This window comes from Saccostrea cucullata, unplaced genomic scaffold (assembly GCF_032062105.1).
Source record: "Saccostrea cucullata isolate Sc308-1 unplaced genomic scaffold, CSIRO_AGI_Scuc_v1 ctg105, whole genome shotgun sequence".
Taxonomy (NCBI): Eukaryota; Metazoa; Mollusca; class Bivalvia; order Ostreida; family Ostreidae; genus Saccostrea; species Saccostrea cuccullata.
In genome coordinates this window covers 1,236,211-1,346,129 of record NW_026919155.1, presented here as the reverse complement: position 1 = coordinate 1,346,129, position 109,919 = coordinate 1,236,211, and the positions used below count along the sequence as shown (strand labels likewise).

General features: G+C 34.7%; 3 protein-coding genes across 11 annotated transcripts; all 3 read right to left on the bottom strand.

Moving 5' to 3' along the window:
• Positions 1–14,695: 14,695 nt before the first annotated feature.
• On the bottom strand, positions 14,696–19,829 carry LOC134281165 (tumor protein p63-regulated gene 1-like protein). Its single transcript, XM_062763642.1, has 4 exons — positions 19,522–19,829; positions 17,769–17,860; positions 17,325–17,501; positions 14,696–17,119 (listed from the first exon to the last, which is right to left on the bottom strand). Exons 1-4 carry the CDS (start codon positions 19,810–19,812, stop codon positions 16,774–16,776), a joined length of 906 nt encoding a protein of 301 aa, XP_062619626.1. The 5' UTR covers positions 19,813–19,829; the 3' UTR covers positions 14,696–16,773.
• A 7,932-nt stretch (positions 19,830–27,761) lies between these two features.
• On the bottom strand, positions 27,762–64,319 carry LOC134281100 (activated Cdc42 kinase-like). Of its 9 annotated transcripts, none has more exons than XM_062763569.1 (21): positions 64,272–64,319; positions 57,472–57,569; positions 52,257–52,304; positions 46,408–46,651; positions 45,173–45,247; positions 43,604–43,804; positions 43,286–43,438; positions 42,854–43,045; positions 42,633–42,730; positions 42,368–42,494; positions 41,901–42,050; positions 41,023–41,129; positions 40,595–40,743; positions 39,991–40,158; positions 38,516–38,594; positions 38,383–38,400; positions 34,121–34,247; positions 33,697–33,882; positions 30,748–33,089; positions 29,575–29,626; positions 27,762–29,135 (listed from the first exon to the last, which is right to left on the bottom strand). In XM_062763569.1, exons 4-21 carry the CDS (start codon positions 46,627–46,629, stop codon positions 28,920–28,922), a joined length of 4,662 nt encoding a protein of 1,553 aa, XP_062619553.1. In that variant the 5' UTR covers positions 46,630–46,651; positions 52,257–52,304; positions 57,472–57,569; positions 64,272–64,319; the 3' UTR covers positions 27,762–28,919. The 9 variants fall into 9 exon arrangements, with proteins under 9 accessions (XP_062619553.1, XP_062619566.1, XP_062619561.1 ...); XM_062763582.1 differs by lacking the exon at positions 64,272–64,319 and adding an exon at positions 61,911–61,929; XM_062763577.1 differs by lacking the exon at positions 64,272–64,319 and adding an exon at positions 60,899–61,114.
• A 2,073-nt stretch (positions 64,320–66,392) lies between these two features.
• On the bottom strand, positions 66,393–88,963 carry LOC134281089 (NACHT and WD repeat domain-containing protein 2-like). The gene is made up of 10 exons (XM_062763558.1): positions 88,813–88,963; positions 87,691–87,799; positions 84,972–85,060; positions 79,469–79,585; positions 79,026–79,229; positions 76,824–76,953; positions 74,780–75,011; positions 71,742–71,901; positions 71,242–71,412; positions 66,393–71,011 (listed from the first exon to the last, which is right to left on the bottom strand). Exons 2-10 carry the CDS (start codon positions 87,791–87,793, stop codon positions 67,196–67,198), a joined length of 5,022 nt encoding a protein of 1,673 aa, XP_062619542.1. The 5' UTR covers positions 87,794–87,799; positions 88,813–88,963; the 3' UTR covers positions 66,393–67,195.
• Between the last annotated feature and the right edge of the window lie 20,956 nt (positions 88,964–109,919).

Sequence of the window (109,919 nt, the reverse complement as noted above, 5' to 3'; positions counted from 1 at the left end):
CTCCCTCGGGAGATGACACATTAAGATTGTATGCCGGAAGTGAAGTCCTAGTGTAAGCCTCCATTAATTCTTCGGGAATCCTCGATGTTTTTAGTCTCGTTCAACCAGACGCTCGGCTGTCTCCGTGAACTCCAACCAGCAGAGAGTCTGGTAAAGATTCACGTAAGCGTTTGTAACCGTCAGAGGGCGCTAGCTTGTTTTCATTTTAAAAATCCTTTTTGTAAGCAATCGTTATATACGATTCTTCTGCTTGATTGTGACTTTATATTAATAAACTGGTCTTTAATTAAGGATACCAAACGAGAAATTACAATATCAATCGAAAGAATGTGTATTACACAGGTAAGGCTACACTACTTTCACTTTTGCTTTCATACAGACTATTTGCAAGACATAATAAAACACACTTACCTATAGCTGGTGGGCATTACCGTAAACAATTCCTATCTAACGGTTTTAACTTTTAGAAACATAACTTTTACATCTTTAACTTATTTTTCTGCCGATTTATCACGTATTTGTTTAAATCTTGTAGGTGTGTTCTTTTCAGCCAATCAAAAACTTTACCAGAATTTCGGTAAGCCTCGCTTTGGCGTTACAATCGATATCACGTATCTTTACCAGACCCTCTGGGTGGTCGGAGATTTACGGAGACAGCCGAGGGTCTGGTTGAACGAGACTACGATGTTTTACAATATCTCAAGTGAGAATCTACACAAGGAGTTCCAAGTAGCCTGTAAACTGGTTTTCTTTTAGAAGAACTAGCATAGAAGTGTGATATCTACTTTCGGTTTAGGCCTATTTGAAAGCCAAGGAAAATTTAGAAAAGCAGTACGATGCTTATTGTCATCTCTTACGAGAGATGACACATTAAGTTCGATTTCCTGATGTGAAGTCCCAGTGTAAGCAGCTATTTTTCAGTCTGCAATCCTCGGCTGACTCCGCTACGCTATATACATTCAAAAAGTGCGATGCCACCCGAAAATCACCGACTGCTCAGTTTATGATGCGATTTTCTAAATATAGAGATGTAAACAACGAGCGATCTGCCTTATTATTGATAAAGAAAACAAGCTGCAAAGAAATATATATAATAATTGGGTTTTTCAAAATATACACTGTATGTTCTTAAATGTAAAGTCTTCTTGGCTGTTACCTAAATGATGGCCAGAACTCGATAGAATCTTCTAACTAGGTCAGCGCGTGTGTAAAGATCCTCTGCAGCGGAGTCGTGGATCCAAGAATTCACAGAAAAACAACATCAAATAAGTAATCGCATTACTGACTAATAGGAATTGATGGTGAAAACTTCAATTTTTTGGTACATTAGTCATTCTATAACGCGGTGTCATTTTTAAAAAAATAATAATACAAGTCTGATTATAAAATCAAATGCATTGAGAAATTAAAAGCACAACTTATAAGCGGATACATTTATGGCTATAAAAAAACTACAGACATTGAATGAAAGATCACAAAGAATGATTATGAGTATTTTCTTGCATGTATTATCTATTCTTTTTAAGGATTTATCATGATTAAAGAACTTGCAATCATTTTCTTTATGCAGTTTTAATTGCATAAATGTCAAAAACATCTTTAATTCACTCCTCCTATATTATTGAAATGAAGACCAAATTATAATACATTTATAATAGTTTATATGTTTAGTATGCAGATAAAGTTAAAACACACAAAAAAATATACGCACTGCACGTGAATTTGGACGGTGACTAATGGCACAATACCGACTATTCCGAAAACAGCCGTAAGTTCAGGGTTGGCAAATGAGAACTTTTCTCTGATAATTTGTAAATGCTTGATTTTAGCTGATAGCATTTCAATGTTATTTCTTCCTTATGCTTAAAAGCATGTGAACGTTGGGTAGGGGCCCAAAGCCACACAAAAAATGATTTAATTAAATATTATGTATATTTTGGACAAAAAAAATGATGTAAGTTTAGTTTATCTCCCCCTTTAAAACCAAAGGGGTTTGACGACCATATCACTTTAAGGAATGGGAATTTAGTTAACTTGAAATCTTTGGAAAGTTTTGGAGTTGATTAAGTTAGCGCTTCTGTCCGCTGTCAGAGTACATAGAGTAAGAAGCTGCGAAATACATGCAATATGTAACGTCAAAAGGAAGGCTAAGATTTTACCCGAGTAATTCTTGTGATTTTTTTTATGCAAATTTTACAAATACTGCGTAGCGGGACATAAACATTTTTTTTTACATTAAAAAATGTAAAATTCAATTATAGCATGGCTTACTGGGCAAAATTGCACAAAAAACTCTTCCATTTTGGGCACTTTTGTCATAAAGAGTTATCTCTATTATGGATTAAGCTTACTTTGTGAAAGTGCTAGGCTATATATCAATTAAACTTGTCTCAAAGTTTGTAGTTTTGATAATTTACAGATAAAAGAGACTTTGAAACATTATTTTAGTATATTTCATGCAGTGTAAAATGCTATAGCAACATATAAATCGTGATATTATTTAAACAATTTTAGAAAATCAGATCTACAAATCTGTGTACCAGTTCTTTTAACTTTTTACTGCTGTAATTGTTCAATGCCAGCCCCTCCCTTATCCACACTTATTGTTCGAGTATAGTCATGTACTTAACAAAATGAATTTGTTTTTCGAAAAAAAAAAAATCAAAATATTCCCTTCTCATCCACAGCATAAGATTTTGATCACTGTCCTTTTTCCTAATCTAAAATTGTTCAGGTAAGCTGCCACCCCCCTTCCCCAGAAGAATAGAAAAATTTGAAATAGTTGAGAAAAAATTACACTTTACTGTTTATTCTGTGACATTGATGAAGCCAAAGAGATGACATTTCAAGCTTTCTGGAAAGCCAAACTTGTTTTAATAACGTGTTAAGAATCAATATTGTTGAGTATTTTGCCGCCGCAGTTTAGATAAGAAGGAATTGCCAGGTGATCGCAATGAGGCTGCATCGAAAACGATGCGCCTCAAAAATTAGCGAAAACTCATTTATATCGAGAAATTTTGTTTACTAGTATGTATGAGAAAAATATTTCTTTTTGTCCTCTCTATGTATGATAGTTCATAGGCAAATGATTTCAGTATTTGTGAGATTTTTGAAAAATGTAGAGGTATTAAATAAATTATACTTTAATGTTAGATAAAATATCAAAGAAAATTTTAATTAATTTTTATATAATTGATTTAGATTTCATTTTTCACTTAATGTTCGTCGCAATAAAGGCATTTCGCCCGTCTTGTTCACCCATCTTTATTCTGGATATTTTAATTCTGAGAAGTTAGAAATATTAAACTCTATTGGTAGATTCTTTATAAAGACATCACATGCCATAAATTAAATTTCATGCATTTAAACTGTATCATGATGAATAATATAGAAGTATAGTACATGTGTGAATGTACTTTGTACATGTATACGTGTATGTCTGATATATATATGTACATACGTATATGCATTTAGATAAAGTGTAGATTTACATCCTCATAATTTTGCTCAGAACTATCTGCTTTATTTAATTTTTTCTTTGAATCATGCAACCCTTTCTCTCTTGTGTGCATGCATATTGCATTGTATATATATATATATATATATATATAAATATGTATTTAAAATTTAATTTCTTTTTGCCCCTTGAGGGCGCTTGATATTAATGAATAATTATATATGAAAATAAATGTATATACTTTTTGTCTTCCTATCTTTCTTTAATGCCCAGGAGCACAGAAAAAGATTTTCAAAGAAATTATGCATTTTCACTATATAATCTATTTAGCCCCACCCTAGCACTAGAACCCCTGACCCCGGGGCCATGAATTTCACAATTTTGGTACAGGCAGCCTTATTCAACATAACTACGTACTTGGTTAGTTTATTTAATGCCCAGGAGCATAGAAGATTTTCAAAGAATAATGCATTTTCACTATATAAATCTATTTAGCCCTGCCCTAGCACTAGGAACCCTGATCCCGGGGCCATGAATTTCACAATTTTGGTAGAAGATTCAATGCTAATTACAATCATGCCAACAGTTTGGCTGCTTGATGTCCAGGAGTAAAGACGATTTTTAAAATTTGCATTAATTTTAGTGGTTATGGCCCCACCCCTCAGGCCCCACGGGGGACAGGGACCATGTAATTCACAATTTTTGTTTCACATCACCCATAAATACTTTATGCTAAAATTGGTTGAGCGGTTGCAGAGAAGAAGCTGAAAATGTTCAAATGTAAACGCACGACAGACGACGCACGACGATGGACGAAAACGGATAGCAATAGTTTACTCCGGTGACCTAAAAAAAGAAAGTAATTTGCATTATAATGTCGTTACTTTGAACTGCAATTTTTTAAATTTGTTTATAATGAAATTGAACAGAATAGACCAATGAAAGTCATCGCTACTAAGTAATAAACTTCGAATGGAACTGCAATCTTACATGTATTATTAAGATTCTGAACTAAGAGCAGTAAAATTTGGAACTTTAAAGTAGATAAGTAAAAGAGCTTAGGGCTAGAACTCCTGTGGTGCAGATACGGGAACTGATCTCATAAATAAAGTAAATGATACCCCCGCTTTCCATCTGACTATAAACGCCAAGACCATGTTTTGCACTGGGAAACCCAAAATAACTGTCAGATCAAAAAGTAAAATACCTGGTAGGAGGTGCACAATGACATTATGTACCAAAGACTCGATCATTAAATTTTTAATGCAGTGGTAAAGAAGGAGTTGCAAATAAGTGACGGGTACCCTTCAATATTATAGAAAAAATGGTCGTACTCATGTTTTGCTCTGAGAAACCCAAAATACTAGTATGTGTCCGATCAAATAGTAAAATAGGAGGTGCACATTGGCACTATATAACAAAGAGTCTGTGAAAGTCTCATTAAATTTCATTCAGTGGTAAAAGAGGGGTTGCGGATAAGAGATGGGTACCCAAAAGCGTATCAGACGGACGGACAGACGGACTCCCAATCACTATATACCCTCCCGCTTTTCAAGCGGGGGTATAACTAACGCAGACGTACCTTGTTTGAAGGGTGGAATCATGTTGGTGTTCTATTATCAACGGACAGAACAAGTTCTCGTCCTAACCTCTACCTTCGCATGACAATATACTAATAGTAGGACAACCAATAGAAAGTAAATGTATATCCGGGACCTGCATGTACCTGTATACCCGCTAAGCATAGATTGTTTTGTTTGCCGAAAAATATAAATCTCGTCATCTTTTGGCTCTCTTACTTATTTGGCTGGTTGGTTCTTAGTATTTGAATATTTTGGCGATTTTGCACTATACTTAGAAAAAAAAAACTATTGTGTTGGTCTATTTTAGATCTGATGATGAACGTCCAGGACTAGAGGTACTGTGAGCAATGAGTTCACCAAATGGTACCCATCGACTCCCATATATGAATATAATGGCAGTGTCCAGGTTTTGCCGTAGGAAACTCAAAATATGTGTCGGATCAAAAAGTAAAATAGGAGGTACACAATGGCAATATGTAATAAAGATTCTGTGAAACTTTCATCAAATTTAAATCAGTGGTATGAGAGGAGTTGCGGTTAAGTGATGGGTACCCCAAAGTGTAACAGACGGACGGATGGACATACCGATTACTATGTACTCTCCCGCTTTTCAAGCGGGAGTATAAAAAAGTTATATGCGATCATGATGTCCGGACAAACTTTTGAACTAGAAAACCGACTTTGTCAGAGAGGGTTTATCTTAGAACTTGATACAGTAATACAACTTATACCTAGTAATTTCAAAAGTTTTCCCTCCTAAATCTAAACCCTTCTGGCACGTAAAATATCAAAATCGTAAAAAAAAGCCTGGAAAACGTAAGATATTTCGGACTAAATTTAGGAAAGGGTATCCTTGCTTATCATAAAAATGCATCTAATTTTCTGCAAAATATACAAAAGCAGAGAAGAAGTCTTTTCAAAGAAATAGAGTCCGTGTCCTAACATTAGTTAGGACCCCTGACCCAGAGCCATGAATTTAACAACTTTGGAAGAAATACTAGTATCCTTGCTCATCACAATGCACATACATGTGGTTAAGCTTTTGATATAATTATATACATGAAAAAATATGCTTAAAGAATTTATCTCTTATGCATGAAAAAATATGGTTCAAGAATATATCTCTTATTCCAAAAATGTTCAAATGTTTGTCTAATATTTTGATCCCAATACGCCACAACTGTGGCATGATAAGATCAGTACATTGGCCCGTATAAACCAATGTACTGTTGCAAGATTTGACCAGTACATGTATGTTGGCCCTTAGCTGTAGAACTGTAGGTCTCCGAAAAATTTATTTTGACAGACCGGTCTGTCAAATTTTGTTTTCGGAGAGTACAGTTCTGCAGCTAGTTGGCCCCAATAAACCACTAAGTACTGAGGTTTATAAGACCAGTATGTTGGCCCCAATAGACTAATAAGTACTGGAATATAATAAGACCAGGGTGTATGTCCAAATAAACCACTACTAGATCCTGATTAGACCAGTAAATTTGCCCCGAATAAACCACTACTGTGACCTGACTAGACCAGTATGTTGGTCCCAAAACAACCAATACTGAGGCCAGATTAGACCAGTATGTTGTCCCCAAGAAACCACAACTGGGGCCTGGTTAGACCAGGATGTTGCCCCCAATAAACCATTCCTTGGGCCTGATTAGACCAGTATGTTGTCCCCAACAAACCATTCCTTGGGCCTGATTAGACCTGTATGTTGTGCCCAATAAACCACTACTGGGGCCTGATTAGACCAGGATGTTGTCCCCAATAAACCACTACTGAGGCCTAATTAGACCAGGATGTTGTGCCCGATAAACCACTTCTGGGGCCTGATTAGACCAGTATGTTGTCCCCAATAAACCACTACTGGGGCCTGATTAAACCAGGATTTTGTCCCAATTAACTACTATTGGGGCCTGATAAGACCAGATATTGTCCCCAATAAACCACCACTGGGGTCTGCTTAGACAAGGATGTTGTTGCTAATAAACCACTACTGGGGCCTAATTAGACCAGTTTGTTGTTCCCAATAAACCATTTAGTACTGGGGAATCATTGGACAAGGATGTTGTCCCAATAAACTACTGTTGGGGCCTGATTAGACCAAGATGTTATGTCCAATAAATCGCTACTGTGGCCTGATTAGACAAGGATGTTGTCCCCAATAAATCACTACTGGGGCCTGATAAGACCAGGATTCTGTTCCTAAAAAATCATTACTGGGGCCTGATTAGACCAATATGTTGTTCCTAATAGACCATTGCTGGGGCCTGATTAGACCAATATAATATCCCCAAGAAACCACTACTGGGGTCTGATTAGACCAGGATGTTGTTCCTAATAAACTACTACTGGGGCCTGATAAGACAAGGATGTTGTGCCCATTAAACCACTACTGGGGCCTGATTAGACCAGTATGTTGTCCCAAAGAAACCATTACTGGGGCTTGATAAGACCAGGATGTTGTTCCTAATAAACCATTACTGAGGCCTGATTAAACCAACATGTTGTCCCTAAGAAACCACTACTGGTGTCTAATTAGACCGATATGTTGTGCCCAATAAACCACTACTGGGGCCTGATTAGACCAGGATGTTGTCCCCAATAAACCACCACTGGGGCCTGATTAGACCAGGATGTTGTCCCCAATAAACCACTACTGGGGCCTGATTAGACCAGAATGTTGTCCCCAATAAACCACTACTGGGGCCTGATCAGACCAGGATGTTGTGCCTGATAAAGCACTTCTGGGGCCTGATTAGACCAGGATGTTGTCCCCAACAAACCATTCCTGGGGCCTGATTAGACCTGTATGTTGTTCCTAATAAAGCACTACTGGGGCCTGATAGGACCAGGATGTTGTCCCCAAAAAACCACTACTGGGGCTTGATTAGACCAGTATGTTGTCCCCAATAAACCACTACTGGGATCTGATTAGACCAGGATGTTGTTCCCCGATCAATCACTACTAAGGCCTGATAGGACCGATATGTTGTGCCCAATAAACCACTACTGGGGCCTGATAGGACCAGGATGTTGTCCCCAAAAAACCACTACTGGGGCCTGATTAGACCAGTATGTTGTCCCCAATAAACCACTACTGGGATCTGATTAGACCAGGATGTTGTTCCCCGATCAATCACTACTAAGGCCTGATAGGACCGATATGTTGTGCCCAATAAACCACTACTGGGGCCTGATAGGACCAGGATGTTGTCCCCAAAAAACCACTACTGGGGCCTGATTAGACCAGTATGTTGTCCCCAATAAACCACTACTGGGATCTGATTAGACCAGGATGTTGTCCCCAATAAACCACTACTAAGGCCTGATAGGACCGATATGTTGTGCCCAATAAACCACTACTGGGGCCTGATTAGACCAGGATGTTGTTCCTAATAAACTACTACTGGGGCCTGATAAGACAAGGATGTTGTGCCCATTAAACCACTACTGGGGCCTGATTAGACCAGTATGTTGTCCCAAAGAAACCATTACTGGGGCTTGATAAGACCAGGATGTTGTTCCTAATAAACCATTACTGAGGCCTGATTAAACCAACATGTTGTCCCTAAGAAACCACTACTGGTGTCTAATTAGACCGATATGTTGTGCCCAATAAACCACTACTGGGGCCTGATTAGACCAGGATGTTGTCCCCAATAAACCACCACTGGGGCCTGATTAGACCAGGATGTTGTCCCCAATAAACCACTACTGGGGCCTGATTAGACCAGAATGTTGTCCCCAATAAACCACTACTGGGGCCTGATCAGACCAGGATGTTGTGCCTGATAAAGCACTTCTGGGGCCTGATTAGACCAGGATGTTGTCCCCAACAAACCATTCCTGGGGCCTGATTAGACCTGTATGTTGTTCCTAATAAAGCACTACTGGGGCCTGATAGGACCAGGATGTTGTCCCCAAAAAACCACTACTGGGGCTTGATTAGACCAGTATGTTGTCCCCAATAAACCACTACTGGGATCTGATTAGACCAGGATGTTGTTCCCCGATCAATCACTACTAAGGCCTGATAGGACCGATATGTTGTGCCCAATAAACCACTACTGGGGCCTGATAGGACCAGGATGTTGTCCCCAAAAAACCACTACTGGGGGCCTGATTAGACCAGTATGTTGTCCCCAATAAACCACTACTGGGATCTGATTAGACCAGGATGTTGTTCCCCGATCAATCACTACTAAGGCCTGATAGGACCGATATGTTGTGCCCAATAAACCACTACTGGGGCCTGATAGGACCAGGATGTTGTCCCCAAAAAACCACTACTGGGGCCTGATTAGACCAGTATGTTGTCCCCAATAAACCACTACTGGGATCTGATTAGACCAGGATGTTGTCCCCAATAAACCACTACTGAGGCCTGATAGGACCGATATGTTGTGCCCAATAACCCACTACTGGGGACTGATTAGTCCAGGATTTTGTCCCCAATAAACCACTACTGGGGCCTGATAAGACCAGGATGTTGTCCCCAATAAACCACTACTGGGGCCTGATTAGACCAGGATGCTGTTCCCAATAAACCATTACAGTAAAACACGTTTAGTACGAACACGGATATAGCGAATTCACGGATATAACGAAGTTCTTCTGGGTCCCCGGCAAAATTCTTAACAAATCTTTGTAAAATTCTACGGTTATAACGAACTCTGATATAGCGAATTTACGGATACAGCGAACTGATTTTGAGTCCCGTTGAGGTTAAATATAATGAATTTTACATCTTTTATAACGAACTTTCAAAGATCTCAAAATTTGATCAATTAAACTGACTTTGTTTTCTTTCAGCATTTGTATATAAAACTCAATTCATAATAAAACCTTAGTTATCGAAGGTATGTTTTGTAATATTTGCTTCCCTAACATATTTGATAGTAACACTTGAAGGAAAACATGCATATTGCGAATTCGCTATATATGGTTATACGAATTCGTTATATGGATATAACGAATTACGGATATAGCGAATTAAATTCACAGGTCCCCAGGAGTTCGCTATAACCGAGTTTTACTGCACTGGGGCCTGATTAGACCAGTATGTTGTCCCCAATAATAAACCACTACTGAGGCCTGATAAGACCAGGATTTTGTCCCAATTAACTACTATTGGGGCCTGATAAGACCAGATATTGTCCCCAATAAACCACCACTGAGGTCTGCTTAGACAAGGATGTTGTTGCTAATAAACCACTACTGGGGCCTAATTAGACCAGTATGTTGTTCCCAATAAACCATTTAGTACTGGGGAATCATTGGACAAAGATGTTGTCCCAATAAACTACTGTTGGGGCCTGATTAGACCAGGATGTTGTGTCCAATAAACCGCTACTGTGGCCTGATTAGACTAGGATGTTGTCCCCAATAAACCACTACTGGGGCCTGATAAGACCAGGATTCCGTTCTTAAAAATCATTACTGGGACCTGATTAGACCAATATGTTGTTCCTAATAGACCATTGCTGGGGTCTGATTAGACCAATATAATATCCCCAAGAAACCACTACTGGGGCCTGATAAGACCAGGATGTTGTTCCTAATAAACCACTACTGAGGTCTGATTAGATCAGGATGTTCTTGCTAATAAACCACTACTGAGGCCTGATTAAATCAGTATGCTGGTCCCCTATGAACCACTACTGAGGCCTGATAGGACCAGGATGTTGTCCCGATAAACTACTATTGGGGCCTGATTAGACCAGGATGTTGTGCCCATTAAACCACTGCTGGGGCCTGATTAGACCAGTATGTTTCCCCAAGAAACCGCTACTGGGGCCTGATTAGACCAGTATGTTGTCCCCAATAAACCACTACTGGGGCCTGATAGGACCAGGATGTTGTCCCCAATAAACCACTACTGGGGTCTGATTAGACCAGGATGTTGTGCCCGATAAACCACTACTGGAGCCTGATTAGACCAGGATGTTGTCCTTAATTAACCACTACTGGGGCCTGATAGGACCAGGATGTTGTCACCAATAATAAACCACTACTGAGGCCTAATTAGACCAGGATTTTGTGCCAATAAACTACTATTGGGGCCTGATAAGACCAGAATGCTGTCTCCAATAATCCACTACCGGGGTCTGGTTAGACAAGGATGTTGTCTCAAATAAACCACTACTGGGGCCTGATTAGACCAGGATGTTGTCCCAAATAAACTAAAATTGGGGCCTGATAGGACCAGGCTGTTATCCCTAATACACTACTATTTGTGCCTGATTAGATCAGGATGTTGTCCCCAATACACAACTTCTGGAGCCTAATAGACCAGGATGTTGTCCCCAATACACCACTACTGGAACCTGATATGACAAGGATGTTGTCCCAATACACTGCTTTTGGCACCTGATTAGACCAGGATGTTGTTCCAAATAAACCACTACTAGGGTTAATTAGACCAGGATGTTGTATCCAATAAATCATAATTGGGGCCTAATAAGACCAGGATGTTATTCTCAATAAACCACTACTGCGGCCTGATTAGACAAGGATGTTGTCCCAAATAAACTAAAATTGGGGCCTGATAGGACCAGGATGTTGTCCCCAATACACTACTGTTGGGGCCTGATTAGACCCGTATGTTGTTCTCAATAAACCACTACCGGGGCCTGATTAGATCAGGATGTTGTCTCTAATAAACCACTACTGGGGCCTGATTAGACCAGGATGTCCCAAATAAACTAAAATTGGGGCCTGATAGGACCAGGATGTTATCCCTAATACACTACTAGTTGGGCCTGATTAGATCAGGATGTTGTCCCCAATACACAACTTCTGGAGCCTAATAGGACCAGGATGTTGTCCCCAATACACCACTACTGGAACCTGATATGACAAGGATGTTGTCCCAATACACTACTTTTGGCACCTGATTAGACCAGGATGTTGTCCCAAATAAACCACTACTAGGGTTAATTAGACCAGGATGTTGTCCCCAATAAATCATAATTGGGGCCTAATAAGACCAGGATGTTATTCTCAATAAACCACTACTGCGGCCTGATTAGACAAGGATGTTGTCCCAAATAAACTAAAATTGGGGCCTGATAGGACCAGGATGTTGTCCCCAATACACTACTGTTGGGGCCTGATTAGACCCGTATGTTGTTCTCAATAAACCACTACTGGGGCCTGATTAGATCAGGATGTTGTCCCTAATAAACCACTACTGGGGCCTGATTAGACCAGGATGTCCCAAATAAACTAAAATTGGGGCCTGATAGGACCAGGATGTTATCCCTAATGCACTACTAGTTGGGCCTGATTAGATCAGGATGTTGTCCCCAATACACAACTTCTGGAGCCTAATAGGACCAGGATGTTGTCCCCAATACACCACTACTGGAACCTGATATGACAAGGATGTTGTCCCAATACACTACTTTTGGCACCTGATTAGACCAGGATGTTGTCCCAAATAAACCACTACTAGGGTTTATTAGACCAGGATGTTGTCCCCAATAAATCATAATTGGGGCCTACTAAGACCAGGATGTTGTTCTCAATAAACCACTACTGCGGCCTGATTAGACAAGGATGTTGTCCCAAATAAACTAAAATTGGGGTCTGATAGGACCAGGATGTTGTCCCCAATACACTACTGTTGGGGCCTGATTAGACCCGTATGTTGTTCTCAATAAACCACTACTTGGGCCTGATTAGACCAGGATGTTGTGCTTAATAAACAGCTACTAGGGTTTGATAGAGAGGTCAGCAGGGGATGCTCACTCCTCCATGGCACATGATCCCACCTCTGATGTTTTGAAGGTCTGTGTTTGCTCTGCTCCTATTTTGTACTGTTTGTATGGACTTTTGATCAGGAATACTATTCGTTATCACCATATGTTTCACCAGTATGTCGGTCCCTAATAAACCACTACTGAGGCCTGATTAGACCAGAAAGGTCACAATAAACCACTACTGGGGCCTGATTAGACCAGTATGTTGTGCCCAATAAACCATTACTGGGGCCTGATTAGACCAGTATGTTGTCCCCAATAAACCACTACTGGGGCCTGATTAGACCAGGATGTTGTTCCTAATAAACCATTACTGGGGCTTAATTAGACCAGAATGTTGACCATAATAATTCACTACTGGGATTTGAATTAAGCAGTATGTTTGACTCATTTAAAGCACTACTGGGACCTGATTCGACCAGGATATTGTCCCCAATAAACCACTACTGTGGCCTATTTAGACCAGGATGTTGGTTCCTCCAATAAACCAATACTGGGGCAAGATTTGGTCAAATTTTCAAATTAAGATGAAAAAAAAACAATTTCAAATAGAACACTTCAGCACAATAACATCAGTACTTAATCTATTCTCACACATTCATTACAAAACAATAACAATACAACTTAATTCAAACATCTTCATCTAAAATGAACATAAAATGTCATATCTCAAATTCAAAAGACAAAAAAGAAATGTGATATTATTTTGACAGTGATAAACAAAGTTAATTTGATAATGTAATGATGGTAGAACATTAAATTTTATTTTTTTAATTAATTTGGTTGTTTTTAAAAAGCCAACATAATAAAAAAAAAAATAATAATGATATGTGAAACGACAGCAAATATCTCTAACACACTTATATGTGTACAATATATATGTTATACTGATTTGTGCATAGGCTATAAGGTAAACTCTTGATCACACACAAATACTTGAAGGGAAACTTTTTTTTTTCGTTTTGGTTGAACATATTCATAGAGAGAAATCAAAAGCATATGTACATTTGCTTTCTAATTTTAACCAGGCCAGGAAGATATACTCAAAATACCATTATACAGTTTATTATTTTTCCAAATGACCACCACACTTCCGAGTTGTTATAACCCTCTGATTAGTTTTACACACTTAATGCTAAAGAAAGTATACACCACTTTTCCATATCAGATATTGTAGAAATAGTTGAGACATGTCGATCTTGAGTTCAATTTTTTTTTATCTTTAATACTGACAGAATATGCATTAAAAAATATTTTCCAGGAAAACAGGGTGGATCTGTACTATAAATACTTAAGATAAGTAATCCAATGTCTGTCTTTCCATTTTTCATTTGCAAATCTTAATTTGATCAGAAGTTTGGGGTTTTTTATCATAAATTTCGAAACAAAGAATAATGATGCAACACATCTACTCCTCTTGAAATTGAGGATTATTTGAAGCTATCATACTGTTGGATTTTGAAATAAATTCATTACACGACACCCCACACACGTATGTGCCAAGGATCACATAAAGTTTTTTTAATATACAGTGGACCTTCAGATATCCGGACGCCAGATATCCGGATGCTTCAGTATCCGGACGATTTTTCATCGGAACGAAATTTTTAAATGCTGTGTTGTCTTGTTTAATTGGTGATTCAGATATCCGGATGCTTCATATATCCGTGGACTGGAAACCAAAGCGTAAATTGTACTGTATTTGCACATAGACTTTTGAAGGAATTACATTACATTATCAATAGCACAAAAATAATTAAGCACAAATGGAAAAAAGTATAGGGGTGAATCTTGAATTTTCTTTTTTAAGGAACAAAAAACATAAATGATAAACATTAACACAGAAATAATAAACATTAACAAAGGAATTAAAAGGAACAGACACTATATCACAAGTAGCTTTATATTCACAAAAATTGTAATATCTAAGGGAGAAATGGAGAAGGGAAAGATATAATTTAATTTGTGATATTCCTAAGTATGCATCAATGCCACTTCATTGCAGGAAAAAGTTAACACACCCTTTGAATGTCCAGTTTCAGAAACTTCTGAAACTTAAAAAATCACATGACCACAAAGAAGGTCGTATTTGATGCTTCTTAGCATAAATTTTCTATTTCAATTTTTCAGAATTTCCACTGAGACTTAAAATCAAAATACGATAAACCATACTAAATCAAAAATATGACACATGATAGTAAATGACAATATGATACATGTCAGTATAATGGGCATACATATAAGTGTTCTAATTTATAAAGTTTGCGAAAAAAGCTTTACAATGAATAAAATTGAGAAATACATTATCAAATACTATGCTAACTTATTGCAAAAAAAAAATCTTAATGGCACATCACAACTCAAGCAAGTAGGGCAAAAAAGTATGTCAAACAACCTCCTTATCAGTAGCAAAAGGAAATCGATTTAATCAAGCTGTGATTACCTAATTACTGAAAATTTCAAAAATACAAATTATTTTGAAAAGATTTCGTGTTCATTGGGTGAAAGATTATATAGCAGTTACATGTGTTGAGTACAATCATTTTCAATGATGAAAATACACCCTTATGTACATAAGCACACACTTATGTGTCAATCACATCATCTTGGGTCTTTCCCTCAGAGGTCCGAAAAACAAACTCCAATATATTTAAATCACCATATGGTATAAATTTATATAACATGGAGTTGCTTCCTATTTATTAAAGTATTGGATAGACGGAGTTGAAAGTCCCTTCTATGGTATATTTTACGTGATATCTTTACATTCAATGAAGTTAATACTCCCTAGATAAGAGGTCTTCTCATATCTATTTCTAAATTCACAAAAAGGGGGGTTGTCATTGACACCTACGTAATACATTCAAGGTTGTTTTTCTGCTTGTCTGAAAGGCCTGAGAAGTTGCGATTGACTTGTGTGTTTGAGAAGTGCATTCAATAACATATGAAATAGAGAGTACATAAAATAATAATGAGCAACAAGAAAAGAGGACCCACATGCTACCTGAGGCCTTCCAAAGCACTTCGAAATGCCTCTGGAAACAGAATATAAGAGGATTCAACAAGGGCAGGAAATAATTCTCAAACTTTCCACAAAAAATGTGGAATATATATGATATGAGGACAGTTACTACATAAAATTAAAAAAAAAAAAAAATTACATAAAATAGATGTGTATTTAAGTCAGCTTAGAAATCTTTGCAAACAAAATAAATCTGATACCCAATTGGTTGAAAAAAAAATATGGATAAGAAACATCATTAAAGGGCTTTTGTTATGAAAATTACATTTCATATCATGAAATTTCATAGGAAAACCTCTTACCTTAAACCAAATAAATTAAGTCAACTTTAAAATTAATTCAGTTCATTCTTACAAGAAACTATTACTGATAAAGACATTTGTTGTAGTAAGAAAATTGCTGGAATGTGTATTGACTTAAATATCTTAATATTGCAACATGCAAAACTAGCAAAAAAATACAAAAAGCACACAAAACTGAACAGTAAACAAGAAGAAATAAATAAAAGAGCACTTTAGAATCAGCAATATTACAGGGAAAATAGTCTGTGTCCTGTATACAGATGATATCCAAACAACAGCTTATCAACTTAGTCTGCTATTACCCATATTCCTCCGACACATGGAAAATTTGTATACTGTTAAGTATAATATAAAATCACAGCTTGTTTCATAGTTAATTAATCTATAAAAATCACAATAGCTCAACTCTAGGCAGAAAATCTTTTAGATTATTCAGTATTTGTTGATAATAAAAAGACACTGTAAATGTCAAAAGTTCTTTTGCAGTACAGCAAGTGAAAAAGCTATAGAAAAAGTTTAATCATTTCAATATACATGTATTGAAATTGAACCAATATATCAATTGATCTGGATTTCAAAGCTATAAATGTTATGCTTGACGAGGAAAAACTTTGAGTAGCTTGTGCAGCAACATTTCTAAAGTTCAGAAGCTAATGCCCTTCCTGTCTCTGTTGAAACCAAGTCCACTCTGGTTAAACACCATGGAGGCCAAGCTAGCGTAGCTCTCAATCAATATAGGACCCTCAACAATTGTGATTTTCTCACTTGGTCGTTTCTCCTTGTAGCTGTTACTGATGCATTGTATCAGAGACTCGTAAAAATCATCCACGTTGTAAATGGTGGTCTCATATTCCTTGGGGTTATAGAGCAGGGGGTGGTGGGCGAGGTTGATCCAGGGGATAGACTCACACCAGGGGTTCCACAGCTGAGCCCAGGACGGCTCCTGTCCATGACTCCACTTAACCTGGATCCCCCCATGTTGTCTCATTCTGTAAGAAATTCACTCTTTTCAACAGGTTTGAATACAGATCAAAAGTCTACTTTTCTTCTGTCTGACTGAATCGTACACAAATGTGATTATTCAACATTATCAAATGATATTTCATAATTACCAGTCATTGCTTTGCTAAACACATAATGTTTATTGCATACAAGATGGAAACATCAAGATTCACGATTACTGTAATAACTTACGGCATCAGACTTTTGGGTGGATAAACAAAGTCTCCCACACAAATAGTGTCAATTAAATGAAGCATGACTCTTTTGTAATCTTCCATCTTATGAAGAATGAAGTCATATTTGTAGATGAGCATACAGTTTTTGGTCAGAATGATTAAACGCTCCCTCTCGTTATCCCAATGGTCAATACTGAAAACAACAATAAATACATATTAATTATTCATAAAAATTTTATGAAAATCACACTCACAGATTTTTTTTTCTGTTTTACTCAGCAAAAGAAAGAGTGCATGAGCGGCAATTTAAGTTGCACTTTGTGAATGAGTAATCATATCCTGTGGTGTGGTTTTGCTATCAATTGACAGGAAATTTCACCTATGTTTTTACCTTACAATAAAATGACACAGATTCTATTAATTTTATAATTGTCTGTTATTATGAAAAGCTTAAACTTACAGAGTTAGCAGCCAAGCCCCTACAAATTCGCCATCAATGTCATCTTTCAATGTCTTTTTACATGCTTCAAGTGCTTTGTTAAAGTTCTCTTCCTGTTAAAATATTGACGTCAAACATAATTTGGACTGTAAACTGCATCTTTTTTTTTCAAATTCAATTGTCAAAATATTAAGTCATTTTCCAACAGGTCCAGTACAATCAATAGATTTAGCTTAGTACGTAGAATTACCTACGTATTTACCTACCTCAGGTAGCTTTATTTAGCTATTTCAATGCAACTTTTCAAACTTTTTCTTTTTATTAAAAAGAGACAAAAAATCGCAATTAAATGACTATTAATATTTATACTAGGAAGCTTTTTAAAAAAAACAATCTAAAGCCAGGGCTCTTGATTCTCTAAAATTGGGGCCGTTCAACGGCCCTGTTCCCAATGCAAAAAAGGTACCTTTTTTCCCAAAAGAAAGGTGTAAATTTCCCAATTTCCATCCAGAGTAAAATATTAATTAAAAAATAAAAGTCCATCAAACCTAATCGCAAAAAAAAAAAAACCCCAAACAAAACACATTTGCAAATGAAAGTGAAACTGTACTACTATTTTATTAGTTCGCGCCAAATGCATTTGTAAACTGGTTCGGGGAACCAGGTTATTGTTTTTACAAAAATGTATACAACTATGAGTGCAGAGTATCTTGTTATGTAGTTTCGACAAAAACCAGCATTTTGGTTCCAAAATAGACATTTCATTTAAACATTAGTAAGGTGCACTTAGAAACATACCCACGCCTCGGCATGTTCAGTCTCGTGCTGTATTGGTAAGTAAAGTTGTCCATGTGATCGAGGAAATTCGGGACTATATGACTATCGACTGTCACTCAGAAAGACATATAACCACAATATCAACACTCAAAGATAGTAACGACAGAGCTAATGTACTTTCATAAATAGCCTATGTACCCATGTTTGTTCTGTTTAACTGTTTATTCAAGCTTCCGGGGCAACAGTGATGTCCTGTTTGGTTGTAACTGTTCTAAATCATTTGTACCAGAGTTAGCATTGATGATAAAATGCTAGAAAAGCAAAATTTGAGGATTTTTTTTAATGAATTTGTGTTATCCAACTTTTCCCAAAATGACGATAATTTTCCCAATTTGAACGGCCCCGGCCCCAGTCCCAAAAAGTGGTGTGAGAGCCCTGAAAGCAGAGATACATTGCTGCGTTTGGAGAATCTAGAGCAAAACATGTAATTCCATTGTTTGGGTAACTGTCCACTAACTTGCGTGCGTTGAGGCATGGCTGAGTATTATTACTTCACATTCTGCTGAATTATGAGCGAATAATTATCCACCTTTTATCATGTTAACCAAAACTGGTCTTCTTTGTCAGTTCATTCAAGGAGTAACTGTTCTAACTGTCATATATCATGTATATAGCCGCAACATTCTCAGAACTTTAATTGCAGTTGCGCAGAAAAAGACTTTTCTTCAAGAGTGATTTTTTCATAAATTGTTTTCAGATTAATTCAAAGTTGAAAATGATCACTGCATCAAAATGAGATTTTCTGCACACCCTGAGAAAAATGTTTTTTTATAGAAATAAACTGATTTGGTCGCTAAATAAAGCTACCTCAGGTATGTAGGTAAATTAAGCTACGTAGCTAAATCTAGTGATTTTACCAGACCTGTCCAAAACATGTCAAGTGCTAAAATTTGCTACAATAGAAAATACTGATTAAACAAGTTCAATGTCTAAAAACCTTGTAGCTGAAGAACGTGTCAGCCTCATTATCGCCTTTGATCACCCCTGGACGGACGGAGGTGCGGCTAGTCGTGCTTCGGATACTCTGTCTTCCATATACACTTCCGGGGCGATTTCTGTCAAAGTTAGACTTGGGTCCTGTAAATTCAACACCAGGCTCATGTCCTGTTTGGTTGTCAACGCCATCAATTTGCAGAGTTGCTCCTGAAAACGTTTTTTGCTCGTCATCTGATAGTGTTGTATTTTGCGTCTCGGTGTTCGTCGCCATCTTGAATGTGTTTACGATCATCTAAGGGAGTTATTTCCCTTTGAGGTGTGAGACTACGAGCCCGATATAAAAAAAATCCTGTCCTAATCGAACACCGCTTATGGAATCTCACTAGGCAACAGAAATATCATTATGTTCTCCTTCGTTTCACTCACCCGAACATAAATTATACCATCTTCTTCAATTTTCCTCAATACAATTTATTTTCTCCATCTGGAATCAATGAGTCTATACTGCTCTGATTTTTGCAAATAGATAATAAAATATTTCTATTCTAAAAATTATAAGAGAATAAGTAACAGAAAACAAATGTGTTGTGCGTCTACCGACCAGCGATGCACTGTGATTTAATTGACCAATAGGTGCTTGGAGAGCCCCCCCCCCCCTGCCTCCTGTGTTCCATACCCCAAGGTATGGCACGCCAAATTCACAAAACACCCATTCTCAATATAAGGGCTCAAATGATGTCGCCTCATTTTCATTTAAAAGAAATACCACTGATGTAATTTTTAAATCAACATTATAAATAGTCATATAACAATGAATAAGAATTCATATAATTATCGATCTGAAAGGGTATTTCAGGAGTTCCAAATTCAAATATAGTAGCCTATTTGAAATGTACGTTACTGTCGCCGAGGCAAATATTATTCTGAATCCCCTCTGTGTAATATATAGTTTTGATTCTCAAGTAAAAATTTTCTGATAAGTTAAACCTTGTATCATATATATTTCTTTTCATAACAATAAATACATTTTCTTTGTGATAATAAATAATTTTTATTGTGCAATGTCCCTGTCGCTTAATTCCATTTCAACCACATTACAAGCAAACACAAAGATTATACACCTGATAGTTTTGTTCTCCTTTATTTATTGATGGGCTAAATTTGAAATTTCAAAGGATTAATTACTCCTACTTAGATAATGTAACATGAAATTGAACAACTTGAGCAACTTTTATAAATATGTTTACGGAATGAAAGACATTTTCAATCGTAGAGATAAGAAAGAAATGTACGTTACCTATATTCTTCCATTAAGAATACATATTAAGTAGAAAACATGAGACGACTCTGAATAAGCAACCCCTTGTATCCTCTAAACTGGCAAAGACGTTTTGCTTAACACAATTAAAAATTATTTTTTACATGAAAAGCGATCATTTGAAATGTACGTGACTGAAATGTACGTTACCATGAAATTCGAATTAAGTGAATCTCGCACGAATTTTCATGTATTCTAATACTTTCACACACTCGAATGTGTACACAAAGGAAAGTTTCAAAGGTTGGAGGTCGGCTAGTTCCCAAAATTAATGAAAAGAAACGTCTCTGCTGAGGAAAAAAATATATTAAGGTCAATTATTATGTTATATAATTCTGATACCTGGTATATATTTCTGAATACGAAACCTGTATGATGCATTTCTTATGATATGCAGGTTAAAATAGTATCTATATATTGCGCGTCTAACGTATGCTTGTGGAAGAGAATTGATTTTTATATTTGAAATGTACGTTACGTATGGTAACGTACATTTTATGTATTTCTAACTGACATTTTTTTTAATTTAGTCAATGAATTGCGTTTACACGAGCGAAACAAAATTATCGTTACAATCCATTTGACAACTGGCCACATCTAAATGCACCCCAATCCTCGTAAATGTTTTAAACTGTTACCACATGCTAGAAAATTTATTTCTAAGTGTCTTAAATTCATCTTTGGCAACCTTTTTGCAGTTTGTTTACTTTTCATGTGCGACTTTTCGTCAATATTAATTGAATTGTTGTTGATAATTTAAAACAAGGTATGCATAGGCTTATAATTGGTAAAAAAAAAAAAAAAAAAAAAAAAAAAAAAAAAATCCCCTGTCAAAAAGAAAAAAGAAAAAGAAACAAAACAAATAAACCCAAAACACAAGACGGTCACTTACATTTCAAATACTGAATATTCAGTTTTGTTTGAATCATTGCATTTTGGGTTATATTTTTCCAGATCTGCTGAAAAGCACGTATGTTTGTGTTTTGAAAAACGATGTTGCAACATACTAAATGAAATTGTTAACAAGACTGTCAATGGATATATTCGGAATAGATTTATGTTAAGTTTCAATGGCCAAACACGAGCATTTGTTAGATCATAGCAAAATACATCTGACTCTTATATTTTTTTGTCTGTAACCTTGCACACAGTTAGAAGTAACTAGGCTACGACCGGTGTCAATTTCAGCGAAACAGCACAAAAGAATGGTTATGAAATGAGGTGGAGGGGACTCCCCAATAATATGTGAAATGAACGTTACCGAAGTGACGTGACATTCATGTAGTTGATGACAATAACCTCGTTTGTTACATTATGATTTCTTATATTACTGCGTTAAAACTCTTCATTGATATGATTTTTATGTCAATAATTGCTTTTTTTTTCAATATTTTCTTATTACTAATATACATATTATTACAAGCTTGAAATGTACGTTACCTACTCATATTCTGAGGCAAACGTGTCTTTATAGTGGTGATTGTGACATATAACACAATGTGATTACATAGAGAATCTTTTTTGGAATAAACTGAAACAAAACGATGAATTATTAGATGAATTTTAGATGAATTTTAAGCTTTGTATTAAACAGAAATATATCTTGAAATGTACGTTACATTTACATAGGATTATTATTATTATTATTATGTTTATTCAGGCAAAGAGTCAAATTCATTACAAATCATAACACAAATTACATTCCAAAATTAATTAGGGATCGCTTAAAAGTTCTAGCGCATATACATGTAGCTATCACATTAAAACAATATCACTCCAGGTATAATCACAGTTATCAATATCACAGGATTATACAGATCTCAGAACCAGATCTTAACACATACAACACAAATAAACATCTTTTTAATCAATCTTTGCCTAGGATAACCCATGAAAGCAATATATAAAACATGCTTATTTCCAATGGGGTCCTAAGATGGTACAAGTTGATTATAATTTAATTGACTAAGACAGCATAGACAAAAATAAAAAATAAAATTGAGGATTACATAATTTTCCTAGCCTGAATAAAATAATTTGACATATATATACATAATCACAGTTTCAGGTTAATACAAATTATTTTAAAAAGTTTCATTCCCTTGTAAAAATATTATATATAAATACTTTCTTCCATCCTTCGAGGATAACACAATGTGATTACATAGAGAATCTTTTTTGGAATAAACTGAAACAAAACGATGAATTATTAGATGAATTTTAGATGAATTTTAAGCTTTGTATTAAACAGAAATATATCTTGAAATGTACGTTACATTTACATAGTTTTCTAAATCGGCATGGATATATGTTAAAAAAGACAGTAACTACAAAATAGAATTTTACTACATGTACATGTTAGGTTCCAGTATCTATTAAAAATGACAAGATTCCAAACTGATCGCTCTGAACAAAACAGAGAGAAGAATTTAAAGCATATATTCAAAAAATGTTTTTACACATCTGGATCTAAAAGTAACCTTTGTTTTTTGAAAGGAAAAATCAAACGCACGTTCGTATGCCGAGAAAATATGTTGCTGACAGAGTTGGTAGGATGTGCTGGTGTTAAGATGAGATATTCCAATTGTGATTTTAATGACTACATTTTTTTTTACATATATTTTTGGACATTGAAGAAAGAGTAACGTACATTTCAAGCTACATTTCTGAATAAAATTACCCTCTACTTTATCGTATTGTCATTATTTCATGTATTATAATTTGATGAAAAAAATCTGGAAACAAAATCTTCAGATACTTTCTTTCAAAGGTAATTGATAGAAAAATTGTTATCTTGAACTTCATTTTTTAAAAAATCAGAGAGGCATTTGTGCCCTTATATTGAGAATGGGTGAAAAATGAGTTAATCATAGTTTCACAATCGATAAAATAGGTTTATCGGTTGTAAACTATAGTTTACGGACTGTAAACTATAGTTAACAACGTTAATCTATATTTTACATCTGTAAACCATAGTTAACGCGATAATCTATGTATCACAAGCGTAAACTATACTTAACACCGAAAACAATCATTTGCAATTGCAAAACATATATATGGCACGCCAAATTCACAAAAATGAGATAAACCTAGTTTCACAATTGATAAACTAGGTTTATCGACTGTAAACTATAGTTTACGGACTGTAAACTATAGTTAACAACGTTAATCTATATTTTACATCTGTAAACTATAGTTAACGCGATAATCTGTTTCACAACCGTGAACTATACTTAACACCGAAAACTATCATTTGCGATTGCAAAACATAGATTATCTGATAAATACAGTTTCACGATTTGTAAACTATAGTTTACAAACCGTTAGCTATAGTTAACGATCTGATAGATATAGTTTCACGATTTGTGAAACTATGATTAACAACTCTTAACTATAGTTTACCTCGAGTTTTCTATTTTCTATTTTTCGAGTTTTTTCGAGTTTTCTATTTTCTAAACTATAGTTTACAAATGTGAATCTACGTTTATCAACAAAATCTATTGTTAACGTTTATTACAGACAGATAAACTTAGATTATCATTCGTAAACTATAGTTAACGACCGTTAAATATAGTTTTACAGATGAAAACTATACTTAACGAATCGTTAACTATACTTAACGAATCGTTATTCAAAGCACTTTTAATACTCCTTCCTTGCAAAGGCTTTAGAAAATTTAATGCTGAATATCTTTCACAATTTACTTCTGCCACTGCAATTTTCGTACGCAAAGAAAACTCGAGGTAACGATAATGCATCTTAAAGCGGATCTCTCACACCTGAATTTTTGTGATGTTTATAAAGTTTTTGACAGTTTTTCAATTTTTTTCAATTTCTTTTTTTCATTGTTTTTACCCTTTGATATTATATATCTTTTCAGATATTGAAGAGGATCCAACCAGCTATTCTCAAGAAAATGCTATTTTAGTTTTTCTTTTGTCTATTTTTTGTAAATTTAAATAAAAATTATGTTGATTTTATTTTTAACTTTGTTGGTTATTATTTCAATATTTTATAACACTAAACTTTAAAGAGAAATTTAAAGCAATGGGCATTTAAAAAAATTGATATGAGGGAGTTTAACAAAATAAATAAAATATTTCAAATATTTCTAAAAAATAAATTGAAATACTTTGGAACCTTATTTTATCGGATTTGGGGCCTATTATTAGAAACAAATGCATGCAACAAAAATCAGTTATACTTTACAGGTGTAGAGATCCTCCTTAATATAAAATAAAATTCATCCTCATTAACATTAGAAGAGCAGAGTGTTCTTTGAGATCTTGATGTTTTACTATATCTACCAGTTTCATTATTAATTGGTGGTTTGATAATTTAATCTTGGTGAGCATTCTCTGATATCTACCATCAATAAGCTTTGTTAAACATGGAAATCTTTACTTGCAGTCGGCGAGCGCCTTTCATTTTCGTTTATTAGGATTTCTCATTTTTGACTTTCATTATTTTCGCCACTTTCACCGAATATTCAAACGTAATATATAGAAAACTTTTGAATGAGAGAAGATTGGTGTTCGTATTTGACGCGTGCATTATATATCTATGAAAAAAAACCTTTTTAATTAAAGGTACAGTGTGTTATAAATTTGACCCCGTGATATTGACCTTGAAGCTTGAATTTTCAGAAACTTTAACATTGGCAATAACCTTTGAATGAAAGGAGATAAGGTATTTTGCATTTGATATGCGCATATTACCTCCAGCAAAATTTTTCAAAATGTACCAAGATATTTGACTTGTGACCTTGAAGTTTGAACTTAATTTTTTTTTTTTAATATTGTTTTCAAGTTTTTAAAGAGAGAAGATATGGTATTCATATATGACAAGTGCATTTCTGCAATGAAAGAAGTTTGATATGTGGATTGCTTTCCACTAGACGATTCCCAAAATTCTGACTATAAATTGACTCCTGGACCTTAAAGTTTTCCTTATTTTCAAAAACATTAACGCAGATGATAATTGTTGAATGAGAAAAGAATCACATTTATATTTGCCAAGTGCATTACCTATGACAAGGAATTTCAGAAGCTCTCAGTGTATATATCAACACATTTACTTGACTAAATATTTTTAAGACTTTTGAATGTTGGATTTAACTTCCCTTAAACTTATTTGTGCGTCTGTTTGTGAGTCTGTTTATTACTAAAACTGAATCTTGATCATAAAGTTGAATGAGAGAGAAGGCTTCATATTTCACAAGTACACGTACACAACCTGTGACAAGAGCTTTCCAAACATACTATGAATTTGACCCCATGACAATGACCTTGAAAAATCTACTGTCAAAAAATTATAACATTGATTATAACTTTCAAATAAAAAGAAGATAGATTTATATCTGACAAGTGCATGACTTCTGAAAAAGTATGATTTTTGACCCAGTGACCTTGAAATTTAAACTAATTTTCAAAAAAATTGTCATTGCTGCTTTTTTTTTGGGGGGGGGGATTCAGTCAGAATTACATTTTGATCTACCAGTAACCTTTTAGAAACATAATTGTCATACAGTTTATTGAATACATATTATGCAACAAACATCATGTAGTACAGTACAAAATCCAAATGTGTTCAAATCTAAGGTGGGGCCACTATAATTAAAGGGATCAAAGTTTCCCATAAAAATAGTACTAGTAAGTAAAAACCAATGTGATGATTATTTTTTTTATGCCACCGTAATCGAATATTTGGGGATATATATTTTTTGCCCTGTCCGTCTGTCTGTCTGTTTCGCGTTGACATATCATCTATTTGTCCGCAAAAACTTGAGCCTTGTCCATAATATTTGAGGGGGTGGGGCTATGGCTTTCAAGGTTTATTTCTTGTGACAAGAATTTTCCTTTGGCACCACCAAATTGACCTTGTGACCTTGGAGTTTGACCCACTTTTACCAACAAAATTAACCATGACCATGACTTTTGACTAGATGGGGCAACGGCTTTCATACTTCACATGTGTTTCCACTGTGACAAGACCCATCAAAGGGTCGAAAAATATTTAACCTTGACCTTAGAGTTTGGCCCATTTTTTTTTTAAATTAATCTTGGCCATAACTTTTGAACCGTTAATTCTAGAGCATTTCACATTTCACAGGTGTATTCCCTGTGACAAGACATAATTCCTTTGGATACCAACAATTTTTACCTTGGAGTTTTTCCCACTTTTAATGATTGATCGTATATTGTTTAATTCTAGAATTCTTCACTCATACAGAGATGTCTTCTGACTTTTAAAAAACTTTATCCTTGATATCATAACTTTTGAATGGTTAGTACAAGAGCTTTTATATTTCACAGGTGTATTCGACAAGACCTTCCTTTGGATAACAACAATTTTGACCTTGGGAGTTTTTCCTTCTTTTAAGACCTTTCTTTGGACACCAACAATTTTGAACTTGGAGTTTTTATGTTTTTAAAAAAGCTTTAACCTTGACCATACCATTTGAAATGGTTAGTACAAGGGTTTTCATATTTCACAGGTGTATTCCTTGTGACAAGCCCTTTCTTTGGATACTAACAATTTTTATCTTTTGACCTTGACCTTGGAGTTTATCTTGCATTTGATACTTGCCATAAGCATCCATACGGGGGCATCAGTGTTTTACAAACCCATCTTGTTTTTTTTCTAGAACACCATGTTAATCATGTTGCTACACTGAAGCATTCTTAGGTCATGAGGACTTGGACAGGGTAAGCCACAGTTAAATTCTCAATAGTTTGTTGTCTCTTCCCCATGTACCCCAGTACATTTTGAGCTTTTGCACACACAGTGTATTAGAAACAGCTGAATCAGCATTGTTCTTCTTTTGATGAATGATATAACCATAAATCATCTCTTCTTAGACTAAAAATAACCATTCCAACATATCGCTCAAGACATTTCCAGAACTGATCAAGAGTCAACACTTCTATCATTATAAACAATTTTCATATTTATTATTCCTTCAGTTGACAAGTTACTAAGAGCTAACACAATTTCTGAACAAGGAAATGAAACACGTGAATGGGGAAGTACATGATATTGAACCTATATGGCACGACAAGACAATGATTGCATACTGCGAATAGGCACCAACTCAATATAGACAAAGCACAAAGTTACATCAAATGAATGAACTAGCTCAAGATATTGCACATATTAGCATAAACTTTACATAAAATTATACATACTATACACATATTATATACATGTACAATTTAGCAATATATTTTTTTCTAATAGAGCACTAACACATTGGCCAAGGGTCAGATTTTTTTCAAATCCAATATTTAACATATTTTTTGACACATACTGATAGTTATTGTTACCATTGTGGTATATATTTGATAGTGATAATACTGTAAATAACATGATAGTAAGTAGTATCCAAGTAATAAATCTATCTGGTTTATTATGCTACTTCTATTAACAATGGTATAATTATACAGAATAAATACAAATAAAACAATATTATACTTATACAATCAACAGTTAATCATACTGGCAAGTTATGTAAAGAATGACTGATTGCTGAGTTGTTTTTTTTTCAGCAGCAGAAAATTTCAAGAAAAAATTGCATGATGACAAAAACCAATGGTTAAAAATGAACATTTTGCGACTTTTAGCAACTTAACTCAATATTGAGCATCTCATACCGGTTTCACACAGATTCTTTCTGATGTTTAGGAAGTACATAAATGAAAAGGCAAGCAGTGATTCCTTTACCTCTCACAAAAAAATTCTACAAAAACATGCATGTCATTATAAATGGCAAAAGATGGATGAAATGCAACATTCTTTTTTTCACCATAAAATTGTGTTAATGTGTAAATAATAAATAATGTTTCAGAATATAAAGCACACAACCAAGTTAAGCAGTGGACAGCTGCAGAAAATGCCTCAAAATCTATCAGCAGGTACACGTGTGGTTAATTCTCAATGTAGATGTAAAAATGGAAGTATACACATCACATTAGATCAATGAGTATTAATTTACACAGATGATACTCTGTAACAATGTGTTGAGTGAGTGTACTCAGGAGATCAGGCTGGTGAGAGCCCTTGTCGAGTTTGTGAGTATTGTCCTATACGTCCACACACTCGGGACTGGGTGGGCCCTGGGAGAAAACATAGTCCACTGCTCTGGGTACATCCCAGTCACATGATATCAGGGCTTCCTTACAATGGTTAATGTCCCCCAGGTCTAGGCTCAGCAATTGTTTGAGCTTGATGTATTTGATGGCCATAAGAAGGTCCCACCCTGTATCCTTAAGGGCTGCTGTACAGTCCTGGACACTCACCTGTAAATAAAGAACTGATAAGGTAGGCTTTGGTATAAGGGGCACCTGTCATCCAAGCTGAACTCGTTTCAAATATAATTGAATTGGAATAAAATCTGTTATTCTTGAATAGGCATTAAGCTTTTCATGTTAATGATTAGGCATTAAGCTTTTCATGTTAATGATTGACTGAGAAACCCTGAGAATAGGTTATTTCCTCAAGATTAGCTATATGGCAGTTTGAAACTATTAACTTCAACAACTTTTCTTCACAATTTATACATTGAAATCCATCCACAGTTCATGACTGTGGAGATTTTACATATTGAATACATGTGTACAATTAAATTACTCATTTATATGGAGAAACATGATAAAATGTCATGGAACTCCCAGATTTTTCTTGCATGCAAATAAAAGTTGGCTACATTAGGTCATGACAAATTCTTAAACCACTCACTTCATTACAGAATACTTTAAGCAATGTCTCTATCTCCGGGCTGTTCTTCTCCCTGCACAGAAATATTCAAACATTTTAATATAAGTGACATTTTCTCAAAGAGTCTTTATTTAAAAAACTGATTTCAAAGGTTCACATGAAGGAAAATATTACTTACCCCCACTGCCCATTCAATGAACAATGTCTATATGAAAATACTGCCCACCCTTTTAAATTTTTTTATTCTTTGGACATGCTGTTAGGCACTGAAATCCTTGCTTGCTTTGTTAATGTGTCCAAAATTCATGCATTACAGCAATTTTCAAACTTATATATAATTTCTTTGTGATGAAGCACCCTTAAAATTCAATTTATTTGTATGTGCCCAGTTACTAAAATGAGGCTACATTTAGATATGAATGGCATTGTCCTCTCTCAACAGACTACAAGCATGTACATGTACCCTGGCAAATAAAATCTCATGCAAAAACTTTAAAGTCACCAAAAAGTGTCCCTGCTACCACAAAACATATGTTACAGAACACTACAGAGTTATCAGACACTAAATGTTAAAGGTAATCATTATTAATGAAGGAAACACAAATTACTACTGAGACGAAAGCTCTACCTTAGGATGAAAGCATAACGGCCACACTTAAAGATCCAAATAAAATACTGAAACAAAACACAAGGAGAAATATTGATTACAGGCAGAGCATTCTGGGTAATTTCTAATGATTTTTGCATGCATTTTGTCAATTTAGGATGCCGAGTTTAGATTCTTTCCTGTTAATCACAAAAACCAAACCAAAATGGAATTTTAAATTAAAAAAAAAAAGATGAGACTTTCTCAAATTAAGTACACTCCATTAAGGGGCACACATTTCTATGTTGATCAGAAAAATCGCATGTTACTTTTTCTCAAAATTTTACTATCAATGAATATGTGTTAACTATCTGATTCAAAAGAAATTCCCTGTGCATGGTCTCCGATGAAGATGGCTATGACCAGATTTGGATTATAAAATGCTCTCTTCCTTTCAAGCATAATTTACAAACCAAACCTGCATCCATGGGCAGTGTGTTACAAGTAGAGCAGTGGCAAAGATATGGTATATATACAGTCCAAACAGATATATAGTGAGGTGTTTAGATGAATATAATACAAAGGAAGAGACATAAAAAATGCCATACCTATCTAATGCAAAATCAAGCAAGTCTTCGTAACTAACACCGTCACTCGTTTTGTAGTTTGCAAGCATTAGTGGCGAGACTTCCTCAGAGCTCCCCAGAGGGTCAGAATAATTACGACCTGCCACCACAAGAGACTTATCCCAGAAAGGATCAGGACGGTTATAAAAGCCTAACTGCTCTAAATTACAATTTACGTTTTGGAGTCGAAATTTGCCTCTAGGAAAAGTGGCTGCTTTGTTGGTCATACTTGAACCGTTTTGTAATTTATTGTCTGAATATTTATCTAAATCTAATGAAGTTGGACCTTTCACGTGTCCTAATGGAGGAGGATGAGTGGATTTATTATGAAATGAATTAGAATGATTTATGAAATTTGTCTGAGGGGCGTCGTCGTCAGTGATGAATACACTGTCGTCGTCTTCATCCTCCTCGCTATTGTTTTTGTCCGCGTTAATACTTTTAGATCTGGGTAATAGTGGTGGGGGAGCGGAGGAATCTACATCACAGTCATGCTTGGTCTGGGTATTTTGGGTGGACGACCATGCAACATTCGACGAACAGCTAGTAGTGTGACCTGGGTCATCGTTAGGCAACAGAGGGTACTTTCGTTCCCGAGGTGGTGCGTTTATCGTTGATTTTCTAATTGGCTTTCGTGGAGGCAATGGAACAGGGTTCCTATGACAATTAGCATCACTGATGCTGTAGGATCTAGGTGGAACAGCAGGGGGTTTGTTTAAGGACCGTTTGTTAAGGTTATTATCATTTCCACAACTGGAATTGTCACCCTCATTCACATGCTCAACACGATTAGTCCCAGAGTCAACACTGAGCGAATGGTGCAGGGCGGGGAGTTTTACACGTAATTTAGGAGGAACAGAAGAAACATTAGAAACCGTACCTTGTCCAACCCGCCCTCCGCGGACTGTTGGGATTGCACCACCTCTTAACATTCGTAAGGGGTTAGTATCCACCTCCTCATCCTCATTGGTTGGTGCACCTATTCCTTTGCCTGGTATTCCTTGTGGTTCTCGAATATTTCTTGATGGACCAGAGTCAAGCCCATCTCCCAAGGCCCCTCTCTGGTGATCAAGGGATCTGCGTATTCTGCTCTCTCTGGCCAGTTTTGACATGATTTCTCGAGGTGATGGTTCACTGAAATCTTCACTCCATAACAAATCGTTTTTAAATGAATCTTTATGAGTTGGCTCAGGTTTTGTTGTTTCCTCTTGTTGTGAGTCTTTAGAGGATGTGTCTGAGATATTATCTTTTCTCACTTCACTAGAATCAGGTAAATCAATTCTTAACACCTCTATCTGGTTTTTAGTGTCATCATTTTCGGAACTTGCTGTGGAGTTATGGTCACTAGTTGTGCTAAATCTGTTGTTTACACCATTAACTTTTTCAGCAGGTAAGTCCACTTTAAGGTCATAGTCCATGGACTTTGGAATAGAGGGTGGAGGTCTCTGAGGACGCTGAACGGGTTCCACCCTCTGGATAATTTCTGCTCTAGGTTTGGGAGCAGGAACAGGAATTTCGGACCTGTCACTCCTGGGTTTAGGGATTGGTCGGACTGGTTCTTCCAGCTGAGAGTCTAAGAACACCTCTGCAGTATTAGCCAGGGGTACTGAAGTCTTCTCAGACCTGTTTCTCCAACTATCCTGTCTGGCTGGACTATCTCTTTTTACACTCCAGCTGTCCTGTCTAGCTGGACTTTCTCTCTTCATGCTCCAGCTGTCTTGGCGAGCTGGACTTTCTCTGTTATTCCAGCTGTCTTGTCTGGAGACAGGATCAGGATGGGACCTCCAGCTTTCCTGTTGTGAGGTACTGGAAGGGTAACTGTCCTGTCTGGTTGGACTTGACCTTTGTAACCCATAGCTATCCTGTGTCAACCGGCCCTCACATTCACTTCCCCTATCATTTCGAAATTCTCTGTCCTGTGATCGCTCCTCAGACTTTGAAGTGTCTTTCATGGAACCTCTTACCACTAACATATTATAAGCTTCTTGGGCTTCTGGAGGAACATCCTCTTCTAAGTCAGTTTTATTAGACATTTCCTCAGAAAATGTTCTTTTTCTTTCTACTTTTGGACTCCTTTTAATGGAGTTCTTTAATTTCTTCATAAGTTTAGGAGATTCAGAACTTTCAGAGTCGAAAATGTTTTTGTCACTGATAGGAGAAGTGGGAGGGCTTTGTGCATCGATCATGTGACATTTGGTGCTGTGTGCAGCGAATTCATTAGCCATTGCTATTGCACTTTCCATTCGTTTTTCATCCGCAGATGACATTGGTTTGACCTTAGCTTGTTTCCGGGGCTCAGGCTTAGGGGTCTCACGTTTTGTGTCCTTTGAAGAAATGGAAAAGCAGTATGCAGAGAGAACGTTTACATGTAAAATCATTCCAGAATATACATGATAGAATTTTTAAAAATTATCATTCATTTAATCATGCTTAGAAATTTGAATATTTCAGATAAAAGTTTGACAGTCTTAAAATATTGACTTATAGAAATCATTTATAAAAAGCTCATGCGAAAGTTTTAAAAGTGATAACTTAAGAAAGAAGGTTTCAAATTTGAACTGACCATTTGTCAGTATTTTAGATGCTTTGTAGACAAGTACATATAATTATCTGGATATTTAAAAATTCCATCTTGTGATCTGAAACTGCTCTTGTTAGGCAAACTAACAGAAAATGTCTCATCTTTTTTCCTGCAGCAGTACAAAATCTAGTGTCCCAAAGGTTAATTTTGCAAAATTAACAATCAAAAAATTAAGAACCCCAACACCTCCAGTCACTAAAATGTGCAGTTGTTTGCATTACATCTGATTATAAAAGTAGCAACTGAATACATACTGCAGTGTTATTAGGTGATATGTCATAGAACTCTGTTAGCAGTACAAGAGCAACTTCTTATATCACTGTGATGGAACTACTGAAGCTTGTTCCTACCATCCTGGGGGGCATTGTAGGTAGAGGGGGCGGGGATTGTTTCTTCTCCCGCGTGTCCTCCCACTCAGGCCTGGGACTCCCCTGTAGAGGGGTCGTCTCTTTATCTGGGGATTCCAACTTGGCCTCTTTTTCATTCAAGGCTTTTAGAACTTCATCCATGAATGAAGGTCCAAAGTCAAATGAACTCTACAAAATAAATATAGTGATATATTAATCAGAAATGGTAAGTGTCTACATTATACATTTGAATATGTATGTCAAGACATTTAAATTCATATTGAAAAGTATTCTTGTGAAAATCAGCATAATAGGATATCAATAATGAACTTTGTGCATCAAGGAACTCAACTTTGACTTTTTTCTTCAATTTCAGAATGATCTTTTAATCAGGCATTTATTTTCTTTTAAGTCTTTATGAACTCACTGATATATCTGGCATTTTGAAATCAGCAAAAATTGAATCATCATCAATATCCGTGTACTCTAAGTTCTTGTTGGGGTTTTCATCACTTTTGAGTGCAAATGTACTGTCTATCGATTCCTGGCTTATCCTGAAATTTACATTATATCTTCTTCAGCAATGTAAATGAAACATTAAATGCATGCAGTCTCTGGCTTCTAAAATATGTGTAGAAAACTTCTCAAGAAAATGATTTTCTTTTTCTTCCACAAATTCATCAAAAAAATTGTTAAAACACTGATACACATGATAAAACACCATACAAATGAACCTCCAACACATGAACTTTGTTTGAATGCACATTGAACTTGATCAATGGACAAATAAGCTACTCAAAATCAAGAACTTGTAAACTGACTGCATGAAAGCAAATAAAATTTCTAGAGCATTTGCTTCAGTTCTAGTTATGATGCTTTCTCTGTAATGCCTTCTTATCTCCTTGTGCTGACAGCTTACCACCACCAATCACTTCCTTGCAATGATAATAGCTTCCCCTCATTTCTTGTTGCAAAGCAGAATAATTATTGTAAAAAAAATTTAATGCACCTAATTGAATTACATGTGAAATTCAATGCAGAAAACTATAAATGTTTTCATTAAAATGTGTTGTGCAACTTATCACTAAACATTAATTTCAAATACATTAATACTTTAAAAATTTTAAAATCCAACATGAGAAAAGCAGTAATGTGACTCATCAAAGCAACAACATTTAGGAAATATAAAGTTAAAGTGTTGACACTTTGAGTAGATTTACAATTATTATTTTTTGTGGAATAAATGGCATAAACTTCCTATTCTGATCACTAAAATTTGACAAGGTTTCCAGATTCAAAAATTGGATACATGTATATACTTCAGGATGTAAAAATTTGACAACTACTGGTATATGACAACATGAAACTAATATAACTTATCAGCTGATCTCTAAGTGTATTTACCATACCTGTTTAGTTCATGAGGACTTTTCCCGAGAGGCAGAAGAAAATAGGTAAACAAAAATAAATACGCTAGAATTTACTTACGTTCAAGTTTTGACTGTTTTATCATTGATTTGAATTAGCAAATTCTCTAAATGTGGGAAAGAATTTCAAAGCTACTGTAATGAGGCTATGTTCAGAATACAATTATAATACAAATTCATAGGTACTGTATACACATTGGACAAGTAGGGAATGGAAAATAAAAAAATATCATTGCTATACATCATGAGAAATTAAATCCACTAAGGATACAGTGATATGATAACAGCATACATGTATGTGTTGTTGGTTTTATATATATTTTTTGTTTTATGTCAAGCTGTTGTTTTCCACTTCACCACGGCTGTGTCTAGTAAGCAAAAACAAGAATGGCTATGCTGTCCAGAACTGATTTGTATATATATGTACAGTTCATGTTCCGGTTACATCCTACTATATAAACTATGAAGTACATTTTTAAATCAAGGTTGCTTGTTTTTCCCTTTTATACCTTTCTTTCTATCTTAAAAAAAAAAAGAGAGCATCTGAAGTAGTTAACCTTGAAGAGTGTTTTGCAATTACACAAAGTTCACATATTTATCCCCCAAACCAATCTAACTTTTAAATGTACCAGTAGTCATTATGAGATTAACCTTAAAATATAGTTGTTTTTTTTTAATCAGTCTTAAGGGGGATGTACAAGCCATATTGGATCTAGTCTGGTGTAAAATAAGAAATAAGAATGCGCTTAATACTCCACTAAACTAGCCCAAAGTTACTCAAAGTGCTAATGCATTAATTACCTACTGTTAGAGACCAAAATTAGTAAACAATTAAGTTTATTTTGTTTTAATTAGGAGGAAATTAATCATGTTAGAACTGGTTATAAAATGATAAATGCCTTGAAAATGATGTAAGTTTGATTTCTGATAATATGGCTACAACCATTTGTTTCGCTTTTTTCTTGTCATTATCCATAATTCTTAAAATTTGATTTTTCATATGGGTGTCTTCCTGAGGCAATGTGTTTATTTCGTCCGCCATTCCTCTGTCACACAGAAATTGATTTTATAATAAATGCGACCATAATAACATCAAGACAAGAAATTACTAAGTAATAATCAATAGGTTATATTACTTACTACTTTTATTTGTTGCATCACATCATCTGTTTAATGAAAAAACGCGATTTTAACCCCACTCCAGCAAATCGGGAAAAACTGTTCTGTTTACAGTTCGAGTTTCCTCGATAAAATTATTCCACTGAGCACGTGGTTGGCATGTGCATATATCTGCTGTGGATAGATCCGTTTATTACCATGATTATATTTAATTTTTCATGGAACAAGTCTTGATAATTTGTTGGTTTCTTTAAAACTCAAGAAAAAAAGAGATAAATGTCCTAAACATATGTGTTTACGGCGGGTCTTTTTTCTGTGGCGATAGAAGTTATTTTCAAATGGGGCACTGCAAGGAGGATGCTTAGCATTTAATTTGAAAATGTTAAACAATATGCGGTGCATGAAAAACAAATTGTAATTACATGTCTTACATTCGAAAATTGGTACATATGTATATTTTGTTTAGAAGTTAGATAGAAAAAATAGGCAGTTATAGGATTTCCTTCAGGCACCTCACATAAATAGCTAGATTGTTTGCAATGACCAACACATTGTATGGAGTAATGTTTGAACATAAAAACGCATCATGTCTCATTATGTTGACAACGTTGTAAGCTCTCGCTCATTGAACATACGAAGCTTGATAAAATATATTAAGTTGTTTCTTTGAAATTTAGAAGCGAGTACAATGTTTGCAAAGAAAGGTCCATTGCATATGCTATGTCTATCATCGCAAAAAAAGTGAGAGCCCCCCCCCCCCAGGAAATCCTATGTTTGTTTTTCAAAATAGTGCAAAAGATTAAAAAATTTTGCATTACTAAGTACGTGATGGAATATGTACTAGCCTTATAAGACCACTTGTTATAAAATATTTGGTTGCCCTCTCTCCCGATTACTGCCTGGTCCAAATGGCCCGACTCTTTTTTTTTTTTTTTACATCCCATTAAATGATATTTTTTCTTTTTCTTCCATCAACAATTATGTTTGAATTTTAAGGAATTTCTTTCTCACCTATAAATACGGCATAATTTTTCCCTGACCACCAAACGTCATTTTAAAGATGGTATAAAATATCTAATTATGTTGATTTTTTTCTTTGTAAAATTTTAATTTTGACAATATGGGCAAATAGAATTTTCGTCACAAGTACCTGCATGACGTCATTTTCAGATTGTGACATCACAAACAAGGAACAAAACTTCAGCATATGCTATTTATAGAACTTGTGTTTGGCTATGTTTCTGATCTGAATTGTGGTTTTGTAGATATAGAGATAGTTCGAACTTTTTAAACACCCCTCGTACTAGTAGGTATTAAAACAAGGTCATTCATATCGATTATATGTGTCTTATTTCTTTTGTGTTTCATAGGTGATAATTAAAATTTTGATAGATGATATACTAGTAAGTTATCTATGGCAAACTTACAAACTCTTAATTTTTAACTTTGATGGTGCTTATTTTTCCTTACCTGGAATGAAAGACTTTAAGATTTTTTTTTATATCAATATGTACACTATTTAACAACTGTTCGATAATAATACTAAATAAATTACTTCAAGCAACACTATAACATCTTTCCTCTTTTAAAAGTGTTCATATTATTTGAAATATTTTGCAACTGTAATTCTCTTCTACATTTAAAGATAGCCCTTGCTCAAAATTCTGTGCTAAAAATAGACCACGTATATCCATGAACTACTTTCATGGTTCTTTGCACTCTTTTTGAAGACAACGGTGCCTTGTTTTGAACTTGAAATTATCATTTAAAAGTGCAAAATTTAGACATTTTCTCAACAAATGGTTGTAGAGAGAACATTAATGCACAGTTTGCATATTTTTTTGGATTTTTTAAGGCTCTGCTGCATTCTGTAGCTGCGCAGTTCTAAAGAGCATATCAAAAGCATTTTTCTGCAAAAGTATAGATTATATATACACAACATGCATTCAGTTATATATATTGTATCTTTAACATAAGGACTTAAAATTTGATCAAAATATAACGTATTTTAGCCATTTGAAGAAATGTTTATATTTTGTTCTCACTTCACTAAAGGTGGCCGTACATCCCCCTTAAATAGCAAAAGCATGGCCATCCTAATACACATCAGGATTAGCTGGTTATAAAAAGTCAAAAACCTTACGTTTTCTCTTTCTCTATGCTGTATTCAAAGAAATGTTCTTAGGTAAGAAGTTTGTATTTTAACGAGAATATAAATGAATGTTTTCTTTGTACCAGTATTTCTATCATAAAAATCACATTGTATAACAGCTTACCAAGAGTGGCCTGATCCTAGATGTCCGTTCATCGTGCCATCCTTATCAGGGCTGATTCTATGAATTTCATTTAGTTTCCCTGCAAAAATGAAAACAAAAATTAAAATAAAGAAATAAAGAATTCAGGAAAACAAGAGGCCCATGGGCCTTATAGGTCACCTGAGCATTATGCAACAACATTCCAGTGATTGAATTTGATTCATGTTTTAAGCCAGATGCTATGGCATTCACAATTTTGAAAGAGGCACCATTGATCATCATAATTTTGAAAATGCATCCTTGCTTTTCAAAAATATTTGATTAATACCAAGGAGCAGATTTCAAACCATTCTTTTTTAGTATATAAGTACAGCCCCCCCATGGTTCCCTTGACCCTGGGGCCTTGAAATTCACAATTCTTAAGGCCCTTGCTCATCGTAACTATATAGGTAGTTCATCTGCTTAATACCCAGGAGCAGAGAAGAAAATTTTCAAAGATTTAATATATATTTTCACTATATAATCAATAGAGCCCCGCCTTAACACCAGAAACCCTGACCGCGGGGCCTTGAAATTCACAATTTTGGTAAAGGCACTCTTGCTTATCATAACTTTGCACTTAGTTAGTTTATTTAATACCTAGGAGCAGAGAAGAAGATTTTCAAAGAATTCATGTGTTTTCACTACAAAACAATAGAGCCCCGCCCTAACTCCAGAGCCCCTGACCCTGGGGCCATAAAATTCACAATTTTGTTAAAGGCACTCTTGCTCATCATAACTTTGCACTAAGTTAGTTTATTTAATGCCCAGGAGCAAAGAAGAAGAAGATTTTAAAAGAAATAATATACTTTTTTAGCCCCGCCCTAGCACTAGAACCCCTGACCCCAGGGCCATGAATTTCACAATTTTGGTAGAGGACTCAATGCTGATTACAATCATGCAAACAGTTTGACTGCTTGATGTCCAGGAGTAAAGAAGAAGATTTTTAAAGATTGCATTAACTTGAGTGGTTTTGGCCCCACCCCTAAGGCCCCAGGGGGGCGGGGACCATAAAATTCAAAATTTTTGTTCCCCTTCACCCATAGATGCTGTATACCAAATTTGGTTGAAATTGGTTCAGTGGTTTCAGAGAAGAATCTGAAAATGTTCAAATGTTAACACACGACGGACGACGCAAATCGACGGATGAAAACGGATAGCAATAGGTCACCTGAGTTTACTCAGGTGACCTAAAAAAACATTAATTTGGGATACTTTTAAACCGTATCGTCCAAATCTCAGGAGATCAAAAATTAACATTTACTGATTACAAAGTTCAAAGTTCGGCAAGTAAACGAAGCCTGATACTTGATAAATCTAAAATTCCTCCTAGTAAGAAAACAGGGACTTTAAATATCATAGACTTTCTATATCTATGACATACCCTGACGTCAGTGGTTGTATAATGGTTTTCTTTTGCACTAATTAATGAACTATCTATATCAATAAAACTTTACCTGTGCTTGAGACTTTGAGCGGCAGTTTGTCATAGTTATCTCCTATAAATGAGACATCTCCAAATACAGCTCCATCATAACCTATGTGACCCGTGTGTCGAAGGTCATTCTGAGGCCCACTAATCATGGCGGCACTCAATAATTTGGCTTTGGAGTTTCTCTTGGACTCTGAAAATTAATAAAATTGTGTGTATTTTCAAACATCTAATAAATACAAGATCCATTTATACCTAGAGTAGAGTTGACCTTATAACCATAATGTGAAACTACTTCGTGTTTCTGAAAGTAGGCCTACACTTTTAACACTGTAAACAGATGATTATTTTTTAACATCTAAATCTTCATTCATACCAAAACCACACTAGTCAATCTACAAAACACCATTTTCTTTTAATTTTTGTATTAGTAAAGAGCATATTACTTTAAACTGTCATACAAGTTAAAACTACACTGTAGAACAATCTATGTGTCTTATACATCTAATTTTAAGATGATTCAGGTCTTATATATATGTACCGTTCCATTTAATCCTTGTCTATTACATGTAATACTATATCAAGGATTGACAAGAATTCTACCCAAACACTCCGGGGGTCCCCTATACCTTTGCGTGTTAGTTGTGTTCTAGTGGAGGGGCTGGCTGGACTAGCTCGGGTTTCTATGAAGGGGACAAAATTGACTGGATCAAAATAACCTGATTTTCCATTGCTTAAAACACCTTTCCATAACCCAGGTGCAGGACTGTTTGATGTGCTGAAAAGTAAATATAACATACATGTCCATATAGAAAGAAATCATCAAAAAATAAACTTCAGCCGAAACAAAATCCAAATAAAGAAAACTATAAAACTGCCTAGCAGATTTCTTAATTTTAATTTTGTATTTTGATTATATCTTATCAATGTCAAAAATTTCAAAAACACTTTGCACATGATGTATGCAAGAACTTGGCTCATTTTCATGAAAATAAATTAAAAAGCAACTGAGGACAAATGATAAAAGATAAGGAGATTGAGAATGCCAGCTCCTTACTTTTTGTCAATGACATAGACCACATCATTAGCTTTATAGTAGAGATAATCTTTTGGCACTGTGACTTCAGGGAACTCCCTGGAAGCCTTCATTGTGATGGGTCTCATCTGAAAAACAGAAAAATATCTAGTTAACACACCATATTACAAACATATCAAGCATTAATGTCCTCTTATCTTGACTAAGTGTTTGAAAACTGAAACTTCGAGAGCTCTCTTGATAATGATTCCCAGAGAGAAAAAAAAAGGTTAGCAGCATTTCAATGCATCTCCCTTCCTCCCCTCAGCATACAGATAAATCTGTCTCCAAATCAAAATATACAAGCAAAAAAATTCTGAACATAAAATCCTCATAAATGAAGTAACAAGCTGCCCGTTGATTCTGAGGAAGAAAATGCTCCTTAGTTTTCCTGCTTCAACAGAATCTTCCGTCAGTACATGTACCCTGAACAGAACCTCACAGTGTTACACACAGCACATACACAAGTTACAACACACACGGCACACTTACCCCTTCACATGCATTCTACAGAAGACAGATTTATACATGCTGATATATTCCGAGTGGTAAATATACGTGTACAGATGTGCAGCTTGTAAATAATTTCAACATGAATCACTGTCTTTATCAGATTTCAACATTTCACTGACAAGCCCAGATTTTTATTTTTCCAGAGGGTTGAAAACAATTTGACAACCCTTTGAGATGATCTTCTTAAAACAATCTACCTGCTACCAACATTGTTATCAAATCCCGGTATCAATTTCACACATTTAAATTGAAATTTAAGAGCCTTGAATGTGTCTTTAAAGTCTGCCCTGTGCAGTGATGACCCGGTAGATTGTCACCTGCATTTACCTGGTGACTTGTACTCTTACCTGAGGAAGCAGGATGCTGATTTCACCAAAAGTAGGTCGCTTCTGAGGGTCGTGATACCAACACTTCAGCATGAGATCATAGAAGTCCTTAGGGCAAAGGTCAGGGCACTCTAGCCGCTGGGAGTTAGGTGTGTCTATTGCCTCAAGGATCTAAATCAGAAAAATTCCACTCATTCACAGATATAATAGTATAACAAACTACTGAGTATGTCTGTACCTATCTAGTTTGACAATTTATCAACATTACATCTTTTAACATATCCATGGATGTTTTCAACCTATCAAGGTTATCCCAATTATATAAAGCCTAAACAATTTTCATTTTTGTTTCAAAAATACATACAAATATGAAATGGATTACTACCTGGCATGAATTGGATAACTGTTAAGATCAATTACCTTTTCAAATATTTTAAAAAATATTTTACCATTACCGTACTTCTAGAATGGAAAATACATGTGCAAACCTCTTGCCCATTTAGTCCTGCCCATGGTTGAAATCCATATGTGAACATTTCCCATAGTGTGACTCCATAAGCCCAAACATCACTGGCTGATGTGAACTTCAGGTAATTTATACACTCAGGGGCACACCTAAGCAATGACACAATGGGTAACTAGAACTCTAGGTAAAGGGATGGGCCATTTCCTGGCAAATACATCGCTTCCATGTCTTATCAATCTGATTTATAGTAATCATCCTCATTTTGAAAATATGGATATGACACTTACCATGCAATGGGCAGTTTGAGATTAATACTGTATTTGCTTTGGTAGTAGTCTTTCCCTCTACCTAAGGCTCGAGATAATCCAAAGTCACTTATTTTCACCTGGAAAATTCCAAAAAATCACATTATTTTCTCACAGAGAATATCCTCCTTGTGTTAACAACAAAAACCACAACACGGAACCAGCTAGGCCTCACTAAATCATCTACTTATGGCAATACTTACTTTGTGTTTACTGAACACCAGAATATTCCTAGCTGCTAAATCCCTATGAATAAGGCGTTTACTTTCCAAATAACTCATTCCATCACAAATTTGTTGAGCAAAATCACACAATCTGGATAAGGGAAAGTCTAATCTAAGAGTTGGTTCTTTTAAACACTCAAGGAGTGATCTCATAGGAGCTAATTCAGTCACCTGATAAATAAAGAAAAATTTGATACAGTATATCCTACAAAAACATTTATGGTAGATATTGTTAACATGATTAAAAAAAACACATTTAATTTCTTGATAAAGTTCAACAAATTATTATGGAACCCAAGATCAAAGAGTCTGTAACAATGCTGATAACAAGGCTTTACAATATTACTTTCAATGTCAATCAGTAACCTTTCTTTTGGTACAATTGATAATTCTTTATTGTTTAGAACTTACCAAAATGAGAGTGTCATCTTTATCAATGACCACCCCAAACATTGCACAAATGTTCTCATGATCAATGGTCTGCATAATGGCTGCCTCTTTCAGGAATTCCTGGGTCCCATTCTCCATACGATCCTTACTTAGACATTTTAATGCCACCTGGACCTGAAAGCAGATTTATCCAAAGATGATTACCTTTTCATTTCAACCTTAAGTAAAATGATAATTACAGAAAACAGTCCATGGATGACGAGCTCCTCATTTCAACTTTATATAAATTGATGAAGAGAGCACGCTTACAGTCAATAAGTGATTTGCGTGATTTCCTACCTTCTCGCCTCTCTCTGTTGTCCAGACTCCTTGCTGTACAACCCCAAACTCCCCCTCTCCAAGAGTTTTATTGATGTGGATTGCCTCCGCTGGGATGATCTGTCTCCCTGGTGATACGATGTATGATGTGGGTCGTGACCTCTGTTCTGGGGGGGAGGGACTGAGGGTGCGATTTGGTCCATCAGACCGAGTTAGAATGGCCTGAAATAACAGATTCACATGATCAACACACACACAAAAAAAAGATCCTTCAGTAAACTTTTGTCAATTAATAGCTGTACACCATCCACCTTTACCTCCATTTTCAATACAATGTTCTACATGCTCAGTAATGTATCAACAAGGGTATGAGCTTTATGAATGTTAAGTGATGACCTCATATCACTTCAGTTTATGTGAAATCAGAGACGACACTTTTCTCAAATCAAAAAGCCACAAGAATGCACATGGTGGTGATAAAAATGAATTTCTCTTTTCTATTTTATTTTAATAACAGCAAACATCCAATTAAATTTAATCCAATCATTACTAGCTGTCAAACTATTTAATGGTGATATGATTTTTAAAAATAGAATTTTAATTAATGATATATAAGATTTATTTCTTGTACAGTTTGCATATGATATGAATAAGAATAAAATGATACAAAAAACTTTCAATTATTGATACCATGCAATATTATTAGTTTTGAGATATATATCATAACAAGTACATGTATATGTATAACAAGAGTAAATGAAATGATTTGTAGCTGAAAATGAGTACAATCATGTACATGTATATACACATTCATTAGAGGAAACAAGACCTGCAGAAGCTGATTGTATTCAAGTATCTGAAGAGTTTACTTCCTGTTAAAGACAGTATCAAAGGGAAGGAACTCTTGCAGCCTAAATGGTCTAAATCATGCACATAGAGTACTCAATTGTTTAGTCCGTCTATATTAGAAGAAACTATTTTCCTAATCTAGTTAACGACAACTGCTTTCAAGGTGAATAACCTATTAAAACAAAAGAACTATTTTGCAAACACACTATTCATCCGGTATATAACTGTAAAAAATAAGACTGCTCCATCAAATTTTCCTGTATGTACAGTTATTTGATGTGCAGCCAAAACAAAAATATAAAATCTTGGGTCCTACTGATATATAATACTGAGGTAAAAAACTAAACTTCTGGAAAACCTTATTACTGCTCTGAAAATTACATCATTATTTACTTTATCACTTACATTTTAAATTAATATTACCGAATAAAAGAATGTATTATGAAAGTGTCTTCCTTATCATATTAACAATATTTAACCACAGAGGAAATTTTTTTTCATACTTTGATATGAATGAAACAGTATGGAGTAAAATTAATGCATTTCCTTAAAGGCTCAGCAATAAGGATTTCCTCTCATTAAACACAGTTCTTACCACTTTAGCAGTGACTTTTGTATTTAAAGTGTTCACAAGAGCTAGTGTGTCCTGAAACAAGGGGAAGGAGCAAAGTTAACAGACATTCAATTGATTTCATGCCCTTAAGTAGAGTAGGGGGTGATTAGATGTTACATTTGGGATACCTCTGGATCCTTTGATAAATCTAGAGTACTCCCTCCAGTAAGTCGTATGGAGGCGCGTCTTACTGCGTCTTTAGCCTGGTAAAACAATTCATCCTCTAAAATAGCGCTGGAATTCACAAAATCACAAATCTCTGCTTTTTATATAAAACTTATGCTTCACACATTTCCCTTTTAGTTCCATGTGTGCTAGTTCTCAAAAATTTATGTTTTTTTTATGCTCAATGTGGTTTGTGTTTTTTTATGGCTGCGGGATTCCAAATTTTGACAAGTTTATTTATAAATTAATTTGTACAAGCCTTTTGTTATGATAAGTTAAGGCATTAGTAATTAGTTTTGGCTAAGGTCCAGACAAGGCTTTTCTATTGGTCTCAACATAATTTACTTAATAAGGATATGCACTTTAAAAAGCCATTAAACTACATCACAAGTAAATTATTGTGTCAAATCCTCCAGTTAACCAAACTTAATAAGAGTGCCCATCTGTCATAATTTTTTAATTCATCTAATGATATCTGTAGCACACTTTATCACTAGATTTATTTACAGACAAGTTATTTTTAACATACATCAAAAACATAAGATAACTTTGCAGGGGTTTATCTCTTTAAAATATATTCTGTATACTCAAATTTAATGGTTTAAAAAACCACTTATCATGGCAAACAAGAAGCATTCTAGACATGTGAACTTTTTCCTGTTGATTCAAGAAACAGGCTACTGGTTTCTGGGCTGTAGAAAAGAAGTGTGAGTGTGTGCATTTAACAAAACTACCGGTACTCTACAAATTCCAAAGGTTTTCTGGTCAGAATACATTTGTAACTAGAAAACTTAAGCTGTACACCCAAAACAGCCCTGGTGTAATGTTAAGAGATAAAACAGCTAAATTCTTCTGAAAGTTTTTATCTTTATGTTGGTGTAAATGACTCATCCAATTTTAAAACTTATACATCTTCAGTTGAAGTGCAATAAAATAAATTACATTCAAAAGAACATTAAAATCTAGTTCAAAATTTGGAGGGCTGTGTCTCATCATATTTTGTTTACGACGTACATGCTTGTTCATTGTGGTGAAAAGACATGGTAACTGACATCACGACATTGTTATATCCTTTTTTCCTATATAATGATTTTGTTTCTTAAAATATGGTCTTGAATGTTGAAATTACAGGGAAAATAAACCTGTTTCACACAACACTGTGCATCTGAGAGGCTGCTACCCTTCTCCCAGTTTTTACCTTTTTGATTTTCCCGAGAGCTCCGTGTGGACATTCTTTTTTATACATTTTCTTGAGGCGCCTCATTTCGGGCTTTGACATGCCGATTCCTGCGAGGTCCTCCTCCTCCACATACTTGAGTTGAGGTACGGTGTTGATCCTCAGCTGATTACAGAGGGCGCTGTAGTAGTGAAGAAGCTCTGCCTCCTCCAGGAAATCGTGCAAATCCCTAACTGTCCCCATTGTCACAGACAGTTAGACTGACCTGTAGAAAAAGTATCAAGTGCTTATAGTTCAGGTATTGAGATGTCATAATTGAGACTGGGTTAGACTCTGAATCTCAAAAAATACATTTCAATTTGTGACTTTTGAAATTTATACAGTACAACAAAGGTTAATATATATATATGAGTAGTTCTGAATTTCTAACATAGAAACTTAAACACTGGGTAGATAGAGATATATCTCTGAATAAATCATATTAAATTGGCATTTTTTGCTTTCATTTCATTTGAAAAAGAAAGCATTTTTTTTTCTATCCTGAGCTGGGGGAAAAAAATCGAACCATAAAAAAACCTTCAGTAGGGGGATGTGAATCATCTGTCAGGTTGATTTTATCAGATAAAATACATCCTGTACATTCCTTGAATGTTCCAAAGCCTTACTGTGAAATAGCTACCAGATTAGAGTAAATACACAATAACCTATATAATTAGCAACCATCTGATTAGCAGATACACACTGTACAGATATTAGAAATAGATGCATGATCTACTACTGATATATAGATATATACAGTGAAACTTGTCTAACTGGGATGCTGTGGATTCCAAGATCCTGTCTAATACAACATTAAGTTCCTTTTAAGTTATTTCAAAGGTTCAAAATGCTATTTACTCTAGAATATTGTCTTATTCAACTGATTTCTTTAGATCCAGTGGTGTCCTGTATAGATGTGTTTTACTGTACACTAGACTGGGTGACAACAGATGCTTGAAGGGCTTTGTACCATGTAAATACAGTGAACAGTCATTGTCACTTATGAATGAAAATATCCTCCACTAAACCTGACAATGTAAGAGACAGTATGTATGTACATCATTTTGACACATCTGACACATGAATTTACCCGATACACTTGACCCAAAACAAAACCTAACATGCAACCTGTGTCCTCTGCAAATCTGGATAATCACTGAACTAAGTCAATAATTCAGTATTTAAAGTACATGTGTGTTTACCTACATGTAATTCAGGGCAATAAAAAATATTAACTTACAAGTCCTCATATTTCTTTATTTAACTAGTCATTTAAAAATCCATGAAATGACTTTGCTCTTTTAAAATATATATAAACACACTGTTCTAGTTATCATAATTGATTCCATTACCAATTATCTATTTTTTTTTTTTTTTTTTTTTTTTTTGCAAAAGATCCATGACACAATTCTATAAACTATAAAGTGGGTTGCATGCTGATGCAGTAGAAATATCAGGTTTATTGATGAAATGTTTGGAGACAGATCTGGGATTTACAGAGTCTGGGGGCACAAGAAGATAATGAATTATTCATTCAAGTTCTGTCACGGTCTTCTGTTAATATGGACCATAATGTAAACATGGCACATCTCCAAGGATGAAACCCGAGAGAAAAGATTCACAGATTCTTCTTCAAGTAAAACCTACAATACTGAATCCTGAACTCCACACCAACCGAAATCTGGTGGCTCAGAGTTCAATTTCTGAAATTTTACTCTGTTTATGAATCAGTCCATGACTTATTGTTGTTTACAGGCCTTTTAGAATATACAGTTACAGATTCTTATCTCTTACATAAAATTCAAAAGTAAAACGACACCTATTTATTCATACAGGAGTCAGTATATGTATATTGTTAAGTGCACATACAAGATGTGGTTAACCCATTATGCTCCTAAAGCAGGCAGCAAAAGTATAACTTATTTCTCTTTCCCATGTAGTATGGATTCTATTTACAGACTATATATGCCCAATGACAAAGATATACTTGTAACTGGATTCAGAATCTAGATAAAAACTTGGTTGAAAGAGGATCTAAGAATCCATACTTCAGCAGAAAAAAGCAGAATACATCTCTCTCTCTCTTTATGTAACCATCCCTAAAACACTTACTTATTTTACTTTCTTGCTACATTAAGTTTTCACAATATATGAAATGTTGTGCACCCATCCATAATGAAGTTTCGAAAACTATAAACTGGAAATGAGGCATTATGGCAGCTTGTAATTTTTTTAACCTTCTTTTTCATTTGACATGACTCTAACCCCCCGGCTTCTATAACACTCCCAATATAATATAGATGTACATAAATATGACACTTGATAAAATCTTTATTAAATCTCTTTGTTGCTTTTTAAAAGTATCAAGATGAGAAATCTCCTTTTGCCTATAATTTTAACAAATACTTGTCATGGTGTATGAGTTAATGTGTATCTGACTGTATTTTACATTTCAGATGTAGCAAGCTGTTAGGCTAGGGATTTGTTCTGATGCAGAACATCTGTGCAGTAATTGAAGAAAGACACTAAAAGCTGCAGCTATATACACTGAAGATCAATACATTCCAAAGAGATCCTACAAAATAGACCGTCTGTAGACTAAATGAGGTGTTTTACATTATTTTCTCCTACATCTGATCATGGAGGTGATATATAAGGAAATGCTCTAATCTAATAAGTTCAAGATTCCCTTTTGCCATTTCCCTGTTTGAAAGATGCTTCAACTTTCTTCTGAAGGAAGTTGAAGCAAATTCTACAATAAAAAGCTGACAAAAAACTACAAACTTCAGTCTATTTTTAAGTATTTCCTCTAAAGACAATGGGTCAAGAGAGTATGGGGACTTCTTATTCACTCTGTCTTAAGGTCACCACTTTAAACTCTTTATTCACTTCACAGGGTATTGACACCTCTTAATCGTAACAGCTTTCAAAACAAAAAACAAATGTGGATGTCACACAAAAAAAGCTACCTTCTCTTCCCTGGCAGGTATCCATTAAATAGTTATACAAGTTATGCTGCACTGCTTTTACAGAATCTGGTGCCATCGAGATACATTAACCCTCAGAAATAACTCTATGTGATAATGCTACATACAAGCAAATCAAAACATCTAAAAGACATGATGCATGTACAATATCTATGGAATTTTTCTTTACTGCAAAGTAACGAGAAATTAAGCTCCTGAACAAAAAAGCCTTCGTGCAAAATATTGAAAATAAAATACCTGATAATACACCTACAATTTATCTATTACAAGTCAAAGGTCCCTTGTAGGTACTTGTAAAGTAATACCACCATTGAAACAATACTAGCTATTTATTATGAAAAACGACATACTTGTGTACGATAAATAATACACATTACGTGCCTAAACCATGAAAAAATATCCCCATTTGACTTAATGGGTGTCTATTAAACTGTAATGACATATAACGCAGTAAATGGATGCCAAATTTATATTCCTGAATAGGTTTTTTGTTTGTGTCAGATGTGAGAAGAAAACTGTAAAGTCTGGCAGTTTTCAAACGAAGTAACACTTCTTATCCGATGATCAATCGACAAGGCCTAACAAAGCTTAATATTCACCAGAAACTGCAGTGAGCTCGAAATTAATGTTGGTGCATGAGTCCCAGTACCTTAACATTCACATTTTCACATGTTTTAATTTGTTTTCTAGAATTTCCTATGAACATTGATCAACAGTGTTTAGAGCTGATAGTCAGTTGACCACTGCTGGACAAAGGTGATTGCTATGGCAATTTTAAGTTCAGATTTTATCACTAAAATTCTAATCAAATTCAAATATCCAATACTCAGCATTAAAATTTAGATATAATCATAAAAATTGAGACTGAAGAAACAAGCAAGCTAAGGACAAATAGGGTAATTGTGCATGAAAATAAGAAAAAAAAAATGACTGTATCAACTATCATCAGACTACAAACAAAGGAAATTTAAGAGTTTTATTGCAGCTGCATGACTGATTTTTTACTCTTTTACATTAGTTATTTATAAAGTGTCAATTTGTGAATGGTTGATCAATGTCACAGTACCAGCAGAAGCAGGAACAGGCTCTGACTTCTGAATCAGGTAAAGGAAATTACAGGCAATGGCAGAAATCAATGATAAAATGCTACAGGGAGATTATCATTTTGCAGCCTTTATGAACAGATCAATGGCTAATTAATGCAGATTTCATGGGCATCAAACCATTTTTTATCAGATTTACCCAGAAAATGAACCCAGGCCCTGGCTTTCAGTAAAGAGATTGAATTATTTTAAGCTGATGATAACGATCATTTTGACCATGAATTTCTATCCAGAAATCTACATGTGCTCAAAAATCTTGAAAAATCTAAACTTCACAGAGTAATCAATGAAAAGTTTTGGTGGAGTCTGCCTTTTAAAAAGTAAAACTCTTGTCAGATTTCTATCTTGTGGGTGCCTAAAGTAAAGGCACATTATTTTGATTCCAAACATACACCACGACATGGCACTCCCCACTGGCAATGGTGATTAATGAGCAGCTACAGCCCATAATGCACTTTACAAATATAAAATGTATCCTGGGTACACTGACAATGAAATTTTTGCCATTACGACGATGCACTTCAAAGGAAGACATAATCTGAACTACAGGGCTTATAAAACAGAACAGAACACACCATGCAGTGAAAAAAGACAACAATTTGTCACAATGTATTTGTTTAAATTTTTTAGAAGTCTATAAAGTTGGTTAATGAGGTCATATGATGTATGGGGCCCTTACCCTGCTGGGTTAAGAAATTGTAGGTTGATACCTTATTTGACAAAGAATAAAGATCTATTTACAAAATATGAATCCCGGGTGGACAAAACCTTGCTTGGCATGAAACAACCATTTATCACTCTAGAACACCTCAGCGTTCTCTAACTAGGTCCTATTAATCCACGGAAAACACAAAAAGTTGGTGACCTCCATAAAAACGTCACTATATAACCATTGCAGGAATTCACTAATCCATGACAGATTCCGGATAAATCCCTGGAAGAAATGTATCACTAATAAGATCATACCACATCAGATCTAAATAAAAGTGGAACTTGAAACCATTTGAAGTCCATTCTGGAATACAATATAATAAACTCACAGAAATAGGCAGAAGGAAGGCAAAGTCATATTTTATCCATAAAGGCTAGATTTATGAGGTGTCTGTTTTGTTTCCTTTTTTACCTATAGTGGAATAAGCTAGTTGTGCTGACAACAGGATGATGGATGACATCTAACTATTTCACCTTGTAGTGGAAAAAAATAATACCAGTGTCCGATAGTACGCCAATACACTACACTATGGCAAATGGCAGTCTTGTCCACCACTCAAAAATATTCAGTTTACATAAACAGCCCAAAAAAATGAAATGTAGAAGGAAAATGTCCTCAAATCAAAATTCTCACAAAAAACAAAAATTGATCGATGATTTTAGACAATCTGTTGCAAGGATATGATATTAATGCACATACTTTTCAAGTAAATGAGGCCATGGACCTTGACATTTCATTGATAAATCAATGAGATGATTTGAATGTGTCAGAAATGAACAACTTTTCTTTACATAAAAACAATAAACAAATCATATGACACATTTTAGCCTGATCAATGCACATGCATTCAATTAGATCACACAGGAGTATGTGACACACATTACATCATTAATAATTATAAGTATACATGAATTATGAATGAGCTGACCAGGAGGTTGTGAAAGTACATAAATATATCTATAAATATACTGTTACTGGATTAATTAATCTGACAGATGAAATCATAAGCACAGATTGTATTTTCCTTACCTGATCAGCTGACTGTCAGAAGCTGGACATTTTGTTCAGTGGCTACCTCTACAAAAGACAAAGGTTACCTGAGTTCTGATTGATTTCACCTGTTGTGTATATACAGGTGATTAATGAGACTGTCCTCTATAACAGTCAGGGTGATGAAGAACAGATTCTGTCTTAACTATGTCAGGGGTCATGCCATCAATGCTTTTTTATTGACAAAATCAACTAAACTTGTATAACACTAGAACACAGGTCTAACAAGAGGCCCAGGGGCCACATCGCTCACCTGAGCAAATCGGCTAGGAAAAGCACAAATCAGATCATAACTGAAAAGTTTACTGAAGGGGGGGGGGGGGGGGAGGGGGTTGAATTTTAATACTATTTGAGAATGCCTTCATATTAATACAGCATATAGCTTTGCTACATTTTCTTCCTATATATAACTTCATAATAATTTGAATTTGATTCCCCATTGTTTCCGTCCCTACCCCAAAGGGCCATGATTTGAATAATTTAAATCTTCAATACATGAGGTGGCTTACATATCAATATGACTAAATAAAGTTTTTCTGTTCTTGGGATTTTTCCCGTTAATTGGCTTTATTTTTCAACACTACCCGAAAATGTTTCCATATAAATACTACTATCACTAATCATGGCTTTGCTATTCTTGAGAAGGAGATTTTTTAAAAATATATTTTAATGTAAAACTTGGATCCCCAATTGTGACCACACCTAATCCCTGGGGGTTATGATTTGAACAAACTTGAATCTACACTACATGAGGATGATTCCATATAAATATCACTAATCATGGCTTTGAAGTACTTAAGAAGACAATTTTAAAAGATTTCCCTATATACTCCTATGTAAAACTTTGATCAGTCATTTTGGCCCCACCCTACCCCCGGGGGTCATGATTTGAACAAATTTGAATCTACATTACATGAAGATGATTCCACATGAGTTTCATCTTTCCTGGCCCAGTGGTTCTTGAGAAGAAGATTTTTAAAGATTTTTCCTATATATTCCTCTGTAAAACTTTGATCGGCCATTTTGGCCCCACCCTACCCCCGGGGGTCATGATTTGAACAAATTTGAATCTACATTACATGAAGATGATTCCACATGAGTTTCATCTTTTCTGGCCCAGTGGTTCTTGAGAAGAAGATTTTTAAAGATTTTTCCTATATATTTCTATGTAAAACTTTGATCGGCCATTGTAGCCCCACCCTACTCCCGGGGGTCATGATTTGAACAAACTTGAATCTACACTACCTGAGGATGCTCCCATATGAGTTTCACCTTTCTTGGCCCAGTGGTTCTTGAGGAGAAGATTTTTTAAAAGTGCCGTTAATTTTTCACTAATTCATAATTATCTCCCCTTGGAAGAGGGTGTGGCCCTTCATTTGAACAAACTTGAATCCCCTTCACCTAAGGATACTTTGTGGCAAGTTTGGTTGAAATTGGCCCAGTGGTTCCTGAGAAGAAGATGAAAATGTGAAAAGTTTATGACAACGATGACAACGACAACGCCGACAACAGACAACGGACAAATTTTGATCAGAAAAGCTCACTTGAGCTTTCAGCTCAGGTGAGCTAAAAATGGAATTTCCAGCAAATTCTAGTCGTTCAAATCAATATATTTTAGTACTATCAGGAACTAATTAAAACATTTTTACATTTAAATGCTTCCCTCATATCAGTCCTAAAATGCTTAAATATTTTCAGGAATTCACAGTACCTGTACTCTTCAATTGCTGTTGAATTAATATAGAGAACTAGCTCTGCCATATTCTTTTTTTTTTTTCAAGGAAGTGAAGAAAGGATTTTTACAAGAAAATGTATGAATTAATTATGTTGTACAACATCTCAGTTGCTGTGAGTAATATATAAATGTCTGTAATTACTCCCCTTAGGGACGGGACAGAGGTTGACAAATGATAAACACTGACATTTTAACACAGACGCTGTGTAAATGTAAACAGAAGCCTCAAGTGTTTGCTGTATACACAGATTTTTAACAGTTTCTGTGAACATTTGCGGGACTTTTCGCATTACCTCACCTCCTATACATTATATATTGGTTGAAGTGTTTAGTTTGGTAAAACAAGGATTTAGATCTGACCCTCTGCGACCTTATAGCCAGCACTGAGATCTATCTTCCCTATCTAACCTTTACACAAGTGTTTAATGTTTGTGTCATAATGGTCATTGTTATCCATTACACTGTTGACATTGTGGTTATATGATGTTGACCAGGGTTTCAGTTAATGACCAGATGTGTGTCCAGATACCATGATATCACACCATCCCCGACTGACCACAACCTTGGTATACTCCAACCATTACCTGGTATAAACTCAGAAAGGTGTCATCTGTCTAGACTAATCTGAAGATTTGGGTTATGCCTGAATTTCTGCCCAATAGATGTAACGGGAGAGAAGAAAAATGTGATGGACCGGACCGGGATTAAAACCTAGGCTAGGTACCTTAATTTCCAGTCAGGTGCTCTACCAACTGAGCTATCTGGTTGATGGCGAAGGAACCCTTTTGACCAATACATAGATTAATTAAAAAATTATCCATGTTAGCAGGGAATAGTAAGAATATGTTTCATGAATGAAGTTTCTGCTCTTTCTTGGTCACTTTGTAAACATCATAACATTCCACAGAAATGAATCAAATCAAAGTAGTTCTGTCAACAGTTAAAATTAAGATGTGGTGTCTCCAACAAATCTACAGTGACCTTGACCTCACCAATACTCCATTATCATTTCAAGGTAGTTAGGAATCTTTTATATCAACAACTGTAAATGCACTTAGTAATGTTTACTCGGTGACGACAAGATTTCATACTGGGATTTATCTCCAGGTCAATGATTTCATTCCCTATATTGTCACCCCAAAAATGTTACAGTTTAAAATGCACTGCTTTCAACTTTTCATTTCATTTTCAATTTTTGTGATAAAAAACTCTGCATAGCATTTAGCTTTAGAAAAGTGCATTTACACATTCAATGGATGACATTTGGTATTATCTTCTTGATTTTTGACACAAATGGCTAAAATAACACTCCACTTCGACAGTTGAATTGTATTTCAGAATTGCAATTTTAAATTTATTCATGAAAGTGCCAGCAAGCACTTTAGTAATTATTCACACATTTAAAATACAAAACTTGGTTTTCTGAAGCTTATGGAGGTCAACATAAGCATTGAATGACTCTAGATTGTTATTTTTGCTATAAATGACTGCTGGCCTTTGGCTAGACTTGAAGTCATCATTGATATGAGCTGAATTCAAAAGAAAATCATCTACAGGTGCTTGTAGAAGTCGGAATCTTTCTCATCCCTGACAGTTTTATTGAGGATCAGAAAATGCTTTCTGTGAGTTTGTTTACACCTGGACACAACTCTGGAGGGCCAGGTGGCTAGAGAATCCTAAAAACTACTGCATGCTCAGTGCTTCGACAGATCTCCTGATAATGTGGATCTGATCATGCTGTATCCTTATCATGAAAGGATTAAAGAAACAATAAAAGTTCATCTGTTCTATCTTAACAGGTTGCACTATATCAAAGACTGAACTTTTATATATGATTAAACTTTTTTTTATGCTTTTCAATCAATAATGAGTTCCACACCCTTTTTTAATTTTCCACCCCTTTCAGGTACGTCTTGCTAGTACATACCCTGTCTATACAACTTATACAAAGTAAGAAAATCCAAAATTTCTCCCCCATGTATCAGATGTCGATCATCAATACAAATCAGCTATCTCAATTTTCAATTAAAGTGAATTGATCCTAAGATAATTAAACCTGAATAATAGATAGGGAAACAGGTTCACTGGCCAACTATCTCCCTGTTATGTGTAACTGCTAGATATAAATACATTGCCCCCTCAAGCCTCTCCAGTTACATCTCAAAATTTAATGACTTTAAAGGGGCTCTAGGATTTACTAATCATTATATCTTGATCAGTGAACAGTTTAATAAACTGATTAGGAGGGGTCAAGATAATATCTTGTGCTTTAAATGCTCAACTTTCATGTTCCTCATTAATCATAGTCAAAGGGGATTACATGTACTTAATTTACAACCTATTTCTATATCGTAGATAAGAAGAAACCAACAAATCAAAGAACAAATGTAAACATAGAATTTCCCTATTTGGGGACAAGGAAAGAAGAACCAATGCCTAGAAGTTGCAATTAAGCACATTTGTGAAAGGAAATAATTTAGTTTCATATAATAAATAAAAATTTTATATAATGGTGTAGCTACTGTAGCAATAGTTTTGTGTCAAGAAAATGAAAACAGGGGGCTATTTCCATTCAAAACAACATTCTATGGCTTGTAATATTCAGAAATTCCTTGCTGTTCCACTTCCACAAGACCTGCTTATTAAAGTTAGTTTGTGGGTATGGCCAAACCTCTGCTTTAAGCCAAGATATTGTACAACACAGCTGGGTCCCTTTATCTTCTTCACTTAGTTATGCACTAATACTTGTATTAACATTCCTAGTTTACTATACACCAGACACAGGCATGTAAATCAGGCTAACATATGCTCCACTAGCTCATTACAATTACAATTATTATAGGCTTCGGGGTAAGGAATGCAGCTCCCCTATCTAGGTTTATTCTCAGCCCTGTCATCAGGAGATAATACTATTTACTCCGAACATGCTGGAGTCTTCAAAACTCTTAACTGTAAAACATGTGTAGTAAGGCCCATACAGCAAATGTTCTCACTTTGTAACAACAAACATATGGCGAAACCATTAATCTGCAAACTATGGCACACTCCCCATATTTTGTCTGTAGGCTAGCCAACCAAGAAATTTGTTCTATATCCTTTTGTCAATCAATATTTTCTATTTTCTGAGTTGTCCCCTTGTTAAATTAGGATTGATTAATTTGTCTGTTCTGTTATTGATTCAGATGTTTCAGTCTCAGGAACCACTCTCAGAATCTTTGAGATTTGTTTTGTCCATATCACTAATCCCTTCAAATTTACCACACAATTCAGTTGTATGCAATGTCGAGCAATTTTCTTATCAATTTGTTAAAGATGTAAATAATGCTTTAAATGTTGTATATTATTCCTGTAATGAGTCACTTCAAGGATTTATGAAATCTTATCCTCCCTAAGACAAAGTACTTCTTACAGACATGCAATATATTAACTGAGTGACTAATAATGTAAATTTATACTCACTTGAATCCACAGAATTGCACCAATCACATTAATAGAAATCCTCTAGCACAAACTGTTAAAGATATCTTCAAGAAATTTCACACGATTAGCTTGAATTTCTGAAACAGATAAAAGACTGGGTATAAGTACAACGTTTACAGGGTTTGATTATCCTGGGCTTGCATCAAGATGAATGGCTGTTGCACTAGCATCTAGGACATAACTCAATCCTTCCCTGCTTCCTCTCTCTCTTATCAAGGTGAGGTCCCAGGAGGGGGAAATCTGACCTCACACACCTACACACCATTCAGTTCAACTCATCATCACTTAAGATGTTTATCATAAAGTGTTAAACCAGGGTCATTAAGAAAACAGCCGGTAACCCTCTGTTCTAAACACAGTAACAGTTTTTTTTTTTTGTTTAATATGGACATTTCATAAAAGGGTAACTGGACAATATGAATGACTAATCTATTAAATGGTAATTTTGCAGAGATCAATAATTAACAATCATCATGCTTGCCAGCCCTAGATGATAAGGCATTTCATCCGGATCAGCAGGGGAGGTGCCCCACAGAGAACAGCAGTAGAGGATTCAAGGGCTTCAAACACTAATTCTGACAAAAACTGTATAACCAAGCTTACAAGGATAAGAGTTAAGAGACTGCATATTCAGAAAGTTTTGCAGAACTCAGATCTCTTGATAAATAATGTACACAGAAACAAATTGTAGCTCCTCCCTTTGGCCGTGATGTTCTGAATTCACAGGAAAGACAAGTGTTGTTGCCTCAGACCTGAGACGTTTTACTGTTAGTGTTAGAGGGAGAACATCAAAACAAGTTAGCTAGCTACATGTGCCAAGATCTAGCAGGTGCTTGTTCATTAAAAACATATCTCCTCCATCCCTAATTCTCCTCCAATACATGACCTAGTTTTTTGGCCTTTGGAACCCTGAGGGGTAGATTTTAGAGGGTTAACCCACATACCACAATCAATGAGGGTACTCAGCATGCCTGACGAGGCTGGAGCAAAATAATTAAACCCATCCATCTGTCATACAATATTTTATAGAACAGAGAATCACCATCCATCAAGCATTTCTCTTACAGCCTCATCCCAAGTAAAATTACAGAGTTTTCCTCTCTTATAATGATCGCTACTGTAATATCTAGTTACATCACTCCCATATTCATTCATTATTTTCATGGGATAGAATTAAGCCTTAAAATGACATTTAGTTTTTTTATGCAAATTGAAGGAACAGAATTATGGGAAAAATTACCTCATGATAGCTGTCTAACTTAACATATAGTTGTATAGACCTAGAACATATGTACAATTTATAAAAAAAAAAAAAAAAATCAACAGTATCAGTTACATGGGACTCAACATATGCCATAAATGTATCATTATCATGTGTGATCATAATTATTAACATTTACCTAATTAAGTCAATTTAGCACCCAAAGTGGCAACTATTTGTCCTTGGGTGTATATCATATACATTCTATACAGTAAACAATATTTATCACCACAAAAATGGGGCCTTTAACACATCAAACTATCTATCTAGAAGAAAAATCTCAACTTTTAACATAAAAAGGAAAATACATATGGATGTTTATCTCTGCATATGCCAATTTTGTGTCATAATTACTTTCCCCGGCAGGCTAGTGTTGACAGTTATTTCTATCCGATTGATGTACAATGTCCTCGGAAAAATCACAAAGGTATCTATATATACATTGTACTGATACCTCCCTATAGACATCTCGTTACTGTCAGCCTACACAAAATTCCACTTAATCAATGATATTTTTACCTTTATAAGACGTGTAAATGGAATGTCAAAAGTCCATACTACTCACATCTCCGATAGGGCAAAGAATGGAGAGTAGTTACTGTGTTTTCTTTTCAAGTAAGTAAAATGTGACCATTTACTGTCACATCAAAGAAGAGAAGTGTAAAATATAGCTCCATTCAATTTAAATTGTAAGGTCCGAGGAAGGACACTTCTGTAGGATAAATAGTACATAACCTTAATGCAATTTGTAAATATGATTCAGCCAAAAATCTCAATATTTACACGTAGGATCACCACTGTCCAATACAGAGACGAGGAAACCTGTCAAATGTTTTCAAATACACAATAATCACTGTAATCTTGTTCACCTCTGGTGTCCGTAAATGAAATTGTTTCATTTCAATTTTAATTCAGTGGAGATCTTACACTGGCAAGCAAACCATTAATGTGAAACAGTTTCGTTACCAGTAAATGAACACATGTACTACATGTAGTTGAGGTAATAATAAATCTTTCATTCCAAGAAAATTTATGCTAGAGGGTATGGTTCCAACATTCAACGGGCAACAGTTTTTCTTACCAAATGTAATTTCTAACTAAAAATGTATTGTTGGGTTAGAACCCCCCTCCCCCACACACACACACCTTGAAGATGCATAAACTTACCAAATTTGATGGTATTATGACCAAAAATGCAATATATCATCTGGACACACTTTGCTGATGTTAAGCCTTAAAAATTCTTAAAATGAATGCATGGTAACTTATGGGACAAGACACACCTTCTATCCCAGCTGCATCAACAGAAAAGGTATGATGTTCTAGGACTCCAAGTGTCCAAAAATTGATCCAGACAATAGTTAACTGTGTGTAGCCATTACTCTGTGAAGCCAAGGTTATTTCATCCTAAGATATATCAACTAACCAAGCTTGACAGGTCTAGCCTTATAGTAACTGGAGCATACTAGAGGTTCAAGGTGAGATACTTTTGACTTGGCATCGCAAAGAAGTTCAAGGAATATCGGGAAGGAGCAGAGGTAGGCAATAGGTAAGTTAACCAAAGCTCTTGTAAGAGAAGCCATTATTGTACAAGATATGAGTCTTACTGCATGCATTTAATTCCAAAATGAGGTCCTGGTGACCTACTTTTAGGTTGTGACACATCTTTCTCCAAATGTATCAACTGACAAGGTTTGATTGTTCTCACATAAAGTGGGAGCTATGACTTCAATGATTTGTATACGAAAAAGGTAACAGATGAACAAATAGATGGAGGGGAAACTGATGCCATTACAATAAATTCCCCCATCAAACAATGGCTGTTTGTATACATGTATTTGGTGTGTTTTTATTTTTACAGTCTAAGATTTTTTTGGAAGCTTATATTATGAAAAACACAAACAACATTCCCCTTGTCAAGACAATTAGCATCAAATTACAGTTTGCTTTTCAAAGCGACTAAAAAGCAACTTTCACTTTCAAGTTCACCTTAAACATTTAAAAAAAAAAACATAACAGTCATTTTCTACAGTCCTGGCAGTCAGACCAAAAATCAACATACACTTATAGAGATAAGAGACAGGTAAATATATACGTCTATACCAGGCAGCGTGGATTAGGGCTCATTAGCCGTCTTATACTTACGTCTGGACTACCAATGAGCAGGTACGAGTTACTTCCACATCAGACGCTGACTACAATAAACACAAAACTGTCACACCGCGGCAGCAATCCAATGGAAATACAAACAGCAGCCACAGACTGGCCAAAAATATTTATATTTGGACACAACACTACTATATTCCTTTTGCAAAGCAGATTAATTACTGCTCAGCCTACTAATGCTCTATATATTTTAATCAGAAGTCGCCCGGAGCCATGTCTAATACATTCTTAATAAACAAGTCCCTGAGTGGGCATTTTTCAACCTCTTTTACATTTCATAGAACAGCTTTAAAAGGAAACACTTGTTAATGTTTTTTAATTCAGCATTGGTGTACCTTGCGATTAAATCAGCCTTTTACAACAACACACAGTGTCATTTAACCCGTACAAAGTCATCTCGGTTCGTTACAATAAAAAAATTGCACCACATGTAAACAAATTGGGGTTAGATTTCACGTACCCCCCTTCCATGTCACCTAGGACTGGCACACCTGTACAACCAGGTGAAACAGTGATTTAATCAGAGAATTGATTCCAATTAACCCAATCCTTAAACATCACCTGCGACTTTCATAATCTGACAAGTTCACTAGGGGGAGAGCTCTCCTATTATAATAATGTACCGGTACAGTTCTTTGTACACTCATTAAACAATAAAAGTATCACCAGTGACCTGGATTTTGGAAAATAACATATCCAGCTTGTGTACAAATTGACTTCCCTTTAATTTTTTTTTTATATGTTATAACTTTTTCAGAGTATAATGTCAATTCAAAAGAATTGCATAATTCAAATATGCCTGCAATCAATTGACTATTCCGACAGGTGTCTTAGTACTACTACTACCACAACAATATATTTGGACATGATCCAAACTTTCTTCTTCATAACTCCTATGTTCAATAAAAATGTCAAAGATACAGTTTCTGTACTACTTTAGATCTCTTAATTCTTATCATAGCTATAGTCTAGATAAAGGGCGTAGTCTTACCTCTTGCTGCAGTGGTCCGCCTGACAATGACCTAGATCCTCACCACTAATGTTATTATACCTGATAGAAAGCCTGCCCCTTTAATGTCAGACTTCATTGTGTATTGGGGTTAGAGCCATCTTAAATGTCTTTATATAGATACACAATTCATGGTTTGCCTAACCCCTGCTATGCATAAGATAAATACACACTTAATAATTATTGAGCATGTAATGTTTATAAAATACAGCAGGTGCTTATTAAAATTGTAGAAGTTATTCATTTCTTTAAGAATAATTTGAAGTATTTTCATCCAAATATTTGGCTTGCAAATTCCAATCCTTGTAATATGATAATGCAGCAATAGACAAACTTCAAATAAAAAAGATGTCTATACCCAAACCAGATATTACAAAGAAAATGATGTTCACCTTGTATAATAATCAATAGACCATGTTACACTCCAATCTTTTATACACAATTCAATGTCTCGATTAAAACCAAACTAAATAACCAGAGAATCAACTTACAATTTCCCAATAAAAGAGTCCTTCAAGAAAATAAATGTTTCATCGAATGCCAAATTAAATCTACGAAAATGCTTGTCAGCATGGGTAAAACGTTTCATTCTACAGAACAAATGTGCACACAAGTGACATGCCGGGTGCATATGCAAACTAAGTCTTTGGATAAAATCAATATAAAGTGTGAGTCAACGCCAACTCCAACTGTCTGGCATCAGCCATGTCAATTAGAACCCAGATCAATGATTCTACATTACGGAACAAATCTTTTATCTGATTGGGCAGATCAAACATAACAAAATGCTGTGGCATTTGCTATTTCAATTTGCAACTGGTTTCTCTGTTACATGCAAAGCTTTGTTTATTTGTTAACGTTGTTTTTTATTGCTGTGAAATTTTTAGAGCTGCCTTAAATTGCACACTGGAGAGAGATGTATATTATATATAATGAAATTAACTCTTATGAAAGTTTATCTCTCAGTTTACCAGTTCTTGACATGTTTATAGAAATTATTATCATTTAATTTTTTGGGAATTTCACACAAAAATCCATAAACTATCATATAGCTAAGGGGAAAAATTTGGCAGGCATTCAAAGACATTATCCAAACAGAGCTTATCTGAAAAGTCAGCTGTTAGCAGGGGTACAAGACAGCCAGCAAACATCAAAATCTATAAAAATAAAATGTTTGTGCAATCCCCCTAAAAAAACACTAGACTCAGTTTATAATGGTGCCCTTAAGTTATGGTAGGTATTAGTAGTAGTACAGCAATAAAATATATACAACTAATATGATATGAAATTAATTGATGCCCCCCCCCCATTTTTTTTTTACATAATACATGTAAATAAAGAAGTAAAGGTTCATAAAACCTAGCTATATATGCTCATGCTTAGAATATGTTGGTTTAAATATTCTATGATGTTCAGAAAAAATATATTTTGAAAGTAAAACACCAAACAATTATATTATGTTTGTGGGGCAAAATAACACATACACACAATGATAAATTTATACAGGAATAATAGACTGTTTGTGATATTCATTATTAGTTATTCCTCTAAACATAGTATCAATGAACCTTAATTAAGATTCAAAAGAAATTTACATAAAAGGCTTACTTTTTATAATAACATGCTTCATTTAAACACCATGCATAACATTACATTCCTTTTTCACAAATGCATAATTGTACTCTGGTCCAGTCTGGAGGTATACCCATTTTTATGTAAACTATGGTTTTCTTTTCTATCAGAAAAACATCTCTCATAACCATGCATATATTAAAATGTCTAACAATTCACTGTAGGTTACAACTGTGCCTTAGCCTATAATCTGCTCTTTATTAATAACAAATTGAAATTAATCATTCATACTTTGTTTGACGTATTATGTCATTGTGAACCGTTGAACAACTGAAATGATAAATATTGCATGCATTTTCTTCATCAATAGCATGAATATCTATACACATACCCTGCGTGATAATATTTCAAGAAACAGAATAGGATGGAAAGGGGAAAACATTCAGACGTTTCCACATTTATTCATCACCATATTTTTGTATACAAAATTGTGTAAATCCATCATTTTTGTACTCCATAATATACAGGCACGGAAACATGCCGCTAGATGATTACAGATGATGAACTTCATCACTGATGATGAAGAAACAACTGATGATTTATAGCTTGACCTTGCACAGCTCATCGTCACGTTTAATCGCATAAACAGAAGGTAAGCAACACATCATTTAATATAAATAATCACAATAAAGAGAATATTTCAAAATGTCACTTTATTCTTTAAACAGACATCTTACAAAGAATTATTCTTCAAATAAAATCTTGTCATACCTGTCTTCAGTGTCTGTAGCATGTAGAAGCTCTCCGGAAGTGTTTGGCCTCCTATTGACCAAGTTTGAAATCAAGAGAAGATTACTCTTACTAGTATTTTAGTGCGCGGAAAAATTCAAGGCGATGAAAGGGAGATAACTTGTAGATAAACCAATTAAAATAGCATTTTAAAAGTATCCAATATGTAAAAATATAATATTTCAGATTTTTTTCAACTTCATTATATATAGGAATTTCCTCTTTTGTCTACCAAGTCCTCATGAAAGATAATTATGGAGATAAAGAACAGTATTCAAGATCAAAAGTCCATAAAAGAATACAAAATAGGAGCTAGCAGAGCACTGAACACCAAAACATTAGCGGTGGGATTAGGTGCCATGGAGGACTGAGCATCCCCTGCCAACCGATCACAGCTGCCATCTAATTATTCAATTGACACACTTTTTCCTCTCTGAGCTCCAAGAGATGGAAAGGTAGTTGGGCAGGTATACATTAATACCAATGCATGAGTCTGATGGGAGATGCCCTAGGCATAAAGCTTTAAAATAAATGAGTTCTGAAGTATAAAATGAGGAATGAAATATGGAGCCAATGAACAGTATTCAACCTCAAAGTCCATTTAAAGGAATCTACATGGGAGCAGAACAAACATGGACCTCCAAAAACACCAGAGGTGGGATCAAGTGCCATAGAGGAGGGAGTATCCCCTGCCAACTGGTCACTCCTGCCATGTACTCATTGTCATGATAAAAAAAATGATAGGTTATTATATTTGCTGACAAGGCCATTGTATCCACCAAAAACTTGACTTCAAATAATACAGTTGTCATCCTTGTTTCTTCAACTTGTTCATCAGTAACTTGCTTTTGCTTTAGAAATTGTACACTCATAGAGACCCTCAAGTATTGAATTATACATAAACCCTGTATATATTTAGGTGATCAGGATATATATTGCTACATAAGTACAGTGTTTTCCTTTTATTTCAAAGTAAAGGATTAGAGATCAGTTGTAAAAGTCTAGGGTATGAGGTTTATGAACAAAATCTCGGTGGATCTTATAACAAATTGTTATTTCAAAGCGGCATTTTTGTCAATTGAATCGGTCAATTTGGCTGGTTGCTGGTTCTTAGGGAAAACATTGAAGTAAGGGACTTTGATGATTGAAAAAATGAATATGTTATGTTACTACATTTATCACAAACCTTGGCTGTTAGGTTTATCATCATTAACATCTTTTTCTAATAAAATATCCAAATAAAGAAAGGAGGAGGCTCATGGATCTTTTGAGTAATCTGTATAATATCAGAGACCCTCTGGTAATATGTTACAAATTACATTTTTCTAATTGAGATATCATCTCTTCCTCATCTACTCAGATAAATCTATAGATGACTTGCACAGTATGCATGTAATTTTTGTCCATTTGTATAGGCTTTTAATGAGCTGGATTATAAAGCCCCTTTTAATTTGTTTTAATTCCTATAAATTACACCTATATATTAAGACCAGTATCAAATACTTGTGAATCAAGAGAGAAAGTCTTGGTTCTCAATCTCATAAAAAGGCTGCAGGCCAAGTGAATTCAGTCTAAATTTAAATTCCTCCAGGTATCAATTTAACATTATGTTTGTGGCTGTGGCAGTTTTTCTTTGTACTTAACACTGTGAAATCAATTATTTTAGTGAGGGTTTAATTTTGGTTGTTCTTTAGGTTAATGGAGAGACACATGGATTTATGACTACCACAAAATGTTTAAAATTTCACATGCATTATTTACTACTTAACATTTTCCAACCATGAAATCAAATCCCCACAAACCAATGTTTTTTTTTTCCTCATTAAACCTCCAAAATTTGACCCCCACATAAATATGTGATTTTACAGTATAAATGTACTTTCATATTATTTTTGGAATTCTAAAATTGTTGCCAATCTTTGACTGCAAATATCAGATGAGTTCCTGTGTATTTTAAGTTGCATACAGTATACACATATATATACATGTATATATCTCATATATATATATATACATGTATATATATATATATATATATATATATATATATATATATTTTTTTAAACATTTTTATTGTCATTAGTAAATAATTTAAGTAGAAATATAATAAATAGAACTTAATTTGTTTTAATTGCCTAAGTGGAAATTAATGCTAAAAGACAATCTAAAAAAAAAGATTTTAAAAATAATGCCTCAAAATAAGCTTGACTAAGACTCTAGAATTGTAACATCAGTAAGATTAATGTAACGGTACATGGAATATTAAATGTTATATGTTTTACCCTAAAGCAGTACAAAAATAGAAAATTTAAAATAATATCCAATTCTATCACAGCATATGCAATATTGACTTGAGACTTGAAATATTGCAAATTTATCACAGTCTTATAAATATCAATTTAATCCACAAAAACAGTCTAACAAATGGCAACTTCAGAGTACATAACATGTATATATAAAAAATAACAGTGGTTATATATCTTCTAGGAGACAGGTCCAAAAAGAATCAACTAACGAGGATTCACTTTCTTACATCTAACAGAGAAAAAGATACAGTTAAGACATAAAACAAGAGGCCTATGGCCCTTAATGGTCATCTAAAAATAATACAGCTCTGTAAAAATCTATAGAAGTATAAAACAAAATAAACTGCCAAAAAGCTATGTTACCAAAAACTGAAAGAAATAGGAAGGTCAGAGATCAGCAAAATAGAATATAACATTGGAAACCCAAGGCAGTATCCCGTATGCATATTGATAATCATATGCGAGATGGGCCTAGAGTTTCTGAAGATGACTAGACTAGTATTCAGTAACAATTGTTCAAGCAGATCCATCCTCTTGTCTGTACTTGCCCCCATTTCATCTCTACATGTTTTTTAACATATAACAATCTTGATTCAACCTTTATACTATTGCACAAACACTTGATTTCTTGTTTTGCTGTCCCTGTGGTCTGTTGCTCCTTTTAGTCACACCAGTGTACACATCCTTGGAAAGTCTGATTAATCTCTGAGACACTTCACTTACAAACACAGAGAGTCTGTCCTTGGATTCAGTAGAGTAGTCAGGCAACTGGAGCAGCATGATTCTCCCATCCTCACACCCCACAATTATCAGCCCCTTCATGGAGACGTCTAAATTGATCGGAATGCTGTGCACGGGAAACACACTCAGAATTTCTTTTTCCTTGATGCTCCCCACTTTAAGTAACCCTCCCCGAATATTAAGCCACACAGCAACCTGACCATTAGGCATCATCTTGGGAGCAGTGGCTTTGGTTTTGACATTTTTCTTCATTACCTCCTTTTCTTCTATATCAAACTGGTGTATATGTTTAAGTGTTGTCAAGTCGTACAAATTCAAAGCTCTGTCAATCCCATAACGCCCAGCAAAATCGAGACTCAGAAAAGACTGGGGCATTGGGTTTGTTTTCTCTTTTTTGATAATTTTTCTGATTTTTGTGTCCAAGATGATGAGATATTGCATATCACCTTCAACCTGTTCTGACAGAAATAAGTACCCACTATCTCCTATTGGCTGTATTCTAGATGGGTTCACACCCGGTACGGTGAAAAGTTCCTCACCAGAGTGGACGTTTACCAGCAATAAATCACAGGCTCCTACATCTTCACCTTTCTGATTTCTAGAAACTAAAATTTCGTCATCAGAATGTGTCATTTCCAGAATGATTTCCCCAATATTTACATAATTCATTCTAATGGAATGAAGTTTCTCTCCCGTTTTCATGTCCCAGAAACTGAATGTCGAGTCATTTTCAACCTGAGTTTTCACCAACACCCTCGAATTGGAACATTTGTAGTGTTTCACCTCAAGACTGCTCAGTGGAAGAGAACATACCATATGTCCAGTCGCAGTGTCCCAAATTTTAATAACACTCTCCCCATGGTATTCCCGCAAAATGGCATGAGCTCCATCGGGAGAAACCACGGGTCTCATAAAGTGATACAGGTCAGATATACTCATCTTGACACGCCCATTTACCAGATCCACAACGGACACATCATTAGCACGGTGTCCCCTTACTACTGCTAATTCACCTGTCTTGCACACATCAATATACCTTGGACTTGTCTTCATTGTCAAAGGTTGAAACTTTGAGTTACTTGCTTCCATGGCATTCAAATTCCACACCTGAACTGAATTGTTCCTTTTTGAGGTAGTTACTGCCAGACTTCTGGCAGTGTTGATGATTATGAAGCTCAGCTTTGACTTGTAGGCCTCTATGCTTGCTTTAATTCTACCTTTTGTAACATCCCACAATATAAGGTGACCTTCATATCCAATAAGGAAAGCCTTGTCATCAGGTAGTAAAATTCCAAACATATCTAAAACACGATGTTCTGGTTTGAGAGCATTTGGAATTTTGAATTCTTTGTGAAGTTTGTTTGATTTGTAATTCCAGGAGAAAAATCCCTCGTCTGTTCTCAGAATGAGGAAGTTACCACTGGAAGACATCATGGCTTCTTGAATTTTTTGACCGTCTGGTGACCTGATTTCACTGAGGATCTGACCCACACTGCCATCATCCTTGTTTGTGTTGACCATGTGAACCTGACCTGTATCTCCAAACAGAACAAAGGCCTCATTAGTTGTAGGGGAGAGACAGAGGGAAACAGGAGGACCAGCCACTTCCAGTCTGGTGAGCTCAGCCAAATTCTTCACACCATACATAACGTAAGTAGTTGTGGATTTCAAATGAAATACTACAAGCTTTTCATCTGGAGATATAACCATGTCGTCTGCAGAAATACCAAAGTTGTGTTCATGCTGACCAGTCTCTGAGCTAAAGACGTCTGCAGAGTGACCTTTGTGAAGACTAAATATCCTCTGGTCAGTCAGGCCATATTGGAGAGAATCAGCCATTGCCACAGCAGGGTAATTTTTCCCAAGAATCATTGATTTCTTGACCTCTGATGTCTGTATGTTCACTACGATGAAAGGGTGTACTGTTTTTTGATATGTTGATGAAAAATACACCACATTGTCACTGCTTTTGGAGCCCATAATGTTCAATTTGCATGTATCTGGATTAAAAATTTGAAGTTCACATTCTAATTCTCCAATGGTCAAATCCCAGAAAAACACAAGGTTCTTTTCTGCTAAGGCAACAAGATGTTTACCATCTGTAGATACTGCTATGTGTGTGTTCCCATATGGAAGTTTTTGATTCTCAAGCTTGTACACCAAGGCTTCACTTGGGACATTGTAACACATCATGAAAGGAAGGGGCTTCTCTTGTTCTTCTGAAACTTTCAAACATTCTGTCACTAGTGTTTTTTCAGGGCTGGATCTTTTCTCAGTCAAATAAGACAGCATGTGCCCACAAACTTCAAATGCCAAGGAATCTGGGTACCTCTGCAGGCTGGACTGACAAGACTTCAACACTTTTTCTAAGACACTGGACTTACCAGCTTTAGTATATATAAAGTCACTCAGAACTTGTATCACTGAAGTAGCCTTGATTTTTGCAAATACAAAATGGTAATTGTACAAACAAATGTTATTTAATTCTTCTTCTCTGTTTGCTTTTGCTAAGTGGAATGGCAATTTGTTCAGTTTTCTTTTGTTAAACCTGATTTGTGTATTTCCATCTTGATCTGTATAGATAAATTTGATTGGTTGATTAGCTATTTTCCTGTCTGCTGCAGAATCAGCTGAAGAAAGGCTATACTTCTTGACTTGTTCTGCAGTGTATTTGAATGGTTTTGGCACATTGTACCATTTTCCGAGAAAATAATCTGCCAGATTGGAATGAATCTCAGCAGCAAAGACTGGATTTTTTAGATAGCGTTCCTGACTGGCTTCGATAAATTGTCTGTGATACCAGAAAGCTACCCTGGTCTCGTCCACTTCTTTGTCCACAATGTACTTCTGTACATCATATTTTAGTCTCATCCACAGCAGGGAGGGGATTCTTCTGATAGGAGGAAGCTGAAATTTGAAGACTTCTGTCAGCAGCGTGTCGTCTATTGACATGACATCCTCAAACTCCAGTTCGCTCAAACCTGACAATGACGCAGTCAGGTAAGCAAAGGACCTCTCCACAAACATCCTTCCATGCTTGTTCTCCAAATGTCCAAGTAATGAGGATATACTTTCTTGTAAAGTTGTTTGTAGGACACATTTATCAATTGGGGTATATGACTTCCACACCAGAATATTCTCAAAGACTAGTTTTACAAAAAGAGGGAGACTACAAACTTGAAAAGCTTTGTGGACAACATCAAACTGTTCTAATGTCAGTGTTCTATTGCTTCCTTCTAACCAAACCTTTAGAATCTGAAATCCCAGATCTTCCCCCAAAACTGGAACAATGGTGAAACTTTTAGGATGAAACAGTGCTTTCAAATTAGTAACGATTTCTACAGTCTCAATGTAAGAAGACAAGACGATCCGGACATTAGATTTGAGTGTCCTGGGCAGCCATCTGAGTTTGTATGCAGCGTGATCTTCAGTGAGCTGATCAAGTGAGTCCAGGAGAATGACTAAGGGTCTGTCCGAGTTGTATTCTTCCAAGAGTCCTTGAAATAGAATCACCAATTCATCAAACTCTTCTGGAACATTCTCAGCCCTTCCTGACACGTTGTACAGAATTTGGCTGCAGAGACTGCGCAGCAGACGACGAAGGTTACTGCTGTCTGGGGACGTTCCCAGGAACCTCAGAATCACCACTGCCTCTTTATGGTACTCAAATGGCACCTACAAGTAGCAAAGAGTTAAAAGCTTCAGAAGTTATATTCTAAAGGATAACAATACCGTTTATTCAGTGAGATTGTGTAAAGCCAAATTAAATGCTTAAATGTGCTGAAAAAGTCTTGTACATTTTTTGCTCTTATAAAATTCTTTCAACTTACATCAGTACAAGAGCCTATAGAAGATTCACACATTAATATATTTATTTTATTTTATTTGCTTTCAATGTTTCCTACCCTTCTAGCAGCCTCTGCTATGATGGATGTTTTTCCACTGCCTGAAGGACCGTAGATTGTGAAGGGTTCTTTTTCTCCTTCTCTTAAATAGCTGGAAATTTTGTCTAGGATTTCCTGTCGACCGTGGAACATGGCACATCTCTCTTTAGCCATGGTCAGGTGTTGTAATACCTACAGAATTATACCAGTATACTTTCATGCACTTTTTCCTTATACTTATTATTCATTGTCATAATGCTTTTCATTATTTCACACACTGTCTAACAGTGATGCAGACATTAAGTAAATTTCTTATGATCAAAGGTCAAATTCAAAAAAAAAAATTTAAAAAGTGTATTGCCAGCAGTAATAATAAAAATTACTACAATGTACACAGATTTTGGGTCAATGTTGGTCTCTTTCAGAGTGCAGAGAGAACAAAACTATAATCCACAACCATGTACTATTCAAAGTATCCAATACACTTTTCAATTCTGTCTGAATTTACTTCATTCAATTACCTCAATGTACAGATTGTCTTTAGACAGTTCACTTTCCATGGATATAGATTTGTCGAGCAGACTTTTTATGCCACCATAAAACTGCTCAGCAAAATGTTTGAGGTATCCTTTGTGGTCCTCTCTGTTAATACCCTCCTTGTCACTCCACTTCACTAGGGACCTAAAAAAGTTCATGTTCTAATTCAAACAAATTCTATTTTGTTTTAAAAAGATTTATAAATTTTCAAGATGGTATTTACCCAGTACCGGTACATGTACAAGGTAATTGAATTTTTTTATACCTCTTTACTTTCAATCTCAAAATTTTTTTTCTATAATCTCTCGGTTACAGTGATTTGTTAAATATTGTGTATTTCATTGTTTGAGTCTGAATATTTTTTTATCAAGTACACAATTTTTTTTTACAGAATACCAGTAAATCAGGCCAAATTTTTCAATTGTTCTTTACAATGATTACTTTCATGACTTTCCTTACAAAGACAAGGGAGGCCAGAGTACACAGTACACCTTTGTATCTTGTCTTTGCTGACTACAGTATACCTTTGTATCTTGTCTTTGCTGACTACAGTATACCTTTGTATCTTGTCTTTGCTGACTACAGTATACCTTTATATCTTGTCTTTATTTACTACAGTATACCTTTGTATCTTGTCTTTGCTGACTACAGTATACCTTTGTATTCTTTGCTGACTACAGTATACCTTTGTATCTTGTCTTTGCTGACTACGTATACCTTTGTATCTTGTCTTTGCTGACTACAGTATACCTTTGTATCTTGTCTTTGCTGACTACAGTATACCTTTGTATCTTGTCTTTGCTGACTACAGTTTACCTTTGTATCTTGTCTTTGCTGACTACAGTATACCTTTGTATCTTGTCTTTGCTGACTACAGTATACCTTTGTATCTTGTCTTTGCTGACTACAGTATACCTTTGTATCTTGTCTTTACTATCACTGTTTACCTTTGTATCTTGTCTTTACTGACTACAGTATACCTTTGTATCTTGTGTTTTCTGACTACAGTATACCTTTGTATCTTGTCTTTGCTGACTACAGTATACCTTTGTATCTTGTCTTTGCTGACTACAGTATACCTTTGTATCTTGTGTTTTCTGACTACAGTATACCTTTGTATCTTGTCTTTGCTGACTACAGTATACCTTTGTATCTTGTGTTTTCTGACTACAGTATACCTTTGTATCTTGTCTTTGCTGACTACAGTATACCTTTGTATCTTGTCTTTGCTGACTACAGTATACCTTTGTATCTTGTCTTTACTGACACTGTATACCTTTGTATCTTGTCTTTGCTGACTACTGTATATCATTGTATATTGTCTTTGATGACTACTCTATAACTTTTTATCTTGTCCTTTATGACTACAGTATATCTTTGTATCTTGTCTTTGCTGACTACTATATATCTTTGTATCTTGTGTTTGATGACTACTGTATACCTTTGTATCTTGTCTTTGCTAACTACAGTATACCTTTGTATCTTGTCTTTGCTGACTACAGTATACCTTTGTATCTTGTCTTTGCTGACTACAGTATACCTTTGTATCTTGTCTTTGTTGACACAGTATACCTTTGTATCTTGTCTTTGCTGACTACAGTATACCTTTGTATCTTGTCTTTGCTGACTACAGTATACCTTTGTATCTTGTCTTTGCTGACTACAGTATACCTTTGTATCTTGTCTTTGCTGACTACAGTATACCTTTGTATCTTGTCTTTGCTGACTACAGTATACCTTTGTATCTTGTCTTTGCTGACTACAGTATACCTTTATATCTTGTCTTTATTTACTACAGTATACCTTTGTATCTTGTCTTTGCTGACTATAGTATACCTTTGTATCTTGTGTTTTCTGACTACAGTATACCTTTGTATCTTGTCTTTGCTGATTACAGTATACCTTTGTATCTTGTCTTTGCTGACTACAGTATACCTTTGTATCTTGTCTTTGCTGACTACAGTATACCTTTGTATCTTGTCTTTGCTGACTGCAGTATACCTTTGTATCTTGTCTTTGCTGATTACAGTATACCTTTGTATTTTGTCTTTGCTGACTACAGTATACCTTTGTATCTTGTCTTGGCTGACTACAGTATACCTTTGTATCTTGTCTTTACTGACACTGTATACCTTTGTATCTTGTCTTTGCTGACTACTGTATATCATTGTATATTGTCTTTGATGACTACTGTATACCTTTGTATCTTGTCCTTTATGACTACAGTATATCTTTGTATCTTGTCTTTGCTGACTAATATATATCTTTGTATCTTGTGTTTGATGACTACTGTATACCTTTGTATCTTGTCTTTGCTGACTACAGTATACCTTTGTATCTTGTCTTTGCTGACTACAGTTTACCTTTGTATCTTGTCTTTGCTGACTACAGTATACCTTTTTATTATATACCTAATGTGTATCACCCAATTTTACTGTTGAATTTACGCTATTGAGTGATGTCGTGATCCGATTTTCTGGATCACCAACATGTTGTTTTCTGAATCCATATCACCACTCTCTGAAAGTGATGACGTAGTACGCAGAAATATGACGTTATTTTTCTTGTGCGTTAAAAAGTCCCTTGTTATTATGCTTTGTTTTATGGATAAATGATATGCAATTGATCTCTAAAGTTTTCTTTTGCTATATTTTGCTAGTTATGAGGGGGTATATAATAAATTTATCATTATAACAGTAACTTGATCTGAAGAGCCGTATCACGTCTCGTTGACAGGCACGGATCATCAGATCGTTAGATCGTTAGATCTGATGATCTGCGCCTGTCAACTCGAAGTGATACTACCCTTCGATCAAGTTACTGTTATAATAATATATATGTATCTTGTCTTTGCTGACTACAGTATACTGTCTTTGCTGACTACTATATATCTTTGTATCTTGTCCTTGATGACTACAGTATACCTTTGTATCTTGTCTTGGCTGACACTGTATACCTTTGTATCTTGTCTTTACTGACTACAGTTTACCTTTGTATCTTGTCTTTACTGACTATAGTATACCTTTGTATCTTGTCTTTGCTGACGACCCTCGGTAGCTTGTCCTCCCTGAGTTGGTTCAGTAGCTTCTGTGCCTCCTGGTTTACAGTACTTCCAGTCATATCAATGTACCTCCAAGCTTTAGAGTGACCCAGATTCTTATCAATGTCCTCGATGATCCTAACAAAACACAGGCAGTGGTCGACGGGATTTCCAGGAGACTTCAAGATTCCCTGCTCTATCTCCTCTTCTGTCACTATTTCAGAAACAATGTACCATACATCTTAATACAAGTACATGTAATCTACTGTAAACCAAGTATTATACACGTGCGATAAATATGGCACTCAGGGTTCCGGCAGTGAATGTAACCTCTGCCATGACACAAGGATATGTCACTAAGATCTCATTCAAAGGACCAACCAGTTGTTCAATTTCCCATGTTATTATTAGAGTTATTTGCCCTTTTTTGAGTACCGATCCCGAAGGTTCAATAAGTAATCACGGAAGAATTTTAGTGTTCTAGAAGCAGTTGAAGTTTTATTACAAACATTCAGAAAAAATATATAAACGAATGGAAAATCTAAAAATATTTGTCTAAAACGATTAAAATGTCAATAAATTTTTCAGCTTGTGTTATTATTGTTCATTTATTGTCACAGACGAGTTAGAGATAGCCTGGTTAATTATGACTAATTATGGCCCAGTCCTGCTCCGTCCCAACCATTTATAATAATTGCCCTTTGGCTTATTTAAAAAATTTTCACATTAGCATGTCTAAATTCGTGGAATAAGGAGCCTGATCCTAACGTTGCAGGTTTGAGATCTTGTAAAGCATCAATTACCCAATTAGCACGAGGTATTTTTACACTTAGGAGTTTTAAACCAACTTAATATCTCCTCGATTTTACCGATTTTCATTCGAGCATCGTGAATAATGCATAAGAAGTATACTCATGGTAACATTTTACCTACATTAGGTGCGGATATAAGATTTTAAATAGACGCAATTCACAGAATGTCTTAAATAATACATAAGCAGTACTCACGGTAGCATTTTACCTAGTTTATGAGCGGGTATGAAATTTTGATGCAAAAAATAAAATACTTGTGGAAATAAAAAAAATATGACCACTTGTTCGCGGAAATATAATCGCGGATTAGTTGTTTTTGAAAATAAAAAATGACGCGTATAATAATTGGTTTACAGTATACATTTTACTGTGTTATTTTTAAATCATAATTGATTGATATTGTAAAGGGCTTCATATTGTGACCATTACATGGCACTCAGGGTCATTGGGCAGTGAATGATCTTTTTTGTGCCAACACCTGCCATGACACAAGGCCTTTGTCACTAAGATCTCATTCAAAGGACCAACAACTTTCACTTCAAAGTGGCCAGAGCATATTGAAGGAACAGTTGCTGCCTATATTTTTCGTTGACTTAGGTCAGTTGTGGCCAAGATATGAACTTACAACCTTCCGATCACAGAGCGAGCACTCTACCAACTGAGCGACCATGATGTTTTAAATCATGAAAAGAACTCAAAACATATTATGTGACTGCAAACCTAATATATTCCCATCTAAGAATAACTTGCTACAAAGACCTGCAGACAGAGTTTAAACAACTGGATAACAAACTTGTTTGGGTTACTGCATTTGTCAATTTTATCAAAAGTTGTCCCTCTTTGCCAACTATTTAAAAAATTTTCACATTAGCACATTGTTGCCCGAGTGTGGATCAGTGGTTAGAGTGTCTGCTCTAAATTCGTGGAATAAGGAGCCTGATCCTAACGTTGCAGGTTTGAATCCACTGTGGGACATGGAGACTTGTTCTACAGGCCGGTGTTACGAGGGATGATAAATAACAAAAAACATCAGAAGCATTTTGCATATAAACATTCAGAAGCATAGTAGATATCAAAATATGTTAATGAAAGTAAATAAACATGTAACCTAGCTTATTCTTTAAGGAGAACATAGGAAACATATGTGCTCAGATTGAATGTTATGTACATAGATTTGAGAGAATTGGTAAAATGTTATGGGAAAAAATATTTACCTGACATGAAGTACTTGTGCTTTTCCTCTTCTGTCATTTTTCCTCCCTCAAGACAATGCTGACTGGCTTTCTGTAACTTCTCCCGCATTTCCTCTGCCACTCTTTCCCAGTTCCTCATTGCTTCAGGGTCCTATATAATATATAATTCAACAACATTAGCATTAGTTATATGGTAATTTTCTTTACAGCTTAATAGTATGTACCCCAAAGAAATAAATACAAGCTAATTCAGAGAATTTGTGTACCCCGCTTAGGGTAAGAAGATCATACAGCAAAACTCGGTTATAATGAAGTCGCTGGGACCTTTGAAATTACTTCGCTATATCCATAATTCGTTATATCCGTATAAGAAATTCATTAAGTTTACATAGAGGTAGATTTAAAATGACTTCGCTATATCCGTGATTTCTCAATATCCGTGTTCGTACTAAACGAGTTTTACTGTATGCAGTTCAGAGGGGGGGGGGGGGGGGGGGTAAATCGGAACCCCCCACCCCCCCCACCCCCCACCCCCCGAATTTATAGAATTATTAAATATATACATGTATATTGCATTAAATAAAAAATGCCAATATGTAAATAAAGACTTGATTGCTTATTCTTTATTATGTGTATAGAAGATTGAAAGCATGGGACAAAAAGTCCACTGACAACCTGTATTATATGTAATAACTCTCCACATGCCCCTGTGCTAAAAATAGTGCCAAAGACATTTAATACAATAAATACTTATAAAAGAAACGGGGCAGAAAACTTTGAGAGGGACGAGAGAGGCCCGAGGGAGTTTTGGTATAAATTTCATTGCAAAAGCTCAAAATCTTCTAGAGATATTGCTCGGAAACAAAAGTGTTACACACTGATGAAATGTATGAATTTATGACCTTGAACTTTGACCTTTTGCCCTAAAAATCAATAGGGGACCAAGTGTTAAAACAGACAGAATGTATGACCTTGACCTTCGACCTTTTGATCTCAAAATCAATAGATGTCTTTCACATTTACAAAAGTTATTCCCCTTTGTGGAGTCAATCTGGGTCAACCGACATAAGGCAGTTTTCCTTCTATAACCTTACCAATTTCATGGGTCAGTATCTTAGAAATGAAATCTATATGAATATGCTCACTATGTTTTTCATGTTGCCCCTTCTCTGGCAATACAGGTACAGATCGAAACTGTCCTATAACATTTGAAATTTAAAACTATTAACAGGTAACAAAGTGGGAAAAATTATCGTTACGCCGACAATGGGAGATAACTCTTAGAATGCAAAATTTGTCTATATGGTTCTTCTTTAGGCTATAGGGAGTTGCTATGCAAAATTTCATTGTGAAAGCTCAAAGGGTTCTCGAGATATCATGCGGAAATGAAAGCGTTACAGACAGACAGAAAGATGGACGGACGGACAGACCCAAATTAATATCCCCCACTTTCAGTGAAAGCGGGGGACACTAAAATTACTTAAGTTGTATTTTTCCATGATTTATAATTTTTTCTCATTTCAGACTTAAACAGAAATGTTTACCATCTAGAATCAAAAACATTAACATTTTTCCATAAACATATTGATTATAATTTACTGTAAAACCATTACTGTCACACCAAGAGCTAGGTTATAAGCTTTCAGTAGTGATAAGAAACAATCTTCATTAAAAAAAATAATTCAAGTGAGAAAAATGAGCAAAACATTGATATTTTTCTAGTCTATACAAATATTTTCTTTGAAAACAATGTTTTCCTTGTAAATCTAATAAAAAATTACTCCACAAAATAATCAATTAAATCAACATTTTCTGATACAGTGGAATCACTTAAAGTAGTGGGGACCAATTTCTGTGCATTGTTTTAATTTGACAGAACTCAAGGGGACGTAATTTTATCTATTTTCTTGTGCCTACAAAAGGAAATATGACTTAGTAACAAAGTTTATTAATTTGTGGAAGATGTTAATTTGTGATGAGGGGTAAAATACCAATAAATTCCACAAAAAATTGGGCTATCACAAAATCTGATGGTTCCACAGTACTGTAACTGATTCTGAAAAAACACAGAAATGATCTATTCTATATACTCATATAATGAACATGCATTATTGCTTTAAAACCATTACCTTAATATTTATTCATATCTTAATTTTGGGGCAGTTTTAAAAAGATGTACACTGTTAGTAAGTAAATCATGTAATAATGAATAATACAGGTAACCTTTATTTTGTAATTAGGGATGACACTGCTGATTTGCTGGAGGACAAATACAGGAGGAATGGAATTTGTGTCCTCCTTGTACCAGATATTAAATGAGGACAGGTCCTCTCCCATAGTCTTCAGAGCCCCCATCAGCTGATTAAACTCCTCCCCAGGTATAACTGTCTGCAAGGCCCGGTATCCATGTCGCTGATTCAGAAATGTCTGAAAATATTTTTACAAATAAGGCTATTTTTACTGTGTTAATTGATAAATCAGACTTACATGCTATATTATATTTTTTTCAATATTGACTTGAGTTATGAGATCATGAAAATTTCTTGTTTCTTGTGTCAGACTTTATTTCAGTAAAAAATATATTCACAGAAAAAAATGCTCAAGTTTTTATGCATAGTCATTTGTGTACTACAGCACATTGTTTGTTTGAATGTTTCCTTTTTTACCACAAAGTTTGGCCCTGTGGACAGATTTTGACAGTTAAGAACTTCAGCCAGACAAAGGGCAGAAGTAGAGTGGTCATCTGAGGCCTCTTCAGGAACCCCCCATCTCATGTCCACCACCTGTCAATCAAGACTTCTACAGTTAATCTGACACCTACACATACAGTTAAACTGCAACCTACAGATATTGTACAGAGGGAGATACTCACACCTGTCAATCAAGACTCTTACAGTTAAACTGAAACCTACAAATATTTTATGGAAGGAAATATTCCAATTGTATAAAGGGAGATAATCATACCTGTAAATTCAAGACTGCTACAGTTAAACTGAGACCTACACATATTGTATAAAGGGAGATGCCTGTGAAATCAAGACTGCTACAGTTAAACTGAGACCTACAAATATTTTATGGAAGGAAATATTCCAATTGTATAAAGGGAGATAATCATACCTGTAAATTCAAGACTTCTACAGTTAAACTGAGACCTACACATATTGTATAAAGGGAGATGCCTGTGAAATCAAGACTTCTACAGTTAAACTGAGACCTACACATATTGTATAAAGGGAGATGCCTGTGAAATCAAGACTGCTACAGTTAAACAGAGACCTACACATATTGTATAAAATGAGATACCTGTAAAATGAAGACTGCTACAGTTAAACAGGTCGGAGAGAATACTCGAAATCGAGTATTATCCGTGAAATCGCGTATAATACCCGATATTAGGGTATCGTTGAATCCGCGAAATCGGGTATAGGAGGTGTAATCACCTAATAAAACTTAAACAAGGGGATGGCGCATGTTGCCGAGTTAACTTTCATTTAGATACACATGTTTTCTAAAGGTATCACTAGCCAAGTAAGAATATGGGCGTCAAGATTAATGCGCTCAGGACAACAAATACCCGTGGAGATCAGTACATTTCATGATCTGCACACAAAAAGGCATTCGATTTGCTTTATATTTTTCATAATGTTGAAAGTATATGCATCTTCCTAATGTTCATTCCCAACACAACAGAATGGTAAAGTATCAGAATTTAGTTTATTAATGCCTCATCAACACGACAAACATGAACAATTTGTAAATAAATCAAATTGTACGGAAACACATTTCACACACAAGACATGATGCCATGTATAAACAAGGGATTGTCTATCGTATCTAATTATGCGTCATTAATTACTTTCACATTCATCTTGTGCATAAAATCAAATTTATTTATGAATGTATAAATAATGTAACGATAAAAATGTCTAAAATTTCGGCTAAAAAACCTCTTTCTCTTTTTTGAAAATCTTTTTTTTTATCATTCATACATATTTGCAGAATATGTCTTCGACATTTTAGCAGAGACAGTGATAGTTTCAGGAATACAGCTTATGAGAGAACATAACTTTCATCTTTAATTTCGCTAAGTCATCAATATTTTACCATTTCTTGGCGACTTCAAAAGAAAGGTTTCTGACCACCTCTGACAAAACAACATCAGCTGTGTTTATATGTGTCCAAGAGATCTCTCTTTGAATGTCACATAACTATTTATTTTTAATTGTAGTTTATTCATCAAATAAATATCATATAGGTAAACAAAAAGCAACCTGTTATTTTCTAACACAATATGAGACTACAAGTAAGTAGAATTCTTGTTTATTTTTTAACACATTTTTTTATTATAGGGGGTGTTAAGAAAGTTCGTTCCAGGATGAAATATTTTCAAAAATTTCAAAGTAGTGCTTAACTAAAGAGATGAATTTTCAAGTCTGACAAAATCACAAGAATGTGCTTTGGATTTATAGCAATTCATTTCTTGCAGGAAATTGTAGGATTTTTCTTCCATATGGCAGACCTGCCAAGTGACCCGCATTCGGTGGGTTACACCCGCAAAATTGACCTCTCACCCCCCACTCATAATGACCCGCGGTGTGTCATTGTTTTCACCCGCAAATCGATCATCCCAATTTTTTGACCCAATATTAATTAAACATGTTTGTCTCAACAAGAAAGATCTGAAAATTCATCCTAAAATTTCCGATTTGTGTTTTATAAATCAGGATATGAACATCTTGTTTATTCAATGCACACAGATTAGTATCTTTGTTTGCCGAGGTGTTAAAAAACTGTTAATTAGCCACAGGAAATCACTTCACGCTTGATCGCAGACTGACACAGCTGTACAGGTAATATGCCTGGAGCATTTAGGGGATTATATAACCATTTGAAGGGGTATATGCATGGTGAGCCACATAGATTTAAAGGTTAATTAAATATCATTTTATTAAAAACAGAAATTAATTAATTAAATACAATGATATGATAAACATTGGGATCGTTTTTTAAAAACGAAAGTAAAAAACGAAACTACAAAGCATAACTGATAACAGCTGATTTTATCAGCTCTCATATATTGAAATTATTGTTAAGTGTAGTGGTTAAAAGAAAATGATATTAAGATAAAGCAAAAGAGTCTAAAAATGAAGTATATTGAATTTCTCTCCCCCCCCCCAAAAAAAATGTAGTATTATACGGTGTGTTTCTTTGTTAAATGGCTATGACAAGCCTGAAGGAAATACCCACTTGTCAGTCACATCATGACTCTAACGATTTTAAGGTTTTGTTTGGGGTGTTAGGTATCTTTCATTATTTATTTTGTAGTATTTGATTCATTTAATTTATTTTTTGTGTGTTTTAAAATTAATAATGGAAAATTAGATGGCACATATTTCTTACCACCACCCCCTGCAGCAGCAATTTTTCAATATTAATCTTTCAATGTAATGTCAAATTACAATTTTCTGATTGTGTAATATGTTGAAAATTAATCATTGTAGAATCTAACAAATGTTTCCCTGAAACTTTTTAAATTTTTAAAACTTTGCAAAAATTCATTGAACTATTTTCTGAATCTTACTATCAATCTAAAAGTTTCTTATACAAGCAATTTTAGGTAACCTGTCCTAAGTAAAAAATTAAGTCTGCAATAAAATATTATAACATATACATGCATGTGTTTGACTGCTTGCATTGATGCCTAAAAATTAGGAAGCATTTTGTTACCAAACCCCAACGAAAATGTCTGTGACCCAACATTTCAATTCTGAATGTTGGGTCATGACCCCCCGCAGCATCAATTTTGGTTGGCAGGTCTGCATATGGAAATATATATATAACATCTTTTAAGCACCCGAATGATAGAAATGATGGTCATTTTGAGTGAGAATAAAGGATAATCTATTTTTGTTTCTTCATAGCTTATCTTGCATCAGACAAGCTGATGACCGTATAGGTATAAGAATGATAGATCACTTTTCAAAACAATTGGTTTGTCATTTTGAAAATTTTCACAAATTTGATAATTTTTGCATAGTATTTAAAAGGGTATTTTGACCTCTTTACTTAATATATGTCACAAATATGCGTCATCCCTACTTTTTCTGAACAGAAATCATCTGTTTTAATATATAGTCCTCCCCTTATTGATTCAACAAAGGACAGTTAAAACCTTATCAGTAGCAAGAATTGACTCTGTAAACATGAAACATCACAAATTGTAAATATCTTCTCATCGTATTTCTTTTCAAAAATAAAAGCAAAATGTGGAACGAACTTTCTTAACACCCTTTAGATGAGTATTAGGAATAGTTATTGCCATGAGTAATACGTATCATAGATAAAATAACTAAAATAAAACTGTGACATATTGTCTAGAACCAATCAGATAGTGCGTTGTATTAGCATATTTTTAATGAGGTAATAAATATATATATATAGAAGGTAAAGAAGGTAAAAAATATAGAAGGTAAAGAGGTAAAATTTACCCTGTCTTTCAAAAAGTATAATAAAGAAAGGAAGTGGCTACAATTTTTATGAAATTTTAATGTCCGATGAGGAATTATATTCCCAAAAAGTAAGACAAGAGTTTCCAAGGCAATTGAACACTCCATTATTTTAGTTTTTCATTAACATGTTCATAAACTATCAGAAATGTGAAAACTTGACTATGTTATTCATATTTCAATATGACTGTACCTCGATCTATATTAATTGAGAAATTCGATGTATTATAAGCTCATGAAAAGATGTACACATTGGACTTTTATTTATACCCCCCCCCCAAAAAAAGAAAATCCTGTACATATGACTTCTCGCTCTCAATTTTCACTCAAATGCATAAAATAAAGGTAAAATAGCATATCTTGCATCGATTAAAATGCAACCAAAAAATTTACGGTGTCTTTGAATAAAAATTTCCATGCTAAATTGACATAAAAAAAATATTACTCACCTTCAATAAGCTATTTTCAACCTGTTTTCCCGTGGGTATTTATTTAATCTTATTTTATTTTCTTCTTTATAATAAAAATTGAATATAATGGTATTCTATTATGGCAGAGATATACAATTATGACTCGCTTATACTGTACTCTCTAACTGTTAGGAATAATTCATATTTCACGTAAAAGGGACGCCATACATTTTTCAGTAAAAATACATAACACGGCGTTAGTTGTTTAATTTCTTTAAAGTTTCACATTTTGTGAATAGTGCACAAATTAGAAAATTAAGTATATGGAATACTTTAATGGGAAATAAAGACAAACGAAGTGTAGTTATTTGTTTTTAGAAATTATATTGAAAAATAATAACGCCATTGTGTCATCTTTGTTACCCCAGCAGTGTTTGTCGTGTGATTTTAAACTTATTTGACAACCGTATGAATTAGGTTTAATAAAAATAAATCCACAAGATACTGATGTACAAGTAAAAGTAACTGGCATAATGCGCCGTTCCTTTATTCTTTTGTTTTTAATGAAAGTTGCACAATACATATTGTATAATATCGGGTATTATACGCGATTTCACGGATAATACCCGATTTCGAGTATTCTCTCCGACCTGTTAAACTGAAACCTACACATATTGTATAAAGGGAGATATTCATTTACATATTCCTTAGATTGTTAACCATACTCTATATACCAGTCATAGATTTGTTATATTCATCTGCTCTGTAAAATTTCTTTTAACCGATGTAATTTTTTTCATAGTGAGTAGGATTTTGCAATTAGGCTATTCCAAGTTTTTTCTATGTTTAGCGTCTGCATGTGCCTTGGTTTTTGACACCCAATATAAAAAACAAACAAAATAAGGAGACCTGATATTGATTATTCTGGTTGAAATCTTTGAGTTATACCATTTCCTGTAATGATCTGTCTGTCTACAGTTTTTCATATTTGGTATATTTTGAGAATTTAGTACATGGATTTAGCTAAAGTATAGATCTAGAAAGGAGAAAAATTAATTTTTGAAATCAAATCCTTTGAAAGATGTAACTTTTATGACTATAAAGTCTGTGTTCTCTTTTTTGGTCTGTGTGTTTTTTTGCAAATAGGTAGGTAGGTTTTTGTAAGATGAGTGGATGCTAAACATAGAAAAAACTTGGAATGGCCTTATTTAACTTTAAACAATAAACAGGGACTTCTGGGATATGTGAATTACCTGAAATTCCAACCCATAGTTTTGTTTACAGTAGGACTGGAGTCTGGGATACACCTCCTCAATAAGAATATTTCTTTCTTCTCTTGTATCTGTTTAAAAATATCCATTAAAAATACACTGAATTTGATTCTTTACAAAGTGCAAAGTACTGTAAACGATAATGTTAATATAGCACTTTGATGAATATTTAAAGGAGCCTAAATTATTCATTGCTACATAAAGTTTTTGTTTGCCTGTTTTGAGTTAAGGATTAAGCTGATTCCTACATGTAATAGTAGCTAGAACCCGGTACTACGAATCACCGGAATGCCGGCCGTAATCACCGAAATGCCCCAAGAAATCACCGAAATGCCCCTTATTTTGTTATATATAAACAAAAAATTAATAAATATTGATGTTTTAAAAGGTTCTAGAGCCTAGATACCGAATAAAAATTTCATAATGTTGGCGTAAGTATTCTTATTTGACATGTTTGAAAAGAAAATTGTGCATGTAATAGTATCTAAGAAAGATGACTCTCACTGATTAAAGGCACGTGCCAAAATAGTCTTATTTTTAATTTTTCCCTTTCTTTTTCTTTTTGAATATATTTTAAACCACAAGTTATATTTTTCATATCAATTAAAATACTGTTTGTAATATTATATACGTATATTCTTGATTTCTAAAAACAGAGTACACAAGTGTAATTTTACTGGAAAATCCTATCCTTATATTAAGTTTTAAAGCAAATGGAACTTTTAAGATCTTTTTACGTTTAATTAAAAAAAAAAATATTTGCCATGTATGAATTTAATCAAATTTCATTTTTATCTGAATATGAAAATGGGAATTTTAATGCAACAATTTTTTAAAATCTTATATAATTATTAAAAGTTTGATTGGATCTCTCACTTCTCATCAGTACAGTAACAGATGCGTAAACGAGAATCAATGCTTGAATACTGTGATTGTCTCTTTGGAATTCTATTCAATTTGTATGAATGAATCCTATAGAATATATGATCATCTGGTGATTAGCAAAGAAAAGAACTGCAATGTTTAAGGAAAATAACAAAATTAATAAATTATAGTTTTGTTTCGTTTTTGTATTTATAAAATAACAATTTTTTTTTAAAGTTTCATAATTTTTTTACTTGTATCAATGATTATTTATTTGATTTATTGTGTTAAATATGTTAATTCGTTTTTTACTTGTATTAATGATTACTTAAAAAATTAAGACAAAATTATTTGATTTATTGTGTTAAATATGTTAATTCGTCTGAAACAAATGGATATCTGAAATTACGTTTACTGTGTATACACAGACTACTAATCTCATGGGTATTAATTAAGTAATAGTTTAAAACCTTTTTTTTCATTTTATGTTTGCATTTGTCTTTTGCAATTCTTACATCTCGGTCCTAATTTATTACGAAATTGGTGTACGGTACCCCCTCTCTCGTTTTGTTTGGTGAAACATTCACTTTATGGTCTGTAAAAGTAAATATATACAATAAAAGATAAATTTACTCAATGAATAATGGCAGGTATATATATTTTCCCCCAGCAGGCGTCTGCAGACAAATATAAATGGTCCAACCTGGTTCACAAAGCAAAAAGTTGGTAGAAAAGGAAGAAATGGCAAAAAAAAAAGTCACAGATATTTTTTTTAATCATACAGTTACAATCATTTGCCATCTAATTTTCTCCGAGAAATATCATAAGACATTATTATTTCTTAGATTTTAAACATCGTAGACTTCACTTCCTAGAAGTTCATCACCAAATACGAGTTATCGCCCTTTGAAGTACGATACGCTTCAAGCACAAAACATGAAAATAATTAATTTTACCATCAGTTATGCTTAACTGAAAAAATTAAGCATTAATTTTTATGAAAAACATCATGTAAAAACATATGTAAGGGCATCTCGGTGATTTTTAGGGGCATTTCGGAGATTTTTTGGGGCATTTCGGTGATTACGGGGCATTCCGGTAATTCGTGTTACGGTGTTACCCGCTAGAACCTGGTCCTACCTGTAAATGTAGAACTAATTCCTACCTGTAAATGTAGAACTAATTCCTACCTGTAAATGTAGAACTAATTCCTACCTGTAAATGTAGAACTGATTCCTACCTGTAAATGTAGAACTGATTCCTACCTGTAAATGTAGAACTGATTCCTACCTGTAAATGTAGAACTGATTCCTACCTGTAAATGTAGAACTAATTCCTACCTGTAAATGTAGAACTTATCTCTACATGTAAATGTAGAACTAATTCCTACCTGTAAATGTAGAACTAATTCCTACCTGTAAATGTAGAACCAGTTCCTACCTGTAAATGTAGAACTAATTCCTACCTGTAAATGTAGAACTGATTCCTACCTGTAAATGTAGAATTCCTACCTGTTAATGTAGAACCTACCTGTAAATGTAGAACTTATCTCTACATGTAAATGTAGAACTAATTCTAATTCCTACCTGTAAATGTAGAACTGATTCCTACCTGTAAATGTAGAACTAATTCCTACCTGTAAATGTAGAACTGATTCCTACCTGTAAATGTAGAACTGATTCCTACCTGTAAATGTAGAACTAATTCCTACCTGTAAATGTAGAACTGATTCCTACCTGTAAATGTAGAATTGTTAGATTCCTACCTGTTAATGTAGAACTGATTCCTACCTTGTAGTAGAATTGATTCCTACCTGTAAACATAAACTGAATCTTACCTGTAAATGTAGAACTGATGAAGATCCTGACAACCCTGGAGTTCAAGGTGGGAAGATGCTCTAAACATCCTCTTAGAACACTTTTCTTCAATTTATCTGACATTTTGTGCTGCAAATCATAAATTAAAAGATTAATTGTAATAAATCCATCCTTAAAATAATGTTTGATCACCCTCTCCACCGCAGGGTAAAATTATTATTTGGTCGGAAGTTCAAGGTAGGTGGGAAAAAAAATTTCTAGAAAAGGAGATGGGTGAACATGACGAGAGATAAGCCCATAGTGCAACAAACATGAAGGTGAAAAATTAAATCTCAATTTTATCAAAATTTTCCTTAATATTTCATCTAACATTAAAGTATACTTTATGTAAAATCTCTGCAAATTGCACAAATCTCATGAAAATTGAAGTTATTTGCCTACGAAATATGATACACACACAAAAGAGGACAAAACGAGTCATTTTTTCACACTATAACACTATTTTTCGTTATGAGTGGGTCTTCTCTCCATTTTTTTGAAAGTTAATCCTCAAAGTTTGCATAAAAACATGCATATTTTGGTCTCCAAAATTATGGAGCAATGACCCACTATACCTAACAAATATAAGTTTATGACATAACTTTTGTATCTTTTTGAGAAATACTTGAAGTCCCTTAAGTCAATGGGCATATCACAAACATGATTTAAATGCCACACTTTATCAAGACTTGTGTAGCGTAGTGGTTAGCGCGCTAGTCTCAATAGAGAATGAAACTCAGGATTTTTATTGTCAGGGTACGAACCCAATGGATACCACATAATTTTTCTTGATAAAAGAATAAATTTTAATGAAAAATTTTCCCCAGAACTTTTTGTTTATCATGATTTTACAAAAATCAATGATGAGAACTTTACTCTAAATACTAAAATAACAATTTGAATATGATTTTTATAAATATGAAGCTTGTGGGTTTTTTGCACGCTAAGTTCACCCATCTCCTTTCACTATATTTGTTGAAGGGATACTTACTTACAGCCCGTAACACTTTGGCGTTGATGGATAAGAGGAATTTTTAACAAAAAAAAAATACCGTGTCCTAGAAAGTAAAAATATGCTGTGGTTACTCTGCTGACGAACTTACCTCCTTCTGATCAGATTTTCGGATGTAACAGTTACAGTGTCAAAAATATTTTTGACATCGTCAATTTACTTTCCATTACATCAATGCAGAAATTAAATTGCATATAAAGAAAAACAGACACCAATTACAGCCATTAGAATAAGGATGTACAGTTTCAGCGTTAAAAACTTAAATTAATATTTTGGACAGGTGGTTTGTTTTGGTTGTTGATGTGGGGACTCTTTTGACCTCCTTTTTTGAAGAGCGTATGATCATAAGTACAGGAGCCAAGATGACACAGAGTTTCTTTTTCCGTGAAAATAAATTTAGAAGTTGGTGCAGTTCCCCTTTACTTGAACGCAATTTGCAAAAGGAAAAACATACAAAAATGAACAACCTCATGTCTCATGGCGCTATTAACATGTATAGGAAATAGCTCCACAAAGAAGCCCCAGATTGTTTCCCAATGAACATGATGAAAATAGGCTGCTTTGTAGAAGGATATGGAGATAACGAAGAGTATTCAATCTCAAAGTCCATAAAACAATACAAAATAAGAGCAGAACACCAGAGGTGTGATCAGGTGCCATGGAGGAGTGCCATGGAGGATAATCGGGAAATAACAAAAATCCCAGTGTATAAATAATGGACTAACAATTGGTATGAAAAACGTCAGTCAGCATTTGACTTAATGATAAATTGTATTTGCTGAGAAGGTCATTGTATCGTCATTGTATAGAACTTACATGTACGGTTTTAAACTGATATTCTTGTTTCATTCTCTCCTGATACGCATAAACCCTGGGTTTATGAGGAGAGTAGCGTATCAGAAACCCTTGGCTAGCGAAGATGCAACTTGCTTGTCAATAATTTACCTCGTTTCAGAAATTGTTCATATGTAGAGCATGCTCTTGCGTATCGAATCAACTGAGATATATATACTCCGTGTGCAGGTGATGAAGTTATATTGCTGCATAAGTAAGGAAAGTTGACGATAGAAAAGTTAAAGTCATCACGTTTATCATATAGCTTGGTTGTTAGATTACTATTAGTGTCTTTTTCAAGATATCCAAGTATGAAACAGAAGTTTCGGACTCTGTGGTATCTTTTATCTCAAGCTCACCAGGATATATCGTATCGACGTAGGAATGGAAATTACCATTATTAATTGACAATACGTCGTCGATATATCTAAATATCGAGTTGAAGGCCACAGCAAGTGTTCTTTTCTTTTCACGCATAAGATTATGCATAAATTCTGCTTCATATGAATATAAAAATAGGTCTGCTAATAATGGAGCGCAATTTGTACCCATGGGAATTCCAATAGATTGTTGGAATACCTGGTCTACAAAAACCACATAGATATTGTCAATCAGAAACTCAATCATCTTCCTGATGTCAACTTCAGAGTACTTATGTGTGCAGTTAGAATCTGTTTTAACAAAATAATTTAGCAAATGACCAATGACGAGGTAAGTAAATTTACGAGTTCCATTTTTATTGAAGAAGCAGCTGTCAATGATATCAAAAAGCCTGGATTTTAATTTGTCGTGGGGGAATTATTGTGTATAAAGTTGAAAAGTCGTACGTTTTTAAGCTGTTGATTTTTGTAAAGTCTTGTGATTTCAAATTGTCCAAAAGTTCTTTAGAATTTTTTAGTATCCACATCTGATTCACACCACTTCTTGGATATATAGTTGCACAGTACTCTTGAAGTTTTTCCTTCACTACTATATGTATATAGTTATAATATTTAGAGATATTTGTTTGATTGATTAATTGATTGTATATATGTTGTTTAACGTCCCTCTCGAGAATTGTCACTCATATGGAGATGTCACCACAGGCCGGTGGAGGTGGAGAGCTGCAAATTTTGTCCTGGATACTCGGCACTTACACGACTTAGGGTCATTGAACAGGGAAGGATCTTATTCGTGCCAGCACCTATACCGCGACACGAGACCTCGGTTTATACGGCCTCATCCGAAGGACCATTTGAAATTTCTACATTAAAAAGGTTATAATGGTGATAGGTATACCGTCACCTGTAGGGGGGGGGGCATATTTTTGTTATCTTTCTAGAAAGGTTAAAAGGTTTTTCACTCATTTTCTTGTCATTTTTTCTTCCTTGTTTCAAGTATAAAACATTTTTGTAAACTACTTTTACGATAATTATGACATGTATATATATGTGTGTATGACACGAAGGATGTTGTGCTTGACTCATGACCTTCCCTTTTGACCTGGGCATCTTTTTTTTTTTTAGGTCGGGATATGACATTATCTACAAGATAAAAAAAATTGACTTTAGTTATTCGGCATGTATAGTTAATGTCACTGCCAAAGGATGTTCCATCTTCACACATTCACATATGTTTTAATTACCTTTACCTTTGTCGATCTTTAACAGAAAGGAATTTATTGTCTCACTGTACTAACACATTTTCTTGTTCCGTTTGAGGGCTGTAATAAGGGGCGGGGTTGGTCTTCTAAAAGATGTGGGGAAAGATCTGGGAATTAATGGAAAAGTTGTTAATCATGGAATGAAAACATTCCTCTTAACCTATCTCAAGACACTACGCACCAGACTTAGTAATTAAATGATGCCTTACTTCATCAAACACAAGTATGTACCAATGATCTAGACATGTATGTCTCTTGATAAGAATCTTTATTTGCGTATTCTGTACATGTGTACTATTGTCAGTTGTTTTTAACTTTCTCTGAATTTCAACTCCTTCCATATGATCTGATTGAAAAATATGTGGGCGTGTATAAGGGGGATTTTTTGTGTGCTCCGCCTCCCTTTTTTACCGTGACATTTCATAGAAAGATAACCCCTTGCATGCATGGTGAAGATTTGGGATTTTAATGCCCGGGATCGAAAGATCCCGGGGGTATATTGTTTTGTCCTGTCTGTCTGTTTTTCTGTCTGTCGTCAACTTTAACCTAGCTCATAACTATTGAGTGGATGGGGCTATGGCTTTCATATTTCACTGGTGTATTCCTTGTGATAAGACCTTTCTTTGGGTACCACCAAATGTGACCTCTTGACCTTGGAGTTTGACCTACTTTTACAAAAAAAATCACACTTTAACCTTGGCTATAACTTTTCAACAGTTGGAATTAGGGCTTTCATATTTCACAGGTGTATTCCTTGTAACAAGACCTTCCTTTGCGTACTAACACTTTTGACCCTTTGACTTTGACCTTTGGAGTTTGACATGCATTTGAGAGAATTCAACCCACGCCATAGGCTACCGTACGAGGGGTATCAGTGTTTACATTCACATACATATTCTTGGCAATAGGATTGAAAGGAATTCTATTTAATTAATTTTTGATTTACATGTATTAAGCAGAAGTCCAAATAAAAGGATATTTTTTCAAAACAGTAGGACAATATTAAAGACGCACTAGGTCAAATTGAGTTTTATAGCTCACCTGAGCTGAAAAGCTAGTGAGATTTTAAAATCACATTTTTTTTTCTATACAGCGCCTGTCTATTTGTTGGTCTGTATGTAAGCTTTTCACATTTTCGACTTCTTCTCAAGAACCACCGGGCCAATATCGACACAGGCACCTGAAGTATGGATAATAACCCCCCTTTTTTCTGCACATTCAAATAAAATTATTTGAATGTTGAATAAAATCGGTATATAATAAAAAATTTTATTATATACCGAATAGGGCCATTCTTTAAACGTGAGAAAAAGTACAATCTGCATGCATATAACGACATATAGATGTGTTTGACGGGGGAATTTTATATTTTCGAGGTATTATACACTCTTACATTTTTTTTCATTAAAAAAAGGGGGGTATTATCCATACTTCAGGTGCCTGTGGTTCTTGTTGCTTATGGCTTTGCAGTCTATATATTTCTGTCCCTTCTTACGTCCCCTGTTGTCGTGGCTCTACTCTTGCCCCAAGAATTGTGTATTATACCGAATCATCTTGAAACATGTTATGGTTGTATATCATTGTGGCCATTTGTAGCTCTTACTGCGCGTGAATCGGTTTAAGATTCTCATCGTACACAATATTTCCAAGTCAGACTTTGGTCTTGATTGTTCGACTTGCATATAGATGTACGTCTAATTGTCTTTTTTGTGTTCGTGAGAAGAACCGTTTATTTCAAACCCACGTATCCCAGTGTAAAACTTGGACTACCATTCCATATTTTCGAGGATCCTCTCGGTTGAAGATACTTAAATTTACACATTTAAGGATGCTTTTACTTAAATTTTAGCTTCAGAAGATTTTTAAATCAGGACTTCATTTTTACAATTTTATTATTACCCCCCCCCCCCCCGACCCCTTCGCACGGGACATTGCATGGGCATTCTTTTTAAAAAACATGAGTCTTCTCCCCGAGGACGATTTATTCCAAGTTTGATTGAAATTGACCAAGGGCACATGGTTTCGGTGATGTTAATGTAAAAAGTTTAAAACAAGCAAAGAGAACAGAGAGAGAGAGAGAATATAGAGAAAAATAGAGAGGATTTAAATGCTTTTTAAGTTGTAAACTTTATTGAGTGTTATGAATAAGTTAAATAGAGATAAATCATTGCTTACATATCCCTATGATAATTTCGACACTCATATCAAATTTAAACCAACATTTAATATAGGGATTATATTTAAATTAATTTTATATAGGCGCAGGATAAACAGCAGGATCAAACGAGGGTCCGTGAAACTAGAAAATGCACGTTCTCTCTCTCTCTCTCTCTCTCTCTCTCTCTCTCTCTCTCTCTCTCTCTCTCTCTCTCTCTCTCTCTCTCACAAAACATATACAAGGTATCGAGGAAAAAACAAAATCTATGCCCCATAAATTTAGTATTTATCTTGTGTTTGATTTGTGCCATAACTTTGCATGTAAATATGGACCATTATCTGTACTGTCGATATTTTATGCTAGCTTGTCACTTTCTGCACACTTTAATACAAGGTAATCATACAATGTAATAAATCTTCAACACGAAGTGCTTCTTACATAATTTTTGCAAAGGAAAGAATTCCGTCAAGAATAGAATCAGTGATTATACGCAAAAGCGAGCGTTCACTATGGGACGACACTTAAACCATTTACCTACCGAGATCCTCACACAAGAGGCGTTTTTATCAAAGCAGTCCCGCTAATTAAGAATTCAGCGGATGATCGTCCGCACTCATCTAGACATGTATGGATAATTGTGTATTAAATTATATGAATGCTATATTCTGTTTGGATTTTCTATTATCCGCTAATCCGGTGACTACCGAGAAATGAATCGGAATAAGAGAAAATAGGCGGGCTGTTCTTTTCTTCAGAAGTAATGAGACAAAAAGTTGAATTGAAGTGGACGGTGTAATAAGACTTTGTTCATTGGTTTAGATTTTTAAACTTTTTAAAAACATCGTTAAATTGCCGAGATGAGTGACGACTGATTTATTTAAGCGTGGTGATCCGTGCAGATTGCGGAACTTTGTCCAATCTACTTCTTATGCTAACTACATAGACAAAAACAGCTGAAATTATTTTTTTTTTTAATCTGAAATATTTAAAAATTGATCATTCGTTTGTCTAAACTGATGGAGTGTGGTTAATTTTATTTGAATGTGCAGAAATATTGCAACACCTAAATATGGAAATACGCTTAAATCTTGTAAAATGTACTGTAGTGATTTGTGTGTAATTTAAGAAAATAAGAAAGAAGTGCGTTTTTCGGGAGGTTGACAATGGATCTTCGTATATGTGATTTGTTTTGTGTCCTCTTTGTGATTTTTACTGTACCCTGTGGTGGGACGTACAACCTACGTGCTGGCATGTAAGTTTATTTCAACCACCCCTAAAAATAATTTTAAAATTTTTGTATTAAAAATTTTCTTTTTAAATTTTTTTAATTATTTTGATGAATACTTGTGTTTTGATCTACAGGGGAAAATTATCTTCCCAAAAATCCATATCCCTGATATTTGTGAAAAACAAATATCACGTTCGTCGCTATGTATATTTTGACTACAATCGGGAAATAATTTAGGAACATCCCAATAGAGTCGTTATAACTGCAACAAATATGCATTTCATTCACCTTTTTTAAACTCATGTTTGAATTCAAACTTGGCAATATACTTATGATGACAATTGAAAAAAGTGCAATTATGATCCGTTTCCTTAGAAAATGCTTTTCCCACACTTTCAGTTTAATAACATTAACCAAAACCGAAACAACTCTGACACCTAACAATACATATACATGTATATGCTAATTTACCGTTTTTCAAAGGACGAACAAGTTTATCAAGATGTATTATTCAAAAAGCACACAATTGCAAAAGGTGCGTTATATTGCCAATATATCGCCCTTATATTGCAACCACAAACTGGATGTTTGTCAATGAATGCATATTAAGTATACAAGTCTGCGAAATTAGATTCAATACTTTTTAAAATAATCTGTAAACATGCAAACATGCACGCCCTAAAATCAGCCAGTCTTTATAAAGACAAGTCAAAATGTTAAAGATATGCTGAAATTAATATCGGTTTTATATGGCATGAAATTGCTCTCTCTCTTTCCCCCCCTCTCTCTCTCTCTTCTTACAATGACAAAGCCAAATCAAAGGAAAAAAAACGTCATGTCATCTAGAAAACAAATTAGACCTGTAGTAATATGTTATGGGGTGTGACCCTACTATGTGTGTAACCCCCTTTACCAGAGTTCTGATGGCCTAGAAGATACACATTGACTGTCAGTCATCTCGCGTGTTGTAATCTATTAACATACAATAACCCCAGCTCTCCTTCTTTGTATCCTCAGTCCACAGTGACGAGATTGTCAAAATATTTTTCCAAATTTTAATATACAAATCAGACTTTAAGAATGTTCTATATTTAGGCTATATGGTGCATATAGTACGGATTGTCACCTATAGCGCCATTCCACATTATTAGACAGATCATGTATTAAATGTTGAGTCTACTTTGATTGTACTAAGGGCCCTTTTATTGTGATCATAAATATAGATATCTTATGATGAATACTTTGAAGTAACTAGGCATTACAGACATAAAAAAAATCATGCTCAAGATATTTGTAGTTCTAAGAAATACCCCCACCCCCTTCCCAGCATATAATTCATTTGCATGTATTGCAAAACAGCATTTGTTTTCTTATGTGGAGATTTACCTGAACTGAAACCAAATTTCATATTAATTTAATATTTTTTCGATTTCTTATCTGAGTCGGAGACTCGTGTGAAATTTTCTAATGGAAAACCCCTGTCTGCCTGTCCTTCAACGATAGTTAATTTTTTTTTTCTGGTACAAAATGCTTGAATCGAAATGTCCCATAATGAAAGGGAAAGATGTTGTATTTTTAGGGTACTGACCACGCCCCTTTCAAATACAGATAATGAACAGATTTTAAAATTATGGGATATCATGTATTCATAAGCTCATTTTAAAGGACCACGGGACAAGAACATAAACTATGATTGCGAAAAGTACCGTAGATAGGGTAGAATAGAATTTGATGAAAATTATGGATCCGCTAAGGAGGTAGAAGGCGATGAGGGGAGGGGCGTTTCAAAATTTTACTTTAATATAGGACGAATTTGTTTATAAAATTTTGAAAAGCAAGGCAAAGCAGCAATTATTCAAATTAACATGCAAGCATTCAAATGATTAGCGTATTCAATTTTACTTTGAAATTCCCACTGGGGCAGGGCAGGTCTACCAGAGAGGTTAAAGTTATGAATAGGGCATCCGTACTCTAGTATCAATCATTCAAAATAAATCTGTTACAGAAAATAACATTCTTTAACGGAAGAGAAAGGAAATACTGTATTATATTATTTTCGCTACGATATACAAAGCAAAAGAATCCATGGCCATCAAAGTCTGTATCGTGTAAAGAATTAATTTGTAGATGGAAGTAAATGCATAATTCAACTCCATGTAGTCAATTCAAAATCTACAACAAGGTTATATTTATCTTTCTGACCCATGTTTCATGCTGAAAACTTTTGATCAGAAAGGTGGATGCTGTTTATAAAGGAGATGCTTCTCCATTTAAAGCGTTAAGTTATTTTGATAAACTTTGTTGCTCATGTTTGATATTTTCTATATTTTATTGTCATTAGGCCAAATGTCTGCCCGTACCAAGACGTGGAGACTAAGCTGGTGAAAACCCCCTGTGTCCAGGCCTTCACCAGGCTCGTCAAAGTCTGGAAACCCAACTGTGGAGAATCCAGGAACTGGTGCATCGGACACGAGAGAAGGTAAATGAAACCCAGACTCTGAAAAAACAAATACAAACAAAACAAAAAAAAACACAAAAACCCCCCAACAACAACAACAAAAAACCAAACAAAGAAACAAACACAAATCAGTGCATGACTTAATTAAACTGAATAACGACTTTTACAGCTTCACAGAAAATAAGAATTACGGTATAATAAAGCCATTTTGGAAACTATAAAGGGTACTTGGGTATAGGGTATTGTCGTGATGATTAATTTTCATTCAATTACCCTTTATTCACTGAAGTAACATAGGTAAAACACATCACCTTTTTTTTTTTTATTATTTTACATAAGATATAAAAATGCTGAAAATTGAAATAAAAGATCAGATCGCCTAGGAATGGGAACAGAATTAAGGATTTTTAAAAAAAAAAAAAAAAAAGTAAAACATATGAAATCTGTAAAAAGAAGCCACTTTATAAAGATGGAAATTTAAAAAAAAATTATGATGCTGCTATTTGAGAGAAAGAAGCGTGGTGTATTTTCGGGAGTGGTACTCTCGACCTATCGCAGTTCCCGTGTTTTGAGATATTTAATGGTGAGGTTTGTGTGATTACAGATAGAATTGCCAGAAAAATCCATAGCGATGCGATACAGAAAACAAAGGGAGCAATTTAGATTTAACCAAAGCATCGATCCAATTACTTATTACAAGAAAACCAGAAATTAAGGACTCTTTCAAATAAGTAATGACTTCCAAAAAGATTAAGTACGCCCTGCTTCTCTAGAAAAAAACGGGAAATTGGCGTGATTTCTAACTAATCACTGTCGTTAGATTTCATTTCGTTTGTTTCAATAATAAATAAGTTACGAAAAAGAAAGTTCTATAAAAACGCAATGGAATTTATATATAGTGCGCTCATTATTTAAGAAAAGCGTGTACCCACCACGAAACTTCGGATAAGGTCATTGGTGCGTCATTATTGACGCACCAATGACGGACAAAGAAAAGGCAGTTAGGTCATAGTTACGATCTATATATTGCACATTGTGATAAAAGTATTAATCCTTGGCATAAATTTAAAAAAATCTAGGTACAGCTGTATTTAGAATTTAAAAAAAAAGCATGTAAAAATTTCCTGCATGCTTATTTCCGGAAAATGATCGACTTGGTTTTCTTCTTTGGTGTATCCTTTTTGACATTTGGCGGGAAACTTCCAATAAACATGGCGGATTGACTTGAGACTGCCAGTTCCTTGTATTCTCGTTCGGTGCATATTTTGAAGCAAGTTAGATGGAGAATCTAAGCTGATCTTTCTTATTGTAAAATCTATATACTAACAACTACAGTACCGACTGCATAACAGACTAACCGGATAATATTATACATGTAAAAAAACGTAGGCAGTGGTAGATTCATCGTAGTATAATTTTAAGTCTGAATAAATCCCTTACATTGGCAATACTAGAATATCATATGTAGCTGATTTTAAATGCGTAGTGTAATTTTCTTTTTCTTTCAAACACAATATTTCAATCCCTTACATTGGCAATACTCTCAGAGGATGCATGTATAGTAGTATATCAAATTTAGCTGTTTCATTTTAAATGTTTTTCAGTGTTATACCGATCACATTAACCCTTTTGGTGACAAAAAATTGAAACACATGCAATGAGGTGTCGGCTGCTTACTTTCTTTATACATCTTATTTCATTTGATGAAAGCTCCAATCTGATTTGTGCTGCTCAATGAGAAGAGCGGGTCTATTGAATATTGAATGAAATTTAATTGTCAGGGGTCCTACATACATGTATGAGTGGACCCCTTACATTGATTACCGTAATTTTTGCGGTTTATATAGTCACAAAATACCATAGTGTTGTCACGGGTGGCAACAACGTATCAACTCTCATGAGTTTCAGGATGCAAATAAAGTTTTATGTAAGTATATCAAAGTTCTTATCAACATCTTAATTGCCGGGGGCATAGTATATACTTTTATTTTACAGCTATAATTCAGGATCTATCAAATTTCCGATTATTGTTCCTTATATTTTATTCAAACATTATTTACCGGTGGACGACAATTACATTTGTGTTATATTTGCTAAAACACGATCACATTAATTTCCCTTTTACATTTAAATAAATGTGAACAAAAAAAATTGAAACACATGCAATAAACGAGGTGTCGGCTGTATTTTAAATTTTGATACTTTCTTTAACTTCACAAGATGGATACCGCATGATGTTATTTCATTTGATGAAAGCCTTTGTCATCAACGAATATTTTATGGAATTTATTTTGTAAGAAAGCTATAGAAAAAAATACTTTATTATTTACCGGAGCATTAAATTTTTTTGCGTAAAATAATCAAGAAAGTTACGAAAGTGGCACAAATTTGCTTTGAAATTGAAGGAAATTTTACTGATTTGGGGGCATTTTTCTACATACATGTATGTATATGGACCCCTTACATTGTGAGGATATATTCCGTAAATTACGGTAGTATTTTTGACTGCTGTAATCAGCTGACTTGCCCAGAAAAGTAAAGGATTGTTATGGACCCTAGTCACAAAGAGATCAATAGACTTCCACTGGGACATGTTTCTTTGTAAAACATGAAGTGATAAGAAAATATTGTTTTTAGATCATTAAATGATTTTAAGCTTGTCATTATGGCTCACAAAATAAAGTTGTTTTGTATGGATAGATAGGAAGTGTTAATTGATCTGTGATCAATGATAAAACGGTTTTAATTGATTCCAACACTGCAGGTCTACCACAGTGGATTCCGGACTGAACCATCTGATATTTCCTGTTAGTCGGGAGAAGACAATGGATATTAATGCTCTTTCTTACGACACAGTCTCAACATTTTCTGTAAACAATAATTAACTTCCTGTATCAATTTCTCATTTAAAATTGGCTTTGCTACAGTCTATTTTAAAAGGATGAATATTTGCTAATTATAGTTTTCAGGTTTGCAGGAATTGTTAAAGTATCAAATTATATACACTCACGAATTCAGTACGAGTTTTAGCAAAATGCAAAAAAACGAAACAAATGAACACACTCTTTACAAGCTTTTAATCTGGAAAATAAGCCTGTTTGGTACCCAATGATACAACATAATGTACATTACTTGTTGTTTGAAAAGTGCATAACAGGCATAATGTAGCCAACAGTTGAATAGCGACTAGTTAGTCCCTATTGAACCAAAATGACACCTAGTTTTCCAGCCTAAGATTTTAATTAGCAGGTAAAGTTTGATAGGAGTGGTTTGGGTTGATAATTCAAATATTGCTGAATGTTCCTGAAGATACAAATAAATGCTGGCACCTTCTTTCAGATACAAGAGAATGATGCTTTTTTGTTTATTCATTGATTACAGTAAATGGATTTATCTGCTTGTTTCACCTGTTAAATATCAATATTTTCTCGGAGTTTTCAATATTTAAAGTCAATCAATACCTCCTTACGATTTGTGCTATTTGTTTCTTTTCTTATTATTAATCTTGAAGCACTTAAAGAAACATGGGGGATTTGTTGTGGATAATTCTTCTTTTGGGTAATTAATTGCAGCAGTTTCTATACTTATAATTGATAAGTTTAATATCAAAAATATATTTCCTGTTTTCAGTAAGGATCTACATTAATGTTTATTATATTTATGTACACATCCAATATTTCTGAAGTTTCTGTATGCTACTGTGGATCACTATATTTTTGGGAAACATTGTTTTTTCAGCCAGACAAAATTTTTCGCGAGTTATGTTTTTTAAAAATAATCCTTACTAATACAATTTTCGTGAGCAGAGAGACTCATAATTTAGGAAAATAAAGTTCTCGCAAGTAAAATGTTATTAAAGTATTAGTATTTATTTTTTATTTGTTGATGTAGATAAATCATTTTGTCATGATATATGATTGCTGATAGTTCATCATGTATAAGTTATTTGAGTTTGTTTTGCAAAATACAGGTCTGTCATTATGGCACTAGTTTTTCAGTGTACGGAGTTCACATTTTGCATGAGTTTATATAAAAATATGGCTTATTCTTGACTAAAATTTAACAAAAATTTAAACAAAGTGCGCTGTTCTCCCACCGTTAGAGATGTGTGCTACAGAGTTCTTTCATTTTGACACCTGTTAAGGTGTGATCCTTACCTGAAGTGGTTGTAACGTACTACCTTAATGTTCAACAATTAACCAAGCTTTATGATCCCTAAGAGTAAAACTTCAAAGAAATTTGACATCAATGAAAAACTGCAACCGTTGAAATTATAGCGTTTTAAAATCATTTGATGTTATTAGGTTTAATTTAATTGTTATACTTTAGTTATTTTAGCACACAGACAGAAATTGAGAGGGGTGTTTGTTTAAAGCCAGTTTGTTTCAAAAATTTAGAAGAAACAGTTTACCTGTTGTTAACTGTATTAAAATTAAAAACAAAGCTTTTCTCAGAAGAAGTTTATAAGCCATTCATTCCGATAGATTTCTTGTACTGCTTTTGATTAAATTTAATTTGATGCATGAGCATGATGTGTTAACCTAGTGTGTAAGGATTAATATGTAATTATTTTGCCCCTTGGATTCAGGTTGCGTTGATTGATTACCTGTGTTTTTAGACACTGTTTTGCGGCACATTTTTACAGTCAATTTGACCTGACTTAAGGGTTATTATGAGGCATACCACATTTAGATGCATGGTCAAATTTTGGAGCAGGTGTCACAACCTATTCTATGTGCACATTGTTACATTTTGAGATATTTGTGCAGCGCAGGGTCTTGAAGATGCTCTGAAGACATATCAGATGTCCCCATATTATTGTACACCATTTATCACGAAGTGCCATCGCTTGGAGGGCAGCTAAACTATGTGTCCTTCACATATTTCCCTCCTCGTTAAGATTAAGAAGGTTAATTTTTTCCCCTGGTGTAATTAGCATTCTTTCTTTAACAAGCAGACTTTGATGAAATTTAATCGCATTGATAAATCATTAAATTGACTTTTGGGATATTACGTGGGCTGGATTAGGAATTACGTCTGGAATACCTTTTTTGGCTCTACGCTGTCTATTACATTGTGACAATTTCGTGAAACTCTAGAAGGACAGTATAATCAATAATTAAAGCAATTAATAGTAATCTGTCAATAACTGTTAAGAGTTAGTTGTTATACCCTGGTCAATATGTCTGTTTGTACTGGGTACAGAAGAATCAAAATGTGGCGGCCTGCGTCAAGATTGGCTGATAAGGTGACATGGAATTCTTAAAGAGAGTACCATTGATCGTCAAAGTTCAGCGGGGCCATGACCCCTCTCAAATGTTTCTTTACTTTAAAGACTGGCTTAAACAGATTATGCATATATTGTTTCTTGATAGAATCAATAATTATTCAGACTATTAAGGTTATAATAGGAGAAATGTGTGCATTAAAGCCAAAAATGAAGAAGTACATAAAAGTGGTTAATTACATGGATACCAATTCTAATGTATCTCCAAAATATAATTGACACTCTAATGATAAGAACCTGTTCACATAAGTCAAGGTCTTCATTATACAGTACATATATATATATAATAGCATGTATTTCATTTTGTCTGATTCATAATTGCCACATGCACATAACAAAAGTAATTCCAACAAAAGAAATTATTAGCATTCATTTATGTGTATTTGCATTGTTATATAAGTTGCCCTGAATTTTCTTTTGAGTTAGCTTCTTTGATGAATCAAATAATGACATGAAATGTCTTTGAATCTGAGATGATAGGGGATTAACCTTACAGACTGATAAAATCACATTTTTAGCTCACCTGAGCCGAAGGCTCAAGTGAGCTTTTCTGATCACATTTTGTCCGTCGTCTGTCCGTCTGTAAACTTTTCACATTTTCGACTTCAATTTTGACCAAACTTGGTACAAAGCATCCTTGGGTGAAGGGGAATCTAAATTGTAAAAAAAAAAAAGGGACATATCCCCTCGCAAGGGGAGATAATCAAGAAAAGACAAAAATAGGGTTGGGTCATTAAAAAATCTTCTTCTTAAGAACCACTGGGCCAGTAAAGCTGAAACTTATGTGAAAGCATCCTGGTATAGTGTAGATTCTAAATTGTTCACATCATGACCCCCAGGGGAAGGGCGGGGCCACAATGGGGTATTAAAGTTTAACATAGAAATATATAGGAAAAATCTTTGAAAATCTTCTTCACAAGAACCACTGGGCCAGAAAAGCTGAAACTTATGTGGAAGCATCCTGGTATAGTGTAGATTCTTTGTTCACATCATGACCCCCGGGGGAAGGGCGGGGCCACAATGGGGAATCAAAGTTTTACATAGAAATATATAGGAAAAATCTTTGAAAATCTTCTTCTCAAGAACCACTGGGCCAGAAAAGCTGAAACTTATGTGGAAGCATCCTGATATAGTGAAGATTCTAAATTGTTCAAATCATGACCCCCGGGGGAAGGGCGGGGCCACAATGGGGTATCAAATTTTTACATAGAAAGATATAGGAAAAATCTTTGAAAATCTTCTTCTCAAGAACCACTGGGCCAGAAAAGCTGAAACTTATGTGGAAGCATCCTGGTATAATGTAGATTCTAAATTGTTCAAATCATGACCCCCGGGGGAAGGGTGGTGCAACAATGGGGAATCAAATTTTTACATAGAAAGATATAGGAAAAATCTTTGAAAATCTTCTTCTCAAGAACCACTGGGCCAGAAAAAGTGAAGCTTATGTGGAAGCATTCTTGGGTAGTGTAAATTCTAAATTGTAGGAATCATGACCCCCGGGGGAAGGGTTCCATTATAGGGAATAAAGTTTTACATAGAAATATATAGGAAAAATCTTTGAAAATCTTCTTCTCAGGAATCACTGGGCCAAAAAAGCTGAAACATGTGCTCATGGAAAGTTCATGGGGTAGTGTAGATTTCAAAATGTCTTAATTATGATCAGTGGGATAGGGTGGGGATGCATTATGTATAACAAGGGGGAAATCTGGTAAAGAACAGAATGGTCAAAGCTTCTCAGGTGAGCGATGTGGCCCATGGGCCTCTTGTATTTATTGTGATATAAGCATGTGTGGTCTGCATTTTGTCTAAAGGTTTTATTTTTCTTTTTGAATCATTGACAGTTGATCTGATTATGAGGTTTGACCTTTACCTGGGACAGTTTGATAGATGTACAAGGATTATATATTGTAGATAGTTTGATAGACATACAAGAATTATACACTGATCAAGATGACAGAATCTTCTTTTTGTGGTAGTCCTTTGTTTTTTTTACCTGTCAGTGTCTTAAAGTGCATGGTTTACCCTGACAGGGTCAGAGGCCATGATTTTCAAACCAGTCTTCATGGCCTGCTTTGTACTACACAATTTCAGTTGATATTTTGAGCAGGGATTTAATATAAAGATGAACAATTGTTTAAATTTATTTGTGACTGTATATATGCAGTCTGTTTGTTTATTTGGTTGGTAGTTAGATCTAAAAATAAGGCACAAGAAAGTAAAGTTTTTTGTTAATTAGTTCATAGACTGCACAACAAACTGCTAATTTTGAATGAATTGGATCAAGAAATGTGTTTTTGTAATTGTATATTCACAAACTGTGCCAAGAATTTACCATAGTCTCCAAAAGTTTGAGATTTCTCTGGATATGTTGTTGAAAATATTAACTTCTGAAATGTCAAGATTTCAGCTGTGGAGATTATGTTTGCCTTTTTAGCATAACCTTTTGCTGTCCACTTCCTTGTTTAGAGTTTATAGAGCAGGGTAATTCTCATGTATGACCAGTATTTGGACAATAATTGCATAGATGATATATATGAAAGTGTGCTCATTTCAAGATGATACATTTGACCTCTATTTTTTCATGACTTAATAAAACAAACACTTCAATGCATTTCCAGATAAACCTACAGGTGTCCAAACTTAATAATGTATAATTAAACCAGCTATACCTGTAGCAGTCCTAGCTGTAAGTGACCAAAAAAATTTTCTTAAAAAGTTAAGCCAGGGAAAAAATTGTATTCTGTGCTCCTGGATAGATGAATTGAGCATCTTTAAATTTGCACATATGATAAAGATAGAAATGTTCATGGGAATTACTGAATAATTATCTTCTTTTTGAAAGTTGCAACTGTTATGCTGATCTAATGGTCGAAAACTTACTTTTACCAGTGATGCAAAACAGTTGGATCTTTAAAATTTTCTATAGATGAAAAGTAGAGCATTAAGGTAGAGTATTCTTAAAGAAACGTTGCATTGTAGACGGCTAGGTTAATGACACAGGCTCTGTTATCTTTGTTTAATTGTAAACTTCCAAATTTCATTCAAACTTCAAAATGTTAAGGCGTTGCAGAGTTCAAGTTTACGCCTAAAACAAGTTTCCTTTCAGTCTTAAGTACACATTCAGTTGTATCCAATGTGCTCCAATAAGTTTATTTTTTTTGAAACCTGAAATCCTTTTGCATCCCATTCCAAATATGTATATCATTTGAGTTATTACCATGAATAAACAGTATTTTTTAAAGTATCTTCATGCAGTGTTGCAGTATCAAGTATTTTAGGGACATTTTTAAATTCTGATGTGTCTTGACCCACTTTGCTGTTTTGGAGGATTTAAAAAAAACTCATTTCTAGTGAGAGGCAGTGGCATGGAAGGGGGACCATAATGTTAGTATCTCAGTTGTATAGAGACTGACAGTTAGTCAGCTAAAAGGGGGTGCCCTTAGCACAGATGGAGTCACAAACATGACAGGGGCGGTGACCTATGTAACACTGGATACCCCGTCACTTTCCCCCGACATTGTTTTCCCTCTATAAAATTATCTACGATCACTTTCACAGCTGTAAGCCTACCCCAGTATGAAGACAATTCGCTGTCTTCTGTTTCTTCACTTTCAGCAGGTGGGTTAAAAAGGAGAAGATTGAATTTCTCGTGTTGTAAAATTTGTTGAATGCCTTTTTGCTAATGGAATAGGTTATTTTATCTAATAAAAATATCTAGTCTTTATAGTAGTGAAAGGTGGGGATTTATGTATGTTTATGGGTATATATTGGAGATTACCCCCAAATATGTGATATTTACTCTGTGTGGTCCTGGGTTAATTGAATAATTGTCATCCTACTGCAACTGATGTTTGTGCATTAAACCTTGTTAAGTGTTGGTGTCACAGAACTTTATGATTTTATTTATGGGGTGTTTATGAAAAGATAATATTTGGTAACTCAAAGCCCAGGGAAGTAGCTTCTATTTTCAAGTAAACAGATGGGAAAGGACTTCATTGTGGGAGTCATTTACAGCCTTATTTTGTATTTTAACAAGTCATAAAACTTCCTTTATATCCCTTAAACATAATGCTTACAAAATTTTAATGTTCTACACATTTGATTATTTCCATACTTGATAGAGGTCATAAACACCTTTGCAATAAAACGATTGTGTGAATTTTTTGAATTCAGAAAACTGTGCATAATTTTTGCAAAATGATATTTGAGATTTTCTTCAAAATTCCAAGCAGTCCACACAAATTAGGACTGTTGCAAGAATAAAATGGTACAGTGAATGTATATGAAATCCCCCATCATAAATCGTTACAATTTACATTCGGTGACACTTTTGACACTGAGCAGTAATATATCATATTGTATTTTTGCTGTCGCCTGGTTTGTCCACCAAGAGTTTTGGGATTCCATCAATGTCATATTAGAACTGGATGCTACTGTCTGCACTTTTGAATGCTTACTGTTGTCATGTGGTATAGAGGAATTAAAAGTATTGAATATTTTTATATTCCCAGAATTCTTTTCAGGTTACTCAATATTTAATTTTTTTTAGCTCACCTGAGCCGAAGGCTCAAGTGAGCTATTCTGATCACATTGTGTCCGTCGTCCGTCCGTCCGTCTGTCCGTCTGTCCGTCTGTCTGTCTGTCCGTCTGTAAACTTTTCACATTTTCGACTTCTTCTCAAGAACCACTGGGCCAATTTTGACCAAACTTGGTACAAAGCATCCTTGGGTGAAGGGGAATTTAAATTGTTAAAATGAAGGGACATATCACCTCGCACAAAAAAGACAAAAATAGGGTGGGGTCATTAAAAAATCTTCTTCTCAAGAACCACTGGGCCAGTAAAGCTGAAACTTATGTGGAAGCATCCTGGTATAATGTAGATTCTAAATTGTTCAAATCATGACCCCCGGGGGAAGGGCGGGGCCACAATGGGGAATCAAAGTTTTATATAGAAATATATAGGAAAAATCTTTGAAAATCTTCTTCTCAAGAACCACTGGGCCAGAAAAGCTGAAACTTATGTGGAAGCATCCTGGTATAGTGTAGATTCTACAAATAATGACCCCCGGGGGAAGGGCGGGGCCACAATGGGGAATCAAAGTTTTAATATAGAAATATATAGGAAAAATCTTTGAAAATCTTCTTCTCAAGAACCACTGGGCCAGAAAAGCTGAAACTTATGTGGAAGCATCCTGGTAAAATTTAAATTCTAAATTGTTCACATCATGACCCCCGGGGGAAGGGCGGGGCCACAATGGGGAATCAAAGTTTTATATAGAAATATATAGGAAAAATCTTTGAAAATCTTCTTCTCAAGAACCACTGGGCCAGAAAAGCTGAAACTTATGTGGAAGCATCCTGGTATAATGTAGATTCTAAATTGTTCACATTTGACCCCCGGGGGAAGGGCGGGGCCACAATGGGGAATCAAAGTTTTACATAGAAATATATAGGAAAAATCTTTGAAAATCTTCTTCTCAAGAACCACTGGGCCAGAAAAGCTGAAACTTATGTGGAAACATCATATGTAGATTCTAAATTGTTCACATCATGACCCCCGGGGGAAGGGCGGGGCCACAATGGGGAATCAAAGTTTTACATAGAAATATATAGGAAAAATCTTTGAAAATCTTCTTCTCATGAACCACTGGGCCAGAAAAGCTGAAACTTATGTGGAAGCATCCTGGTATAATGTAGATTCTAAATTATTCACATCATGACCCCCGGGGGAAGGGCGGGGCCACAATGGGGAATCAAAGTTTAATATAGAAATATATAGGAAAAATCTTTGAAAATCTTCTTCTCAAGAACCACTGGGCCAGAAAAGCTGAAACTTATGTGGAAGCATCCTGGTTAATGTAGATTCTAAATTGTTCAAATAATGACCCCCGGGGGAAGGGCGGGGCCACAATATATATATAGAAATATATAGGAAAAATCTTTGAAAATCTTCTTCTCAAGAACCATTGGGCCAGAAAAGCTTTATGTGGAAAATTCTAAATTGTTCAAATAATGACCCCCGGGGGAAGGGCGGGGCCACAATGGGGAATCAAAGTTTTATATAGAAATATATAGGAAAAATCTTTGAAAATCTTTTTCTCAAGAACCATTGGGGTAGAAAAAGTGAAGCTTATGTGGAAGCATTCTGGGGTAGTGTTAATTCTAAATTATAGGAATCATGACCCCCGGGGGAAGGGCGGGGCCATTATAGGGAATCAAAGTTTTACATAGAAATATATAGGAAAAATCTTTGAAAATCTTCTTCTCAGGAACCACTTTTTGCCCAAAGGATTTTTTTTTGTCTAAATTATGATCAGTGGGGTAGGGTTGCTTTATGTATTACAAGGGGGAAATCTGGTAAAGAACAGAATGGTCAAAGCTTCTCAGGTGAGCGATGTGGCCCATGGGCCTCTTGTTTAAATTAAGGTGTTGTGAAAGATAGGATTAGTTTGGTGTAAGGTTTTACAAGAGGGTGTGTCTGGTGATCCCAGTGTAAGGAACTACTGAACATGTGGCCTGTTATTCACTTCTAAACATATCATTTTCTTTTCTCTTGCTTGGAAATCTATTGAGGAGGAATTTTACACCCTTCTTGGGACTGAGTAGTTGGTGGCTTGGAGGTGTTAAATGTAGAAAATCTAGCTTTATCAGTTCAGAATCGTGCTGAAATTACCAGAGCTGCTAATAGTTAGAATCATTTTCGAATGTGTCTATTGTCTCGGCCCATTTGATATGCCTTTCCAGGTCAGGGGTTTAGGGATGGGATTAACGTCAGGATGGGGAGGGCTGATAGTGAGCCCATTGAGAGAGGGGACAGATAGCTCTTGTGAGGTACAATCCAGTTTTTAGTGGATGGTTTATGGTGTACTTTTGTTAGAACTGTCACATTACAAATGGTATCATTTCAGAACTCTTAGACTGGATGAAACCCTAGGCTAGTCCTGGGGATTAACTTCATTAGAAATGTGTGAAATATTTAAATGTTTTCCTGTAAATAAAAGATTTGAATTAGACTTGTTTACAGAAAACTACCTTTGCATAATAATACTTCATCTAAAATTAAGATTTTAGATTTAAAGTTTATTGACTGAAGTTAGAGAAAACAAGCCTATTATTGAGTTGAAGGCATTAAAAATTTTTATTATTAATTTTAAAGTTGCAAAAATTAGAGGAAAGCCAAGGACAAAGCATAAAAGCTGAATTCTCTACCGAAATTATAGAAGAAGTTGATATATGTATTCATATGATAAACTCAAAGTCTGAATTGCATAAAAAGTAATCGATGCAGTAAAAGAGTAGACTGTATTATGTTCCTGTGTTGTTTGAAGACCCTGAAATGATTGATATTGCAGGGGTCATAAGTTAGCCTTGATGGGTGAAGCCTTTCAAGCAAAATTATGCAACAAAGCATGATATCTATCAAATACTGTAGATATTGTCATCCTCTGGTCAGAATAAGTAGTTTCCTGGCAATGGGTGAAAACCTAAAGCCTCCCTGATTCATACGGAGTTAGAGACTTCAAAGCAATCTCCATGAATTATTATGGTTGATCTATTGCAAGGATATGATTCATTTGAAAGCTAGATGAAG

Coding starts and splice junctions, on each gene's coding strand:
- LOC134281089 (XM_062763558.1), bottom strand. CDS start 87,793: ATGTCAGATAAATTGAAGAAAAGTGTTCTAAGAGGATGTTTAGAGCAT. Junction 79,586..84,971: donor ACTATGGGTTGGAATTTCAG/GTAATTCACATA, acceptor CTTGATTGACAG/GTGGTGGACATGAGATGGGG. Junction 71,413..71,741: donor AAGACAATCTGTACATTGAG/GTAATTGAATGA, acceptor ATAATTCTGTAG/GTATTACAACACCTGACCAT.
- LOC134281100 (XM_062763569.1), bottom strand. CDS start 46,629: ATGGGGACAGTTAGGGATTTGCACGATTTCCTGGAGGAGGCAGAGCTT. Junction 43,046..43,285: donor AAGATGACACTCTCATTTTG/GTAAGTTCTAAA, acceptor TTTATTTATCAG/GTGACTGAATTAGCTCCTAT. Junction 40,159..40,594: donor AACACAACTAACACGCAAAG/GTATAGGGGACC, acceptor ATTAATTTTCAG/AGTCCAAGAGAAACTCCAAA.
- LOC134281165 (XM_062763642.1), bottom strand. CDS start 19,812: ATGATCGTAAACACATTCAAGATGGCGACGAACACCGAGACGCAAAAT. Junction 17,502..17,768: donor GGGGCTTGGCTGCTAACTCT/GTAAGTTTAAGC, acceptor TGTTGTTTTCAG/TATTGACCATTGGGATAACG. Junction 17,120..17,324: donor CCACCCAAAAGTCTGATGCC/GTAAGTTATTAC, acceptor AATTTCTTACAG/AATGAGACAACATGGGGGGA.